This window comes from Phocoena sinus, chromosome 1, assembly GCF_008692025.1.
Source record: "Phocoena sinus isolate mPhoSin1 chromosome 1, mPhoSin1.pri, whole genome shotgun sequence".
Lineage (NCBI taxonomy): Eukaryota > Metazoa > Chordata > Mammalia > Artiodactyla > Phocoenidae > Phocoena > Phocoena sinus.
This window is the reverse complement of record NC_045763.1, coordinates 100209624-100353802: the sequence shown is the minus strand read 5'-3', so window position 1 is coordinate 100353802 and position 144179 is coordinate 100209624. Positions and strand designations below refer to the sequence as shown.

At 40.4% G+C, this 144179-nt stretch overlaps 1 protein-coding gene and 2 pseudogenes across 3 annotated transcripts; 1 reads left to right on the top strand and 2 right to left on the bottom strand.

Moving 5' to 3' along the window:
* Nucleotides 1–25459: 25459 nt before the first annotated feature.
* On the bottom strand, nt 25460–92806 carry CTTNBP2NL (CTTNBP2 N-terminal like). Of its 3 annotated transcripts, XM_032634806.1 has the most exons (6): nt 92747–92803; nt 80624–80747; nt 77409–77516; nt 34581–34811; nt 30703–30810; nt 25460–29610 (listed from the first exon to the last, which is right to left on the bottom strand). In XM_032634806.1, the coding sequence occupies exons 3-6, from the start codon at nt 77505–77507 to the stop codon at nt 28129–28131; spliced, it is 1920 nt and encodes a 639-aa protein (XP_032490697.1). In that variant the 5' UTR covers nt 77508–77516; nt 80624–80747; nt 92747–92803; the 3' UTR covers nt 25460–28128. The 3 variants fall into 3 exon arrangements, with proteins under 3 accessions (XP_032490697.1, XP_032490713.1, XP_032490703.1); XM_032634822.1 differs by lacking the exon at nt 80624–80747 and having other exon boundaries at nt 92747–92806; XM_032634812.1 differs by lacking the exon at nt 92747–92803 and having other exon boundaries at nt 80624–80793.
* On the bottom strand, nt 39976–42785 carry LOC116755463 (annotated as a pseudogene).
* LOC116755508 lies at nt 68249–68912 on the top strand (annotated as a pseudogene).
* Nucleotides 92807–144179: the final 51373 nt, after the last annotated feature.

The window sequence follows — 144179 nt, the reverse complement described above, 5'->3', positions numbered from 1 at the left end:
CCGACCAGGGATCAAACCCATACCCCCTGTGGTGGAAGCATGGAGTCTTAACCACTGGACCACCAGGGAAGTCCCTCTTGTTGAACTTCTTGTTTGGTTCATATATTATTTTCCTGATTTTATTGAATTATCTGTCTGTAGTCTCTTGTAGCTTGCTGAGCTTCCTTAAAACAGTTATTTTGAATTCTTTGTCCAGTTCTTTGTCTTGCACAGTGTTAAAGTGGTGTGTGTAGGGGAGAAATGGGGGCTGGAAGCCCTGGTCCTCAGGCAGTGCAACAGCAGCTCCTTCTGATGGAGAGGTATGACAGCGTCCTCCCTGGGGGTTTGTAGTGGCAATGGCTGTTGGTTACCTCAGTAGTGAAAGCTTCCAGTGTCCTCTGTGGAGCAGACCACTGGGATCTTCACTGTCAAACACTACAGAGTCTTGCACTGTGAAAGCTGCATGGAGTCCATGGCTGTCATGAGGGTTGTTGAGGTCCTCAGCTGCAAAGCAGAGCAGGCTGCTGCTCTGGGACTATGTATCTGCTGCCTGGCTTATACTGATAACCCCTGACTTTATTCTTTATTCCTAGATGTTTCCAGATATCTCTGCTAAGCCAATCTGCCTAGCAGTTCTTTCTGTGTGGTTATTGTCCATTTTTTGCTCCACTATGTGGCTGGAGGTTCTTTTTTTTTAAAAAATAATTTCCAATCTTTTTTTCTTAGAATATCTTTATTTCCCCTTTATTTTTTCTAGTTACGTTGAGATATAATTGTCATACAATACTGCATAAGTTTAAGGTGCAGAGGTTCTTAAATGAACGCTTGGGCTTTCCCAGGTCTATTTTAGTTCATGGATAGATGTTTAATTTTTTTTAATTAATTACTTTATTTATTTATGTATTTATTGCTGTGTTGGCTCTTCGCTGCTGCACACGAGCTTTCTCTACTTGGGGCGAGCAGGGGCTACTCTTCGTTGAGGTGCGTGGGCTTCTCATTACAGTTGCTTCTCTTATTGTGGAGCACAAACTCTAGGCATGCAGTCTTCAGTAGTTGTGGTACGCAAGCTTCAGTAGTTGTGGCACATGGGTTCTAGAGCGCAGGCTCAATAGTTGTGGTGCAGAGGCTTAGCTGCTGCATGGCATGTGGGATCTTCCCAGACCAGGGCTCGAACCGGTGTCTCCTATATTGGCAGGTGGATTCTTAACCACTGTGCCACCAGGGAAGTCCAAACAAGTGGTATTTGAAATTAAAAACACAGTGCCATTTACATTAGCATCCCCCAAAAGTGAAATAGTTAGGGATAAATCTAACAAAATATATACAAGATCCTTATGTGGAAAACTACAAAATTGTGATGAATGAAATCAATAACTAAATAAATGGAGAGATAGTCCATGTTCATGGATAGGAAGACTCAATTTTGTCAAAATGCCCGTTCTTCCCACTTGATCTTCCAAAACTTGGAAGAAACCAATTGTCCATCAACAAGTGACTCAATAAACAAACTGTGGTGCATTTAGACAATGGAATATTATTCAGCACTAAAAAAAATGAGCTATCAAGACATAGAGGAACCTTAAATGCATATTCCTAAGTGAAATAAGCCAGTCTGAAAAGTATACATACTATATGATTTCAATTATATAATTACAATTATATTACATTTTGGGAAAAGTAAAATATGGACACAATAAAAGCATCAGTGGTTACCAGGTGTTTGGGGGGAGGGAGTGATATAAGGCAGAGCACAGAGGATTTTTAAGACATAGAAACTATTCCATATGATACTGTAATGGTGGATACATATCACTGTATATTTGTCAAAACCCATAAAATGTACAACACCAAGAATAAACATTAATGTAAACTATGGACTTTGGGTGATAATGATGTGTCAATGTAGGTTCATAGATCATAACAAATGTACCACTCTGATGTCGGATTTTGATAGTGGGGGAAGCTGTGCGTATGTAGGGGTAAGGGATATATAGGAAATCTATGCACCTTCCTCTCAATTTTGCTGTGAACCTAAAACTGCTCTAAAAAACAGCCTAATTTTTTTTAAAAGGACACTAAAAATGGGCAAAGCCTATGAATAGACAATTCTCAGAACTACAAATGTTTATTGAGCATTGGTAATCAGGGAAATATGGAATAAAACAATAAGATACCACTTATTTACCCATCAAACTGGAAAAAAATTAAAATACTTATGTCCAAATTTGGTAAGGGTATAGGGAAATTGGCAATAATATATTGTTGTTAAAAGTGTAAAGTGGTAAAATCTTTTTAAAGGACATTGTGGTAATACGTATCAAAATTGAAAACAGGCATGCCCTTTGACCTAGCAGTTTCACTTCAGGAGAAATACTCACATATTTCTCCAAGATATATGTGTAATACTGATTGTACCATAAATCTGGACATAACCTAGATGTTCATCAATAGGAGCGTAGTTAAGTAAATTATGATATATGCACAGCTTGGAATATTACATGGCAACTACAAAGAATAGCAAATAACCTAAGTATGTTGTTAAGAGTATAATATGAGTAGTTGATGCCAATTCTATTAAAATAATTATGTATACTTTATGATAGCAAGTGCATAACAGTATCTGGAAGGAAATAGGTAATTATGCTTAACTCTAAGAAGGAGTATGTAGGGACTTCCCTGGTGGTCCAGTGGGTAAGACTCCGTGCTCCCAGTGCAGGGGATCCGGGTTCGATCCCTGGTTGGGGAACTAGATCCTGCATGCATGCCACAACTAAGAGTTCGCATGCCACAACTAAGACCTGGCACAGCCAAAATAAATAAATAAATAAATTTTTAAATAAGAAGGGGTATGGAATGGGGGATATGGTGGTAGAGGGATTTTCACTTTTTACATAGTGATTCAGATATATATATATATATATATATATATATATATATATATGTCTGAATTTTCAGATTCTTTTCCCGTATAGGTTATTGCAAAATATTGAGTATGGTTCCCTGTGCTATACAGTAGGTCCGTGTTGGTCATCTATTCTATATATAATAGTGTGTATATGTTAATCCCAAACTCCTAATTTATCTCTCCCCTGCCCTTTCCCCTTTGGTAACCATAATTTTGTTTTCTATGTCTGTGAGTCTGTTTCTGTTTTGTAAATAAGTTCGTTTGTATCTTTTTTTTAGATTCCACATATAAGCAATCTCATATGTTATTTGTCTTTATTTGTCTTTCTCTGTCTGGCTTACTTCATTTAGTATGGTAATCTGTAGGTCCATCCATGTTGCTGCAAAGGGTATTATTTCATTCTTTTTTATGGCTGAGTAGTATTCCATTTCATATATGTACAATATCGTCTTTATCCATTCAGCTGTTGATGGACATTTAGGTTGCTTCCATGTCTTGGCTGTTGTAAATAGTGCTGCTATAAACAGTGGGGTGCATGTTTCTTTTTGAATTAGAGTTTTCTCTGGATATATGCCCAGGAGTGGGATTGCAGGATCATATGGTAACCCTAGTTTTAGTTTTTTAAGGAACCTCCATCCTGTTCTCAGTGGCTGTACCAATTTACATTCCCACCAACAGTGTAGGAGGGTTTCTTTTTCTCCACACCCTCTCCAGCATTTATTACTTGTACACTTTTTGATGATGGCTGTTCTGACTGGAGAGAGGTGGTACCTCATTGTATGATTTTCTATATTGATTTCCTCTTTTCAATTTCATTGATTTCTTTATTTTTAAGAATAAATTCTTTTTTTAAAAAATATTTATTTATTTTGACTGTGTTGGGTCTTAGTTGTGGCATGCGGGATCTTCACTGAGGCATGTTTAGTTGCGGCATGTGAACTCTTAGTGTGGCATGCATGTGGAATCCCCAACCAGGGATCAAACCCAGGCCCTCTGCATTGGGAGTGTGGAGTCTTACCCACTGGACCACCAGGGAAATCCCATTTTCATTGATTTCTGCTCTAATTTTTATTATTTCTTTTCTTCTGCTTACTTATAGTTGGTTTGCTCTTCTTTTTCTAGTTCCCTAAGGTGGAAGCTTACATTATTAATTTTAGATTTTTTTTCTAATATGTGCATTCAGTGTTATAACTTTCCCTCTAAGGATTATTTTTGCTGCATTTCATAAAATTTGATAAATTGTATTTTCACTTTTATTTAGTTTAAAATATTTTAAAATTTTGTCTTGTGATTTCTCCCTTGACCCAACTGTTCAGATGTGTGTTGTTTAATCTCCAAGTATTTTGGGATTTTCCAGCTATCTTTCCGTCATTGATTTCTGGATTTTTTAAAAAAAATGTTTATTTATTTGGCTGTGCTTGTTCTTAGTTGCAGCACGTTGGATCTTCGCTGTGGCATGTGGGATCTTCCTTGTGGCATGCGGGATCTTTGTTGCGGCATGCAGGCTCTTTAGTTGCGGCATGCATGTGGGATCTAGTTCCCTGACTAGGGATTGAACCTGGGCCCCCTGCATTGGAAGTGCAGAGTCTTACCCACTGGACGACCAGGGAAGTCCCTGATTTTTGGATTAATTCCATTGTGGTCTGAGAACAGACACTGTATGATTTCTATTCCTTTAAATTTGTCAAGGTGTGTTTTCTGGCCCAGGATGTGGTCTGTCTTGGTGAATGTTTTATGTGAGCTTGAGAAGAATATGTATCCTGCTGTTGTTGGATGAAGTGGTCAGTAGATGTCAAATACAACCAGTTAATCGATAGTGCTGTTGAGTTCAATTATGTTCTTACTGATTTTCTGCCTGCTAGATTTGGCCACTTCTGATAGAGGGGTGTTGAAGTCTTCAACTGTAATAGTGGATCCATCTATTTCTCTTTGCTGTTCTATCCATTTTTACCTCGTGTATTTTGATGCTCTCTTGTTAGGTATACACATTAAGGATTGATAAGTCTTCTTGGAAAATCGACTCCTTTATCATTGTGTTATACCCCTCTTTATCCCTGATAATTTTCCTTACTTTGAAGTCTGCTTTGTCTGAAATTAATACAGCTACTCCTTTTCTTTTAAAAGTTTTTTTATTGAAGTACACTAGACTTGCAATATTATGTTAATTTCCCATGCGCAGCATAGTACTCCTGCTTTCTTTTTCTTTTTTAAAGTTATTTATTATTTATTTATTTATTTTTGGCTCACGCTGGGTCTTTAGTTGTGGTATGTGGGAGCTTCACTGCAGCATGTGGGATCTTTAGTTGTGGCATGTGGACTTCTTAGTTGCGGCATGTGGACTCAGTTGTGGCATGTAAATTCTTTAGTTGCAGCATGCATGGGGGATCTAGTTCCCCAACCAGCGATTGAACCTGAGCCCCCTGCATTGGGAACACAGAGCCTTACCCACTGGACCACCAGGGAAGTCCCCACTCCTGCTTTCTTTTGATTAATATTAGCATGATATATCTTTCTCTGTTCATTTACTTTTGATCTGTATGTTTCTTTATATTTAAAATGGGTTTTGTGTAGACAACATACAGGTTGCATTTTGTTTTTTGATCCACTCTTACAATCTCTGTCTTTTAATTGGCGTATTTAGACCATTGACTTTAAAATGATTACTGACACAGTTGGATTGATATCTACCATATTTGTTTCTGTTTTCTATTCATTGCCCTTGTTCTTTGTTCCTGTTTTTGCCTTTCATTCTTTTTCTGCCTTTTATGGTTTTAATTGAGCATTTTACATGAGCCCATTTTCTCTCTTTAGCATATCAATTATAATTCTTTTTTACAAATTGAAGGTTTATGGCAACCCTTCATTATCAGATGATGGTTAGCATTTTTTTTTTTTTTTTTTTTGCGGTACGTGGGCCTCTCACCGTTGTGGCCTCTCCCGCCGCAGAGCACAGGCTCCGGACGCGCAGGCTCAGCGGCCATGGCTCACCGGCCCAGCCGCTCCGCGGCATGTGGGATCTTCCCGGACCGGGGCATGAACCCACGTCCCCTGCATCGGCAGGTGGACTCTCAACCACTGCGCCACCAGGGAAGCCCTGGCTAGCATTTTTTAGCAATAATTTATTTTTAAATTAAGGTATGTACATTGTTTTTTTTAGACATAATGTTATTGCACACTTAATAGACTACAGTATAGTATAAACATAACTTTTATATGTCCTAGGAAACCAAAACATTCATGTGACTCACTTTGTTGAGATATTTGTTTTATTGAGGTGGTCTGGAACCAAACCCTCAATATCTCCTAGATATGCCTGTATAGATATATTTATATTTGTACTGCTTGGTGTTCTCTGAGCTTCTTGGATCTGTGGCTTGGTAACTGATATTAATTTGGGGAAATTCTCAGTTATTATTGCTTCAAGTATTCTGTTCCTTTCTCTCTTTCTGGTATTCCTCTTACATGTATGTTACACTTCTTGTAGTTGTCCCACATTTCTTGGATATTCTTTTCTGCTTTATTCTCCATCTTTTTTTCTCTTTGCTTTTCAGTTTTGGAAATTTCTATTGAGATATCCTCAAGTTCAGAGATTCTTTCCTCAGTTGTGTGCCATCTACTAAATGTGCTCATCAAAGGCATTCTTTATTTCTGTTACAGTGTCTTTGACCTCTAATATTTCTTTTTGATTCTGTCTTAGAATTTCCAGCTCTCTGCTTACATTACATTGTCTATTCTTGCATGCTGTCTATTTTGTCCATTAGAGTGCTTAGTACTTAGTTATAGTTGTTTTAAATTCCTGTTCTGATATTCCCAAAATATCTGCCATATTTGAGTCTGTTTTTGATGTCTCTTCAAACTGCTTTTTTACCCTTTAGAGTGTCTTGTAATTTTTTCTTGATAGCTGGACATTATGTACTGGGTCAAAGGAACTTCAGTAAATAGACTTTTAGCAATGTGGTGATAAGATGTGGGAGGAGAGGAAGCATTCTATAGCCCTTGATTAGGTCTCAGTTTTTTTAATGAGCCTATTCTTCTTAACTATGAACTTCCCAAGTGCTTCTCAGACCACCCCACTCCCCAACCCACCCAGTTACAAGGGGAAAAATGAATAGAGTGGGCTAGAGTTGGGTATTCCTCTTTTTCCATATGGAAGACTAGAGTGTATACGAGTTGCATATTTCCCTTTCCCCTGTTCAGTTAGGCTCTGAAAAAACACCAGTTTAGGTTCAAGTGAAATAGTTTTCTCCTGAGGGCAGGCCTTGTTAAAAACGCTCTGAAGTGTGAGGTAAAGATGGTAAAGTAGGAAGACCCTGAGCTCACCTCCTCCCATGGGCACACCAAAATTACAACTATTTACAGAGCAACTGTCAATGAGAATGACCTGAAGACTAGCAGAAAAGATCTTCTGCAACTAAAGATATAAAGAAGGAACCACAATGAGATGTAGGAGGGGCAGAGACTCAGTATAGTCAAGACCCACACCCCCAGGTAGGTGATCCACAAGTAGAAAGATAATCACAATTGCAGAGGTTCTCTCTAAGGAATGAGGGGTCCAAACACCACATCAGGCTCCCCAACCTGGGGAGTCCTGCACCGGGAAGATGAACGCCAGAACATTTGGCTTTGAGGGCCAGTGGGGTTTGATTTTGGGGAAGCCAGGGGGCTGTAGGAAACAGAGAATTCTCTTTTAAAGAGCACACAAATCTCTCACATACTCCAAGACCAAGGACAGAAGCAGTAATTTAAAAGAAGGGTCAGACACACTTGCTGATCTTGGAAAGCCTTCCGAAGAGGCAGGAGGAAACGGGAGCTCACTATGGGGATATAGATACTGGTAGCAGCCATTTTTGGGAGCTCATTCTATTACGAGGACACTGGAGCTGGCAAGCACCATTTTGGAATCCCTCCCTCTAAGTTTTTGTTTTTGTTTTTGTTTTTAATTAATTAATTATATTTATTTTTTGGCTGCGTTGGGTCTTCTGTTGCTGTGTGCAGGCTTTCCCTAATTGCGGTGAGCGGGGGCTACTCTTCATTTCGGTGCACGGGCTTCTCATTGCAGTGGCTTCTCTTGTTGTGGAGCACGGCTCTAGGTATGCAGACTTCAGTAGTTGTGGCATGCGGGCTCAGTAGTTGTGGCTCACGGACTCTAGAGCACAGGCTCAGTAGTTGTGGCGCATGGGCTTAGTTGCTCTGCGGCATGTGGGATCTTCCCAGACCAGGGATCGAACCATGTCCCCTGCATTGGCGGGTGGATTTTTAACTACTGTGCCACCAGGGGAGTCCCCTCCCTCTAGCTTATTAATGCGGGGATCTGACCCCACCCATCAGCCTGTTGGCTCTAGTCCTGGGAAATGGGACAATCAGCTAGCTGGGTGGGGACACAGTCCCACCCACAAGCAGGCAGGCTGCCCTAGACCGCCTTGAGCCTGCAGCCATCCCAGGACCCAGCCACACCTACCAGAGGACCCAGGACATGGTCCCACCAGTGGACTGGCACTAGCCCTGGGACCCCTGGGAGTTTGCAGCCAGCTCTTGGGACCTGGCCCTGCCCACCAGCGGGCTGACACCCAGCCTCTGAGACCCAGCCTCACCCACTAGTGGGTGAGCACCAGCCCTGGGACCTCTTGGGACCTGGCCCCACCCACCAGCAGGTCCATACCAACTTCAGGACCCCCCCAAGGCCCCTGCAGTCAGAGATCCTGGGACCTGGGCCCACCCACCAGTGGTCTGGCCCTGGCCTCGGGACCCCCTGGGCCTCTACAGCCAGCCACCTTGTGACCTGGCCCTGCCACCAGTGGGCCAGCACCAGGACTGGGACTCCCCAGGCAATACAGCTAGCTGGGCTAGGACCGAGCCCTGCCCATCAGCAGCTGGAAACCTCTGCACTAGGCAAAACCTGACAATCAACTGGGCCAGGATCCAGCCATGCCTATAAGCACACTTATAGTAGTCAGTCCATCACAACAGAAGGGCCCACTCAGCTCATATAGGGGACACCCCTAGAGCATATTGCTCTGCAGACCAGGAGGGAGTGGCACGATACATTTAAAGGAATGAAAGGGAAAAACCTACAACCAAGAATATTCTACCTGGCAAGGCTATTATTCAGATTTGAAGGACTGATCAAGTTTTACAGATAAGCAAATGTTAAAAGAATTCAGCACCTAAATATAAGACTGGAAACTGTAAAGCTCTTAGAAGAAAGCATAGGCAGAACACTCTTTGACATAAAATGTAGCAGTATTATTTTGGATCTGTCTGCTAAGGCAAAGGAAACAAAAACACCAAATGGGACCTAATTAAACTTAAAAGCTTTTGCACAGCAAAGGAAACCACTGACAAAACTAAAAGACAACCTACGGAATGGGAGAAAATATTTACAAATGATATGACTAATAAGGGGTTAATACCCAATATATATAAACAGCTCATACAACTCAAAAAAAAAAAAAAAAAACAACCTGATTTAAAAAATGGGCAGAAGACCTGAAGAGACATTTTCCCAAAGGAGACATACAGATGCCCAACAGGCTTATGAAAAGATGCTCAACATCATTAATCATCAGACAAATGCAAATCAAACCACAATGAGATATCACCTCACACCCACCAGCATGGCTGTCATCAAAAAGACCACAAATAACAAATGTTGGTGAGGATGTGGAGAAAAGAGAACCCTCATACAGTGTTGTTGGGAATGTAAATTGGTGCAGCCACTATGGAAAACAATATGGAGTTTTCTCAAAAAAACTAAAACTAGAACTACCATACAATCTAACAATTCCATTCCTAGGTATTTATCCCAAAAAGACAAAAACACTAATTCGAAAAAACATGTGCATCCTTATATTCATTGCAGCATTATTTACAATAGCCAAATACTGTATGATATCACTTATATATGGAATCTAAAATCAAAACTAATGAACAAACATAAGAAAACAGAAACAGAGTCATAGGTACAGAGAGCAAATGAGTGGTTGCCTGAGGGGAGAGGAGTGGGGGAATGAGAGAAATAGGTGAGGGAGTTTAAGAGGTACTAACTTTCAGTTACAAAATAAACAAGTGTGGGTATGAAATGTACGGTGTTGGGAACACAGTCAATAATTATGCAATATTTTGTATGGTGACATGGTAACTAGACTTATTGTGATGATCAGTTTCTAATGTACAGAAACATCTAATCACTACATTGTGCACCAGGAACTAATAGAGTGTTGTAGGTCAATTATACTTCAAAAACAAATAAACAAACAAACAAGCAAACTCATAGAAAAAGAGATCAGACTTGTGGTTACCAGAGGTATATGGTGGAGGGAATTGGATGAAGGTGGTCAAAAGGTACAAGCTTCCTGTTATAAGATAGATAGTAGGGATGTAATCTACAACAGGATAAATTAACACTGCTGTGTGTTATATATGAAAGTTGTTAAGAGTGTAAATAATAAGAGTTCTCATCACCAGGAAAAAATTTTTTTTCTCTATTTCTTTAATTTTGTATCTATATGAGATGACGGATGTTCATTAACCTTATTGTGGTAGTCATTTCATGATGTATGTGAGTCAGATCATTATGCTGTACACCTTAAACTTATATGGTGCTGTATGTCAATTATATCTCAATAAAACTGGAAGAAAAAAACAACAAAACCCAAAGCCAAAAAGCAGACAAAACCCCAGAATGGTCTGGGGTATTTCAAAACAGTTAACTTTTTCCTCCCCCTGCTGGAAGCATGAGAAGATTTTTCTCCGATAATCGCTGTAAGAATCTGGTGGAGCTCCTAAAAATAAAACTCACAAAAGTGTGAGAGGGTCCCTCTGACTGGGTCCCCCCAGAGTCTTTAATTTCCATACTTGTTTCAGGACCCCATTTCCACCTGGCTTTCTCTCTTTTTTTTAACCTGTTTTTTTTCATTCAACGTATTATTTTGTGATTCATTCATACTGTTGCATGTGTTGATCGTTCATTCTTTTTATGGCTGAGTGGTATTGTATGGATATACCACAGTTTATTCATCCATTCACTTGTTGGTAGATATTAGGGTAATTTCTAGTTTTTTGCTATTACACATTGAACATTATTTTACAACTTTGGCATAGACATGTACTTATATTTCTTTGGGATAAATACCTAGAAGTAGAATGGCTGAATCATATGGTAGGTAAGTGTATATTTAATTCTTAAGGAAACTACCGAACTATTTTTCTAATCGGTTGTACCATTTATACTCCTATGAGCAGTTCCAGTTGCTCCACTTCCTCATCAACACTTAATATGGAAGGTCATTTTAATTTTACCCCTTCTAAAAGGTGTGTAGTGATATCTCATTGTGGTTTTAATTTACATTTTCCTAATGACTAACAATGTTGAGTATCTTTCCAATTACTTATTTGCCTCTTGTATGTCTTCTTTTTTGAAGTATCTTGTAGAACATTTTCCCCATTTTTATTGGGTTGTTTTCTTACTATAGAGTTTTGAGAGTTCATTGTATATTTAGGATGTCAGTCCTTTATTAGATATGTGATTTGAAAATATATTTTTCTAGTCAATGACTTGTCTTTCCATTCTCTTAATAGTGTCTTTCAAAGAGCAGAAGTTTTTAATTTTGATAATGTTCCAACTTATCAATTTGTTCTTTATGGATGGTACTTTTGGCATCATATTAAGAAATCTTTGCCTAGCCTGAGGTCACAAAGATATTATCCTGTTTTTTCTACAGATTTTATAGTTGTAGGTTTTACATTTAGATGTACAATATATCTTGAGATAATTTTTATATATGGTGTGAGGTATGGATCAAATTTTAGTTTTTGCATGTGGATGGATATCCAATTGCTCCAGAACAATTTGTTGAAAAGACTATACTTTCTTTATTGAACTGCTTTTGCACCTTTGTCAGAATCACCTGATTATATATTCAAGGGTCTATTTCTAGAGTTTCTATTCTGTTCCATTGATCTGCTTATTTTTATGCCAATACTACTCTGTCTTAATTAATGTAGTTTTATAAGAAATCTTAAAGTCAGGTAGTGGCATTTTCCAGTTTTGCTCTTACCATTCAAAGTTGTTTTGACTATGTTACTTTCTTTGTATTTCTGTAAAAATTTTAGAATTATCACTTTTTACAAAAAAGCCTGTTGAGATTTTGATTGGGATTGCATTAAATCTGTTGATCAATTTGGGAAGAACTGGCATCTTAGCAACACTGTCTTCTGATTCCTGAAAACAGTATGTCTCTCCATTTATTTAAGCCTTTTTCAACTTCTCTCAGCAATGTTTTGTCATTTTCAATGTATAAGTCTTGTGCATTTTTTGTCAGCTTTATCCTTAAGTATTTCATATTGTTGATGCTATTATAAATGGTACTGTTTATTACTATTTCCATTGCTAGTAAAAAGACAATTGATCTATTCTGCAACCTTGATAAATTCACTTATTAGTTTTGGTAGTGTTTTTAAGAAAAATAGACTCCATTAGATTTTTGACAATTATATTTTCTGCAAAGACAGTTTTACTCCTCCCTTTCTAATCTGAATACCTTTATTTCTTTTTCTTGCTTTACTGCACTGGCTAGTACCTCCAATATATTTGAATAGAAAAGTGGGAAAAGTGGGTATTAATGCCCTATTCCTAATCTTAGGGGAAAACTGTTTAGTCTTTTATGATTAAATTTGATATAAGCTGTAGGTTTTTTCTTTGATGTCCACTATCAGGTCAAGGAAGTTCCCTTCTATTTCTGGTTTGCTGAGTTTTTATCTGAAATGTATGTTGGATTTTGTCAAATTCTTTTTCTGAATCTATTATTTTCACTAAAGATCTGCATTTATTTTCCTCAAAGCCAAATACTTTGACATTTTACCAATTGTCTCAGACATTGGATTTCAATAGCCACATTTCAAAAATCTGTTTTTTTTCCCTTGAGAGTAAACTGTATTAAAGTTACTTTCCAGAAAATATATTCAGTAAATATGATAATGTAGTAACAAACTTGGGCTCATAAGCCTTTGAAAATTTTGAGTAATCTTCAATGACGTTGATCAGGAAATTCTTTCACTGATGGAATCACTTCTCTCATCTCCAGAACTGTATCACCTGGGAATATTGACATGATCATATAGTTTTTCTTTTTTGAATTGTTAATATGGTGAATTACATTGATTGGTTTTCAAATGTCAAGCCAACCTTGAATTCCTGAGATAAACCCAAGTTGGTCATTATGTATTATCTTTTTATATTTTATTGCATTTGATTTGTTAAAATGTTGTTAAGATTTTTTGGCATGTTTATTCATGAGGGAAGTTGGTTTGTATCTTTCTTTGTCATGTTACTGCTTGGTCTTATAGAGTGAGTTGGGAAGTGATCCAATCTCTTCAGTATTCTGGAGACGTTTCTGTAGAATTAGTATTTTGTTTCTTTGAATGTTTGTAGGATTCATTAATAAAACCATCTGTGCCTGGAGTTTCTTCTGTGGGAAAGTTTTAAACGAAGTCAATTTCTTTAATATGTGCGGGGCTATTCAGATTACCTATTTCTTCTTGAGTGAGCTTTGCTAATTGGTGTCTTTCAAGGAATTTGTTCATTTCATATGTTATTAAATGTATTGATATAAAATTATTTACAATATTCCCTTTAATAACTGTGCAATCTGTACTGATGGCACCTCTCCTTCCTGATATTGGCCATTTGTGTCTTTTCTATTTTATTCCTAATTATTCTGGTTAGAGTTTTATCAATTTTATTGATCTTAAAGAACCAGCTTCTGGTTTCATTGATTTTTCCCTATTGTTTTTGTTTTCCATTTCATTGATTTCTGTTCTGATCTTTGTAATTCCTTTTCCTCTGCTTACTTATTTCTACTTTCTTAATTGACTTTAATGCTTTTTTCTTTTTTAATGTTATAAATTTCCCTATAAGTGCTGCTTTATCTGCATCCCACAAATATTGATACATTGTGTTTTAATTTTCATTCATATACAAATATTTTCCAATTTCCTCTTTGATTTCTTTATTGACCCATGGACTATTTAGAACTGTGTTATTTTCCAAATATTTGGGGATTCCCTAGAGACCTTTCTGTTATTAATTTCTAATTTAATTCCACTGTAGTCAGAGAACGTGCTTTCTGTGACATAAATCCTTTCAAACTTACTGAGACATTTTACTTTTTTTAATTATTTAAAAAATTTTATTTATTTAATTTATTTATTTTTGGCTGTGTTGGGTCTTCATTGCTGCACACAGGCTTTCTCTAGTTGTGGCAAGTGGGGGCTACTCTTCTTTGAGGTGCGTGGGCTTCTCATTGTGGTGGCTTCTCTTGTTGTGGAGCATAGGCTCTAGGCATGCGGGCTTCAGTAGTTGTGGCACGTGGGCTCAGTAGTTGTAGCTCGTGGGCTCCAGGGCACAGGCTCAGTTGTTGTGGTGCACGGACTTAGTTGCTCTGCAGCATGTGGGATCTTCCCAGACCAGGGCTCGAGCCCATGTCCCTTGCATTGGCAGGCAGGTGGATTCTTTTTTTTTTTTTTTTTTGCGGTACACGGGCCTCTCACTGCTGTGGCCTCTCCCATTGTGGAGCACAGGCTCCGGATGTGCAGACTCAGTGGCCATGGCTCACGGGCCTAGCCGCTATGCGGCATGTGGGATCTTCCCAGACCAGGGCATGAACCCGTGTCCCCTGCATCGGTAGGTGGACTGTCAACCACTGTGCCACCAGGGAAGCCCTACTGAGACATTTTAATGGTCTATCATAGCGAATGTTCTTGTGCACTAACAAAAAATACATGTATTCTGCTCCATTTGGTTGGAGTATTCTATAACAATTTACCCTATTTGTCTTTCTATTTAAAGTGGATTTCTTGTAGGCAGCATATATTTAGGTCTTGCTTTTTTTACACAATATGACAATCTCTGCCTTTAATTGGGTTGTTCAGACCATTTACATTTTAGGTGGTTATTGAGATTGTTGGTTTTCAATCAACAATCTTACTATTCTTCTATCATTTGTTCTTTGCTCTCCTTTCCCCTTTTACTTTGTTTTGGATTATTTTTTATTCCATTTTTTTTCACTGATAACAATTTATTATAATCCATTGGCAGCACACAGATATTAATGAAACCAGAACTATGTCTACAAAGAAGTGGGCAATGATATGTAGCCATTCTATGGGGAGCTGTGTGTACTTAATCATCATAACATTTTATTAATTTCTTGATCCCTTGCTTGTGCTGCTCAGTATCTTTCCGCAGGGGCTAAATCTCCTTTATGTGATGAGTGATCTCATCTTCATGGTGTTTCTTCAAGGTTGACAGTTGTTCTCTAGTCTGTGCTTGGAGTTATCCTTCCTCTTCAGCCTGTTCTCTCTTTCCAAAGGCCCCAAGGGTCTCCTGGATGGCATCCACACCAGGATGGAAATTTTCTGACCCTTTGGGGCTGAGACCGTTGAGAGTTGAAGCTTAGGGCTTGCATAGTTCTGACGTTCCACATGCCGAGCAGCATCTGCGTCCATACCGCCACGACTGACCTTGTTGTCAGTGCAGCCCCTCTCCAGTCACGCTATGTCTTCGGTTTTATGTCCTTTGTTTTGTTTTGTTTCTTGGCGGTTGCTTTAGGGCGTACAGTATGCAACTTTAACTTATCATGTACTTCTTTCATATATTATACTGATTCACAATAGTATAAGAATCTTACTTCCATTTCTTCTCTCTCAGCCTTTGTGCTATTGTTGTCATACATTTTCTACATATTTTATACACCCCACAATTCATTGTTATAAAATTGTAAAGAGATTTAAAGAATAAGAAAAACAATCTTTGAAATTTACCCACATAGTTACCATTTCTAGTGCTCTTCATTTTCCCTTCCTTGTACAGCTAATGGAATTTGTATTTCTATACTGCAGGTTTGCTGGTGATAAGTTCTTTCAGACTGTGCATGTTTGAGAAAAGTCTCTATTTTGCCTTTGTTTTGAAAGGTATTTTCACCAGGTATAGAATTCTAGGTTGACAGTTTTTTCCTCAGTATTCTAAAGCTATCACTCCACTGTCTTCAGGATTGTATTGTTATCAAAGAGAATTCTGCTGTAATTCTTATCCTTGTTCGTCTGTATAGAATATGGTCTTTTACCTCTGCTTGTTTTGAAGGTTTTCTCTTTGTCACTGGTTTTAAACAATTTGATTATGATAGTCCTTGGTGTACTTTCCTTCATGTTTCCTGTGCTTGGGGTTCTCATTTTCATCAAATTTGGAAAAATTTGGCCATCATTTGTTCAAATATTTTCCTTCAGGGACTTCAGTTATATAATGTGACTTGAATTTGTCCCAAAGCTCACTGATATTCTGTTCACTCTTAAAAATCTTTATGTTCTATGTTTCATTATGAATGGTTTTTATTGGTATTTTTTCAACTATTCCTTCCATACTGTGTAATCTGCTATTAATACCATCCAATGTTTTTTTCCATCTCAGATAGTGTGGTTTTCATTTCTAGAAGTTTGAGCTATGTCTTTGCTTTATCTTTCATGTCTCAAATTAACAAACTGAATCTTTCCTCTATCTCCTTGAACATAAGGAATACAGTTATAATAGCTGTTTTAATATAATTATATACTAATTCTACTACTGTGTCATTTTTCATTAATTTTCAATTGATTGCTTTTTCTCCTAATTATGGGCCCAATTTTTCTGCTTCTTTGTGTGCCTGGTAATTTTTGATTAGATGCTAGATATTGTGATTTGAACCTTTTTTTAAATATAATTTTTAAAAAAATTTATTTATTTTTGGCTGTGTTGGGTCTTCGTTGCTGCACGCAGGCTTTCTCTAGCTGTGGCAAGTGGGGGCTGCTCTTCGTTGCGGTGTGTACTCTTCTCATCGCGGTGACTTCTCTTGTTGTGGAGCACAGGCCCTAGGCGTGTGGACTTCAGTAGTTGTGGCTTGCGGGCTCTAGCGCACAGCCTCAGCGGTTGTGGCACACGGGCTTAGTTGTTCCTCGGCATGTGGGATCTTCCTGGACCAGGGCTCGAACCCGTTTCCCCTGCGTTGGCAGGTGATTCTTAACCACTGTGCCACCAGGGAAATCCCTTTTTTTTTTTTTTTGTAGCCATGCTGTGTGGCATGTGGAATCTTAGTTCCCTGACCAGGGATTGAACCCATGCTCCTTGTAGTGGAAGCGTGGAATCTTAACCACTGGACCACCAGGGAATTCCCTGATTTTAGCTTTTTGGGTACAGATATTTTTGTTTTCCTATACAAATTCTTGAGCTTTGTTCTGGGATGCAGTCATTTGCAAATAGTTTGACCCGTTTTTAGTTTTTCTTTTAAACTTTTTTTTTAAGGTGAGAGAAGAGCAGCACTTAGGTTAATTTTGGCCCACTATAGAGACAAAGCCTTCTGAATGAATACTCTATCCCATGTTCCATGAATTATGAGATTTGTCATTCTGGTTAGTGAGAATGAACACTACGCACAGTCCCAGGAGAGCTCTGAGTATTGTTCCCTCTAATCCTTTCGGGTGGCTCTCGTTGGCTTTTGGGCATTTCTTCACATGCATATGTTGATTAGTTCTTAGTTGAAGACCCCAGAGGAATCCTTTGAGGATCTCAGGACCTCCCTCTCATTGCATCTCTCTTGTCTACAATACTCTTACCTTCCAACTCTCAGCTTTATCTCCTGTACTTAGGGAGATTGCCAGGCCTACCTTGATTCCCCTTTCACTGCTGGGTCAATCATAGGACTCACTTCATTTGTTTTCCATCTCTATCCTTTGTTGCCTGATGTCCAATCTCTTGAAAATTGTTGTTTAATATATTTTGCTCAGTGTTTAGTTGTTTTAGATGGGAGAACAAATCCAGTCCCTATTATTCCATCTTGGTCAGAAGCAGAATTCTCTAAAATTTAAAAAAACATATCTTTTGACTCCATACTCTAATCTTTGTATTTATGGTGCATTTATAATTGTGTTTACTGCATTACTGAATATTTTCCTGACAAAAGAGAGATTTTGTTTTGACTAGCATTGATGAGAAATTAATTGCCCTCTTACAATTTTACACATCTAATAATTGGAAGAATTTTCTAGAGACCAGCTTCTGGCTTCATACATTTAAAACATTGTCCTCCATTTTCCATTTTACTTTTAGGGCCAGGTTCTATAAGGTATATTTATATCAATACAACCTTTGGTGCTTCTCCTTCACGTCATTATGCAAGGTGAGGCAGCACCACTCCTGGAAGCCATTTCTACACTGGGATGGCTAGTAAAAACTCAACTATACACGAAAGTGACTGCAAACCATATAAATATATTTTACTCAAAAAAATAACCCCGTATTCAATTAACCTTTAGCTAAATTCTCAAAATGCTGTGGCCACCACTCCAAGGTCACCCAACATGGGGGAAAGTGGGATATAGATGCCACCGTGAAAAGAGACAGCAGTCTTAACTGACTACAGTTAAAATACTTACTTTTGCAAATTTTATAAAAACATACGACCATATGAACACACTGCTTGGGCCCTTCATGTTTGGAAGGGGCTGTGCCAATCATGGTCCTTGAAGCTTAACTTCATGGTAAGTCTGCCTCTGCTCTTGATGCCTCTTTGGTTCAGGCTCCCAGGGATCCACCAAATAGAGTCCAAATTCTTCTCCTGGGCGGACTGGGCCCTTACCTGAACCCATTTACCTCTCCAGATCCACACTCCCACCCAGACTTCTCACCATGCTGGTTGGCAACTCGGTGCATTGCATACATTTTTCTCATTACCTGGAATACCCTTAATTGCCTTCTTTTCCTGGGAGCATCTACCCCTCCTTCAAGAGCAGATTGAGTGTCATTTCCTCCGTGAGACCATTCCTGACTCCACTGGGGATTGTGTCACCACAGCTTATTCCTATTTTTATCTTTTTGATTTTTCACTCTTTTCAGAAGCAGAGGAAAGCTTCATTCTTTGATCGAAGAATGGAGAGGTGTGAGTTAGTGCTCCTGAGTACAAGATCTCCCTGAGAGGCCTTCAGCGGGGCTGTTTTATGAGGATCTTGTCAGAGGCAGGAGGATGGAATTCTGGGCAGTCTGGCACAGCTGTGCTGCCCCTGACACTCACTCCAGATCACAGTGCCGGGTGTGTGTCCCTGCACACAGCCTGCCGCCGCCATCTTGAATTGCAGTGTGTGCCGGGCATCTCTGCACACGACCCGCCGAGCTGAAGTGTCGGGCACAGCCATTTTGCTGAAGTGCTGGGGGACAAGGCCTCTGCACTCGGCACCCTATGAGCAAGTGAAACTGGTGTCAGGACTTACTGAAGCTCGGGTTCTTTATGTCTCATGAAGAAGGAATTCGGCGAGAGGTAAGAAGTAGATTTACTAAGGGGACACACACTCCATAGAATGTGGTCCGTCTCAAAAGCCTTGAGAGCGGCCTCCTATTTTTATCATAGTCCGCATAATACCGTGTTTCGCATTGTCTCTCCCACCAGCATTTAAAGCCCCTAAGGCCCTGTAACTTACTTATTTCTCTATCCCAGTGCCTAAGTCAGTGAGTTGCACCTAGTAGGAGCTAATGTATGCATGTTTGAACGAATGAAATCTCTTTGTTTTCCTCCCACAGAGTGCTGGCTCTTGTCACTTATTTGTCTTATTAAGGTTTTTGTTTGTTTCAGCATAAACAGTATAGGAGGAGCAAGACATTTTTGAAGCATACTTAAATGAACGAATGAATATATAAATAAATGTTGATAGAGTCATGACCCCTGTGTAACAAATAGTTACGGATGATCTACTATTAGGAGCTACATAACACTAGTAGCTATCGCTTTCTGAGTGCTTACTTATGCCCTAACTAGTTTGGAGTCTTAGATTTGCTCGGTTAAGGCTCGCAATCCCATGAAGTGGTTTCTGGTGGGCTCTGCCCTTCTACTAGTTTGGGCTTCCATCCGTGCCTAAGGCAGGGACTGTGGCTGAGCTCCCGACTAGGCCATCAGGGAGGTGGCAGAGCGCGGATGTGGGGAGGGACGCACCCCGCCCGTGCTAGCAGGTCTGAAGCTGGTCCCTTCCAGACCGCTGACCCGTCCTTTTCTAAGGAGGTGGGTGTGCGGCTACACCTTGGTGTAGAGAGAATCTTAGCGACTGAAACACCAGGGGGCGCTAGCAATTCAGCTTTCCGATGAAGGGCGGGGCTGCCGTGGCAACCTCTCAGCTTCCTCTCTGGACTCGCAGCCCTGGAGCCGCCCTTTCGCCCGCTGCTGCTTTTCACAAAGGCTGCAAATCTGCAGACTACTCACCTTGTGCTACGTACTTGCCCGTTTTATCTCATTTAATTCTCACAAAACCCTAAGAGGAAGGTTCTCATATCTTCACTACATTGATGCTGAAATGAAGGCTAGCGAGGTTAATTGACTCGCTCAAGGTTACACAGAGGATGGCAGAGTCCTTGTTCTGAACGACTTTTCTTGCTCCTCCTACTTCTGCATCCCCACGTCCTACGTACATAGATTACACACATACCCCTATCAGCGCAAACCAGGATCCTTCTCCCTTCTGTTTATTTAAATCCGATGTCTCTAGACACACAGATTTCCCTGCTCTACTGAACTTCATAGGCACTTGGGGCCTCATCACCCACTTGGGGCACCTGCTGCCCAGCACTGCCCTGAGATGTCACATCTGCAAGGCTTGTTCCCCCATCAGTGTGTAAATTCCAGCCTTTAGCAGGAGGCTTCACACAGAGTCAGTGCTTAATAAACATAACCTGAATAAGTGACAGGCAGGCACAGCAAATGTGTGTGTGTGTGTGTGTCTGTGTGTGTGTCCTTCTCAGTATAGCTCAGGGTCTGCAGAGAGACAGCAACAACAAAAACCTGTTGAAAATATGTGAATGAGGATTTAATAGTTTAACATTACTATTTTGCTCTACCTCCTTTATGTTTGTATCCAGCTGGGACTGAAAACTCCCAGAAGGTAAGGATGAGGAACGTTCGCATGTGTGTGTGTGTGTGTGTGTGTGCGTGTGTGTGTGTATGTGTGTGTAGGGGGGGTACTGGGGGAAACCAAGGAGACTGGGGCAGGGAGCAGAGCTTTCCCATGGTGAGAATAAGGCTCATATAGAGTATGTGTGTGTGTGTGTGAGAGAGCGAGAGAGAGATGCCAAGATCTGAGTTAGAGCAGAAGGAAAATGAGCCCTGAATAGGAGCCTTGTGTGTGGCCCTGTGGTGCTGACTCACCAAGACTCAGGAGAGGAAAACACACTAGGGATGAAGAAGGGGCCTGTATGTTGTGGCCACCACCGTACCACCCTGAGGACACCCTGTCTGCTCTGAGGCCCAAATGGTCTTGAAAGGCTTTGATTTGGGTTAGGTGGGCTAGGAGTGGGGAGTGGGCACTACAGAGAATGGAGATGGGTAAGTCTTTTGAGAATGCAAAAGACCCTTCCTGGGAGAGCTATGGGTTTGAGTTCAGGTGGGAAAGGAGAAGCACGACGAGGAGGTGTCTCTCCCCATGTATTCAGTCGCCCTCTCCTCCACAGGCAGGTGTGGCAGGTCAGATTCACAAGCGGGGAGGGATAGATGCTCATGGCTTCAGTGGCTTCTTGTCCACACCTGAGGAACAAGACATGCCTTATGAGTAAGTTCTTCCCAGAGCTGATGCTGCAGATGGAGGCATAGCCTGGGAGTAGAAGCTCCACAATCCTCCCCACTCCCAGCCTCACCTCAGCCGTCAAACTGGTTAAGAAACAGGACAGGATTTTTGTGGCAACCAGGATGGCAAGCAGCCCTAGGCCAAAAGGCAGAGGACAAAGCCCAGGTGAACAGGATCAAAGGTCAGACATTGTAGAGCAACAGGTGAGAGGAGGAAGGAGTGCCCGAGGGAGCAGCTAGGGCTGGGCTAGGAATTCTGATCCCAAGTCTGCTAGGGAAGGAGTGGGTAGCTGAAGCGGAAAGAGGGAGCCAGACTGACTTTTCAACCCAGGCCTCCTTCTCCTCATCTGTAGTACGAGGGAGCTAGAATCAAGGGTCTCTAAGCTTCCTTCTCGCTCTAACATCTGATGACTCCATGTGTGTAGGCGATCATCCCCCTTTCTCCCTACCAAAGCCCCCACTCCTTCAGTGTCCTGTTCCTAGCTCAAAGTCTCAAAAGAAAGCTAGTGAATCAGTGGATTCATACTTAGGTGTATGACTGACCATAAGCTAATATTCTGAACTCCCCAAATGTATTACATAGTTTTGACTATAGTATGGCCACTGGAAGGAGAGTGGACTTGAAGGCCAAATGGATGAAGGCTTGAATCCCAGCTGTGCCGCTGAATCTCAGCCCTGCTCCGCTGTAGGACCTTGAACAATGTACTCTGCCTCAGTAGGTATTCGTTACTTTATGGGTCAAGCAGGAATAACCTGCCTCTTTTAGTAGTTGAGTTGATTAAATGAAGTAACATATGTAATATACCTGATCGAGAGCTTGGCACCAAATAAAATACTCAGAAAATGTGTCCACCCACCTTTAGAGGACTTAACCATGGCTAGAAAGAACAGAGTCTGAGAGATTAAGGTGCAAGAGGCTTACCAGAGAGAACCCTTGGGATCCACAGGAAGAGAGGGGAGGGGAGGAAAACGAAGGGGCAGGAAAGTCGAGCTGCAACACAGTCTCAGTAGAGGGTTCAGCCAACCCTACAGGGGGTTTTGAAGCTGAGATGTCCCTTCAGAGCTCCCTTGATTTGGGACAAGGAGGCCAGGTCTTTATATTCCATATCAATCAATCTTTAGATATGAACTGCCCATGGATGGAGATGTGACCTTGGTCAAATTGCTTTCTTTCAGTTAAGGCAATTCCTATAAGGGGCTTATAGCCAAGGGCTGTTTCCTGTCAGCATTTTCTGCAGCTAGGAAAATAAATCTTTCATTCCTGAAGGGAGACCTGAGTGTCTGCCATGTTGAATTAGTGAGTAGGACTCTTGTCAGGGATAGGGCCTGTTGCTACACTTCCCAGTAATTTCTCCAAGCCAACCATTTCACAGTGGTGTGCAGAGCCACGAGACCTTCCCTGTGCCCCTCCAGTCTAACAGCAGCACAAGTAGTCACACCACTGGGAGAAAAGGAGAAGCTGCTTCTACATCCCTCCAAGGGAATCACTTGTAGGTGTTCCAGAAGTACCCATTGGATTCTTTTCGAAGCTCGTCTTTTCTCTTTTGCTTATAGAGATTTAGAGGGTAGGAGGGGGACATTTATGTGTAATGCAGCAAGGTCCTTTCTCAGCTTGCCTTTTGCCCGTTCCTAGGTCTTCCCTACAAGTTATTTGAGAATGTTTTGCAGAGTGCTGTGGCCTGGGAGCTCCTTCTTATACCAGCCCGAGCCCTTGCAGAGAGCACACCACATTGCTGTCTCCCTGAAACAGGACTCAGCTCTTTTTTTTTTTTTTTTTTTTTTTGTGGTACGCGGGCCTCTCACTGTTGTGGCCGCTCTCTCCCGTTGCGGAGCACAGGCTCCAGACGTGCAGGCTCAGGGGCCATGGCTCACGGGCCCAGCCGCTCCGCGGCATGTGGGATCCTCCCGGACCCGGGCACGAACCCGTGTCCCCTGCATCGGCAGGCGGACTCTCAACCACTGCGGCACCAGGGAAGCCCAGGACTCAGCTCTTGGGGCCCTCTTGTGCCTCTCTCTCTGATCTCATCCTAAGACCAAGACAAGCCAACTGAAACATAATGCAAACACAGGGAGATAGTGCAGAACTCCAGGTAAGTAATGCTTTGGTGAGAGGAGAAAAGATACTTGCTTCTTAACTTTTTCCTGCCCACAAAGATCTGTTTTTGCTAGGACCACCTTTAACGACCCTATACGGCATTTAAACCCCACTTGCATTATTCAGTTGTCTCTGGTAACTTTCTGCGTTGTTGTGCACCCCCCAACCAGAGCGTGAGTACCTTGAGGTTTTCTACGGTAGCCACTTTGGTTTCTGTCTCATCTTAAATATCTAAGAAACATGAGTTGCTTGAGGGGAATTAAGATGTTCTGTTTTTGTTCCATTTACTTGACCTGATGAAGGTCTCTAGGTTAGGGTGGTGGAGGAGTAGCATGATGTCCGGCAAGGTTGAAACCTGCCTCATGCTAAGAAGCAGCCCAGGCACTTACCTTGAGCTCCACCTTGGTCTACTCATCAGAATCTCCAGGGGGAACGGCCTGGAACTGGCGTCATGAGTGACTCTGGACATTCTCATTTGGGAAGCAGGTAGTGGAAAGAGCAAAGTACTGGGTTTTCAATTCAGGCCCTGTCACTTACTAAGGTGTCTACTACAAATCTGGCCTTCAACTACCTCACGTGCACACGGGGGATGATAACACCTCACAGCACCCTTGTGCAAATTAGTAAGGGAATATGTGTGTGGAATCATTAACATGGTGCTTGGAATCCAAGGAGGCACTCTTGACTCCCAGTATCATTGACATTCTAGCAAAACAGATCCTAGAGCTCAAGACATCTCCTTAGGTTAGAGGCAAGTAAGTTCTTGTGAAAGAACAGGTATGGGCTATGAGGCACTATTTCTCAAAATGTGATCCTCCGGTCACCTGCATCACCTGGCCCCTAGGCCCAATCCCCAGGAATCCTTATTTTTAGCAGGATTCCCTTAAGCACAGTAAAGTTTAAGAATCACTACCCCAGTCTCCTTTCTCCTCCTTTACTTGCACCAATGAACTGGCCATTGATAAGTGAGCAGATGGGTGGACAGGCTCTCAGGTTTTCTCAACTAGTTTTATATCAATTAAATTAAAATTACTCCTGTGGAACAAACAATGCTCATTGCCTACCTCTGACGCATTATGAAAACACAAACTATTTTGAAGCAGCATTTCTCAAAAGACATTTGAAGTTGTTTCAAGGGCTAAGCATCAGAAGCGCTCTTTATAAATCACACACGCACACACACACACACACACACAAATTGACAAGGCAGCATTGCTGAAGTGAGGCTGTTATGAAAAAATGGATATACCCTGTGTTTGTTGAAATGATCATTAATTGGCTTAAATGCTGGGAACTTAGATATGTAAACATCCACACTGTTTGAACATCTTTTGTGCATCAAAGGATTTTCAAGGGCTTTTGTCTGGCTACACTGGCATCTGCTAACAGTGTAGCAGCAACAGCAGTGGGCTGGGAGACAAGGGATGCACTAGTCGTTTGTCAAATGAGAGGGCTGGGCAAGATCAGGCGTTCTAGAGGACGTGATTCATGGATGGCGTCAGGGCCTCTGGGCACCGTGAAGCCATCAACCAAATTTTGCACATAAGCATAGACATTTTTCTGGGGACAGAGTCTAGCAGTTTTTAGATTCTCAAAAGGTCCAGAATCCCCAAATGGTTTAAAAATTACAGACTGGATTATTGTGAAGACTCCTCCCAGCTCTAAGATTCTAAGGAAAACCAATGTACCCAGCTCCTTTTGGGGTCTAACCTGGATGGGTCACTGACTTCGTTTGTTCTTTTAAAGCCAGGAGTGAGTGCTCCCTCTTCACCAATCTGCTCCTTCCCCAACAAAATCGGCCCTGTTGTGCAACATTCTCCATTTCGTACAAACAAGACTATTTTTTTGCCCAGACAGTAGGATTTAACTTGTTTTAATGAAGTCTGCTATAAAAACAGGTGAAGACTTCTGCACGGTACATTTGGCTTTACACGTTAAGGACTAGTTAATGCTTGTGCTATGCATCGCACAGCATTATAATCTGTTGACCAGTAACACAGCTTTTGCAACACGGGTTAAGACCAAAATTGTGAATCACAGAACTTTTACTTAGCACACACACAATCTATGGCAAACCTCAATACTAACCTATAATACCTAACTGGGTTACTGGATCCACTGCAGTATTGTGCTTATTTATCTCAGAAGATAGGCAACTAGCAAAAATACACATTTCTTTTGCATTTCCCCACCCCCATATTACACTGTAAAAGAAATACATTATTCAGTGCACTTCCTAAGAAATAAACTTCCTTATAGTCTCTCTCTCTCTCTATATCTATGCCAAAACAAAAGAAGAGCACAATGCAATTTGTAAGATTACCATTTAAAGCAAGAGGTAATAACACTCTGGGATTATAGCTCCCTCTTCTGCTTAGAAAGTTCAGCTATTTTATCATCCAGTTCATGTGACTATACACGGGAATAAAACTTAATGCGTGATTGCTCTGGGAAGTTTAAGATAACCCCTTTGTCATTTGGTAGACACGCTGAGGCATTAATAGTATTTTAACTTTTTGATGTATTGTCTTTAGTCAAACCATAAGCTGTGCAGACACCAATATACTCCATAGTCATTTATCTTGATTTCCATCACTTGCTTTTCCCTCATCAACTCATGTTGGATTAAGAGGAAATAGATTTAAATTATAGCAGGTCAGTGGCTGCTGGATAGATGTTGGCTAGAAAAATGTATGTGAGGACACCAAGGCCTCTTCATCCTTGTGGACACAAAATCATGTACCCACCATGTATGAGCTGGGTTGCAGACAGTCTTGTTTGGAAGAGAAGAATAGTCATTATACTCTGCGGAGTTTGTTGGCTGTGCTAGCCAACAGGTTGGAAAGTCTGGAGGCTTCTGTCCTCACAAACTTGCTGTGATGGAAACGACTGAAGTTTCTAGAATGAAAGAGGCTGCAGCTTGGCAGCTTGCGGGCTGAATCCAGCTGCAGAAGTGTTTAACTAGCAGTATTTAAATATTTCTGGATCAGTTCTTGATATTTAAAAATGAGAATGTTTCTCATGAAAATTTGGATTTCATAAAAATTTTAGGAGCTGGTAACCCGGGTCTAGCATTCTTGCATGGCAACAAGCGGCTGAAACTGAACAGGGGGTGCCCTTTGTAACGGGGCTTGGGCACTTCAGTTTGCTACAGCTCCCACTGCTCCCAGCTGTCATACATCACTTGAGTGACCGACCTGTTTCACTCATTTATATGACCAGTTGAGTTTTGTGACACTGGGTTGGTTTGGCCTTGTCTTCTTTTGATGCTGAAGACCTGATTTCATTAGAAATTTTCCCCTCCTGGTGGACAAGAGTCCTCCTGTGATTGACTGGGTCCCAGCTATAACTAGTTGTTTTGGTAGGTAATCTTAACATGCATTTCTACTCGTCCTTTATGCTATATTGCAAACTCCAAAGATATAATCACACTATTATTTATGTGTTTAAGTGTGTGTATGTTAAACACGTAAAAGGGGTGTTTATCTATACAGATATATGTATACTTCCATTTAGGCAAAAGTTAATTTGGTTCCACAGATAGACACAGAGTGCTGGCAGCTTGGAGAAAAGTGTAACAATTTGCTAAAACCTGTATAATTCTGACTTATAATATTACAAAGACAGTGAACTTTAAGTTATTGCTTTTTCATTACAGAATAAAGATCTCATTCTGTTGCAAAACTTTTATACAGAATGAGTAACCATTTCCTATTCAAGTAATAGCAATCGGAATCAGAAGTTCCTTACACAACAGTAGATGCCTGAAGATATTTTTGAAGGATATGTGATTTCACTGTATTCAAAAACTTATGCAGGAAACTGGGAGCGATGTAATTTTTCAAAAGTACAAGAAAATCAGCACCCCAACCGCTTAATGTTCAGGAGGGTTTCTCAAGGGCTCCATAAAGCTCAGCTTTGTGGCGAGTTCACACCCACCTTTAGGATTCCCATTCTACTTATGCAGCCTTGTTTCTGAACACAAAGCTTGTATTAAAAAACAGTAAAAGACGACTGAAAGCAGTGTTGGTTTTTAACATTCAGAATTCACAGAGGATCTCATTTTTCGAAGCTGAATGATCCATTTTGTGTTACTGCTGCAGAATCACATTCGTACGGCAGTCTCACTTCAGGCACTTTTATAACATGTTCATCTGGAATGAAAAGTCTGCATGAGCCACTTCCACATAATTCAAAAGGAGTGTCGAGGGATTCTAGTCCCCAGATAGACAGGAAATCACCACCTGGTACTCAATTAGCTTTCTCCATCATAACACGATGGTGACTGCAAAGCTTAGACACCTTTGAGGTGCCCTTCTAGCTTTAGCACAAAGATGTGAATCATAAAAATCCAAACTACTTAGTTTCTACCTAAAAAATACAAAAAGGTGAAATACACTGAATGTATTATACAGGTAGTTTCAGCTACTATCAAAATAAATAACATGATCTGACTCAATGGTTTGACTCTGAGCTCTTGGATGAAATCTGATGGAATGTCAAATGTGGAGACTCCCTCCTAGGGACTAGCTACTGGTAGGCAAAAGTATCTCAACGTCCTTGCCATTGGCTACGACAGCACTAGAAGAGCAGCTGCTGGCAAGGTCTTCTGTGGTGGTCAAAGAGGTTGCCTGGGGATGAGGTTTGGTCAGTGGAGTGGCAGCAGATGGAGAAGGAGTGAGGCCAGGTTTCTTGGGTGGGATGGGTGGAGGGTTTCCTCTCTCAGCTCTGGGGATGGTAGGGGACTTGATCCCTGGAGACAGGGGGCTCAGAGGACTAGACACTTTCCCTGGAGTAGGTGAATGGCTGGTGTCACCTCTTGGGCTGGCAGTGTTGGCCAGATTTCGATAGTCTGTGCCAAAGGGAGAGCTGTTGGGAGACACGGGCTTGATTGGTCCTTGCTGGCTAGTGAATCTGGAGAGCACCTGGGTGACTGTGTTTCGGGCCAGCTGCTTGGCAGCAGAGTTGTCTATGAGGGTTGGGGATAGATCCCTGGATGGAGGGCTCTGTAGACCACTAGCTTGTTGGTCCTGATCTGCTTGGGACTGAAATTTGTGCCGAGCTGCATGGAACCGCTGGTTGATCCCTACTTGGTAGGATGACTGGTAGCCAGGGCTGCTAGCTGATGACCCCAATAAGCGCTTAGTTAGTACTGGTGAAGAGCAAGGAGAGGATGTGAGAGAGGAAGAGGCAGTGCTGCTGGGAGACAGTGAGCTCCCACTGGAAGGGAGGTGACCAGGCGCTAGGACTGGAGTCTCCATGCCCACAGGGCACCCACCATTCTCTACTGCTTTCTCTTGGGCCAATCCCACAGGCTTCTCTCGTGGAGGCGCTTGGTTTTCTACACTGCTGCCTGTAATCAGCTCCTTGGTAGTTTGCATTTCTGGGTCAAAATGTCCATTGGTTTTTGCATAAGAGTAAGCAGGAGTGGTGGGACCAGGCAGCCCTGTGGCTGTTACCTTGGCCGTGCCGCTCCCATGGGTTCTTTCTGCCTGAAAACTCTCCGTTTGGCAAAATACAGACACTAGCAGAGGTGGCTCAGTTGCCGTGCCTTTAGACAGGGTTACTGGTTTCTTCACTTGCGCGCTGGGGCTACTTTGCTGGTGCAAAGCCTCTAGGTCCTTCACTATCTTCTTTAAACTCTCCATCTCTTCTTTCAGAGTTCTGGTCCGGTTCTCTTCTCGGTTCAGCTTTGCTCTCAGTTGTTCCCTTTCAATGTCAAACTCAGACAACTGCTTCTCCACCTGGGCCTCCGTCTGCAAGCCCCGCTTCCTCTCAGCAGCGAGCTCTTCCTCCAGCTTGCTCACCCGGCTCTTCTCCTTCTCTAGTTTCAGGCTCAGCTCTCCCGCCTTCTGGCCCTCCTCGGTGGCCTTGTTGGTGGCCTTCTTGCACTCGCGCACCAGCATGGAGGAGAGCTGCTTGTGGCGGGAGCGCTCCTCTTCCAGCTGACTGGAGAGCTTCTTCTGCTCTTTTTCAAACTTTTTCACTTGGGACTTTTCAAATTCCAACTACAAAAGAATGCCACCACAATCTTGATTAGAGTAAGGAAACAAAGAGATACTGAAAAACTTACCAAGTAGAATGCATCAAGCTAGCTGTTTTCTGGCACATGGGATTACCATGTGTGCCACGTGCTTACATCAGATATTTAAGTATCAGAACACCTAACATAAAAATGTACACACTGCAACTTAATCTCTCTTGGATGATTTAGGAGGCACTTCTAGTTCTCATTGTCTCAGGGCTATTAGTGGGAATCTGAATCATCCTTGCGTTTTATGTTATGGAAAGTTCGGGGGATTAGAGCCAATCAAAACAGCAGAGAGCCGTATCAACCAGATTTTGTGACGAATGCTGCTGAAAACTTTTAAAGCTTCAGTAATAATTCTTTCTGGTCTTAAAAACAAACAAACATTAAGTAGTTGCATTTGAATCATTCCTCTTATACAAATGCCATCTCCTTTAATCATCATCCCAACCCTATTTAAGGCACAGAGTGAGAGGGAAAGGGTTGAAGGAACCCTTTTAGTCAGTGTTTTTCAAACTCTGAGACTCATTCATGGACGGCAAAACCATTTAGTGAGCCGTGATCAGAAATAAAAAAAAATGAAACAGAAGCGAAAATATCAATGTGTATTATAAGCAGTAAGGGTTATGTATGATTTCATGAGATTTTTGTTTCAGGCATATGTATATATGTGTATATATACTGGGTTGTGATGTAAAATGTATTTCTTACTAGGAGTCCTAAGTCAAAAAAAGTTGGAGAGTTCAAAGTTACTGTTCCCCAAAGTGTGTTCTATGGAATGACAGTCCCATAGTGAATGATCTATGTTAAAAGATTTTATGAAAACATAAATTTGCTAAACACAGAATACCCTATCTTGTTCTTGAAGACTCACAGCATGCTTCTGCATACTAAAGGGTCTAACAAATTGAAGTTAGAAACCTCTTTAACTTCGTTTAATCCAGTAATTCCCAGACTTATTTGACCACAAAGCCCCCTTTTTTTGAGCAACACCAATTTACACCCTGCAGAATAATCTTCAAGAAATGCTACTCTAGGCAAATACTGCTCTGAGCCCCTCCACCTTAATTACCTGTTGAGTCAGCCGCTCTCTCTCCTTCTCCAGCATGTAGGTGACATCATCTCCTTCAGCTGTGTCCTGTGCATGCCTTTGCCTTTCTTCCTCAAGGTCTAGGATTACCTTTAAGGAATTAAAAAAAAAAAAATCATTTTCAAATATCAAGGAGTCACACTTAGAATACAATTAAATACTAAGTGTTCTTCTAAGCACCCAACATCATTCCACAGATAAATAAATAAGTAAATCCCAGTCAGGGCCATCAAGGAGCACACTGTCTAGAAGGGTGAAAGATATGTAAGCTATGTGCCAGGAAACAATACAGTACATACTTATCCGAGGTAACACGAAGTGGCATGTAAATAGAAGAGAGCAACTCATTAGCTGTAGGGGCTGAGAAGGTTTCAGAGAATTATTAAGTTTGGTGGGACTAGGGGACAGATGTAGGTGATGAAGCAAGGCAGGACCATGGAAAGCTGAAAGCTGAAGCTCTCCCTTGATGTTCAAATCACCGGAGGTACCAGAGGGTGAAGCCTAAAATTAAACATTTCAAACAGGTGACATCCTAACTGTGCCTTGCTTAATTAATATATGCATTTCGTGTACAGTAGATAAGAGGTGAAAAGACTCTCTTGAATTTATCCTGCATGTGAAAAGGCTCAATTATTGAGATCTTAAGTGGAGATTTTTCACAAGGCTTTTTTTTTTTTTTTTTTTTTTTTTGCGGTACGCGGGCCTCTCCCTGTTGTGGCCTCTCCTGTTGTGGAGCACAGGCTCCGGACGTGCAGGCTCAGCGTCCATGGCTCACGGGCCCAGCCGCTCCGTGGCATGTGGGATCCTCCCGGACCGGGGCACGAACCTGTGTCTCCTGCATCGGCAGGCGGACTCTCAACCACTGCGCCACCAGGGAAGCCCCACAATACTTTTTAATTAACCTGCCTACCCCATTCCACTTATCCTTGTGTCAAGGGATTAAGCCCAATTTTTTTTTTTTTTTTTTTTTTTTTTTTTTGCGGTATGTGGGCCTCTCACTGTTGTGGCCTCCCCCGTTGCAGAGCACAGGCTCCGGATGCACAGGTTCAGCAGCCATGGCTCACGGGCCCAGCCACTCCGCGGCACATGGGATCCTCCCAGACCGGGGCACGAACCCGTGTCCCCTGCATCGGCAGGCGGACTCCCAACCGCTGCGCCACCAGGGAAGCCCTAAGCCCAATTTTAAGAACACAAATTTAAAGGGACATTTCCCCACATAATCCTGCCTACAACTGCATAATATTCCAGTGGCTATGGATTTCTTCGTAGCTTCTGCTCATGCTTCAGAGGTGCCTTGGCCTAGACCTCCCTAGGCCAGAGCACTGTCATCCCAATGGCCATTTCCTATTGTTTCTCCTCACAACTGTTATTAAAGGAGAGAGAAAACTTCCTGGGACTCCTTTTTAAATACAAAAATGAAAATATTTTGGTGTATTTCCTACTGGTTAAAAAAGAAAACTTTGGCAACTTGATAGAACAGCTTTTGGCTAAAGGTGGTAGATCATCTCCTCTCCCTTCGGAGAGCCATCTAAAATGATAGAAATGGGATGAAAAGAATAAAACCCCACAAAGTCAAAAAGAGAGACTTTGGCAGATGAGAAATTTTACTACCATTCTGAAGAAAGCAAGTGGCTGGAGGAGTGGTAACTACTTTGGTATGGGGGAGGAAGCTGCTGTGCGCTGCAGGACCCCAAGGACATATGGAACCTGCAGGTGGCAGACACTGCACCGGGGAGGCGAGGTGTAGGAGGGAAGACAAGAGCACTGGCTCCAAGTCCATATTTTCAGAAGAGTTATTCGTCCCCGCAATCTGATTCCCGTACACAGAATGCTCAGCCAGGCATCTACTGCCCGGGAATACACCAGATGTTTATCCTCTAAAGAAACAGAATGTGACAGGCTCCAGATCTAGTAATAAGAGATATGACAGAGAATGAGGGTGAGGAAAGGGTATTATGTTTGTTTTGGGAAGATGGCAGGGGTGGAGTGAAGGGAGGTGGACACCGTGTAAGATAATGAAATCCACATCTATAATAAAAGAAAGTAAATATGTGTCTAAAATTGATAAAGCAAGAGAGAGCAGTATATCAGTTAGAAATATGGAAGTTAGCTGCCAAAATAAACAGTTAAAAGAAAAAAGAGGTTGTCTCTAATACTGAGGAGGAGAGAGAATGGGAAGGGGTGGACTAGGGAACCCTAGTTTTCGTAATAAGCAGAGTAACCACATAATTGACTGTTCAAACCACTAACATGTCTGAGAGCCAAAGCGGGTATTGTTAACAACTATGCCAAGGCAACAGGCTTAAACTGGAATTCTCTCAGGCAAACTGGGACTATATGCACCCTAATTATAAGCCTCTAGTTTGATGTCTAACAAAGTCAGTGTTCTACTTTGATAAAACACTTAAGATCAGATAGGCAGCTGTTTTAAAATATTTAATACTATCTTACACTGAAATACAGTGTTAGGGAATTTTGAATTTTTTAACTCTTCCTCTCTCCCCAATCACCTAGAACCATAAATTATCCCAACACTACACCTTCAATGGGCATGACAGCCAGCCAGCCCTTCAGTACAACTCAGTTACTTCATGTATGAAATAGAAAACAGGCCTGCCTATCAAACAAGGATGTTATGAAGATTTTCTCATAATATTATGTAAAAGCCCCCAAATTTAGGCAACTACCTCAGTCTCACTGACACCTTTTAAACTGGGGCATAAATGTCTTCAGATTACTTCAGTCTAGTCCAGAGGTTAAACTTTTCTGGGTCCTGGAGAACTCTGAGAATTCAAGTAAGGATATGGGGAAAAAATTCATTTTCTACAAAATGCATAAACTTTTGGCACTCTGTATATTTTCTGGGGGATCATGGAACATCTGAGACCCATTCGTGGTTAAGAACTCCCACTCTGGCCTTTTGTTTGGACTCTGTGAAGGGAAAGAAAAATCATGGGCAAGACCTAAGCCCTTAAGCACTTTGTCAGATGCATTTTAAGCAGATGGCTCTCTAAAGCAGGTAACCATAAAAGTAAACGAAGGTCCATCAAACTGCAGCTGCTAGCCCAATTTTTTCAGAATAAAATGCTTCCTACTAAATGCACTGATGTCCCCCCTTGTTGATATAAATCTAAACCAATAGTTCTTAAAAATGCAGACTCTAGCCAAGCATTTTTTGCAGGCTAAATCTGAGCCATAAATGATAAGTCGGGGAATGAAATCACAAGCGCTAGAAGAATTCCAAGGAGATGAGGTAGAGGAAAGCACAGGTTTGCCTTCCTAACACACACACACACACACACACACTTTCCTAACAGGGTAGAACAGCTTTAAGGTAAACAACCCTAGGGACTGTTTATGGTTTCATGAGAAGTAAAATGCAGTGAAACTCGAAACTAGAAATAAATGAAAATAATCTATTGGCTTGTATGTTTATAGTCAGGTAAATTCTCTAATTCTTTCTCTCTCTCTCTCTCTCTGATATAGCATTCCCCAAATACCTGTTAATCTTTCTATTTATCACTTAAGTAAGCAAATAGGGAACACTCCGTTCAGCTACAAGGCTTGGTCAAGCCCCAGTTTGTTGCCAAAGTTTGGATGACCAAGAGTTGAAAAAACATACCAAGTGTTTTGGAGTGTCATATCAAGAAGGAATGCCATCTGAAATAATGCGTCTGGCACGCTGCCCAAATTTAACATTTGGAATAACCTGCATTTTCTATCTCCTGGCTCTTAGGTAAGCTCAGGGGCTTTTTTACACCTGTGAGACCTCCCAGTTAAGTTACTGTGAGAGCTGGCAGCTGACGGGAAAGTGTCAGGCATTTCAGGAGTTTGCAGGCGCACGTCAGCGGTGAACCCACCTTGCGGTGCCTGCTCTCTGCGGCAGCCAGCTGCGACAGCATGCGCTCCTGCATGTTCTTGCACTGCTTCATCACCACCTTAAGAATCGAGAGCGGGTTTGTGCAGACTGGCTGCTTCTCGCCATCGTTCTTCTCCTTCAGTGTTTCAAAGTCTCTCTGGAGTGCCATTAAAGGGTCACTGATGTTATATTTTCCATAGCGTTCTTCAATGAAAGTATCTCTGTGTTGGGCCTGGGAAAGAAAGGAAAATAAGCATTTTGCTTTCAAATACTGCTGAGGAGGGGATCTGCTAGTAGTTAGACATCAAAGGTAGTGGTGTGAGTATGAAGTAACCTTTTGACTACAAATCAGACAGGGTCATCTAAGTATAGAAACAACATCAGAAAAGGGGCATAGCATATTAATGGGAACAAATACTTACGTAAAGCTAAGTACCAATTAGACATTGATCTAAGTGTTTAGGTTCAGGTTATTTAAATTTTACAACCCTATAAGGTAGTGCTATCATCTCCACTTTGCAGATGAGAAAATTACTACGGAGAGGTCAAGTGACTTGTTTCAGGTTACTCATCTAGCAAGCTGTCAGAATTGGGATTTAAACCCAGGCAGCCTGGCTCTAGAGTCTGTGACCTTAACCACCACACTTACTGCCTCAGCTTATGAATGCTTCCATTACCAACAGGTATATCTTATCTTTTCTGTGTTATGGCATTTACATTTCTAAAATACGGTAAGCATAATACCTTTAAGAGTTTATATGTTTAGAGACCTAACCAGCTGGCTGTAGATAAGTAAAGGCCGCTAGAGATATTTTTACATTATAATCGAGGGCTGTTTGTGATTTGTCCACATAGAACTTCACTCAATTTTTGGCCGGTCAAGAGGGTGGAGGCACTCACCACTAGAGGTGCAGACAAAGTCCTTCTACCTGCTGCCAAATTCCACCCCCCTCTTCTAACCTCTGTTCAGCTGTCTTCCATCCTCCTTTCTGTCCCCTTCAGGGCCTGGTGAGCTTTGGGGATGAAAGGGAACTTGAGCAGGGAATGTGGGCTGGTGCTTGGAGTCTGGCCTGCGGCTTTGGGCCTGGGCGCCAAGTCAGGTCGAATGATCAAGAAGGGAGTGAAAGGAGATTCTTAGGCTTCCCTCTTATGTCTGCTAGGAAAGACTTGAAGTACTATTTCATATAAGCATCATATATTACGTGCAGGTGAACAGAGTGAAATTAACAATTACTTTACTAAACAGACATTTAAATGTTTCCTGAGACGTTTTACAAAAAAAAGAAAAAATGAAGTGTTAATAGAGGGTTGTGGAAACTTTCTCAAAAATCATAGCAAAGTACTATATAATTTAAGCTTTCAAATGAAATCTAGTTATGAAAATTACTGTTATTTCTCAAGTTTTAAAAATTATTTCATCAGGAGCTACCACCACCCACAAATGGGAACCCATTTGAAAAGAAAAATACACAATTCAGTGACCATGCTTAAAAAACAAAAACCCTCAAGAAAATAAAGCAAACATGGGGTTTCTCTGACACGTTTCAGTGCTGAAAATTTGATGCCTCCTTCGTCATTAGAGACTGTCCAAGTTCAAGACTCAGGAATTAGCCTTGTGTTACAAATTTGTGTTGGTATCAGTTGGCAGATGTTCAAAGCAGAGTTAGAAGCCCTGGTGGTTTTACTTCTGGCTAGACTACAACTGTCTTAAGTGATGACATTATTGGAGTATTTGGATAACACTGTATACTAAATATTTGAAGAGTGAAATTCATTTGTTCCTTGAAGTTACTGATAACCATCCTCCTAACCTATTCCAAGTGTGCGCGTGTGTGTGGGTGTGCACGTGTGAGCATGTGGATTGAAGGGGGGAGGGATCTGAAAGACAGAATCCTATTTTTTTTAGGTCCAAATTAAAAGGAAATTTTCAGTAAAATTTCAAAATAATCTTGTCTATTTAGGATAGAGGAAGACAAGACCAATTCCAAAATTGGCTATTTTTATTAGTGTTTTTAAGAATCATGGCAAGAATAGACAAAAAAGCTAATTTTTAGTTACATATTTAAGAGCATTAATGTCAAAGAACATGGGACTCATCAATGTTTTCTTTTCATTAAGAACATCTGTTTCTTTAAGTTCAGGTATAAAAAACATGAGACTGATAACCCAGGATTCACTGTAAGTATCTATTTGTAGCTATTAATGTCCTAAGGCAAATCCTCATTTAGAAAAACACAGACAAAGGAAGCAAGAGAAAAAAAAAAAACTTCTCTTTAAGAAGTTGAAATTCCACTTTTCTGTCACATCTTTTATTCATGATTACTGTTTCTGTATGATTAGCTATGGGAAAGAAACAATTATTGGTACTAAAATTGGTTTAGCAGGGCAAAAAGGAAAAAGTGAACCTGAGTATTTTTATGACCTTTCCTTTTCAGAACACCATGGAGAAAGTGGGATGGGAGAGCAGAGCTGGGAGTACAATTCATGATCTTGATGATGCTAAGAAGCTGCATCTGCTAAGAAGCTCTCTCTCTCAGGTTTCAGTATATAGTTAACTAATCCTTAAAAATATAACTTTTTAAATAAAACCCACACTGTCATTATCCTGTAGAATTAATAAGCATCACAGAGTTACAAGCAATGGATGAGGAGCTTCTTTGGTGAGGCCTCAGACTTCTCTGAGAATAGTTGTTAAGCTGTCTGTTTTCTCTTGAAGTATTTCACAGTAATTCCATAATCACTTGCATAGTAATTACACGTTATACAAAATTGGTAGCTTCACACATAAATGAAAAGAATCTGCAGAATAATCTAAAAAAGGCTCCTTGTCACAAAGCAATTATTTTAAGTACATTCTAATATGGGACCCGAATATGGGAAAAGTGAATTCTGTATTTATTATACTAAACACTGGATTGGAAAATGGGAGATGGAACATAGTATTTTCCATCCAACTTAATGCTTCAGTCAGGTGAATTGTACGTATTTACACACTTAACAGCACAAATAATAACAACAATAACTAAAAATAGATGTTAAGATTTGACAAATGAAAGAAGAGCTTTAGTGGAGGTGTGCATTGGCTATCTATTCCTGCATAACAAATTACTCCCAAATTTAAATGCTTAGTAAACATTTTTTATCTCATACAGTTTCTGAGGGTCAGGAATCTGGGAGGGGCTGAGGGCTGAGCTGGGTGCTTCTGGCTCAGTGTCTCATGAGGTTGCAGTCAAGCTGCTGGCCAAGGATGCAGCCATCTGAGGGCACGACTAGGGCTGGAGGATCCATTTCCAAGCTTAGTTGTTGGGCTAGGCCTTGGTTTCTTGCACGTACTGGCTTCCAACAGAGCAAGTGATGTGACAGAGTGAGAGACAGACATACATAGACACATCCAGATGGAAGTCCCACTGTTTTGTAACCTAATCTCAGAAGTGACTTACCATCATTTCTGGTGTATTCTAGCAATCACACGGACCAACCCTGGTAAATGTGGGTGGGTGGGGGACTACTTAAGGGTGTGAATATTAGGAGGGAGGACCACTGGGGGCCATCGTGGAGGCTGGTTATCAACGTGAATGACTGGACATGCTACCACTACCGTTTATGTTTCAGGTCAAAATTTAGAGGCTAAGTACCTGTACTAAAAACTATCAACGCTGAGTTTTAGTATTTTAATGAAATTCCAGCTATTTTATAAGAACTTTAAAATGATCTGGATTTCACTTTGGGGGAGAGGAGTTCAGGAGTACAGCTAAAATCAATCAATTTCTTGCAATTTCATTATTTTTACTTCAATGACAACATATATTTTAACTGAACAGAAATTCCTACATTGTCAGAAAACACAATGATCTTTATTTCAGATAACAGTAAAGTAACTGGCTGGTTAGACAGATTCAATGATAGAAGATATTACTATAGCAGACAAAACATACTAGTCATCTATTACTCATTTATTTTTACTGTTATAGGCTGAATGAAACACACCACTACTGAAAGCTTAAAATAAAACCACATAATATCCTTGGATATGCCATGTTTGCTCTCCAAAAATTTCAGCTTTGCTATGATAAACTACAAAAAGAAATATGAAGCAATCACCATCTCTCTATAATAAATAATTTATTTATTATAATAACATACACGTATATATCATATATACATAAATAATAGTTCAATAATATTATATGTAGATAATAGTATATATAAATACATATATATATACATGTATATATATATTTTTTGACTGCATTGGGTCTTCGTTGCTGTGTGCAGGCTTTCTGTAGTTGCAGCAAGCCAGGGCTACTCTTCATTGTGGTGCGTGGCCTTCTCATTGCAGTGGCTTCACTTGTTGCAGAGCACAGGCTCTGGCGCCCGGGCTTCAGCAGTTGTGGTGTGTGGGCTCAGCAGTTGTGGCGCATGGGCTTAGTTGCTCCACGGCATGTGGGGTCTTCCCGGACCAGGGATCGAACCTGTGTCCCCTGCATTGGCAGGCGGATTCTTAACCACTGTGCCACCAGGGAAGTCCCGATAATGGTATAAATTATATATATATTTCAATCTTAAAATAGGAAATCTCTTTATTCTTTGGATGATAATCACCAACATGAGAAGTGGTTCCAAATGTAAAGGTGAAGAATTATGGCCCATTTAAATGGGGGTTTATATTTAAGTACAAGGTTTTATTTTCAAGACTCAGGCTGATACCAGAACTATATTAGAATATGCAATTTTGCCATTTGTTGCCAATTCTGAAGTGATACTTATAAAAGTAAACAGCAATATAAACATTATGCCGTTAAAAACATCTGAATACTTCTATGTCAGGGATCAGAAAGACAAAAAACGTGATTCCAAAATGGTTTTTATTAATGTTACCAAAAGCATGTTAAAAGGAATCTTTGTACACACAATTTGAATCTATTAATCTTCAAATCATTTATACTCTGGAGTCCCTAATAAACTATAAATAGCTGCCTGGACAACTGGAAATAAAGCAACCATTCTGGATGAAGATGATAATAACATTACAAGTATAACCTTTGTTCTGGAAGCTCCTTTTCACTTGCTGAAAGAAAACCAGATTTTACTGTTTGATAATATTGATAAAAGAGGATTTAGCCTCATTGGAATTAAACTAATTTCTGGAAAATGGCACAAAATCTATCATGGGAGGGCTTCCCTGGTGGCACAGTGGATGACAGTCCGCCTGCCGATGCAGGGCACACGGGTTCGTGCCCCGGTCCGGGAGGATCCCACATGCCGCGGAGCGGCTGGGCCTGTGGGCCATGGCCGCTGAGCCCGCACGTCCGGAGCCTGTGCTCTGCAACGGGAGAGGCCACAACAGTGAGAGGCCCGCGTACCGCAAAAAAAAAAAAAAAAAAAATCATGGGAGCAAAAAGAGAAAATTTTCATCATTTAAAAAATATGTCTAATATATTATTGAAAACCGAGTGTTCCTTCCACTTAACCATAAATGCTGTATTCTCAGATCTGGTCTTTTCTATATGTTTATTTTCTTTAATACGTTTGGGCCCTAGAGTCTAACAGAACTGGGATTATATCCTGTCACTACTATTTTCTGTATTACCTTTAGTAACAACCTTAACTTCTCTGTGCCTCAGATTCCTCATCTGTAGAATGAGAGTAACAATCTACCTGTAGGTTTGTTATAAAAATTGAATGAGTAATGTAAAATGCTTCCTATAGTACCTGACACAAAGTAAGTACTATAAATATGAATTATTTTTTTCAATAACCAAATTTAGAATATAGATTTTCCTGTTTTAGAGCCAATGACTTAAACTCAACCCCACAGACTTAAGATTCTGTAAAATTGGATCAGGCTAGTAAATCTCCATTACAAGCAAAACGAAATTCACCAATCCCAGATAACTCAGAAGTAACACATCACTAAAAATGTATCAGGAACCTGGATAACCAATAACATTCTATTTACTTAGCAATCAATCCTGAACTGGCATGTGACATATTATATAATGTGGTCAATTGATATTTATCTCTTGCATTGTTATTAAACACTTCTCACTCTTCTGTCTTTTCTTTCAAGCTACTTAGATTGCAAGTGATCTGAAGGAAAAAGCCCTTAATACATCTTTCTTCTTCCTATATCCTATGTTTTGCCTTAAGCCCAAGACATGTAACATATTTTCCAGCCTCTTTCCTGATGTCTTAGCCTCTCCTTACTCTCATCGTTTTAGTGAGGTCAATATTTTATTTTGCTGTTAGTAAAATCTAGGATTTACTTAGTATAATCACTTAAGGTAATATCGATATATATATTTAGCAAACTGACTTTGAAGCAGATGAGCTTCAAAGATTCCCCTTGTATTTTTAATAAAACGTTCATCATCCTGGTAAAAAAAAAAAAAGATTCCCCTTGGGGTCAGTTTGCAACCACAGATATTTATAAAAGCAATTATTTACATAAGTTCAGAGGATCATGTTACAATATTATTTGATTACAGTGTAATAAATTCTTTTGAAGACTAAAAATGGTAAGTTCAGTACAAATAGCTACAAGTGTAGTACTTCTAGCTAGTAGACTGCTTATTGATAGAATAAGAATATGGGTAAACAAAACAATGTAGCTGCTTCAACATTCAGATTTGAGAGAGTCCTGAGAAAACTCCTAATGAAATTGAAATAGGTGTGTTGAGTTTTTTTGTGTTTGTTCTATTATTTTAGGCTATGTATGTGATTGAAACAAGTTACATATACATTTTGGACTGGGTCTAAATAAAAAACTTTTTGAGGTGGGGAAGAAAATGTGTAAGGGATTCTCTAAGACCTGAACAAATTAATGCTCTGAATATAAATTAATAATTTGAAAGTATAATTTTTTTTTTTTGAGAAAGAGCACGCTTTATTGGGAAGAGAGCATTGCACGCGACCAACATATGAAGAGAGCTGGATGGGCGTCCTACACATCATGCTCGAAAGGTACTCAGGATGCTGTGCTAATGAAGATCAGCCGGAACACGGACTCCTGGGAAACTTCCCCAACCTCACACCTCTGAGGGATCACACACTCCCAACCTTTTCCTGGAAGGCAACTGTGAGATAGAGTCCCTCAGGGGTGCCTTGTTGTTTTTTATAAAGAACATTTTCTTTAAACTTTTTGAAGTCTTCATTTGTTACTTTTATCCTACGTTCTCTCAAGGCCATCAGACCAGCTTCCATACAGATTGCCTTGATGTTGGCATCAGAGAGGTCCTCTTTAGCCATGATCAAGTCATCCAGGGTTAGTGTTGTCATCCTGCTCGTGTGGATGTGAAAGATGCGCTTCTTCGTCTTTTCATCCGGCAAGGGGAACTCGATCTTCCTGTCAATGCGGCCTGGTCTGTAAGTGCTGGGTCCAAAGTCTCTATTTGGTTTGTGGCCATGATAACTTTCATGTCTCCCCTTGAATCAAACCCATCCAACTGGTTCAACAGCTCCAACGTTGTTCGCTGAATTTCTCTCTCACCACCAGAATCTGAGTCATACCTTTCTGACCCAGTAGCATCAATTTCATCAATAAACACGACGGATGGTGCATGTTCTTCAGCAACTCAAAGCAGTTCCCGAACAAGACTGGGCCCATTGCCTAGATAACTTCTAAATAAGTTCAGAGCCAACCACTCTCAAGAAAGTGGCCGAGTTTTGGTTTGCTACTGCTTTGGCTAAGAAGGTTTTACCTGTGCCAGGTGGACCATAAAGAATGACCCCCTTAGGGGGCTTTATACCCATCTTTATATGAGTGAGTGGAAGTTCCACAGATTCCTTAATTTCCTGGATTTGGTTGTCCAATGCTCCAATATCAGCATAGGTCTCCTGGGGGGCCTTTTCCACCTTCATCATTGTGATCAAGGGATCCGTGTCATCCATCAGCACCCCTATCATAGCATGCACCTGTGGCTGAGCAGGACCGAGCAGCCCGGTTCCAGCAGATCCTTGTCTACAAATGAAAGAATGCTGACGTAGTGTTCTGAGTGCACAGACGTAGACACGATGGCATGATTGTCATCAAAGATCTCTTCGAAGATTCCTACTGACATTGGGGTGCCCCTCAGATCACCCACCTTTGATCTTTCCTCCTCTTGCTTTTCTTCTAAAGGCCTCATTTGTTCCTGATTTCTAATGAATTCTTCCTCCATGAGAAGACAGTCTTCAGTTCTAACTTCAACATTAACCAGCACTGAGTGTGAGATGTCACCAGGGGCAGTATGCTGGCAGCATCTGGTCCCTTTATTCTCTTCCTCTTTTGCCTATACCTATTTAGACCCAGTCCAAAATGTATATGTAACTTGTTTCAATCACATACATAGCCTAAAATAATAGAACAAACACAAAAAAACTCAACACACCTATTTCAATTTCATTAGGAGTTTTCTCAGGTATAGGTATAGGTATAGGAAATTCATAATTCTTTTTCTTATCCTTGTCACCCTTCTTTCCACCTCCAGGACCATGACCACCACTCTTTGACGCATCTTGCTTCGGCCACTTGAGCCGCTGCTGCCAGAAGTTGAAAGTATAATTTTTAATGCTGCATTAGATCTTAATCTCTTTTATTCAGGGGACCATACATCTCTTAAAATATAATGAGAGGGAGAACCGTCAAGATGGTGGAGGAGTAAGATGTGGAGATCAACTTGCTCCCCACAAATACATCAAAAATACATCTACATGTGGAACAACCCCTACAGAACACCTACCGCACCCTGACAGAAGACCTCAGACTTCCCAAAAGTCAAGAAACTCCCCATGTACCTGGCTGTTTGGCTGACAAGGTCTTGGTGCTCTGGCTGGGTGTCAGGCCTGAGCCTCTGAGTGGGAGACCCAAGTTCAGGGCACTGGACCACCAGAGACCTCATGGCCCCATGTAATATCAATCAGCGAAGGCTCTCCCAGAGATCTCCATCTCAACGCTAAAACCCAGCTCCACTCAACGACCAGCAAGCTCCAGTGCTGGACACTCCATGCCAAACAAATAGCAAGACAGGAACACAACCCCACCCATTAGCAGAGAGGCTGCCTAAAATCATACTAAATCCACAGACACCCCCAAACACACCACCAGATGTAGTCCTGCTCACCAGAAAGACAAGATCCAGCCTCATCCACCAGAACACAGGCACCAGTCCCCTCCGTCAGGAAGCGTACGCAACCCACTGAACCAACCTCACCCACTGCGGGGCAGACACCAAAAACAACGGGAAACATGAACCTGCAGCATGTGAGAAGGAGACCCCCCAAAAGTAAGTTAATCAAAATGAGAAGACAGAGAAATATGCAGCAGATGAAGGAGCAAGGTAAAAACCCACCAGACCAAACAAATGAAGAGGAAATAGGCAGTGTACCTGAAGAAGAAATCAGAGTAATGATAGTAAAGATGATCCAAAATCTTGGAAAGAGAATGGAGGAAATACAAGAAAGTTTTAACAAGGAAGTAGAAGAACTAAAGAACAAAGAATGATGAAAAACACAATAAATGAAATTAAAAATTCTCTAGGAGGAATCAATAGCAGAATAACTGAGGCAGAAGAACGGATAAGTGACCTGGAAGATAAAATAGTGGAAAAAACTACCACAGAGCAGAATAAAAAAGAAATAATGATAAGAATTAAGGACAGTCTCAGAGACCTCTGGGACAACATTAAATGCAAGAACATTTGAATTATAGGGGTCCCAGAAGAAGAAGAGAAAAAGAAAGGGACTGAGAAAATATTTGAAGAGATTATAGTTGAAAACTTGCCTAACATGGGAAAGGAAATAGTCAATCAAGTCCAGGAGGCGCAGAGAATCCCATACAGGATAAATCCAAGAAGAAACACGCCAAGACACATACTATCAAAAAATACATACAAAGTAAAAATATTAAAAGGAGCAAGGGAAAAGCAACAAATAACATACAAGGGAATCCCCATAAGGTTAACAGCTGATCTTTCAGCAGAAATTCTACAAGCCAGAAGGGAGTGGCAGGACATATTTAATGGGATGAAAGGGAAAAAACTACAACCAAGACTACTCTACCCAGCAAGGATCTCAATCAGATTCAACAGAGAAACTAAAACCTTTATAGACAAGCAAAAGCTGAGAGAATTCAGGACCACCAAACCAGCTTTACAACAAATGCTAAAGGAACTTCTCTAGGCAGGAAACAGAAGAGAAGGAAAAGACCTACAATAGCAAACCCAAAACAAGAAAATGGTAATAGGAACATACATAGCGATAACTACCTTAAATGTAAATGGATTAAATGCTCCAACCAGAAGACAAAGACTGGCTGAATGGATACAAAAACAAGACCCGTATATATGTCATCTACAAGAGATCCACTTCAGACCTAGGGACACATACAGACTGAAAGTGAGGGGATGAAAAACATATTCCATGCAATGGAAATCAAAAGAAAGCTGGAGTAGCAATTCTCACATCAGACAAAACAGACTTGAAAATAAAGACTATTACAAGAGACAAAGAAGGACACTATATAATGATCAACGGATCAATCCAAGAAGAAAATATAACAATTGTAAATAATTATGCGCCCGACGTAGGAGTACCTCAACACATAAGGCAAATGTAACAGCCATAAATGGGGAAAGTGACAGTAACACAATCATAGTAGGGGACTTTAACACCCCACTTTCACCAATGGACAGATCATCCAAAATGAAAATAAATAAGGAAACACAAGCTTTAAATGATACATTAGACAAGATGGACTTAATTGATATTTATAGGACATTCCATCCAAAACCAACAGAATACACTTTCTTTTCAAGTGCTCATGGAACATTCTACAGGATAGATCATATCTTGGGTCACAAATCAAGCCTTGCTAAATTAAAAAAAACTGAAATCATATCAAGTATCTTTTCCGACCACTATGTTGTAAGACTAGATATCAATTACAGGAAAAAATCTGTAAAAAATAGATGCATGGCGGCTAAACAATACGCTACTAAATAACCAAGAGATCACTGAAGAAATCAAAAAATACCTAGAAACAAATGACAATGAAAACACGACTACCCAAAGCCTATGGGATACAGCAAAAGCAGTTCTAAGACAGAAGTTTATAGCAACACAACCCTACCTCAAGAAACAAGAAACACCTCAAATCAACAACCTAACCTTACACCTAAAGCAATTACAGAAAGAAGAACAAAAAAACCCCAAAGTTAGCAGAAGGAAAGAAATCATAAAGATCAGATCAGAAATAAATGAAAAAGAAATGAAGGAAATGACAGCAAAGATCAATTAAACTAAAAGCTGGTTCTTTGAGAAGATAAACAAAATAGATAAACCATTAGCCAGACTCATCTAGAAAAAAAGGGAGAAGACTCAAATCAACAGAAGTAGAAATGAAAAAGGAGAAGTAACAACTGACACAGAAGAAATACAAGGATCATGAGAGATTACTACAAGCAGGTATATGCCAATAAAATGGACAACCTGGAAGAAATGGACAAATTCTTAGAAAAGCACAACCTTCCAAGACTGAACCAGGAAGAAATATAAAATATAAACAGACCAATCACAAGCACTGAAATTGAAACTGTGATTAAAAATCTTCCAACAAACAAAAGCCCAGGACCAGATGGCTTCACAGGCTAATTCTATCAAAGATTTAGAGAAGAGCTAACACCTACCTTCCTCAAACTCTTCCAAAATATAGCAGAGGGAGGAACACTCCCAAACTCATTCTATGAGGCCACCATCACCCTGATACCAAAACCAGACAAAGATGTCACAAAGAAAGAAAACTACAGGCCAATATCACTGATGAACATAGATGCAAAAATCCTCAACAAAATACTAGCAAACACAATCCAGCAGCACATTAGAAGGATCATACACCATGATCAAGTGGGTTTTATCCCAGGAATGCAAGGATTCTTCAATATACGCAAATCAATCAATGTGATACACCATATTAAAAAATTGAAGGAGAAAAACCATATGATCATCTCAATAGGTGCAGAAAAAGTTTTCACAAAATTCAACCTGCATTTATGATAAAAACTCTCCAGAAAGTAGGCATAGAGGGAACTTAACTCAACATAATAAAGGCCATGTATGACAAACCCACAGCCAACATCATTCTCAATGGTGAGAAACTGAAACCATTTCCACTAAGATCAGGAACAAGACAAGGTTGCCCACTCTCACCACTATTATTCAACATAGTTTTGGAAGTTTTAGCCACAGCAATGAGAGATTAAAAAGAAATATAAGGAATCCAAATTGGAAATGAAGTAAAACTGTCACTGTTTGCAGATGACATGATACTATACATATAGAATCCTGAAGATGCTACTAGAAAACTACTAGAGCTAATCAATGAATTTGGTAAAGTAGCAGGATACAAGATTAATGCACAAATATCTCTTGCATTCGTATATACTAATGATGAAAAATCTGAAAGAGAAATTAAGGAAAGACTCCCAGTTACCACTGCAAGAAAAAGAATAAAATACCTAGGAATATACCTACCTAGGTTTGTAGGAGACAAACCTGTAGGCAGAAAACTATAAGACACTGATGAAAGAAATTAAAGATGATACAAACAGATGGAGAGATATACCATGTTCTTGGATTGGAAGATTTAACACTGTGAAAATGACTATACTACCCAAAGCAATCTACAGATTCAGTGCAATCCCTATCAAACCACCAATGGCATTTTTCACAGAACTAGAACCAAAAATTTCACAATTTGTATGGAAACACAAAAGACCTCGAATAGCCAAAGCAATCTTGAGAAAGAAAAACAGAGCTGGAGGAATCTGGCTCCTTGATTTCAGACTATACTACAAAGCTACAGTAATCAAGACAGTACGGTATTGGCACAAAAACAGAAATATAGATCAATGGAACAGGATAGAAAGCCCAGAGATAAACCCACGCATATATGGTCACCTTTTCTTTTTCTTTTTTTGGTCACCTTATCTTTGATAAAGGAGGCAAGAATATACAGTGGAGAAAAGACAGCCTCTTCGATAAGTGGTGCTGGGAAAACTGGACAGTTACATGTAAAAGTATAAAATTAGAACACTCCCTAACACCATACACAAAAATAAACTCAAAATGGATTAAAGACCTAAATGTAAGGCCAGACACTATAAATCTCTTAGAGGAAAACAAAGGCAGAACACTCTATGACATAAATCACAGCAAGATCCTTTTTGACCCACCTCCTAGAGAAATGGAAATAAAAACAAAAATAAACAAATGGGACCTAATGAAACTTCAAAGCTTTTGCACAGCAAAGGAAACCATAGCCAAGATGAAAAGACAGCCCTCAGAATGGGAGAAAACATTTGCAAATGACAAAGGATTAATCTCCAAAATTTACAGCAGCTCTTGTGGCTCAATATCAAAAACACAAACAATCCAATCCAATCCACAAATGGGCAGAAGACCAAAACAGACATTTCTCCAAAGAAGATATACAGATTGCCAACAAACACATGAAAGGATGCTCAACATCACTATTCATTAGAGAAATGCAAGTCAAAACTACAATGAGGTATCACTTCACACTAGTCAGAATGGCCACCATCCAAAAATCTACAAACAATAAATGCTGGAGAGGGTGTGGAGAAAAAGGAACCCTCTTGCACTGCTGCTGGGAATGTTAACTGATACAGCCACTATGGAGAACAGTATGGAGGTTCCTTAAAAAACTAAAAATAGAACTACCATACGACCCAGCCATCCCACTACTGGGCATATACCCTGAGAAAACCATAATTCAAAAAGAGTCATGTACCACAATGTTCACTGCAGCTCTATTTACAATAGCCAGGACATGGAAGCAACCTAAGTGTCCATCATTGGATGAATGGATGGAGAAGATGTGGCGCATAAATACAATGGAATATTACTCAGCCATAAAGAGAAATGAAACTGAGTTATCTGTAATGAGGTGGATGGACCTAGAGTTTGTCATACAGAGTGAAGTAAGTCAGAGAGAGAAAAACAAATACCATATGGTTACACATATATATGGAATCTAAAAAAAAAAGAAAAAGGTTCTGAAGAACCTAGGGGCAGGACAGGAATAAAGACACAGACATAGACAATGGACTTGAGGACACAGAGAGGGGGAAGGGTATGCTGAGACGAAGTGAGAGAGTAGTACTGACATATATACACTACCAAATGTAAAACAGAAAGCTAGTGGGAAGCAGCTGCATAGCACAGGGAGATCAGTTAGGTGCTTTGTGTCCACCTAGAGGGGTGGGATAGGGAGGGTGGGAGGGTGATACAAGAGGGAGGGGACATGGGGACATATGTATACATATAGCTGATTCACTTTGTTATACAGCAGCAACTAACACAACAATGTAAAGCAATTATACTCCAGTAAAGATGTTAAAAAAATGACAGTTGACACCTACTTCATACCATACACAAAAAGAAGGATGTATCACAGACCTAAAAATATGTATGAATGGTCAAAAAGTACATGAAAAAGTGATCACTCATTAGTGATCAGGGAGATGTAAATTAAAACAATAAGATAGTACTATACGGCCATTAAAAAGGCTAAAATTTAAGACTGACAACATCAAATGTTATAAAGGATATGGAGTAAGTAGAATGCTCACATTGCTGGTGGAAGTATAAACATAGAACTATTTTGGAAATTAATCTCGAAGTTTCTCATAGTTAGAAAATGCCTACCTGCTATTCCACTTCTAAGTATTTGTCTAAAAGAAATGAAAACATATATCCACAAAGACTTTTACACAATTATCCAGAGTAGCTTTATTTGTAATGGCCCCATACTGGAAACAATCAAATATCAATCACTAGGAGAACAGATAAGTAAAATGTGACGAATTCATGAAACGTAATACTATTCAGCAATAAAAAGGGACAAATTACTGATACACACAATTACACTGATGAAACTGAAAATCATTATATCGAACAAAAAAGTGCCAGACATAAAAGAATGTATTCTCTGTGACTCTGTTCTAATGGGCAAAACTAATCTATGGTGAAGAAAATCAGAACAGTGGTTACATCTGGATATAGGGGGGTACAAATGACCAGGGAGGGGCATAAGATAACTTTTTGGTGTGATGAGAATGTTTATGTCTTGATAGGAGTGTAGGTCAAATGGAGTGGCATTTGTCAAAACTTATTGAACTGAACACTTAAGATCTGTGCATTTCACTATATCTAAAATATATCTCTAGTTTAAAAACATAAATATGTATAGTGAGAGTTAAAGGAAAATTGAGTTATATGTAACATATGCTTTATATATTCTGTTTCAGAAACATGGGAAGTTCAAACCAAAGTAATTTTAATAGTAATAACAACAGGAGAAGCAACAAGGGAGGTGCTCACACTCGAGTGCTCATTACCTACTGAGCAGTGTGCTCAGTGCTTTACATAGCTCATCTCATCCTAGCAGCATACCTCTGCAGGTAGACAGCACTGTATCTCCATTTTACAGAAGAAACTGAACATTAACGTGTGACTTTCCCAAAGTCAGAAAGCCAGTTAAGAAGTGGAGAAGAACAGTAAATGGTATATAGTAAGTACTGAATATGTTAACTGAATGAGTAATACACATAAACAGATATTCCCCAGGACTTCATAGCAATGAATTTCAATTTAGTAGATCTCGATCAGTAGCTTAAAAATGAAATAGAACAGAATTGAAAACATTGTAGAGCACTGAATGCTGTGAGTACTATTTCCAGAAAAATTTCTTCTGGCATAAGAATATAGGTGTGTGTATATCTGTGTGTGTATGTGCACACGTTGGTGTGTCCCTTGGGTGCAAAGTCTATTTTTTACTATGTGTCCCTGCCAAAAACGTTTGAAAAACAGTAGAATAGAATGAAGAACCTAAGAAGAATGACTCCTGAATCTATAATTTTAAACAGTTTAAGCTGTAATAAACATGTGAATTCTAATAGAAGTAATAAGGAATCAGGATTAGTATTTTAAACTAATGAATGTTATAAAAGTCTACAGACCAGGAGAAGTTTGGCCTAACATCAAATATACAAAATGTAAAAAAAAAAAAAAAGTCTGTGTTGCCAGGGTTAGACAATCAAAAATAGCCCTGCAGAAGCCTGAGAAGATTTTCTGGATGTATGGCTGACTCACAGGGGCACATGTTTGAATGCTTATATTGAATACTTAATGTTTGCTGGGTACTATATATGCTAAGTGATGTGGGTAATATTAGGGGGATATAGATTTGACTAAACTGCTGCTCTCAAGGAGCTTAAAATTTGCCAGGCAAGTTTAAGGCCTAAGAGCAGAAAAAAAAACAAGCTGCTTCTGCGTATTTAAATGTATTCTAAACAATACCATTAATGTTTAGAGGAACACCAAGTACAATCTGTTTGATCAGAACTTTCTAAGACTCAGCCCTTACACTCATAAGGAATAGGAAGGAAAAGGCCAACCCTGGAAGTGGGTGGGTTCTGGCAGATAAATGGGACTATTAGCAATTTAATGAATCACAGGAAACACCATGAGGTTGAGGGGGCACAATCCAAAAACTGTCTCTGAAGCGTTACAGAAGGAGACCCAGACCACAGACTGTAACTCTGTGATACTTTAAGTGACTATGAACTTGAAAATCATCTTTATTAGAGATGTGCTCTGGCTCTTTTACTCACTATATATTAACAGACAGTGTAGAAACTTAACTTCAGTGTTAAAATAGTAAAAAAGAGCTTACTAAATAAGATGAGAAAGGGTGTCTTCCTCTAGTTAGGGGATTCTGAGGAGGGAGGATCTGAAGCTGTATAACTCTAAAAATTTGTTTGAAGCAAGGTTCTTAAATTACAAACACAGACTGATACTACAAGGAAGCACGGCAAGAAACAAGCTGCTTAAATGTAAGGCCTTGGGAAAAGGGATCTTACTTGGCTGAGAAGTAAAAGTGTTCACAATTAAAAGTGTACCAAGTAGGGCTTCCCTGGTGGCGCAGTGGTTGGGAGTCCGCCTGCCGATGCAGGGGACGCGGGTTCGTGCCCCGGTCTGGGAAGATCCCGCATGCCGCGGAGCGGCTGGGCCCGTGAGCCGTGGCCGCTGAGCCCGCGCGTCCGGAGCCTGTGCTCCGCAACGGGAGAGGCCACAGCAGTGAGAGGCCCGCGTACCGCAAAAAAAAAAAAAAAAAAAAAAAAGTGTACCAAGTAAACAGGAATAAGAAGCTTGTGGGGGAGAAGAGGGTAAAGGGGAGTATAGAGACAGGAAAGAATGATAAACGGGGACCAGTGTGGTTTAAGAACCACAACGCAGTGAGAACAAGACATCAGGGCAGGCAAACGGAAGCAAGGACAATGCTAATTATACATCCTAACAAGCTCCATGTCACAAGTCAGAGGATGGGAAGACGGCAATTTCTATTGTCACTGCAGCCTTATGTAGAGGGAGGTAGCTAGCTATTCAGTTTCAACCAGCAGTCATACAGGTGGCTTGGGACTCCAGTCAAGGAAGGATCCCTTTTCTTTAGAGAATGGAATGGGGAGAGGGGTAAAAAAGCCAAGACTGAAAAGTAAAAGGTGGGCTGTAAGTGCATTGTAGGGTGTTTAATGATAATTTAAAATGTGAACTGGTAATGTTCATCACTACAGTAAAGCACTGAATATACGGTGAAACTGAGCATGTGAAAGTTGATCACTGCTACTATTAATTCCAAGTTATTCCAACCCAAGAATGCCTTCATCTTCATGATAAAAGTCCACTGAAGGGGATCAGAATATGCCTGGATCAGAAGAACAGGAGATCTTTGTTTGGAGATATATAAGCCCTCCTTCCTTTTTATTTTAAAAAGGGGTGATACCATTAGGAAACTTTAAATGTCACCAAAGACAAGAATGGGATAACCTAGACCCTTTCCCCATTTTAATCCCATAAGGGACAGGAAAACTAGCTCTATTCTAAACCTCTAAGACTTTGTTTTAGCACTCTTTTCCTTTAATGATTTCTAGGTCTGCTGTGTAGATGATAGTCATTCGTCCCACTGATGAAAGACACTGTCAGGAAGGGAAGGACAAGAGACTGAAAGGAAGATTTTAAAGAGAAAAGAACTCAGAGCTATCAATTTGGAAAGCAGAGAAATGGGGGATAATGAAGATTTTGTGAAAGCCAAAAACAAAAACAAAAACACTGGAGAAGTGGGGGATAAAGAAATATATTCTGAAAGATAGAGAAAGGACGTGTAATGCAGACAGATGCCCACAGGGGTCCTTAGCTGACAAGTGTGGGGAACAATGTTTTTTGTAAATATATCTAGATAGATGAAGAAAGATAAGCAACACTGCACTCTCAAGAAGTACTAACCATTGTCTCTGATGCTCTCAAAACTCTCCTTACTAACCTCTCAGGGAATGCAGATTTCAATCTGATAGGAAAGGACACTGAGGTAAAATGTCACTTGATTTTTTTGTTTTTTAGTTGAATACAGTACATAGTGAAAAAAGGTGCATATCCTAATTATTTGTTATCCATTACTAAAAATATGGAAACAAACACAAAGCAATAATTTCCTGTCTGAAGAACAAATTGTTCTTTCTTAGTACAGGGGTGAGATATAAATAATGTCACTGAGTGGGAATTATCAGCAATAGTAAAATTATGAAACTTATCAACCGAAAAAAAATGCACAATGTGAGAGCTGTGAGTTAAGTTTTATTTGGGGCAAACTGAGGACTATAGCCTGGGAGACAGCCTCTCAGACAGCTCTGAAGAAATGCTCCGAAGAGGTAAGTGGGAAGGTCATATATATATTTTGGTGAAGGAGAATACGTGCAATCAAGCACACATTTTGGCAGAAGGTTGCTGCTAGTCACAGAGGAGCAGATGTCTCTGTTACTGATTTCAGTGCTTTTCTAGATATGAGAAGATGCGAGAAATTGGGCTTGTAAAATTTTCTCCTGAAAATATCTACCTGAAGTCCTGTTCTGCCAGTTTCTTGCAGGGCACAGAGTGCCTCATTCCTGAGCTCTGCCCTGAACTCCTTTCAGGGTGTGTTGAAGATCAGCAACTGCAGTGGCTAGTGACTTCATTCTTGTAGAACCAGATGGCAAGTGACAAGTTTTAGTTGGCAAACTATATTACTATAGTTAAGCCTCTCTTCTCAAAAATATGAATAAATGGAAACCTATTTTTCTGGCCTTTGTTCTTGCATTTATTTTATTTTTTTAAAACATCTTTATTGGAGTATAACTGCTTTACAATGTTGTGTTAGTTTCTGCTGTATAACAAACTGTATCAGCTATATGTACACATATATCCCCATATTCCCTCCCTCTTGTTCCTCCCTCCCACCCTCCCTATCCTACCCCTCTAGGTAGTAACAAAGCACCGAGCTGATCTCCCTGTGCTATGCGGCTGCTTCCCATTAGCTATTTTACATTTGGTAGTGTATATATGTCAACACTATTCTCTCACTTCGTCCTAGCTTGCCCTTCCCCCCCCCACGTCCTCAAGTCCATTCTCTACGTCTGTGTCTTTATTCCTGTCCTACCCCTAGGTTCTTCAGAAACTTTTTTTTTCTTTAGATTCCATATATATGTGTTAGCATACAGTACTTGTTTTTCTCTGACTGACTCCACTCTGTATGACAGACTCTAGGTCCATCCACCTCACTACAAATAACTCAATTTCGTTTCTTTTTATGGCTGAGAAATATTCCATTGTATATATGTGCCACATTTTCTTTATCCATTCATCTTTTGATGGACACTTAGGCTGCTTCCATGTCCTGGCTATTGTAAACAGTGCTGCAATGAACATTGTGGTACATGTCTCTTTTTGAATTATGGTTTTCTTACAGTATAATGGCAAACTATTTTTTGAGGCTTGAATACATTCAAGTTAAACTTAAAGGGCCTTAACTTACTCTCTCGGATGACAAATATTTCTGAAGAACTTACCAGGTTCTAGATATCTGGGATGCAATGCAGCAAGAAAAACAAAGTACCTGCCCCTCATGAATCTTATATTTACTGAAAAAAAGAAATATGAAATATAAAGAAATGAGAGATGAAAATATATAATCTGTGAAGCATATCAGCACAGTAGACAAATTATTACTAATCTAGTACAAAGAAAAAGATAAAACACTTTAAGTATGATTCAACTGTACAAAAATTTATTAGGTATGCTTATATGAGAAGTTCTATACATGAAGTTTCAAATCAGTAAGAAGAGACTTCTGAATTAAATAATAACACTATCTCTTACTCATTTCTACCAATGAATTCAGTCTTTTGTTGAACAGACAACATGTTAGGTATTGAATTAAATTAAAAAAATTTTTTGGAACTTATGCGTATCTTAGCACTCATTGAGTGAAGTTGATTTTTGAGGCAGAAAATACTTTTCGTTGTTGTTGTTTTTTAAATAAATTTATTTATTTTTGGCCGCACTGGGTCTTTGTTGCTGCGTGTGGGCTTTCTCTAGTTGCGTCAAGCGTGGGTTACTCTTCGTTGTGGTGTGCGGGCTCCTCATTGCGGTGGCTTCTCTTGTTGTGGAGCATGGCTAGGCACGTGGGCTTCAGTAGTTGTGGCGCGTGGGCTCAGCAGTTTTGGCTCGTAAGCTCTAGAGCGTAGGCTCAGTAGTTGTGGCGCATGGACTTAGTTGCTCCGCAGCATGTGGGATCTTCCCGGACCAGGGCTCGAACCCCAGTCCCCCACATGGGCAGGCGGATTCTTAACCACTGAGCCACCAGGGAAGCCCCTTGTTGTTGTTAAATGATGAAATATTATGAACGGCATACATGAAACTGAAGACAAGAAAAATACTTTGAAGGGCTGTAGGTCTCTTGCTATGATATTAAAATTTCCTAAAATTTTAATCATGTGGCTTCTCGTACATATGTTGTCAGCTTTACTTAATTTGAGTCCATGACCTGTGAAAGAATCTACTCTGGAAGAATAACTTTTAGGTATCCTGCACAAAGGCAGAATTTGAAAATTAGGCAGAAATTTACTCTGCTTTTTCGGGGAGAAAATCAGGGATATAGAGGTAGCAAGCTCGTGCTTTCCCTAGGCATGCTATACTTGTCTCTACTCCCTTAACTATATATTCGAATTAACACAGACTTCTGTGAGAAGTATAAACTATCTAGAAGATCGGTAAAAAGTAAATGTTGTTCTTAACTCCTTGCCATCCCATTGCTCACACTATATTTCTTACAAATATAATTTTTATTTTAATTTCATCATTAGTGAATGACTATTTTCTCATAAAATTTTAATTCCATAGATAAAGCTGAAGTCCTTCCTAAACATAACCCAATCTCTCTTTCTTTTCCAAAGGTTCTTAGTATCATGGGCATCCTTCCAGACGTTTTCCAAGCACAGATGTGTGTGTAGGGGTGTGTGTGTGTGTGTGTGTGTGTGTGTGTGTGTGTGTGTGTGTGTGTGTAATTACTGAGGTATTATTTTAAAACTGTTTTGCAACTTGTTTTCACTTATTGTGTCTTAGAGAATTTTCTAAGTCAGTAAGTACATAGCATTTTTCCTCCTTTATAAAAAAGCAATTACATAATATTCCATATTAAGGATGTACCAGTTACACACCTATACTTTACTGATGGATATTTTAGGCTGTTCGTAGTTTTCAAATACTGTATTAAACAATACTGCAATGAGCATCCTTGTGCAGATACAAGAATAGTTTGGTGGAATAGATTTACTGCTGTGCTTTTCTAAGGAAATAATTTCCTATATAATAAAATTCTCAGCTTGATTCTATAAATGCTCCTCTTCCATAAAGATTTTCAGTGAACACACAAGATGGTTTCCTCCTATTCTTTCAAGTGAATCTGACAACTAGCTGAACTGAAATACTAAACGATGGACCACAGGCTTTAACTTTAGAAGCAGCCTCTTTGTCTTTGTTTCTTTTCTCTTTATGGGGGCAACTAGAAATAACCTCTGATTAATCCCAAATCACAAGGCTAACACATGGAAGGAAGACACAATAAGAGGAAGTCAAAATAACAGGAATAAGCTGTTTCCCTTTTTTATTTGTTTTAGTTTCAGGCTGAAAAATGCAATGAAATTCCCCACTGCTGTACTCTTTTCTGAAGCTTTCCCCAACTGCTAGAGAACTGTATATTCTCTAAATAGGTAGCATTTTACAATCTGAATTCCCCCTTTCTTTCCTCAAAGACATAAGAAAAACAGCCGACAGGAAGATGCCAGTTAAATGATAAATGGGCTTATTTTTCTGGCACCTTTACTCTTAAACCCCCTAAATGCCACAATTTGTAATGTAAATGATGACATGTGATAAAAAGCGATGTCTTATTTTTTCATTTACTATTATCTTAGAGAATAGCAAATAGCTGATCAGACACTTACTGAGTTCACTGTTGTATGAGGCCCAATGTTTTTCTGAATGCAATAAAGATACTTAATTACTTAAGAATGTAGTCTTCTTTTTTCACAGATACCCAATTTATAAACATCCCATACATATGACCAGCCTTTCCTGCTTCTTTTGGCTCTTTTGTGCCAGAGTACCCTACCACCAAACCTGGTACTTTCCTTTCACTAATTTCACTCCCTTCCCAGGGCAGACCATTTTGGGGGCTCCTACCATTCTCAAGGGAACCAAGTCAAGGGGAAGGAAGGAAGAGGCTTTGTGAGATGTATTTCTGGCTTCACCAGTTACAACGTAATACTGTTTTTTCTTTTACTGTGCACACTGTTCTGTGCCTTATTCTTTAACTTACTATACGTTGGAGAACGTTATAAGATCTAGCTCTCATAAAGATCTTCTCTTTAAGGTTTGCATAGTATTCTACTGCACAATATACCATAATTTACTGACCAGAACCCTAATACGTAAGTTGTTTTCAGCATTTTGCTGCTATGACAATGCTGCAATAAATATCCTTACACTTACACTTTATTGTATAGGTCTAAGTACATCTATAGCAAAAATTTCTAGATGTGGATCATGAACTAGGTTACTCGGGGTCACAGTCAGCATTTAAAGAAAAATAAAGTACAAAAGAAAACAGTGTAGTATAGCATGGTATAGTGTAAATATTACACAGAGTATAAAAAAACATACAGTGTACATTTTAGTGAAATTTTTGTTTTAGTTAATATATGTATGTGGGTGTGTTTGTGTGTCCTGGATTGCGGCAAAATGGTGAAATGTACTTAATAAAATGTTTGGAGGATGTGGGGAAGGCGCCCCTGCTAACCCGAGAGTCGAGTCGCGGAACTGCCTGGGTCTGCCTCTCCGTTCAGCCATCCATTATGTCCTCTCCATGACCTCCTCCAGCTGGATTTTAGCTTGGACAAGCCACTCTCCCTGACCCACTGTTGGTCCACCACTGGAAAGAATAATTACCGTGTGGCTGACAGAGTCTTGGTGCTCCGGCCAGGTGTCAGGCCTGTGCCTCTGAGGTGGGAGAGCTGAGTTCAGGACATTGATCCACCAGAGACCTCCTAGCTCCACGTAATATCAAATGGCGAAAGCTCTCCCAGAGATCTCCATCTCAACGCTAAGACCCATCTCCACTCAACAACAAGCAAGCTCCAGTGCAGGACACCCTATGCCAAACAACTAGCAAGACAGGAACACAACATCACCCATTAGCAGAAGGCTGCCTACAATCATAAGGTCACAGACACCCCAAAGCACACCACTGGACGCGGTCCTGCACACCAGAAAGACAAGATCCAGCCTCATCCACCAGAACACAGGCACTAGTCCCCTCCACCAGGAAGCCTAGCCAACACACTGAACCAACCTTACCCACTGCGGGCAGACACCAAAAACAATGGGAACTACGAACCTGCAGCCTGCGAAAAGGAGACCCCAAACACAGTAAGTTAAGCAAAATGAGAAGACAGAGAAACACACAGCAGTTGAAGGAGCAAGGTAAAAGCCCACCAGACCAAACAAATGAAGAGGAAAGAGGCAGTCTACCTGAAAAGAATTCAGAGTAATGATAGTAAAGATGATCCAAAATCCAAGAAATAGAATGGAGAAAATACAAGAAACATTTAACAAGGACCTAGAAGAACTAAAGAGCAAACCATCAATGATGAACAACCCAATAAATGAAATTTAAAATTCTCTAGAAGGAATCAATAGCAGAATAACTGAGGCAGAAGAACGAATAAGTGACCAGGAAGATAAAATAGTGGAAATAACTACTGCAGAGCAGAATAAAGAAAAAAGAATGATAAGAATTGAGGACAGTCTCAGAGACCTCTGGAACAACATTAAACGCACCAGCATTCAAATTATAGGGGTCCTAGAAGAAGAAGAGAAAAAGAAAGGGACTGAGAAAATATTTGAAGAGATTATAGTTGAAAACTTCCCTAATATGGGAAAGGAAATAGTCAATCAAGTCCAGGAAGTGCAGAGAGTCCGATACAGGATAAATCCAAGGAGAAACATGCCAAAACACATATCAATCAAACTACCAAAAATTACATACAAAGAAAAAATATTAAAAGCAGCAAGGGAAAAGCAACAAATAACATACAAGGGAATCCCCATAAGGTTAACAGCTGATCTTTCAGCAGAAATTCTGCAAGCCAGAAGGGAGTGGCAGGACATATTTAAAGGGATGAAAGGGAAAAACCTATAACCAAGACTACTCTACCCACAAGGATCTCATTTAGATTTGACAGAGAAATTAAAACCTTTACAGACAAGCAAAAGCTAAGAGAATTCAGCACCACCAAACCAGCTTTACAACAAATGCTAAAGGAACTTCTCTAGGCAGGAAACAGAAGAGAAGGAAAAGACCTACAATAACAACCCAAAACAATTAAGAAAATGGGAATAGGAACATACATATCGATAATTACCTTAAATGTAAATGGATTAAATGTTCCCATCAAAAGACACAGACTGGCTGAATGGATACAAAAACAAGACCCATATATATGCTGCCTACAAGAGACCCATTTCAGACCTAGGGGCACATACAGACTGAAAGTGAGGGGATGGAAAAAGATATTCCATGCAAATGGAAATCAAAAGAAAGCTGGAATAGCAATTCTCATATCAGACAAAACAGACTTTAAAATAAACACTATTACAAGAGACAAGGAAGGACACTACATAATGATCAACGGATCAATCCAAGGAGAAGATATAACAATTGTAAATATTTATGCACCCAACATAGGAGCACCTGAATACGTAAGGCAAATGCTAACAGTCATAAAAGGGGAAATCGACAGTAACACAATCATAGAAGGGGACTTTAACACCCCACTTTCACCAATGGACAGATCACCCAAAATGAAAATAAATAAGGAAACACAAGCTTTAAATGATACATTAAACAAGATGGATTTAATTGATATTTATAGGACATTCCATCCAAAACCAACAGAATACACTTTCTTTTCAAGTGCTCATGGAACATTCTACAGGATAGATCATATCTTGGGTCACAAATCAAGTCTTGCTAAATTTAAGAAAATTGAAATTGTATCAAGTATTTTTCTGACCACAACGCTATGAGACTAGATATCAATTACAGGAAAAAAACTGTAAAAAATACAAACACATGGATGCTAAACAATGCACTACTTAATAACCAAGAGATCACTGAAGAAATCAAAGAGGAAATCAAAAAATACCTAGAAACAAATGACAATGAAAACACGACTACCCAAAGCCTATGGGATACAGCAAAAGCAGTTCTAAGACAGAAGTTTATAGCAACACAATCCTACCTCAAGAAACAAGAAACATCTCAAATCAACAACCTAACCTTACACGTAAAGCAGTTACAGAAAGAAGAACAAAAAAACCCCAAAGTTAGCAGAAGGAAAGAAATCATAAAGATCAGATCAGAAATAAATGAAAAAGAAATGAAGGAAATGACAGCAAAGACCAATTAAACTAAAACCTGGTTCTTTGAGAAGATAAACAACATTGATAAACCATTAGCCAGACTCATCAAGAAAAAAAGGGAGAAGACTCAAATCAACAGAAGTAGAAATGAAAAAGAAGTAAAAACTGACACCGCAGAAATACAAAAATCATGGGAGATTACTACAAGCAGGTATATGCCAATAAAATGGACAACCTGGAAGAAATGGACAAATTCTTAGAAAAGCACAACCTTCCAAGACTGAACCAGGAAAAAAATATAAAATATAAACAGACCAATCACAAGCACTGAAATTGAGACTGTGATTAAAAATCTTCCAACAAACAAAAGCCCAGGACCAGATGGCGTCACAGGTGAATTCTATCAAAGATTTAGAGAAGCACTAACACCCATCCTTTTCAAACTCTTCCAAAATATAGCAGAGGGAGGAACACTCCCAATCTCATTCTACGAGGCCACCATCACCTTGATACCAAAACCAGACAAAGATGTCACAAAGAAAGAAAACTACAGGCCAATATCACTGATGAACACAGATGCAAAAATCCTCAACAAAATACTAGCAAACAGAATCCAGTAGCACATTAAAACAATCATACACCATGATCAAGTGCGGTTTATCCCAGGAATGCAAGGATTCTTTAATATATGCTAATCAATCAATGTAATAAAGCGTATTAACAAACTGTAGGAGAAAAACCATATGATCATCTCAATAGATGAAGAAAAACCTTTTGAGAAAATTCAGCACCCATTTATGATAAAAACCCTCCAGTAAATAGGCATAGAGGGAAGTTACCTCAACATAATAAAGACCATATATGACAAACCCACAGCCAGCATTGTTCTCAATGGTGGAAAACTGAAACCATTTCCTCTAAATTCAGGAATAAGACAAGGGTGTAAACTCTCACCACTGTTATTCAATGTAGTTTTGGAAGTTTTAGCCACAGCTATCAAAGAAAAAGAAATAAAAGCGATCCAAATTGGAACACAAGTAAAGCTGTCACTGTTTGCAGATCACATGGTACTATACAAAGAGAATCCTAAAGATGCTAACAGAAGAGTACTAGAGCTAATCGATACAAAATTAATGCACAGAAATCTCTTGCATTCCTATACACTAATGATGAAAAATCTGAAAGAGAAATTAAGGAAACACTCCCATTTACCACTGCAACAAAAAGAATAAAATACCTAGGAATAAACCTACCTAAGGAGACAAAAGACCTGTGTGCAGAAAAATATAAGACACTGATGAAAGAAATTAAAGATGATACAAACAGATGGAGACATGTACCATGTTCTTGGATTGGAAGAATCAACATTGTGAAAATGACTATACTACCCAAAGCAATCTACAGATTCAATGCAACCCCTAGGCATTTTTCATAGAAGTAGAACAAAGAATTTCACAATTTGTATGGAAACACAAAAGACCCGAAATAGCCACAGCAATCTTCAGAAAGAAAAACGGAGCTGGAGGAATCTGACTCCCTGACTTCAGACTATATTACAAAGCTACAGTAATCAAGACAGTATGGTACTGGCACAAAAACAGAAATATAGATCAATGGAACAGGATAGAAAGCCCAGAGATAAACCCACGCACATATGGTCACCTTATATTTGATAAAGGAGGCAAGAATATATAATGGAGAAAAGACAGCCTCTTCAATAAGTGGTGCTGGGAAAACTGGACAGCTACATGTAATAGAATGAAATTAGAACACTCCCTAATACCACACACAAAAATAAACTCAAGGGCTTCCCTGGTGGCTCAGTGGTTGAGAATCTGCCTGCTAATGCAGGGGACACGGGTTCGAGCCCTGGTTTGGGAGGATCTCACATGCCGCAGAGCAACTAGGCCAGTGAGCCACGGCTGCTGAGCCTGCGCGTCTGGAGCCTGTGCTCCACGACAAGAGACGCCGCGACAGTGAGAGGCCCGCGCACCGCGATGAAGGGTGGCCCCCGCTTGCCACAACTAGAGAAAGCCCTCGCACAGAAACGAAGACGCAACACAGCAAAAATAAATTAATTAACTCCTACCCCCAACATCTAAAAATATAATAAATAAATAAATTAAAAAATAAACTCAAAATGAATTAAAGACCTAAGTGCAAGGCCAGACACTATAAAACTCTTAGAGGAAAATATAAGCAGAACACTCTATGACATAAATCACCGCAAGATCCTTTTTGACCCACCTCCTAGAGAAATAGAAATAAAAACAAAAATAAACAAATGGGACCTAATGAAACTTCAAAGCTTTTGCACAGTAAAGGAAACCATAGCCAAGATGAAAAGACAACCCTCAGAATGGGAGAAAATGTTTGCAAATTAAGCAACTGACAAACGATTAATCTCCAAAATTTACAAGCAGCTCATGCAGGTCAATATCGAAAAAAAACCCAAACAACCCAATCCAAAAATGGGCAGAAGACCTAAATAGACATTTCTCCAAAGATATACAGATTGCCAACAAACACATGAAAGGATGCTCAACATCACTAATCATTAGAGAAATGCAAGTCAAAACTACAGTGAGGTGTCACCTCACACCAGTCAGAATGGCCATCACCCAAAAATATATAAACAATAAATGCTGGAGAGGGTGTGGAGAAAAGGGAACCCTCTTGCACTGTTGGTGGGAATGTAAACTGATACAGCCACTATGGAGAACAGTATGGTGGTTCCTTAGAAAATTAAACATAGAACTACCATATGACCCAGCCATCCCACTACTGGGCATATACCCTGAGAAAACCATAATTCAAAGAGTCATGTACCACAATGTTCACTGCAGCTCTATTTACAATAGCCAGGACATGGAAGCAACCTAAGTGTCCACTGAAAGATGAATGGATAGAGAAGATGTGGCACATATATACAGTGGAATGTTACTCAGCCATAAAAAGAAACGAAATTGAGTTATTTGTAGTGAGGTGGATGGACCTAGAGACTGTCATACAGAGTGAAGTAAGTCAGAAAGAGAAAAACAAATACCATATGCTACAACATATATATGGAACCTTAAAAAAAAAAAAAGGTTCTGAAGAACCTAGGGGCAGGACAGGAATAAAAACGCAGACATAAACAATGGACTTGAGGACACGGGGAGGGGGAAGGGTAAGCTGGGATGAAGTGAGAAATTGCCATGGGCTTATATATACTACCAAGTGTAAGACAGCTACTGGGAAGCAGCCGCATAGCACAGGGAGATCAGCTCGGTGCTTTGTGACCACCTAGAGGGGTGGGATAGGGAGGGTGGGAGGGAGATGCAAGAGAGAGGAGATATGGGGGTATATGTATAGCTGATTCACTTTGTTATAAAGCAGAAACTAACATACCATTGTAAAGCAATTATACTCCAATAAAGATGTTAAAAAAAATGTTTGAAAGACTCCAATAAAGAAGTTAAAAACAAAAAGTTTGAAAGACAGCTCTTTAGACTCTGGTATGATATCTTTATCGCAGCCTTCTTTTTTGTCCCCCTAAACTCTGTGATCTTTTTATTGGATAACTTGGTAACTTAGGTTTTTCAGACAGAGGCAATTCAGTCATTTAGACTGGGTTGGAAAAGAATAATATTAACAATATCAGGAACAACAAAAAAGGAAGAATTCAACTATGGTTCTATATAGCTCTAATATCTTTTCCTAACAAAGTAAATAATATATGGTTAAGTTACCTTCTTAGAGTGAGTTTTACTAAACAGATATTGAGCAAGAAGTTGTTGTATAAGATTACTGCTATTTAAAAACAAATGTTTCTGATTTTAAATTATTTATATATAATACAGAAGTTTTAATGAAAAAAATTAAAATATAATATGATTCCACACCCAGGGACAACCACATTCAAACTACAAATGTCAATCTATTTGCTTGAGTCATTTTTATATATATATATATATATATACATACATATATACACACACACATATATATGCACACACACGTTATATAATTATATATATGATAATAAATATGTTATTCTTTATAATTGAGATTAAAGTATGTATTTATTTTATTTTTAAAAAACTTGTTCTGACAATAATTGATTGATTACTGAAGTATAGTTGATTTACAATGTTTCCGGTACAGCAAAGTAATTCAGTATATATATATATATATATATATATATATATACACTTTTTCAGATTCTTTTCCATTATAGGTTATTACAAGATACCGAATATAGTTCCCTGTGCTATACAGTAGTTCCTTGTTTTTTTTCTATTTTATATATAATACTGTGTATATGTTAATCCCAAATTCTCAATTTTTCCCTCCCTTTTTCTTTCCCCTTTGCTAACCATAAATTTGTTTCCTATGTCTGCAAGTCGATTCCTGTTTTGTAAATAAGTTCATATGTATCATTTTTTAGATTCCACATATAAGTGATATCATATATCTGTCTTTCTCTGTCTGACTTACACTTAGTATGACAGACAATCTCTAGGTCCATCCAGGTTGCTGCAAATGGCATTATTTTGTTCTTTTTCATGGCTGAGTATACATCTAGTGGAGAAATATATATATACACACATATATATATATATATATATCTCACATCTTCTTTATCCATTCATCTGCTAATGGACATTTGGGTTGTTTCCATGTCTTGGCTATTGTGAATAGTGCTGCTGTGAACATAGGGGTGCATGTACCTTGTTTTCTCGGCTTCGTTGGGTCTTTGTTGCTTTGCACGGGCTTTCTCTAGTTGTGGTGAGTGGGGGCTACTTTTCGTTGCAGTGTGTAGGCTTCACATTGCGGTGGCTTCTCTTGTTGTGGAGCAAGGGCTCTAGGTGCATGGGCTTCAGTAGTTGTGGCACGTGGGCTCAGTAGCGTGGGCTCAGTAGTCGTGGTGCACAGGCTTAGTTGCTCCACAGCATGTGGGATCTTCCCGGACCAGGGATCGAACCCATGTCCCCTGCATTGCGCCACAACGAAAATCCCCCATGTACCATTTTGAATTAAAATTTTGTCTGGATATATGCCCAGAACTGGGATTACTGGATCATATGGTAACTCAATTTTTAGTTTTTCTGAGAAACCTCTATATGGTTCTCCACAGTGGCTGCACCAATTTACATTCCTACCAACAGTGTAGGAGGGTTCCCTTTTATCAACACCTTTTCCAGCATTTATAATTTGTAGACTTCTTCACGATGGCCATTCTGACCACTGTGGGGTGGTACTTCATCGTAGTTTTGATTTGCATTTCTCTAATAATTAGCCATGTTGAGCATCTTTTCACATGGCTGTTGGTCATCTGCATGTCTTCTTTGGAGAAATGTCTATTTAGGTCTTCTGCCAAGTTTTTGATTGGGTTGGTTTTTTTTTTCATATTGAGCTGTATAAGCTGTTTGTATATTTTGGATATTAAGCCCTTGTTGGTTGCATTGTTTGCAAATATTTTCTCCCATTCCATAGACTGCCTTTTCATTTTGTTTATGGTTTCCTTTGCTGTGTAAAAGGTTTTAAGTTAAACTAGGTCACACTTGTTTATTTTTGCTTTTGTTTCCATCACTCTAGGAGACCTATCCAAAAAAATATTGCTGCAATTTATGTCAAAGAGTGTTCTGCCTATGTTTTCCTCTAATAGTTTTAGAGTATTGGTCTTACATTTAGGTCTTTAATCCATTCTGAGTTTATTTTTGTGTACGGTGATAGAGGATGTTCTAATTTCATTCTTTTACATGTAGCTGTCCAGTTTTTCCAGCACCATTTATTGAAGAGACAGTCTTTTCTCCACTGTATATTCTTGCCTCCTTTGCTGTAGAGTAACTGACCATAAGTGCATGGGTTTATTTCTGGGCTTTCTATCCCGTTCCACTGATCTATGTGTCTGTTTTTATGCCACTACCACACTCTTTTGACTGCTGTAGCTTTATCATATAGTCTGAAGTCAGGGAGTGTGATTCCTCCAGCCCTGTTCTTCTTTCTCAAGATTGTTTTGGCTATTTGGGGTCTTTTGTGTTTCCATAAAAATTAAAAAAAAATTTTCAGTTCTGTGAAAAATGCCATTGGTAATTTGATAGTGATTGTATTGAATCTGTAGATTGCCTTGGGTAGTGTGGTCATCTTAACAAGGCAGATTCTTCCAATCCAAGAACATAATATATCTTTCCAACTGTTTGTGTGGTCTTCAATATCTTTTATCAGTGTCTTATAGTTTTCAGAATACAGGTCTTCTGCCTCTTTAGGTAGGTTTATTTCCTAGGTATTTTATTCTATTCGATTCTAAAGGATATATTTAATGTTATGATCTGCTTCATAAATTTAGCATTACATTGTAGGAATACTACATGTCATTAGAAGTTCCTCATATATATATATATATATATATTTTAAAATAAATTTATTTATTTATTTTTGGCTGCATTGGGTCTTCGTTGCTGTGTGCTGGCTTTTCTCTGGTTGCAGCGAGCAGGGGCTACTCTTTGTTGCGGTGCATGGGCTTCTCATTGCTGTGGCTTCTCTTGTTGCGGAGCACGGGCTCTAGGCATGCAGGCTTCAGCAGTTGCAGCACACAGGCTCAGTAGTTGTGGCTCGCAGGCTCTTCAGCGCAGGCTCAGTAGTTGTAGTGCACGGGCTTAGCTGCTCGCGGCATGTGGGATCTTCCCAGACTAGGGCTCGAATCCATGGCCCCTGCATTGGCAGGCGGATTCTTAACCACTGTACCACCAGGGAAGCCCTGCATCATATTTTTAAATAGCCACATAATAGTCCACCATGTGGCTGTACCACCCAATTTATATAGCCATTAACCAAGAGTTTACTTTTTATAAAGAAGTTATTGGAGCTAGATTAATATAACTATGTTATCATGGGATGTTTGGTGGGTAATCTGAAGTAACTTACAGAAGATGTTTTTTTCTAAATATACTTTCACATAAAACCATATAGACTGCAGCAACTCTCCTCAATAAAAAGGTGTCCTGAGATTAATAAATTCAATAAAAGAAACCGATGTTGAATTCTTTTTATTCAAAAGCACAAGAGAAATAAAAGTATTTCTACCTATTCTTCAATAACTGGCTCTGGAGCTGCATTCAGATATAGGGGATGTCAGTAATAAATACAGCCTCCTTTAAAATAAATTTTCTTCCTGTGGTCCAAATTAACACTGAGAAAAATAATGTTTTCTGGGAAATAATAAAGGAATAGCGCATTTTGATGTCTATTTCCTGACTATTGATATGATATACTAAAACACAATTTAAATGATTTAACTTAAAAAGATAATAGTTAAGCTTGTTTCAGATAGATAAACTGCTTTTGTTACTCCTAGGAAAGAGGTAATAATATTCTGTCAGAAGGTGAAAAAAATGTACATGTTGTTTTCCTTCTCTGGAAAAATTATTTATCATAAGAAGCCAATAAACTATCAAAACGATTAAAGTCAAAGGACAAAAGTTGCTTTAAAGGAGAGCAGTTCATTAAAGCAGCAGAGGTTTTTTTTCAGGTTTCTCTTTTGGAAATATTTATGATTTTTACTTTACAATTAACTTTTGCCACTGGGAAAATAATTTAATTACTAAACTCTACTCCACAAAATTATAAAGTTAGAGAATTCTAGTTTCTAAAAAGCTGTAGAACAAAGCTGAAAAAGTTACTCCACATCAATGTACTTGATCTAAGAGAAGGTCAATAAGAAAGGGGATGAAGTTCTTTTTCAGACAATATTTCAGAAAAACAGCAAGGACATAGAAACCAATTAAGTTCTCAGATGAGGCCTGAGGGCAGAAGCAGCAGGTGCCTAGGCCCCAGCAGTGCCACCTCATTATGATGACCAGAGTGGTTAAGACAGTGTACACCCTGCAGCCCTCCTCTGTGCTATCAGCAGTGGCCTGCCCACAAATGCACAAACGCGAGCCACTTCTAAGAACCTTTTTCCTGTTAAGTCCAAAGAAGCTGATGTTTCCAGACCTCATTCAAGAGGTTCAGATTAACGATGTTACAAAAATCATCAAGCCAAGACGAGAGAATGGGCAGGTTAAAGCTACAGACACTGGCACCAGGAAGAGCTACAAACTATTGAGTAAACTGAAATCACAGGAAGAGCTCAAGGATAAGAACCAGCTCTTAGAGGCCATCAACAAGCAGTTGCACCAAAAGTTGACTGAAACTCAGGGAGAGCTAAAGGACCTGACCTAAAAGGTGGAGCTGCTGGGGAAGTTTCAGGACAACTGTTTGGCAGTTTTGGAGAGCAAGGGCCTCAACCCAGGATAGGTCTTAAAGCTAAAGCTGAAGATGAAAGAAGAAAGGGCCCAGTTCCTGCAACAACAGACCTTATGTAACAGTAAAGTAAATGATTTTACAACAGCGCTTGAGGAAATGGAGCAGCTATTAGAAATGTGATAGAAAGCAGGTGGCCACATGGCTCCCTCTTGGGGATAAACTCTCAGAGGAAGCCCCTTAGGACATCTGCTTCTTGGTCATGATCTTCTAGGACTCACCATTCCCAGAATGAAAACAGTTTCTGCTGTAGGATTAAGGACAGTTTATGCTAGAATGGCAGTTCCTCCTATAAGCAAGCATTCCCAGTCTTCAGATTGGCCAGCTATCCTGAACCTCACAGTACATAATTGAGGCCTAAGAAGAGAGGGGGCCTGGAAGCTTGGATCAACCTTCTATGCAACAAAGCAGCACAGGATTAGAATCAGGAGACTAAATCAGCCACAGCCAGAGAATCCGAAAGGTCACATTCAGATGTGCAGGAAGAAACAGTGGAGCACAGGTGCTCCACGGGAGATATCACTGAGGAGCCCTGCAGTGCCCCCGTAACTTGGAACACATTCTGTCCCATCCTGGTTGGGCTCTATAACCTCACTGTAAATTTATGAACTTGAAGTTACCTGAAATGGCTTAATAAATGGGGTGAAGGTATAAATATTAATAACACCTATGAAACAATACACCTTGGAGATTTTAATCTTAAAAAAAAAATTAAGTTCTCAATAAATACAGGAAAAGCACATGACAAAATCTAATATCCATTCCTGATAAAACTCTCAGCAAACTAGGAATAGAAGGACATTTCCTCAAACTGATAAAGAACATCTATGAAAACCTACAGCCAGCATATTTAATGATGAAAGACTGAGTGTTTCCTCCCTAAGATCAGGAATAAGACAAAGATATCCACGTTACTTCTACTTGACATTGTACTAGAGGTTCTAGCCAATGCAATAAGGCAAGAAAAAGAAATGAAAGGCAATCAGATGAGAAAGAAATAAGTAAAATTGTCTTTATTTGCAAACATGATTGTAGAAAATTCAATGAAGTTTATAAAAAAGCTATTAGAACTAATAAGTGAGATTAGGAAGGTTGCAGGATAAAGGATCAATATACAAATTCAATTTCATGTCTGTATAACAGCAATAAACAATCAGAAATTTACATTTAAAACAATGCCATTTATAATAATCATAAAAATATGAAATAGTGATAAATCTGACTTTAAACTGATGTTAAAGACCTATACAATCAGAACTATAAAGCACTGCTGAGAGATCTAAGTAAATGGAGAGAAGTAACCATGTTCATGGATCAGCAAATACAATATTGTTAAGATGTGAATTTTCTCCAAACTGATCTATAGAATCAATGCAATTCCAATTAAAATTTGAATAGGAGTTTTAGAAAAACCGATAAGCTGATTCTAAAATTTATATGGAAATGCCAAGAACCATGAATAACCAAAACAACTTTCAAAAAGAACACAAGTTGGAGGATTAACACTACCTAATTTTAAGACTTTCATAAAAGGCCACAGTAATCAAGACAATGTAGTATGGGCATCAAGGTAGACAAATAGAGCAATGAAACAGAACAGGGTGTCCAGAAATAAACCCCAAAATATACAGAAAATGGATTGTGACAAATGTGCCAAGGCCATCTACAGAGGAAGGACAGTCTTTTTAACAAATGGGGCTAGAACAACTGAATATCCATACGCAAAAAAATTTTTATTTGATCCATATATTGTACCATATAACAAAATTAACTGAAGTTGTATCACAGACCCAAGTGTAAAACTTAAAACTATAAAATTATAGAAATATAGGAGAAAACCTTTCTGACCTTGGTTTAGGCAAAGATTTCTTATATGACACTAAATCTTAGTTATGTGATACTAAAAGCAAAATCCATAAAAGAAACATTGATAAATTAGACTTCATCAAAATGAAAAATTTATGCTCTTCAAAAGATACAATTAAGAGTATGAAATGACAAGCCACAGACCGGGAGAAAATATTTGCAAGGCGTATTAAAGTACCTGAATCCAGATATATAAGGAATGCTCAAAACTCAGTAATGAGAAAACAGCTCAATTTAAAAAATGGACAGAAGATCTGAACAAATATTTTATGAGGAAAACAACACAGATGGCAAATAATCACATGGAAAGATGCTCAACATCATTAGTCAATAGGGAAATGCAAACTAAAACTGCAATGAGATATTACATACCTATTAGAACGCTAAAATTAAAATGACTGGCCACATCAAGTGTTGGTAAAGATGTGGAGCAAATGGAACTCTTATACATGCTGGTGGGATGTAAATGGTAAAACTACTTTAGAAAACAGTTTGGCAGTTTCCTAAAAAGTTAAACATATTCCATTCCATTTCTAGGTATTCATCCAAAAGAAACAAAAGCACATGTCCATACAAAGCCTTATATATGAATGTTCACAGCAGCTTTATTTGCAATAGTCCAGGACTGGAAACAATGTAAATGTTCACTAACAGATGAACAGACAAAACAAACTGTGGTACATACATACAATGGACGCTACTTGGTAATAAAAGGAATGAATTATCAATACAACATCAACATGGATCTCAAGATAATTATGCTGAGTCAAAGAACCGGGCCGCCCCCCAAAAAAGGTTACATTCTGTATGATTCTACTTACATAAAATTCCAGAGAATGTAAACTAATCTCTAGAGGATTAGTGGTTTTGGGGTGGGGGTGTGTGTGTGGGGAAGGTTAGCTAAAGGGGTTGCAAAGGGGCACAAGGAAAATTTGAGGGGTGTTGGATATGCGACCTATCTTTTTTTTTGTTTTTTTTTGTGGTACGCGGGCCTCTCACTGTTGTGGCCTCCCTCTCCCGTTGCGGAGCACAGGCTCCGGACACACCGGCTCAGCGGCCGTGGCTCATGGGCCCAGCCGCTCCACGGCATGTGGGATCTTCCTGGACCGGGGCACGAACCCGTGTCCTCTGCATCGGCAGGCGGACTCTCAACCACTGCGCCACCAGGGAAGCCCCATGTGTACTATCTTGATTGTAGTAATGGTTTCATGTGGGATATGTATATCAAAACATCAATTTGTATACATTAGATATATGCAGCTTATTGTATGTCAATTTTACCTCAATAAAGTGAAATAAAAAAACCAAAATATAACAAATATGTCAAATCGAGCAATAGAGAAGCAAAGAAATCAATGGAAAAAAAAATCAATTTGAAAAGTTTCCAGTGTCTGTATTTCCTGTTTTCATTATAAAGAGAGAGAGAAGGGAATGCAGTATGACATCTGTTCCATGCCCCACAGTACACCCATAACCCTTGCCAGCTGTCTCAAAATACATGCTTTTGGTTGTGAGAGTGGGGATGGATCAACTCAAAACCATCAATTCCCATAAGAAAAACAAGCTACAGTGCAAGCCCTTCTGATAACAAAGATTTAATTTAAAATGCTCATCTTTCTTATGAAGGACAGCATATTATCAGTACATCTTGCTTTATGGAATATACCTTTGTTCCTAAATGGAAGAACTTTAAAACTTATGTTCTAATAATAATAACTAACAGTAAATGAGCAATGAGTATGTCGATTAGCGTGTGCTATCTCATTTAATTCTTGTGATAACCGTACCATTCTACCATATAGCTTAACCCGGTAAGTAACTGGTCTATGATCACACAGCAATTAAATGGCAGAGCTCAAACCTAGGTATGTCTGATATGAAAGCTCATGCTCTTAACAGCTACACTTAACTGAATGTTCTAGTTGATAGTTTTGTAGAGTGCCTAGTAATTATCTTTATGCTTCTTTTTTGAAAAGCTAGGATTTCATGTATGCACATTACTCAGAGAGTAGGAATAAAAAGTATCAGCAATTCCAACTATATAAAACACATAAAAACTGGCCCCAAATGGCCACTGATTAATTCCCTTCTAAAACATGTTTCATAGTAAAGGCTATGAATGTAAATCTAAAAATGCCATAATTCAATTCCCTAAATAAAGTTCTACTTGCTTCTTAATATCCCAGTTCTTATCCATGCAGAAACTGGACTCCTTTCAGTTATAAGCTTATGTTCAGGTGATGTTTATTAAAGATTTAAACTACCTACTCCAATCCTAAAAGCTCTTCCTAAAAACATCTATCAAAATGGGATTTTTTTTGGTCAAAGAATTGTTAGGTCCAGGCTTATGGGTGACAAAGAATGCTTCAACTTTGAGTACATTTAAGTATATTTATGGATCTTTTTTTTTTTTAATGCAAACACACTTGACAAGCTTACTAGTATAGGACAATGCATGTTTTTTGCTAAATTCAATTTTACTTTTCTCATCTCAGACCAGCCTTTATAATAATCTGCTTCCATAATAAGCACAAGGCCATGACCAAAAGCAGATGTCAGATTCAACCTACAGTGAACTTGTATTTTTCTTGAGCCACAGCACCTTCCATAACTTTTGTTTGTTCTATATTTTTGGCACTGCCACAAGATCCTTATAATCATTATTATTTTAAGAATATTTTTGGCAAACGTAAATCATTTATTGTTAACACAGGCACATATGTAACATTTAGATTTTTATTTTTAATTCTGGCTGTTTAAAAAACTCACAGTAGTTAAATATTACAGTCTCATACTCTAAATATATTTCTAACTTTGTCCTGTCTACAACATTTTTGTCTGTAAATTTTCTTGCCTGGGGAATTCTCCAATGGCCTTTGGCCAAAACCAACAAAGTTATATCCTAGACGTTAAAAGAGTTATACCTGTTTTATGACTGAGGTATCAGTGGAAAGGAATTCAAGACTCTTTTAGCTAATTCTATGTGAAAGTTGTAATACTTTACCATTTATTATTGCAGAAGCAATTTAAAGAATGCTTTAAAATAAAATGATACTAATACAGGGTAGATTCTACTTAGTCATAGCTAAGTGTAGTCTGCATCAGATCTGACACATGCAGATATAATATCCCCAATGTGGAAGACTCAAACTATTTAATCTGACTTTTTATTGGCAGTCAAATCTATTTTCCAAATTTTAAAAATTAAGGTTCCCTCATCTTCTTCTAGAGAATTCAGACCCTGCTGGGAAGCTTTTCCTAGATTTTCTTAGAATTAATGAACCGGGCCTCTCTTGCTGAACTGTGTGGTTCCACCCCAAACTCCCCTGGACAGTTCATGAGCAATGTAATCTGTTTTCACTGTGGAAGGGATTCCCATAGTGTTCTCATTCATGAACATAAAGTGGTCAGGTCAAAGGGAGAGACTTTCATGAAGTTTTCTCTGATGTAATCCCTCCTAAAATAGAAAATCACTTTATATAAAGTTCAATTAGGACCAAATACTGTATAAATGGCCTCTGTAACAATTAGACTTCAAATACAGAAGAGGCTGAATATTACATTATTTTCTATTGACTTCTCTGGTTCTATGCCAAACATGTCTAGGCTGCAACAGAAGAGTGAGGAGGCTCACTCTTCTGTAAAATTTTGGGGAGAAAAAGAATTATGGGGGCTCTACAAGGGTGTAGTTGCAATCTGAAACTTTGTAGACATTTTGGAAAATGAATGAAGCTCTTTTACAATTATAACTTTATAGGTAGGATTTACTTACAAATTACAGGAACTTTTATAATACATCCTTATATAAATCTAACCCTTGCCAATGTGACCTACTATTTATTTAACAGCAACAGTGAACCATATGGTTTTGTTCAGAGATGCAAGATTAAAGAACAGATTTTATGTCCAAGAAAAATCTCTTTTAAAGGTAAGGAGAAAAAAGATAAGCTTTTTTTACTTAAACATAAAGGAAAAACCAATCAAAGCTATTTAGGACAAAGACCAAAACCTTTTCAATCAACTAAGCATGAATTAAGAAAGAATACTAAAAGGAAGAAAATTAGTGAGCTGTCATATTAGTCCAAGAAGAGCAAGTATTTGTTGCTAAGCAAGAGCTATATAGAAAGAATGCAGTGAAATCTTGACACACTACAGAACCAAAAACAAACAAAAAAACCCAAGCCAAAACAAAAACCTACTCCACAAATAAAACAATTTCATTTTAACTTTAAGAATCTGGTATGGCAGTTGCTTTTCTCAAAGGACTGAAACAATTTTGACCCCCAGCTGCTACTTATTTTATCTAACAATAGACTATTTAAAGATGTATTACTTCTGGTGAAGCTATTCATTTCACCTAAACTGCCTATAGTTTAAGCCTCAGAAGAGAACTTGAACTTTACCACTTATAGGCTGTATGCACAGACTAAATACAACACTTGTGCCTGATTCTGAATGGTATCTTATATCAAAATGCTCTCTTAATTATAGCTCTTGCTTCTGAAGCTGCTCTTTCAACTTGTCAGAAGCTGCCTAAAGTAACTAAAATTGGATTCACGCAGAAAAAAAATTTTTTTAGGAAAACATATGCAACAAGCACCTTAGCATCTGCTAACATTAAAACCAGAAGGCAGTCTGTTTAAGCACACATAAGGCAGGCTGTAAAATTTAATAATTCACAACATTCATTTTGAAATATTATGGCAATCTTTTAAAACAATGGCATATATTTCATCTGCTCAACAACTATTTATTGAGCATCTATATGCTCAATAAAACAAACATAAAGCTCCACAGGTTTGTATCATTTCTAAAGCTAAAAAGCAAAGAGAAAAATAAGGTCATCCTCTAATTTTTCTGTTAGAGGCAGCCATTCCCCAACCCCTACCCCAATTATGAGAGGGTTGAGGCCCAGAAGTTTTTGTATAAGTCAACTGCAATATTTACAGGAAACTTCTTCCTGGAGTCCCAATGTAAACAGGGACAGATCCTCAGGTGAGGCTATTTATTTAACACACGCTGCCAAGCTATTGTAGTTTTCTAAAATCGGATTGCTATTTATAATAATGCTGCTCCTGGAAAATGCTTTCTGAGCTCTAAAAGGACACGAACAATGCACTTTCTAGTTCAGCCTAGGCAGTGGAACTCTTCCAGGTCTAGGCTGATAATTCCTGTGGAGAGGAGAGCCAGAGGTCTCAGATGAGAAGAAGGGAAGGAAGTAGGAAAAACAACAGGCATTAGGAGTGAGGATTAGGAATGAACTCAAACTTTCCTCAACCCTTCTTTTTCTTTTCTCTTGATCGATCAGATAAACATGTGAAAATAAATGGGAGGGTGTCCTGGGTTTAATCAGGTTAGGACTACTGGTAATAGTGGGATGGGGTTATGAGAAATAGAATAGTTTTCAGGGACGTACAGGGAAAGGATGAGAAATCCCCAATAGTGACAAAAGGGGAAGACCGGTGGATGTGGCAGAAATGAGTCACCAAGCAGAGGGAACATTTTTATGTAATATATGTTGGCAAGGGAGTCATTGAAAAGTCAGGCACTGTTGAGGGCACACTAGAGACATCAATTCAAATGATTAGCTACTACTGACTGTTCCTTGGATATGGGGTACATGATATGTACTGAGAAAATATAAATAAAGGGAGAAGAAGAAATGAATCCTACACTGTTGGAGTATTTGTAATGCCATGCAAATTATAATGTTACACAGAAATACTAGTTGTTAATCATTTCTTTTTAATACAGACAAGGAAGCTTTGTTTCAAACAGACTGAATGACTTTACCAAGGTCACACAGTCATGCTCAGTGGCACGACAGGCAAAGACTCGGGCAATGAACTTTATCACGTGACTAGACATGTGTCAAAGCCATAAACAGATGATCCCCAGGGACACCATGCAAAACAAGACTGAAGTAAGTGGGAAAAGGAAAATAAGTCAGACTCTACCCCCATACCAGAAGGGAACTGCCTCATGCACTCCAGAGAAATGAAACCACTGGAAATCACTTATCACACATTACAAAGCTCCAAGGGAAAACAAAAAAGCAATAGTTTTCGGCAGAGACTATGCTTTCTTCAGCATGCCCAAGTCTCATCTTCTTTGGCCATTTCTCCTCACCTATGGGGGTATCATTTTCCTACTACTCACACAGATAGCCTTAAGCTCTTTTCTTCCCCTCTCCAAACCTGATTTCAAGACAGATTGGGAAACATCCTTACCAAGGTGTAAAAGATTCAAGACCCTTTAAAGGAGTTATGCCCTCTTGATCTTTTTTATTTTTTATGTAGACTTTTTTAGAGTATTTTTGGGTTCACAGCAAAATTGAGTGGAAAGTAGAGTTGTCATCTACCACCCCCCAGCCCCGTGTATTTTAACAGATATCAAATACTGAAAAAAAAGTAAGGATTTATAATCTGGGATGTAGGGAATCTATTCACGGTCTTAATGGGGTCCTTGATCTATCAGATATTATATCCTGAATTATGGTATATGCGTGTATATAGATTTTTTAGGAAACAGGTCTCATCAAGTTCTCAAGGGGTTGGCATTCAGAAACAGCTAACGCTACTAAGCTAAAGAATGAAGTTCAAAGTCTAGACATCAGGTAGAGAGACTAAAGGAACTATGTGGAGGCAGAAAGGCTTCATCAGTGTCCCAAAATCATACCATACAGGTGGCTGCTATAGCAAGTATTGATATATATACCCAGGCCCCTCAACTTCAACTGGGGCTATAGAAATATCCTAGTTAACCAATGATATGGCTTTCAAATATATGATGACCACTCTCTCTCTCTCTCTTTTTTTTTTAAACATACCTTTAAAGCTTCTATAACAAGGTCCCTTGCTTCAAGCTCTCCTTCAAGAATACTGAATAGTGTTAGGAGTTCTGGCTTGCTGAGTTTTTCCAGATTCATCCTGAAAGCCTAAAACAAGGACAATAATCAGACAATCTTCAGAAGACAGAGTTAATTTGATACTATTAAAGAAAAAATAAAGTGAGACAGATAAGAAAAGAGCAACAATTAGAGTAGAAAATACTTTAAGAAAGGAAATGGTTATAATTAAATGGAAAAATAAGAACTTTCTGAGTTAATCATAAACTGAGCAGTAACAGAAAATAAAATTCATTTTAATTATTGATTTCATCACCATTCACAAAGATCAAATTTTTATCATTTTTCCTCCAGGCATATATACAAACATCCTAGAAGGTCTCAGAAAAAAATAATCACTAATTTTGTTCACTAGAAGTTCAGGTAAAATTTTGTTACAATGAATACTATTTCAATGAAAAATTGTTTGACCACGAAAAGATATCCCAGTTTTAGATAACTAAATTCCAAAACTGTATATAAAACATTGTGGGATCCCTCTGAAACTGGCTGAAATGAATTTGAGCAAAGATAATGTTTGGTGGGAGTATGGGAGAAATTTTTCTTTTAAATTGTCTACTTTCACAGAGAACATCTATCACAATATTTATATTTCATATAGTAAAATAAGACTTAAATGCAACCATGTACAAATGTACTTTTAAATGACTGCTTAAAATACATTGTTTAAACATCTTAATTGGCCAGGCTACTATAAACTGAATTTATTTGACTTAACAAGTTCACATTTCTATGAAATCTTGCATCTTTTAAAATATGTTAAATGGCAAATTACATGGCACAAACTCAGTCCTTTCCATAAGATTAATTTCTCACAAACCACACATAGATAGAAGCTAGACGGTGTACAATCTTGGAAGGATCTTCTGACCATTGTGTATGGTAAGATACATTTCATAACTTCTAAAGTACAGCAAGTACTATTTTCCCTCTCTCACTCTTTACTTCTAAATTGCCACTCTCATATAGTTTTTTTTTTTTTTTAAAGTGAATCACAACATGACTAGTTCACACACCCTCCAGCAACTCCCAACTCCTATGAGCACATTAAATTTTAGGAGGCACACAAAAGAGGCATTGATTCCTTCCAGAGCTACTGCCTTTAAGCAAATGAGAGCGTGTAGAAAATGCATACTTCACTGTGTTGTTAGATGTTGCTCCAGAACACACTGTACAAATCTTTTGCCACATGGTAAAACATGTTTAATGTAACTTCAGCTCTAACTGCTAACTTTCTAACTGGTGAGGGTCAGCGACTAGTAAGCGATTCTCACATTCTCACTTCAGTATTAGAGAGCGCTCACAACAGTTACTTTAAAAATAAGAGCTAGGGCTTCCCTGGTGGCGCAGTGGTTGAGAGTCCGCCTGCCGATGCAGGGGACACGGGTTCGTGCCCCGGTCCGGGAGGATTCCACGTGCCGCGGAGCGGCTGGGCCCGTGAGCCGTGGCTGCTGGGCCTGCGCGTCCGGAGCCTGTGCTCCGCAGCGGGAGAGGCCACAGTAGTGAGAGGCCCGCGTACCGCAAAAAAAAAAAAAAAAAAAAAATAAGAGCTAAAAAAAAATTAAAAAAACAACAAACCTAATAAAGCTACACTTAACATAAGATGGTATGCTGGAAAAAACACATGGCTTTGCAGTCAGATAGATGCCAGGTCAACATCTTCCTAGTTGTGTGACTGGGCAAGTTTTCTGATTCTCAGTTTTCTTACCTGTGAAAGTGAAATGATGATATCTAACTCATAGGACTGTTGTAAAGATTGAGTTAATAAATATAAAACATCTTGCCAAGTTCCTGATAGAAGCTGATCAATGGTTTAATTATTAAGAACTACTATCCTCTCTCACTTTCCAAAAGAATCCCAAGAAAGGCATTACCAACATTGGGGGCAGCCAAGATCAATTACTTCAGAAATAAGTGACTTTGGCTGCCCTTCTGTAGTTGGGAACCACAAATGAAGAAGGATGATAGCATCCTGGAGTGAATAATGATGAGGAATTTAAACTACCATTTGAGTCACACTGGTTTCTTAGATGAAACCCTTCCCCCAATTCCTGATGGTTTCATGTTTTCATCTCTCTCAAGGAGATCATAAGGCAGAGAAAAAATCCTATCATTTTATTCCTTTTTTCACCCCTCCCCTGATATTAAGCAGAATAATGGGCACTTGGTAAAGGTGCTCCATAAATACCAACTGCACTGAGTAAATCAACTAGGAATAGAGCTAAAAATGATAGTGCTTACACATATTACTTTTTTTTCCTTCAGTATCTTTATACTCCTTAAATATTCTCATTTAGAAATCTAAAAACTGTGGCTTAAAGATGCAGTGTGATATAATAAAATATAATAGGCCGGGAGTGAAGAGTATAGAATTTTAGTCTCAGCTCTGCTACTAAACAGCTATATGGCTTTGAGAAAAAAAAATTACCTAGTTGCTCTGGCATTGAGTTTCCTCACAGGTAAAATAAAACAGACTAGATAGTCTCTAAAGTCCTTCATGGTTCCATTCTAAGCTTTCATGAGTGAAAATCAAGAATTACTTGTTAGAGAAATCAATTAAATCAAAATTACAGGTAAATATACAAAGAACTAAAACAGATTGTACCTAAATCACAGTTTTTGATCTGTTGTGATAAATATACATCCTCATAAAAGAGTGAAATTGAAACAATCTTAAGTCACTTTAATTATAAAACAGTCTAGCCTAGGCAAGAAAAAATTCTATTCTTTGTCAATGGCATAAAGATCAATATTCATGTTACCTCTACACTTGTAAATAACTTCTGCACACAAATTTTAATATCTGGAACATTTTGCTAATGTATCAACTTATTTAGCTTGGTGTCTACATGAAATAAATACAAATACAACACAGGAGGGAAAAAAAGGGCCACAGCTGTGTAATTCAAACCCAAGAGGTCTGTTTTTGCATATTCCTATAACCATTCTTTATAAATATTAGAATTTAGTTCTTTGCTGTCCTTTACATTTGAATCTAATTTTAACACACAACACATTGCAGAACTTTTTGTCTGAAATATAAATGAACGATAGTAAAACTGTATTATGTTTTAGTATGGCAGTGATATTCCTGGGGGTGGTATGAGGGTGGGGATGGGGATGGGGGTGATACTGACCTGATAACTGGCAGTCACACTTTAGTCCTCAAGTATAAATTCTTAAGGTTTTCTTCAGTTAAAATTTGGGAAAATGGACAAATATATTTAAAATGTCATCAGCATGGTGGAAAAATGTCCAATGCTGCAAAATAATAAGAAATTTATTGTCTATGTGACCATACTATAAACAATTGGTAAATCCCAAGAATGTCAGCTGTCATTATAGCTGATGAAGCCTGACAGCTGTTGGTTGATACAGACAAGAAAGAAGAAAATAGCCACTTCTTCAAGTTGAAGCTGAGTGACATAGGAAAAAATATCAGGAATCTGACTTCCCTTTTGCAATCATAATTAGGGAAGGTGAGGTCTTTCAAAATCTTTTCACTGTCATTTCAAGGACTATTTTATGAATGTCACCAGAAGAAACTGACTTTCTCTCCCTGAATTGATAAAAGCCTATTTGCTTGAAACACCATGACTTATGCACAATGCACTCAGATAAAAAAAAAAAAACACAATTACAACTGAACTTTTCAAACTGCCAAATTTGTGTAAGGAAAATTCTCATCCCCTCATCTCTTGCCAATCAATAAACAAACAAATCAATCTGTCACCACCTCAACTTTGTAAGGCTTATTACTCATCCCAGATTCTACTTTTTCCCATTTATTTTCAAATATTAAATGTTGAATTATATGTAATTTTTGGTTTATGTTTTTCTAATAGTGTATTAGACCCTGCAAACTAAAAAAAAAGATAGGCCCTAATTTTTATTTGATAAAACATAAATTTTGTCTTGTATTTAAGGTATTTAAAGTACCAAGTCCATTCGACTCCAATTTCTGCCAATATATAAATTATATGGTCTAAGATTTTCAGAAAAAGGCTGTTTCTAACTCCATATTCATTATCAGAAATATGACTGCCAGATTTCTGGCATGTCATATTGTAGTCTACAGACTCATTCTCCACTTATTTTCTAAATGAGCTGTTACTTGTCATTGTCCATTAAGTAACTGTGAAAGACAAGATCGTTTCAACCAGATGCTCAGCTCACTCCTTCCGGCAGAATCTCTCCAAGACCCAACTTTCCTTAGAGTTTAGATGTAGATATTTCTGCCTAAGGAATGCTACAGTCTATAAATTTGAAATAAAAACCACCTGTGGACAAGTTGTCTGTATATGTTATCATACACTGTGGTACAGCTAGCTGTAGCTATATTAAACTTTAAAGTTTTCTCAATTAAAAAAATATATAAACATATATAATAAAAAGTTACACATATTTTAATACCCTGGAAAACTGAGCCTATTTATAGACTAAGTATAAAACTTGTTTTTAAGTTATTAATAAATGATTTACATGCTACTTCCCACCAAGTCAGGGCCAACAGCCAGGAGAGCATGAATCTCTGTTTTTTTTCAAATTACATTTATTTATTTATTTATTTATTTATTTATTTATTTATTTATTTATGGCTGCATTGGGTCTTCGTTGCTGTGCGGGTTTTCTCTAGTTGCGGCCAGCGGGGGCTACTCTTCGTTGTGATGCGCGGGCTTCTCATCGCGGGCGGTGGCTTCTCTTGTGGAGCTCGGGCTCTAGGCGTGCGGGCTTCAGTAGTTGTGGCGTGTGAGCTCAGTAGTTGTGGCTCACGGGATCTGGAGGGCAGGCTCGGTAGCTGTGGCGCACGGGCTTAGTTGCTCTGTGGCATGTGGGATCTTCCCGGACCAGGGCTTGAACCCGTGTCCCACTGCACCACCAGGGAAGTCCATGAATCTCTTCTGTATGAACTTCCACGTGCCAACAGCCACTAGAATTATGGGTATCGAGGAGGACACTGGCTCTGCACCTCCTGAACAACAGTGCTCATTTTGCCACGGGGGTATGCTGCTCTGGCTTGGGCTCTGTTCATTTTATTCTAGCCTTTTCCCTTGACCCAACATCCACTCATTCTGGTTCTGGTTGTGCCTCTTCCTTCTTGAGGAAGTCTCAGCTTTTGCTCTGGAACTCATTCTTTGATAGCAGGCATTGTTGCCTTTTTACCACATGGAGATTGGGTGGCAGAAAAAGAAACACCCCAGTTTCTACAGCTATGTAAGGAGTAAGGCAGGGCAGGGTGGAGTACACGTAGATGTTTGTCTATCTAGTATCTGGGTTTGTGTATGTCTTTATGTGGAACTGAAGACTTTATTTCTGTGTGGTCGGTGATGTGGGACAGGAAAGAGAAAAAACATTTTTAAGGTGAATCTCAGATATTTTTGAACATAGAAGCACCTCAAAAAAACCTACATAAATCTTTTTTTAAAAATCCATTTGGCTAGCACCAAAAAAAAAAAAAAAAAAAAAAAGAAAACAGTTATTTTACCCAGGAGACCACTCTTACAAAACTGGATAAAAATCACTTCTTTACTATATACTCAGATATCAGATTAATTTATACTTGGGCTACAACTGACTAAGATTCAGGCCATTCAGTAAGTTTTTAGTATCGGTGATAAGGTATTAGCACGGATGTAAAGCAAACTTGCTCCAATTATGTAAAGACTGTTTCCAGTACATATAAACAAAACCAAAATTTGGGAGGCCAGTTAATCCTAAAAATTCAAAGAGTCAACACTGACATACAAAGTGGCTGTTTTGACAGCTTTCCATTAGATAATGTACTTCCTTAAAAATCCAGTATACATGAAATTAAAAAAAATAAACATGTCACATTTATAAATACCAAATCTAAAATGGACAAAAGTGCACAGCTATTTTTAAAAAAATGTATCCAAAGCAACCTCCTATCTGAGGGCGGAAGGTGTTGACACATTACCTTGACTATCTCAAGATTTAAGCCTTCCCACCCTCTGGCATTTTTGGTTTTTCATAAAGGTTATTTATGCGTTTGGGGGTAAGAGAGTGACAACATTCCAAATTGTACCTCTCATTCCACTTTTGGCATTTTAGGATTAGGTTAGTAAAGAAAAACATGTCAATATATTATCAGAAAATAAATTTTCTGATCACGAAAGCAGATCTTTTGTACGTTTACTAAAGAGAGCTGTTTCTGCTATTATTTAGAATCTGCTATACAGATTCTAAAACCAAGACAGAAAAACAAACCTTTTTACTGAATTCTACAATACTATGCAATAAAAGCTTTACTACAAATGTCAAATCAATCTTCTTTCAGTTGAAGGTAAAAGATATTATCTGAGTATTTGTATTCTTATGTGTCTATGTGTTATAACGTGTTATGGGCTAAATTGTGTCCTCTAACCCCAAAATTATACATTGAAGTCCTAATCCCCAGTACCCCCATAATGTGACTGTATTTGAAGACAGGGTCTTTAAAGAGGTAATTAAGTGAAAAATGAGGTCATGGGGGATTTCCCTGGTGGCGCAGTGGTTAAGAATCCACCTGCCAATGCAAGGGACACGGGACGAGTCCTGGTCTGGGAAGATCCCACATGCTGCAGAGCAACTAAGCCCGTGCGCCACAACTACTGAGCCTGTGCTCTAGAGCCTGCGAGCCACAACTACTGAAGCCCAACAACTAGAGCCTGTGCTTCACAACACAAGAAGCCACCACAATGAGAAGCCCGCACACCGCAACGAAGAGTAGCCCCCACTTGCTGCAACTAGAGAAAGCCCGCGTGCAGCAATGAAGACCCAATGCAGCCACAAATTAATTAATTTAAAAAAAATGAGGTCATGGGATTCCCTGGTGGTCCAGTGGTTAAGACTCTGCGCTTCCACTGTGGGGGGGCATGGGTTCGATCCCTGGTCAGGGAACTAAGATTCTGCATGCTGTGTGGTGCAGCCAAAAAAACAAAGAAAGAAAAAAAAGAGGTCATTAGGGTAGTCCCTAATCTAATATGCCTGGTGTCCTTATAAGAAGAGAAAGTTGGACAAAAACGCAGGACAGGGAGAGACCATGTGAAGACACAGGGAGAAGATGGTCATTTAACAAGCCAAAGAGAGAGGCCTCAGAAGAAACCAATCCTGCTGACGCATTGATTTCTGACTTCTAGCCTCCAGGATTGTGAGAAAATAAATTTCTGTTGTTTAAGCCACCCAGTCTGTGGCACTTGTTATGGCAGCTCTAGCAAACTAATACAACATGCTAATAGTTTACTACTTTTAAAGACTATTACAGCAACTAGATCAAAGCCTTCCCCTTACCATGAGAGTGCCTGAACAAAGAATGCCCTGCTTTGTCTTATCAGTCTGCTTTTTCCAGCAACACTATGTATAGGATTATATAAAACAGAATGGTTTTGAAACAGTTTTGGAGATTGTAAATTTCAGGATCCTGAAATATAATATGAATAATGCACTTACAAAGAAATTACAACAGTGCTAAAGGATTGAGGTGCTTGTTTATCCAATACTGTCAATATGGATTTTGAAGGAGGCCTCAAGAAACCAGCTCTGTAATAAAGCTGATTATTCTTTAAGATCAATACTTAAAATGCTTTCAGTACTCTACTCAAAGCTGATTCTAGGATACCAGATATTCTAGATTTATACTTAGTACAGAAATTAGTAATATAATCGAACTTACCAATGTTAATCACCACTTCCTCAGAGTTTTATTTTTATTTGATTATATTTTTCCTCAGAGTTTTCTAGAGTAGTTTTCTAAGAAGAATTCAAGCCTTAATAGCAATAATAAAAAAGATACACACTTTTTGAGCTAAACATAAACATGTTCCAGGCAGTGTTCTAAGTACTTGACATGTATTAATTCCGTCCTTACAACCTTAGGTGATAGATGCTATAACCATTATCAACAAGTTCATCATCATCATCCCCATTTTATACAGATGGGAAAACTGAGGTACAAAGGCTAAATAACTTAAAGTCTCACATCTAGTATGTGGCAGAAATAGAATTTGAACCTAAGTAATTTGATTCCAGAGGCTTCCTTAGAAAACACTGCTACTTGGTAACCACTGTTCCCATCAGATTTTCCCATTTTATCAGCTAAAATGTGATTCACAGAGCTGGAAGGGACCTCAGAAATAATCTAATTTAGCACTCTCATTTTACAGATGAAAACTGAGGCCAGAGTTGTTAAGTGAATTACTGAAGATTATAGTTAAATAGTAAAATTATTAAGATCCAGTCTAATCCACTTTCTGGGACACCATGATGGATATCAGGGTTTTGTTTTGGTTAGCTCTGTTTTAAGCCTCATACATCTCTAGTGTATCTGTGTGTGTGTGTGAATGTCCGTCTCTCTTACTATGTGTATACATCTGTTTCTATCATTGTCTCTTCTACATGTTGCCAACAACATTTATATGCATCCTGAAGAAAGGGAGGAAGTGGCCTCATGCCCATAAACAAGCATTCAAACATCTCTCCCCCAAAATGAGGACATCTGGCACAACGCTATTAAAAACAGGTCTGTCTACCTAGATATCCGTTTACACCTTTTCAAGTATTCTCATCTGAGACAAGACCAAACCAGAAGAGCTACATTAGTTAAGCTACTGGAATGTACGTTAATGAAAATGAAGAATAGTTTTTACATTAACACATTTTTTCATTAAAATTAAAAATATGTCTTCTAATATCAGAAAATTACCAGCAGTATTTACCATCTCAGGTATATGTGTCAGTGGCTTTATTTATTTCAATGAAATTATAACATGATTTCATTGAAATACGTATATCTGTCTATATCATCTATCTGTCCATCATTCCCCTAAATTTCTGCTTTTCTGAAATAATGTCACCGTGATTTGTAAAATACCACAATGAGGGAATAATATGTAGATTGATTTTATTTCCAGTAAAATGATTCATGGGCCTCAATTCTACAGGCAGCCTGGAATACAAGAACCCTTCAAATATTCAACCTTAATGTTGGATGAAGTCGCTGACTCCATCAGGATTTCAAACCAGGAAGAAACAGAGCACATGGTGTGCAGGATGAACTGTAATACAGTCAAGGTATCTGTGTTTTAGCTATGCCCATAACCTGACTCTCCCTGAGCTGTAAAAAAATCTCACAAAACCTGTAACAGAATATTGTAACTGATGATGATGTTTTGCCTTTTAACTTCTGTCTTCTAAATCAGACCACTGATTTTTTAAAAAGTTTAACAATTTGATATCACTTGAAAATGACCAACAGACCTAGCAATTGTTTTTGCTCCAAGGTTTTTTGGGGACAGTAACTCTTCTGGGAGGCAGTGTGTTGCAGTGGAAAGTGCTTGGACTTTGGAGCCCTACAGACCTAAGTTTGCATCCTGGCTCTACCACTTCATACTTCCTTGATCCAAGTAACCTTTGAGCTTTCAGTTCTTCATCTATAAAATGCGGATGACAATACATACTCTAACAGGATACTGAATGGTTTAAACGAGTTAGTGACTGGTCAGTTCTCTCATTTCTCATCCCTGGAGAGCATATATTTGGTTTCATCTGTAAGGATAATGAAGTCTTCCTTTTTCCAATGAGTTCTCACTTTCTACCACTCATGTGTCTAATTTAGAAATCAAAACAAGTTTACTGCTTCTAACCTGGTAGGTTGATCTGCTCCAAGAAGGAGATGGCCTGGCCAGTTCCTGGGAAAGGCAGCTTAGGAACACACACAACACTTATTCAGGCCAATGGTTATCTGCACACTACTTGGGAAAGAAAAAGGACAATCTTCTGCCTAGAGTGGCTTTTTGTGACTTTAGGATATAAGTGAAAAGACTGCTCTTGCTTCCACTGAATTTCTACAGCTTTTAATCAAGTTACAATTTTAACTCATAATACTGATAAACGCGTTTTCGAAAAATATCACAGCTATTTTGAAATCATATTAAATGCATAATGGATATGTATCTTACTCATAACCCATTCTATTACATCAATTCATCTATCTACATAGCTGTCTTTTGTCTCATAAGATTCTGCTCTTCTAGACAAATACTCTGTCTTGGGCTTCCCTGGTGGCGCAGTGGTTGAGAGTCCGCCTGCCGACGCAGGGGACACGGGTTCGTGCCCCGGTCCGGGAGGATCCCATATGCCGCGGAGCGGCTGGGCCCGTGAGCCATGGCCGCTGAGCCTGCGCGTCCGGAGCCTGTGCTCCGCAACGCGAGAGGCCACAGCAGTGAGAGGCCCGCGTACCACAAAAAAAAAAAAAAAAAAATACTCTGTCTTATTCAGCTTGATAAACTTAGCACCCAGCAGTCTCTGGTTCAAAGGGGTAATCAAAACATGCTGGCCGGAAAGAAATGTACAGTGCAGTACCTTGAATTACAGTGTACAAAACTGGACTTTATCTTCTGGGAAATAAGAAGCCACTAAACATTTTTAACTAGGTGAATCTCACAATAAAAATAGAGTTTCAGGAAGGTTAAAGCTTGACATACAGAGTTGATTTGACTGAAGAGAAACTGGAAGCAGAAAAAGCAGTTGGGAGAAAACTTTAACAGTGCAGGTATGAGGTTAAAGTGTGTGAACTAGGAATGGTGGCAGTAAGAATAGGAAAAAAAAAAAAGACCGATGCAAGAGACTTTATAAAGAATGTATAGTAACTTGGTACTGGTTTTTTTAAGGAGGTAAGAGGGGAAATAATCCCAGATCAGCTGAGGTTTCTAAGGCTGGGTGACTATAATGATGATGCCATTAACAGAAACAGGGATGTTAGAAAAGGAACGGGTTTTGGGGGGGAAATAATGACTGTGATGCGAGACATGCTGAATGAGAAGTAACTAGACCCCCAAGAAGAACATGTTCAGACTCAGTGAGTGTGGTGAAGGCTAAAGGTTCAGAAGCAGAGAAGTCTTTAGGGGTGGAGCCTTTTCTAAAAATTTCTTCCGTGTGTTCAATTTAAGAACAAGAGGCAATAAGAAGAAGCTGATACACAGGACTAGACCAGATCTTGTTTGTACCGTCAAATATTAAACCAGTTAAGAACCAGATTGTTTCTGTTCTCACTCCTGTTCAACCCACTACAATAGAAAGGACTACTCAGCAGAAACCAAGGAATGGGGAACACCTTCCTTCAAAAACCCCCAAACTTAGTGCTCCTTTTTTCTACAACTTACCCGTCAGTTCATTCTCCTCTCTGCTATAATTTATAGATCTTATTTCTCATTAAAACAACCCATCCCTGCTTGCTTCTCCCTCTGCACTCCTTCCTCCCTGGCTCACCTTTCTAGGCGAGCAGACCCAGAGAACACTGCAGCCTCTCCTTCCCCAGCAGCTCTGTACAAAGGATCCATGCAGATGCTCGCAAGGCTCAGGGTCAGGAATCTTTTTTGTCTGTAAACCCCGTCGTCCTGTGCTCTCCTATTTTCCTTCCTAGCTTCTATTTGAACTCAGTAACAGTTAAGGATTATATTCTTTAAACTCAGTAACAATTAAGGATTACATTCTTTGTGGCTCCAAAAGGCAGAAACGATTCATTTAGCAGCAAAGCACACATTTAGAGTGGAAGCTCTGGCTTTGGGCCTGAAATACAGAGTTTGGAAATAGTCGGCAGGGAGAAACCATATTACTACATCCTTTACTTCGATGCCTGCTTGTAGTCCTGTTTTCCTCAGCCCACAAACCCCTGTCCTCCACTCCCCCACCTCCACTCTTAACTTCCCTATCCATAGTTTCTTCTCACCCATTTAAGTTGTTCTTATGCTTGCTCCTTACTTTGGGGGTAGTAGAAGAGTTGTTCAAAAGGCAAAAATCACTGTCAATCAAAATTACCATTGAAAATCCCTTAAATCTCACAGAAGGTACAACCCTGCACCATAATCACGGTATCCACGAAACCATTTATATGACACCGAGGGTGACGGTACTTACGACACTGTGGAGTGAAACAACTGACAATTCAGAGAGAAGACATCAGATGGTTGAATCCCTTGCCTTTCCTTTTCCAGGGCCAAAAAGTTTAAGGAAGATAAGGTACATGACAAAATTATGAAACACACACGACCGTAAGACACATGGGCTGCCCTAAAAACTCTTCTGTCGGATGTCTGAGATCATGACATATACAAGCTTTGTTTCCCTCTAATTAGGAAGCTTAGCTATATATTCAAATATTTAAAACAAAACCAACCAATAACTAAACTCAGACACTAATTCTTCACATTTGTTTAAATGCTAAAGGAGTAAAAGAATATCTAAGATTAAATTCTTTAATTCACATGCAAAGTGCTAATAATAATGGCCATAATACCTACCAATTACTGAGTGCTTCCTATATGTCATGTTCATTTAATCTTTAAAAAAAAATCTCTGAAAGTCATTTTTAAGTCACAGCTGAGGAAACTGAGATATGGTGAAAATAAAAAACTGCCATTTCCCTGGGTCATACAGCAAAAGAGCAGGGATTTGAACTCAGGTCTGCCTTTAAAGTCTGTGCTGTAAATCAGCACACTTTAGAGCCTCACCATAAATAAGCCACGTTCTCACTGAAATGCTTTGAACTAAAACTAGGAAGATTTGATTTTTAGTTATTATCAGCAAACATCCAGGAAATAAGAAAAAATGGCCTTTAGTAACAGGCTGACAAGCTATTCCTGGGGTCAACCACCACAGACTGGACAAACTTCCTCTAGAAATAAATCTCTGCTTCTTGTATCATGCCACTCAACACCAATTCAGTGGCCTAAAAATCCTTGTATCAGATGTCTGAGATCATGACATATACAAGCTTTGTTTTCCCCTACTTAGGCATCTTAGCTATATATTGAAATATTTAAAATAAAACCAACCAATAACTAAAAATCAGACACTAATTCTTCACCTTTGTTTAAATGCTAAAGAGGAAGAATATTTAATATTAAATTCTTTATGGACCGTTTATACTAACAAGATGTGCCACATCTTATCAGTAAATTATCTTTCTAGTCTACCCGAAGGGGTCAGCTTCAAACTAAGTTCAACAAACGCTCATGAAGTCAAACTATATACTAGGCATTGTGAAAGGTACAAAGATGAAACAAAACATATTAATACCTCTCTCAAAGAATTTATAATTTAATGAGGCAGATTACAAATATACCTTAAAAAAAATCTCTGCATACAAATGTTTTTCTTCATCTGACATAATCAAACAGGTGCTGAAAAAGTTAAAGGAAAGATTTCCAAGACCCAAATGTGTATCAAACAGATCCTGCTTATTGTGCCAAGTAATCAAAGAGCATTATTTGCTTTTTCCTCTCTGCTCATTTAAGGCCCTGGCAATCACCACAACTTTGGTTTCCTTAGTCTCTTACCTCAGTTTATTTTCTGTTCTCTGCTCATGTAATAAGATATATCTTTTTGGGAATTCCTGTTCTGCTTTTAGTTCTTTTCTGCTGCTATTGCTAGGGGCCCTTATCCACCTATCGCAGTACACTTTGTGTTTGCTGGAGAGACCCTCCACAGTTTCTTCTTTGTGCCTTTTTATCGGAGATCTGGAAACAATCACTGAGCAGATCTGTGAGCACTGAGACTGGCTCTGAAAACTTCAAACCTAACTATTCAAAATTAATTACCTTCAGAAAGTCTACCTTCAGAGACTCTAATCAGGAAGGTAAAAGACAGCTGTTATAATTGCCCCCATGATTCCAACTCCTTGCATCCCATGGTTATTATCTTTGGCTATAAATAACAGTAGTAAGACAGGCTTCAGACCGAAAGCAAAAGAAACAATGCTAAAAAAAATATGGCAAATTTAATATATGAAAGTGCTAGCAATAGATGATTACTAGGGATTCAATGGCATTAACATTAGGCCAAAAGCATCAATATTTTGCACCTGCTGAAATGAAGGCCTTTTTAGCATACTATAGGGACACTCTCTGGTAGTCACATGTGTGTGAATAGCTGGAGTTTACCTTGCTTTTATTTATCCTTATCGCTGAGATTTAAAATGTGCTTTTAATTTTCATCCCCTGAATTTTGGTAGATGATAGTGGTCTTGTAAAACCAATCAACAACATCATATATATATATACATATATATGTATATATATATATATATCAGTTTCACCTGGAGGGAAAAACCCACCATAAAATAGGGGCTAGAGAGTAACCAAACGCCACCGGACCAGATTAATCATAAACCTAGACCACTGAACCTGAATTTTCTTCAAACACTTCCTGCCTTTTGTTTCAACAGAACTATACCTTCCAGGTTAACTGCAGTCTCCCTGAGCAACAGACCAGCCCACCCGAGACTAGGAGATACTCATTCCTAATCTAAAGCTCTTTATTTACTTATCTGTACTGTTTCACTTGAAAGCAGGCTGTTATTCACTGACAGTCCAACAATATACACTGCATTCCTACCCACACAAGACCAACTCTGTAGATATCCAACACGCCCACATCACTATGAAATACCAAAGGGTGGTTTTTCATCCAGTTTTCAGGGAAGAAACAGGGTGGAAAGCAAAAATGAAACGCAACTCAAACCTAAAAAACCCCTTAGAGGTTGGGTTCTCCCTCAAGGAATAAAGGTACAAAGCGGGGCGGGGAAGGTTACTATTTCTCCTTCCTCCAGAGACTAAAAAGATCCCGAAACAGGTGAGCCCTCGATGCCCCACAGGAGAAAAGAGGATCCTAGGGGCTTCAGGCGGAAGGCTGAGGATCAGAGAATGGGGGATGGGAAGAACCCAAGTGGGGGAAGGCCGTTTCGTCCGTGGAGCTGCCAGTCTAGGTCGGGTCTCTGATTTTTGCATCGCCCCATCTCTGTTTTTTTTTTTTGAAAACACTGATTTTTATCTTACGGATGAAACTAGCTCTGGTCCCACCCTAGCGAGCAGGACAGGTGTAGGAAGGGATGTCTGGCCTCCCGGGGGCGGCCTGACAAGCGGGGGTGGGGACAGCAGTCTACAGAATGGGAACCCGTACGCCTTCTCCGAAGGTTGAGGGGCTGGGCGAGGGGGCCCTGTAAACGGAGGGTGTCAGGAGGGCAGCCCCTTCTGGGGAGCTGGGGTTGACGGGGGACAATAAGTGGCTGCGAGCACCCTCGAAGGTTGAGGAGCCGCCTCCTCAGGGAATACCGGGAGGTAGAGGAGACGGCTCCGCCCCCTCAAGGGATGGGCGCGAGCGGCAGTTGGGACGGCGGCGGGAGGACACCGGTGGTCCTACCCCTGCTTTTCTCTCGAGAACCCGGCCTCCAGACGCCGCCAAGCCCGGGCGCCAGCGGCTCCTACCTTTTCCCAGCGCTCGGGTCTCCGCTCCCAGCCGCCTCCGCCACCCGCTCCATCCACAGCCCCCCGAAGCCCCGCCCCTCGACCGCCTGGCGAGGGCCCTGGCATTCGGCAGGGCCAATCTCCTTCTCGCCTCTCCATCCCCGACACCAATCCGCTCCGGCTGGAGGAGGGGCTTCTCCAATGTCTTTTAGGCTCCTCCCGGGGCCCCAAGATCCCTTTTGTTTGGGGAGAGCCTAGCTGGGATTGAGCTCGCGTCACTTCCGGGAGGAAAAGTAGTCCTGCGGCCCGGGCTAGGGGGTGGGCTTACGACCCTCACTGCCAGACTTCTGCAACTTTCCACCTTCTAAGCTATTTCTGGACCGGACGGTGGCGAGTGCTTCGCGTTTACGCTCATGGTACGGGCAGCTTAGGAACGGCGGGTTTCGGGTGCCCTGATTGATCAGGCACATTAACGTTTCATTTCATCCAAAATGTTAATAAATGAAGTGCGCTTTGGGTCTGCTTTAGAAAACCGGTTGTTGAAAACCTGGTAACGTGGCTTGCCTTTCTTTTTTTTCTCGTACGAAGCCTGTGCTAGAAACAAGGGCGCAAAGATAAAAAACCCGGAGACCCCCCCCTTCTCTTTTCACATTACATTTGGAAGAGAATAGTAGCTCTGGAGCCCCTGGAGCGGGGACACCGGGTAGCCCAAACCCAGCCAGACCTGCCTTCCAGGTAGAAGTCGAATGAATAAAATTTGTGTGTCATGGTTTTCTACGTTATGTTTTACAAATGAGGGGACTTTTTTGTGTCCTTGGCCCCATTATACTGTGGGGCCACGTTTGCAGTGACGCTGGGACAGTAGAGGATGCAAGGAATGCCTGTCCCTCGTGAACACAGGAATGCAGATCTTGCTGGTGGTCGCAGCAAGCCTTACCAGCACCAAATAACCCAGAAAAGGGAGAGGATGCACCCCTTCCTTAGGTCAAGGTTTCTGGATCCTTTTCCAGTTCACAGATTGATTCAACTGGTTAAGAGAATAATAACCACATTGTTTTTAATATAATATAATAAATACTTACAATTAAATATGTATAATGCATAAATAATGTAAATTAATTTTAATATATTATTTCTAACATTAACAATTCTTATTAAGCAAGACAGTACTAGGGGCCTAGTACTCACCTAGGCAGACTATCTCAGGACAGATGCAGCCCTGTCCTCATGCAGTTTACAGTCTGGTGGTAGGATGTGGTCAGTCTGCAATCATTGATATGTTTGAAGGAAGTAAACTGGTATTAATGTCATCACTGTGCCGGGTACTTTCATATAATGATTCAATCTTCACTACCAAATGAAAAATCTTTCCTAACCTGTAAGATAGACATCATTGGTGCCCATTTTACAGATGAGAAGATAGAGATTCAGAGAAATCAAGTAAAGCCATAGAGCTAGTAAATGGTAAATAAAGAACTTCCAACAAGATGTGTGATTTCAAACCTGTGCTATATTCTGCTCACCATACACTTGGCTCTCAGGAGAGCTGGTCCAGAGTGGGCCTGGATGACTGTAAATCCAGCATTAGAGACCAAAACAAGCTCCATGCCTCCCCCTATTGACTGCTGGCTGGAGAAGCTCATCTCTATATATGAAGGACAAGAAGACTGTACTGAGGTGCTCAACAGCAGCCCAAGTGCTTCTGAAGTAACAAATAGGAAATACAGAACTTCAGAAAGACATCATTCCCTGTGTTCAGGAGACTGATGATCTGAAAGGCGAGATGAAGGGCCAGGCACATAGTAGGTGCTCAACAAATACTGACGTCACTTGAAACAAATGTCTGAAATGGTTAAAAACACAGAGTTTAAGTGCTGGACTAGGCCCATGAATTTGAAAAATTCCGTTTCCTCCTCCTCCCTTTTGCCCTGCCTTACGGGTGTGCAATGAGGAAGTGCCTCATTGCCCGACAATGAGGCAGATGTGGGAGAACAGGCTATTTTCTGCTGGCTTCTGAGTCACTCTAAGAGTTGTCCCAGTGAATCAGCTCATCCCTCCTCCCCTCCTTCCCTTTGTTAACCCACCACCACCCATTCTACTCCCAGGCTGACCTGGTGCTTTCTTCCTTTACAGCAACCGGCAGCTCCCCTGATTCCCTGAGCTCCCACTTGTCCATTCCTCAGTGAGTGTGGGAGGACCCAGCAAGAATGAGATCATCCCCACCGTCTAGGATTGAGTCCTGAGGGTATTCAGATTACTCTCTTTTTAATTCATCACCCCAGGAGCTAGTGCATGGGCAGGGCTTGTGAACCTGAAGTTTTGTGATTCTTCAAATATATAAAATGTGTAAATTAATTTAGAGTCTGGCACACTGATGTGCATACACAGAGGTAGAAAGTGGATTTGTACTAATTTCTTAAATTTGTATAACACAACATACCATTTTTATATCTATTATTTTATCAACTTGCCAGTAAGTATTAAATGCCTACTGTGTGTCAGGTAACAATTTAGTAAGAAGTGCTAAAGATTATAGTGTGTGTTAATTTTTCTCCAAATAAGTAAACTTCCTAGGTAGGTCTACAGTAAATGTTTATTGCTGGTTTGGGGAGGCAATGATGGAGTAAAAGAGAGCTAGACTGGAAGTAAAAAAAAACAAAACAAAAAACTGCGAGTTCTTCTGGAGTTCTCCCTCTGTCACAAACTCTAGTTTCCTAGGGCTGCTGTAACAAATTACCACAAACTGGGTGGCTTAAAACAACAGAAATGTATTCTCTTTCAGTCAGGAGGCCAGGAGTCTGAAATCAGGGTGTTGACAAGGTTGGTTCCTGGGTGAGGGGTGTTGGTAGGGGTGGGTTTATGGGACTTAAACTGCTCTCCTAGTTTATGGGGGTTCCTGGCAAACCTTGGCATTCCTCGGCTTGTAGCTGAATCGCCCTAGTCTCTGCCTCTGTCTTCACGTGGCTTTCTTTCCTCTGTGACTTGATTCTACATGTCCTGTCCTCTTCTTTTTTTTTCTTTTTTTTCCTGCGATACGCGGGCCTCTCACTGTTGTGGCCTCTCCTGTCGCGGAGCACAGGCTCCGGACGCGCAGGCTCAGCAGCCATGGCTCACGGGCCCAGCTGCTCCGCGGCATGTGGGATCTTCCTGGACTGGGGCACAAACCCGTGTCCCTTGCATCGGCAGGCGGACTCTCAACCACTGCGCCACCAGGGAAGCCCCTTCTCCTCTTCTTATAAGGACAGCAGTCATACTTGATTTAGAACTCATCTTGATCTAGTATGACCTTATCTGAACTCATTACATCTGCAAAGATCCCATTTCCAAAAAAGTTCACATTCTGAGGTTCCAGATGGACATGGATTTTGGGGGGTGGGGATGGGAACCATTCAAACCAGTATGCAAAACTACTTCGCACAGTAACACCCCCACTTAACTCCGTTTAGCTTCATTGGTAATGGCATGAAAGTAGTGAACTAATTCCTAAAGATCATTTCAGTTCTATAATTGTATGATGATTATATATGCTAGAAGCATTTCTCAAGCCTTTACTATATGCCAGGCACTATGAAATTGCTTCACAGTACATCTGATTTAACCCTTAAGAGAATTCCAGGAGATAGATGTGAATACTCCCATTTTGCAGATGAGGAAATTGAGGTACAAAGAAGTCCATAGTCATGGAATTCATAAGTGATGAAGATGGAATATAATCACTCAGGTCTGACTCCAAAGTCCACCCTCACAATTACTATGCTCTGTCATCTCTCCATCATACTAGATGGGTTAGGAAGATGGGGAATGCAATAAATCCTTAAAATTTTGATTTATGTAATACATGGAGCTGGGTAGCAATCTTCCTGGGGAAGGCAAGAGAGAAGGGAACAGTGGGTGGCAATGAAAACTTAGTAGGGAAGAGGAGAGCTATGGACACTTACCTGAACCTCAGTTTCCTCATTTGTAAAATGCAATAATAGTTCCTCCAGGTGGTTGTGAATATCCAAGTGAGATAATGGACATGAAAGTATTTGATAAACCCTATGAGGGGTGATGATAAACTACCTGGGAGATCTTGCTCAAACTCTTCCTCCTCTCTGGGTCCTTGCCCTCCAGCTGAACATCTAAGGGTTGAGCATCTGGGGCTCTATAGGACTCCTTCTAGCTGTGACCCACTGAGACTTACTAAGATGCTGGGTGAGCTAGATGTAAAAGTTGGAGTGACTGGGAAAAGTGACCTGGCCTGGCTCCCTTACCTCTTGTTCCTCAAGCCCCCACCTGGCTCCTCCAGGAGGGGATCCTGCGGTTGCAGTCTAGCAGCGGCAGAGAGCTCTCGAGGCCGGGACCAGGCTGAAGTGGGAAGGACAGTGTGCTCTCCGTGGCTCCCTACATTTTCTCTCATTATTTGCTCCCACAAAGGCCTTTCTGAGTAGTCCTTAAGGTTCTCTTCTAGCTTGGATCAGCCCGACCTGGGCGACTAGGGCACAGGGGAAGTTGAGATTTCTGGGCGTGCCCCTAACTGTGTTCTCGATCGTATTGCTCCCCCTAGTGCTCAGCGACGAGTCCTGCAGCTGTCAGCTTCCCTCTTGGCCGTCCCCGCGCGTTCCGCGGAGGCCTCTCCCCAGACAGTTTTTTCTTTTAAGGGTGTGGGCTGAGAGCGCAGCAGGTAGGGTGCTGCAAGGACCAGAAGTTCGGAAAAACCACCTTCAGGGACAGATTCTTCTGGTTTTTAGCTAAGTGTTGGGGCCATCTTGACCATGACGGAGCCAGGAAACTCTTATCCTGGATTTCACAGAGGAAGGTTGGGAAGGAAAGGGAAAGAAATCTAACATTGCGTGTCTACTATGTATCAGGCACTGTGCCAGGTGCTTTACATATATTACATGTGTTGCCCTTGTAATCCTTACATATATAATCTATACATTCCTTTACATATATAATTCTTGCGATCATCCTAAGAGATAATTCTTATTACTTCTAGTTTTTCACATAAGAAAGCAGGTTCAAAGAGGTTAAGTGTCTTGCCAAAGGTCACATAATAGTAACAATGATAACAACATCAACCAGTTATTTAGTGCCTGCTTCACACCAGGCACAGTATTTCTTTTCATCCTCCTAGCAAATCTTTAAAATAATTACGATAACCTCCATTTTACTGATGAGATCACTGAGGTTTAGATAGTTTAAGACAGGGGTAACTGAGAAGCTTGCCTGAGATCAAAGAGGTAGGTCTTTCTGTCTCTGTTTCCATTCCACCACTGCCTCATGGAGCTGTGGGTGGTAGAGGTGGACTGAGCCTAGGACTGTATGATTCACTGTTCTTGCCATTACTAGCATTGCCTGGCAGCCCTTCCCCAGGACCAGGAAACTAAGGCCATGTGGTGTTTTGGATCTTCAGATCCAAAGATAGGCTCCTGAGATACAATGGCAATGAAAAAACCAAGGCTGAAGGCCATGGGATCCTGGGACAGTTTTCTTGGGGAAATGCATAACAGGGCAGCACCCTGGGAACTGCCCAACAATATTGCTGTTAGGGTCCTTGGGGAGAGCACCCAGAGGACCCTGAGTCCTGTCTCCCTCATCCTGTGTGGAATACACATGCTCCCCTGAAGTTGGTGGGCCAGGATGGGGTACACAAATCTCACTGAGGGACAAAAAGGAAAGGTAGGTGGGGTACAGTCTAGCCCAGGTAGAAAATTCCTGGAAGTAGATGAGAAAAATCATGGAGTTCCCAAATCACCCAGCAAAGTTCCCAAGGATTTGGGTCATTTTAAACTCCTCCTCTCTCCCAAAATACAGATTAGTCATAGGTCCCTGGAAGAATACTCTATGTCCCTTTGGATGAGTCTCAAGTTTTCATTTTCATTCTAATCTTTGAAATTATTCAATTATAATTGAAAAACACACACCAGATGATGAGTTGATGAATTGATGTTATGTTTGTTATTTCCAAGTGTTCGTGCAGGCCAATGGGGGCGGGGAAGCTATCAGTTGGCTACTGTTTTTTATTTGTAAATTGACTTATTTCATTAAAGGTTAACTTTTTCCCTCTCTTCCAACCCCTCCCTTTTCTGTCTCTCTTCCTGTTCCTCCTCTGACCCAGCAGCCTTCTTCCCTAAAAGTTTAGAGCCAGATCCCCTTCTGTCTCTCTCTTCAGACAAAGCTCCGGGCTGAGTAGCCTTGCCAGAAAGGCTGAAGCTAGCCGGAAGGCTGGTCTTCTTTTCTTTCCCCTTCTATTCCCTCTTCTTCCTCACACATGGCCTGACATTAAGCAGTACATAATTTCTGTGCTACGGCCAGAGACAGAGCTTCGGCTTGGCCAGGCTGCCCTATGGTTTCAATCTGATGAAAGCCAATTACACATTCCCTCTGGTCTGTTATTTCAGCTGAGGCACCACACAGTGGGCTGAATGGGTCCTTGTTGCTCACAAAAGGGAGAAATATTTGTAGGGAAAGTAATGACCCAGTTACGGCTGCGCCATCATTTCTAGGCAATTTCCTGGTAAGTGACCCTTTGGAGGACTCTGATGTCAGAAACTTCTATGCCCTCATTTCCTGCTTCATGGCTTCTGCTGGGCCCCTGCAGGGTCTAGTCTACCCTGAGCAAAGTGACCGGGAGACTGAGGGTTCCTGCACCATTGGGAGAAATCTATACATTTCTCATCCCCTTTTCTTTCTGCCACCCTGCCTTCCTCTCGTCCCCCCTTCATTCCTAAAACGATCATTGAGTGTCTATTATCATTACCCCAAGAAATAACACACAGTTTTAGACCTCAGGGTACTCATAGTCTTGAGGGGAGGTAGATTTGTATAACTGGTTGACCCAAGTTCTCCTGCTTTCTGTAGCCACAATTTCCAAATAAAGTAACTCAACCCACTGTATTACATCAAATTCAGGACTCCTCCAGATGTAAAGGACAGAAAACTCCATCCAAACTAGCCGAAGCTAGTTTTTATTGGCTCATGCAATAAGAAAGTCCAGGAGTAGACTGCCCTCAGATGAGGCTTGAACTGGCTTCTCAAAAATGTTACCAGCACCAGGTTACTCTCTCTGTATTTTTCAGCTGTACTTTTGTAGAGTTGGTCCTGTTTTCAGACATGCTTTCTTCCTCAACTGGCAATAAACAGGAGTTCCAGCATCATATCCAGTCATATTCAATAGGCAGGAGAACCTCCCTTTTTCCCAGACGTCTGAGAAAAATCCCACTCTGTCTTCTTGGCTCTGCTTAGACTGTGTGTTCAACCCTGAACTCAATCATTGTGGCCAGGGAATGTGCTGCTTTGATTGGCTAGATCTAGGTCATGTGCTCTATCTAGAGCTATGCGTTAAGTGTGGGGAAAAGCTATAACCACAGATGAAAATTCATTCATTCATTTATTACCGAAAAGAAATGGGGATGGATATTTGGGAAGCAAAGAGTGAATGTTTACTACATATTTGAGGGTTTGTCTCACATTTGCTCTTGGGACCGCTCGAGCTGCAGCTGCTTCTGTAACTTGGCCCCAACTCTGCCTTGGCGTGGACTTGCCTTGCTGCTGGTCATTGTCAGAAACTCTGGAATGGCTGGTCTTTGTCCTTTGTAATGCTTGGGCACAAAGCATTACTAACAAAAGACTGTTGTGTATAACAGCTGTTCACTGAGGATTTGGGGTCCTGGTATGGTATGGGCAGTGTTAAAAAGGTTTTTAAAGATTTGCGGTTGTCAGATTTGAGGGTATGTCAGAATCACCTGAAGGTCTTGATAAATCACAGATTGCTGGGCCCTACCTCCAGAGTTTCAACAAAAATATACACTGGCTCTTGTGTGCCAGCACCTTAGCTCTTGGTGCTAAGGTTACAATGATGGCCATGGTACCTGCTGCAAAATTCCTCTTTGTCATGCTGAGCGATTTAATTCCTTATTGCCAAACTTTTCTCATCTCAGTTCTCTCTGGGGACCCTCACTCTTCATAGCCAGATAAGCCCATGAAGATACTTTCTCCAACAGAGGAATCTATTTGTACTGTCCTTGGAGGTCAACTGACTCAAACTGCATCAGCTTCTGTGATAATATTTTATTTATTATGCTATTGCATAAGCAAACAGGGAATGTTGAGGGTGAAGTACAAATGCTCAAGGTATTGACTAGGTGTAGCTTTCAGAGGCACAAAAGGGAGTGGAATCTTCCACAAGGAACAGCTTGTTGACTCCCGTGTAGCAACATGGAAAGGGAGTAACTTGAGAGCCAGACCTACTAGCTGTGTGACCCGGGCATGTCATTAATTACTTTGAGTTTCAAATCCCTTATCATAAATTGAGAAAATAATAATGTGTTTCACAGGGTTGTAGTATAGAGGAAGTGAGATAATGGGAGACTTATTGATGCTTTTTCTCCTTGCCACCACTCTATCACCCAGACCTGTCAATTTCACCTCCTGAATACCTCAACTCCGTAACTTCTATTTCTACCTCCATCACCACCTTGGTCTGCCCATTACCTTGTTTCTCCAGGGCAGTGGCAGCCTTCCAAGTGGTCTTCTAGCCTTCCTCTTGCCCCCTTCATTCCATCCTCCACACAGCAGGCTGAGTAGATCTTAAGAACACACAATCCAATCATGCCACAACCCTTCCTTCCCATTAAAACTTTTCAGGGGTCTTAGGATAACCCTATTCAAAAAGCCCTCATTATTTGGTTCCTGCTTCTCTCTCCAGAATCATCTACTACCACTCTTCCCATTGCTTTCTCTGCCGTAGACAACTGGGGATAAAGACTCTCTCCTTGACCAAGTTAGGTTTGGTTAGTTTAGGTCTTGACGTTGGTCCCTCCCCCTCACCCCCTGGCCTTTCTGGGCCTGCATAACCCAGTTTTAGCAAGAATCCTGCTAAGTCAGTTCACACCCATCGTATCTGACGAAGTGCTTCATCCCTCACCTTTGATGTCTAAGTCCTTGGCCTGCCTTCAGCAAGAATCCTGTTTAGTCGGTTTAACAGGAATCTCCCTGCCCTTGATACCTCCTCTCAGTGATTTTCCATCCACTGAGGAGTTCCTCGCTCTGCTTTTGGGCTATAAATCCCCATTTGTCCGTTTGCATTTGGAGTTGAACCTGATCTCTCTCCCCTACCGTGACGGTCTTGACACTTTTCCAGTAGTCCTGAGGGAAGTCTTGTTACCATTTTAACAAGTGTCAGAATACTTTTTTTCTCCAATGATGGCTGCTTTTCTGTTCCTCAATGTCTCTGCTGATGTTCTGGGTTTTGGGCTGTCCTTCCTACCCTCTACCTAAAGCCCATGCAGCCTTCAGACATCATCTCAATGTTACCTTGTCAGGAAAGTTTCCTTAGCCCAACAGAGTGAGTAGGTGCCAAAATTTTGCTTTTGTAGCATGTGTCATGATTTGTAATTATACATTTGTACAGTTATTTTGATTAATGTGGCTTTTCATAACTCTTTCGTGTGCACCACAAGGACAGAGGTCATGTCTATTTCGTTCACGATTCTTATCTCCAGTATCTTAACACAGTACCTGGTACAGAGTAGTTGTTCTATGAATGTTTATTGATTGATTGCATGCATGCATGAATGAATGAATGGAAGTGCAGTATTTATAAAAGTGCTCTATAAATAATTTCTCCTAGTGTCCAACTGTGGTGATATTCCTGAGTTCTGTGGTGGGACATACAACAATTTATGACCTATTTCAACCTACTGCAAACCCTTCTAGGGGAAACCTAGGGGCATACCCTTGGTGGTGCCTGGAAAGCTCAGAGATTTCAGGTACCCCTCCTGAAAAATCCCCTTAGGGTGATCCTCCAGGACCATGATTTACTCCTCACTTTTTAATCCTCAGTTCCTGGAAGAGTGCCTGGGCTCTGGTAGTTACTCAAATAAATGATCTTGGGATTGAGGAAATGTCCAAAAGGGATCCACTGACCCATTTGGGTGGTTCTCAGGAATACAGATAATCCTCTTGAGACAGATGGTCTCCTGGATGGATGCTAATGGAGATGAATGCTAGTTCTGCCCTGATGGTGCCATCAGGAATAAAGCCCATGAGGGGCTTCTCTAGGTGACTAGTACTATAACATATGGAAATGGCAATATGAACTTAGTGAGATTTCTTAACTATTTCTATTACGGCCATCTGTTCTCCTACAGTATTTGTCAGCAGAACTGGTGGGCAGGATTGGGGAGGGAGAGGACACAGTAAGAAAGCAGGGAGCTGGGTGTCTGTTCCAGGACCTGACCCCACTTCCACCTCCCCCACTCTCTCCCTTCCCTTAATGCCAAGCTTTCTGAGACTCCTCCTCACATTCCACCCTGTCCTCATCCCTTTGTAGCCTCACTCCCGGTTGCACTGTGCAAGTGCTCCCCTAAGATTTCCAACGACCATCTTGTTGATAAACCACGTGGATGTGTCTGGGCCCTAACTTGTGCTCCCTGCAGCCTTAGACACTGCTCTCCTTTTCCTTCTTCTCTTGGTGGCCATGATGACATCATCCTCTCTTAGTCAGTCTCCTGCCTCTCCTTCCCATTCTTCTTATGGCCATTTCTTTCTCTTCCCACTTTACACTCTCCCCTGGGTGAACCACCTAATCCAATGGCTCAGTTACCACCTCTGCTCAGATGACTCTCAACTAAATCTATGACTCGAGCTCCAGACTCCGATAGGATAGGACAGCTGCATGGCATCCATGACTCTCCTTTCCTCCCACTCACCACATCGTGCCAATCACCAAGTCCTGCCTGTTCTACCTTCCTAATCCACCCCATCTCTCCACATTTCCCATCACTACCTTAGTGCAAGCCACTTTCCCCTCTCCTGTGGATCCTGACAACAGCCTTCTGTCTGGGTTTCTACTCCAGCTCTTCCCTCTTCAATTCGTTTCTACACAGAAACCACAGTGACGTTTCTAAAGTGAAAATTTGATCAGGTCACTTCTCTGCTTAAGTTCCTAGAGAGTCATGGGTTTCCCATTAACTTCAGGATGAAGTGTAACGTGAGGATATCAGCGACATCCCTTCTTGGTCCGGCCTCTGCTTACTTGAATTTTCAGCTCCAACTTTTGCAACTGCCCTGGCCCCAGGCAGTATTAGAGCTTTACCGAACTACTTGAATTCCCTTACTTCATCATGATCTCTTTGGCCTCAGGACCTTCTGATGTGCTGTTCGGCCTGCACCGCCTTTTCTTCATTCTTCCAGCCCACCTAACTACTCTTTCTTTAGGACTCTCTCAGATGTCACTTCCTCCAGGAAGCTTTCTGTGAACTTTTAAGGCCAGATTCGATGCCGCTTGACCCCCCTGCCCCGCCCCATTCTATTTGTTCTCAATGCACCCTGTACTTCCTGTCCTTTTACTTGTGTCTGTGTCTCCCCCGACTAAAAGCTCCTTGAGAGCAGGGACTCTGCCTGGTTCATGGTTGTATTCATGATTTGTAGCATAGTGTCTGCACACAGAAGGCATGAACAATATTTATTAAATGAAAGAGCAAGTGATTTCTTAAAGCTTTGTCATAGCTAGCCTACCATCGTGGTTAAGAACAAGGACATTGAAGCCAGACTGCCTTGATTGAAATCCTGGCTCAGATACTGACTCTCTGTGTAACCTTGGGTAAGCTACTCAACCTCTGCCTTGGCTTCATTATTTTAAAAATGTTTTTTTACCTCATAGAACTGCTTTCAGGGTTAAATAAGTTAATATTTATTTGCTTGACATAAAGTAAGTGACTGCCATGTAAATAGAAATACTTATTCTACTCTATGACCACACATGGATAATTTTGAGAGTAAAAGGGATGCTATTAATCATGACATCAGGACAACAGGTATAAAATAGGACTGTCCTGTGCAAGCAGGGACATTTGGTCACCTTACATGCAAAGGCTCATTAGGTAAATAAACGTCTTCATTTTTGTTGACTTTGTTTCTCCCCGTACATTGTCTTCTAGTGATTAGCAGCAACCTCTTCCAACCATAAAGGCCTGTGTGCTTATCTTTAGGGACAACAGGGAAAGGAAGAACAGGGGGGACAGTGTCCTAAGCAACAGAGTTGGTAGGGCAGCATTAAAGAAACAGAAATGGAGTGGAGTTCTTGGGGTGTGGGTACAGGATAAAAGGGGAGCCTTCCCACATCCCGCCAAGGCCTGTGGGTTTGACAGGAGGTGCATGTGCTCTCCTGATGGGTGGTATGATTTCTAGGGGTCCAGCCTTTCCTGGAGCCTTGTCTGTGGGGAGTGTCTGTGAGCAAGGCAGCCTGTGCTGACCCTGTTTGACATGCATTTGCTGTCTGCTCCTTGAGTTTGCTGTTTTCTCTCAAACTGTTTCAGAAACATGTGGTTTCATTTGCTTTCCCAGCAGGGAGTTTTTTTTTTTTCTTCATTATCTTAAAGTAGTTTTTTTTTTTTTTTTCTTCATTACCTTAAAGTAGTCGTTTTTTATGAACTGGGATAAACACCTGGTGGGCAGGAGTTTTATCTCATGTTCATTCCAATTTGAATTCCATTATTTCTCCTGCTTACCTGGGGAAGGGAAAAATATACTTTGTAAACACAGTCTCTCTTTTTCTAGTTTCCCAGACAGATGCATGATCAGAAAACAGCACCTCTGCAGCTGGCTGCATATTCCCGGAATACCAATTGCAGGCAGTTCTGTTGGTGACAATGGCGCTCGAGGGGAGGGGGAGGGGGAGAGCATCTTTCCTTATCTTGACATAAAGCCTGTCAGTCTGAGGAGGTGCCATTCAGAGATGTGTACCAACTCCATTCTCCCTCCCTCTCCTTCTGGGGTGGGAGTAGTGGTGGTAGTGGGGAGGGGGAAGGGAATGCACTAACATATAGACACTTCCTATGTGCACAGTGATAACCTTGCATTTTACTTAATACTCAGAACAACCTTAGAATATAGACACTAGTCTTTCTCCTTCATAGATAAGGAAAGTGAGGTTCAAAGAATAAAAAGAACATGCTAAAAATATATCAACAATAGGCAGGAATTTGAATCTGCCCCTATCTAATTCCAAACCCATGCTTTTTATATTATGTCTCTGAGCCCCCGAGAGGGGTGAGAATTTGCTTAGTGTCACACAGCCAGCCTAGAAGAAGGTTGTATCTTTCTAGCTTCCCAAAGGGAGGGAAAGGCAGGGTTAGGCAAAACACGTTGGTCATGTGCTTAATTAATATAGGAGAGGGAGAACTGCAGGAGTTTTTGACTGTTAGTAATTCCATCTTTCATTCATTCAACAAATATATATGCAGTGTTTACTGTGTGTCTGGCACAGTGTATCAACTTATATGAAGAATATAGTAGAACACAACAGTGTAAGTCAACTATACTTCAATAAAATAAATTAAAAAAGAATATAGTAGAAAAGGCAGGCTTGAGGTTATGTGTAGTAATTGATCTCAGTTTTGAACAAGTTGAGCTTAAGATAAAGGATTTTTATTAAGCATTTGGATATACCTGTCTGGAGCTCCGGGGAAAAGTCTGTGCAAGAAATATAGATTTGAGAATGACCCTCAAGTAGGTGGTAGTTATACCATTAGCAATGAGGGAACTAACTAGGGTTATATGAGAGACAAAAGCATGGAGGATGGAACATGAGGTAATCCCTATGTTTCAAAGGCAAACCAAGTGAAGAGTTCATAAAGAAGATTCAGAAGCACTGTTTAGAGATATAGGCAGAGAATCAGGAGAGAGGGGTGAATTTAGTTAGACTTTTTTCTATTTCCTTTAAAAAAAAATGACCTAATAAGGTGGAAAATACATACGACCAGTGCACCCATTTTCAGTGTACAGTTCCCAGACATATGTCACACTCAGATGCTATAACCGCAACAGCCCGCAGGCAGTTCTGGTGAAATACTGACAAATGTAAACAACCATGTAACCTCCACTCCATTCAAGATATAGAATATTGCCATCATATTAAGATTCCCTTGTGCCCCTCCTTGGTTATTCCCCTGCACTCCCTGATCCAAGCCACCACTGATCTGATTTCTATCACCATAGACTATTTTAGAATTTCACATCAATGTAATCACACACTATATACTGTTTAGTATCTTGCTTCAATAGTGTTGCTGCATGGGCCAGTGTCTTTATTTCTGAGTAAAATTTCACTGTATGAATATACCATGTTTGTTTATCCACTCACCTGTTAGTAGATGTCTGGGTTATTTCTAGTTTGGGACTATTATGAATGAAGTGCTATGAACATTTGTGTAGAAGTCTTTGTGTATATATATATTTTCATGGTCAAATGTTAAGTGTATGTTTAAGAGAAATTGCTTACTTCTTTCCAAAGTGGTTATATCATTTTACACTCTAATCAGTTATATATGAGATTTCCAAATGCTCCGCATTCTCACCCCAACTGGTATTGTTACTAGTTTTAATTCTTAGTAATTCTAGTAAATGTGTAGTAGTACCTAACAGTGGTTTTAATTTGCACTTGTCTGATGACTAATGATTGAATATCTTGTCATGTGCTTCTTGGCCATTCTTTGGGTCTATTTCTGGTCTATTTAGTTTCATTTGTATATTTGTCTATCTGTACTCCAGTATCACATTATAACGATTATAGTACTTATAATAAATCTTCAAGCCAAGTTATGTAAGTCCTCCAGCTTCTTTTTAAGAAGTGTTTTTGGCTATTCTAGGTCCTTTGAACTTCAACATAAATTTTAAAATCAGTTTGTTAATTTCCACAAAATAGAGCCTGCTGGGATTTTTATTGGAATTATGTTGAATCTATTGATCATTTTGGAGAGAGTTGACAATGATATTGTGCCTTTCAATCCATTTATTTAGGTATTTAGTTTCTCTCAGTAATGTTTTCTAGTTTTCCATATATGAGTTTTGTATATATTTTGTTAAATTTATCCTTAAGCACTTTATGTTTTGTTGCAATTTTATGAGGCGTTTTGGCTTTTCATGTCTCTTGTGCTTGAGGTTCATTGAGATTTTTGTATCTGTGCACTCATGATTTTCATAAAATTTTGAAAAATTTTTGTTATTATTTCTTCGCATATTTTTTCTGACTTCTTCTCTGTCTTTTTTCCTTTGGGGTCCAATTCCATATATAATAGGTCATTTGAAGTTGTCTCATTAATGCTCTGGTAATTTTTTTTTTTTTAGTCTTTTTTCTTTTTGTGTTTTTTTTTTTTTTTTTTTTGCGGTACGCGGGCCTCTCACTGTTGTGGCCTCTCCCATTGCGCAGCACAGGCTCCAGACGCGCAGGCTCAGGGACCATGGCTCACGGGCCCAGCCGCTCTGCGGCATGTGTAATCTTCCCAGACCGGGGCACGAACCCATGTCCCCTGCATCGGCAGGCGGACTCTCAACCACTGCGCCACCAGGGAAGCCCCCAGAACTGTTTTTAATCTATGACTAATATTGTCCATGACTGAAAAAATACCCTTCTGAATATTCTACCTGATGACCTGTAAATTAGGAAGTTTTCCTCTCTTGTTGGGAGATGAACCCTGAGGATTTCCACCCCTACTCCTTTCAGGTGTTTTCTTTTCCTTAAGTTCTGGCAGCTCAGATCCAGGCTGTGGATTGTGTTCAGGTTTACTCCATGTGTTTCTCATTCTGGACTCAGGTTGATGAAGTGGCTGCCTTGGGCATTTACTTTGTATGGCTGAGGGCTGGAGTGCAAGAGTACAAGTAGAAAAGTCCCTGTTTGGAACTGACCAATTTTCAGCTCAATTTACATGTCATTGGCCAATGCAAGTCCCATAGCCAGGCCGAAAGTAAACAGGGGCAGGGAAGTATGCTCTGCCCACAGTGAACCATGGCAAAACTGGAAGAGGAGAAAATTTTGACCAAATAATGCAATCGACTACAAGGAATGTCACAGAATCCAAGGAAAGAGAGAGAAGTTGTTATCAGCCTAAAGTGCTTAGATGTTAAATAAAAAAGATGAGGTTAAAAATTATGTTTTGAGTTTCACTGATGAGACTGTCTCTAGAAATTTATGTGGATAGTGGTAGATGGAGCCAGGTTAAAGTAGAAAAAAGGAGTGACAGGAATATGGTAGAGAGAAAACAACAAGTGAGGACTATATTTTCCAGAAGCTTCACTTAAAAGGAAATGAGAAAGATTGTCATAACTAATGGGGAGCATAGGGACTGGAGATGTGTGTGTGTGTGTGTGTGTGTGTGTGTGTTTAATTGGTAATACTTGCACATATTCATAGGCTGAGTGAAAGAAGCTGGTAAAGAAAGGGAAGTGGAAGATACTAAGTCAGTTTTCAATGTATTGCCTCTCTGCTCCAAGTACACTCTCCATTGCCTGTTCTGTGGAAATGGAGCTGGACCCTGTTTACAGTTTTCCTTTGCCAGCTGGCACAAGGTTAATTTAAGCTTTGTCAGTGGAGGGCACTGAAAAGATACTGGGAGGAAAGAGCTTCTCTTCCTGGTTCCTGTGTGTTCCTCTTGGCAGGCTCTTACAGCAGAGCACCAGCAGCTCATGGTGGCCAGCTGCAAGTGTGGTAACCAGCAACACACACGGTGGCCAGCAGCAGATGGCTTCTCCCTGTGGGCGCCTTCTCCCAGCATACCAGAGTGTGGCTTTCTAATCCACCATCCTAACAGGTATTTTCCCAGCAAGCTCTGCAGGGCAGCACCTCCTCAAGGAGGTCCTTTGGCACTCCAGATGGCTTCCTGGGCAGTGTATGGTGGCCTTACAAGCTCTACAGCACAGACCTTCCATGCAGATCGCTTTTTCAGGTACCTTAGAGGGTGGCTTCTTGGTGAGTTCTGTTGGCACAACATCTCTGCTGTCCAGTGGGTCAAGGCCTCACCCTTTCCAACACAGGTTAGATATCAGCCGAGGGGATGGGGCCTCTTCTGTCTCAGTCCTAGAGGTATTGGCTGCTCCCTATATCGGGTATTTGTGTATCTCATTGAGTTCTTTCTTTCTCCTTAGAGGGTAATCCCCTGTTATAGTTAATAATTATTTATATTAAAATCCCTCTGTTCCAGTTCCGGTTTGTATTCTGTCTCCTGAGTGGACCCTGACTGATACACTGATAAAAGAAGGGAATAGAAATTTCAGAGGTGGGGAGGCCACAGAAGATAATTTAGGCCCAGGTGGAAAGGCTGACTCTGAACAAGAAGAGGAGCATCCTTTGAGCCTGGAGACCATATGGAAGGATATGTGGTGGGTAGTCAGAATGTGTTTATGAGAGAAGGAGGATGAGAAGCTGAGGGAGTTCTTGGCTTTACTTTTCTCAGTGAAGTATGAGGACAGGTTATCTGCTGAGGCCTTGGGGAGAGTGAGGCAGATTTGTAATAGTCCTTGAAGAACTTTCAGAAGACCAAAGTGTGCCAGCACAGACAGTGTTCTCCAGCAGGACCCAGGAGTCCAGGCTTAAGGGCAGAGCATGCAGTTGTAGGACTGACTTGGGGCCAGGGTTTTCCAGAGCTTGGGAGTAGAAGGAAAAGGGAGCAAGGGTGCTGACGAGGCTGACAAGAAGTCATTCAGCTTATCGACCAGAGGTCTAGCTTCGTTTTCCAAGGACTGAGCCCTGGGGTTGAGGGAGGAAGGAAGATAAACTGTGAGGCAATAAAGAGGCTAAGGTGCTGGAACTCAGTGAGGTCAGGGAGTGGTGAAGTGGGAAGAATAGAACAGAGCTGGAGGGATTGTGGTCCAAGTGGGATGTTGAAGTTTAATTTTTGAGAGATAGAGCAATGCTAGTAATGGTCCAAGTGTGGCCTTGAAAAGTGTGGCTGAAAGCAGCATAGAAGGTTATTTGAAGTAATCAGGATAAAATTAGGGGGAGGTTAGCATGTCAGATGGGTTGGAGTCAGCGAGTTGTCTCAGGACCATGGTGGGAGTTAATGTGTAAGGGTAAGTGGAGACAGTCCTCAGCTGGTGTGGGCCAGGGTCAGTGACAGCAAAGGAAGAGGTAGAGCGCAATGAACCATTCGTTTGAGGAGGGCTTTAAATGAGGGTAGAAAAGCCATAGTGTGAAACTGCTAGCGAGGGTGGGGGGCAGGAAGGGAGAGTGCTGACCCCAAGTGTACCCTTCTTGGCTGGAAAATGGAACTCATGTGGGAGGGAGAGCGGCCTCCACACAAGAGGGCTGCAAGGGAACCAGTGTCCTTGGGGCAAGGCCAGGTTTTAGTTACAGTGAGTGGGAGGATACAGTGAAAGTTCTTGGAGGGTGTTGTGGACGTAGAATTTGTTTTTAGTGGAATGAGGGTTACCAAGAGCACAGGGAAAAACATTCAGAAGGAAAACTGTGACAAGGATTTGGAGAGGAGAAAGGTAATGAGTGGCCCAGCAAAGGGACTTAAAGTCCAACAACGGAGTTCTCATCCATGTATCAGAGTACCAGGCACACTGTAGGGCCTCAACTAATATATCTGACTGAGTAATTGAATAAATGAATGAATAAATAAAGTCTGTTCCCTGTAGCTGCTTACTTTGATTCTCTGGGATTTAGTTTCTTCATTTGTTTACTGAGAATGCTGCTGCTTTTATCCCCCTAGTTCTCAAATTTATAGCAGTTTCCTCTCCAAAGCCCCAGTTCTTTCCATCTGGCAGAGTGGGTGTCCTATTCTAGTCCATTTCATGCTGGGAGGGCAGGAAAGTCAGGGCTGAATCTTCCTCTGGTTACAACCTGGGAGAGACTGAAGTTTAGAGAGAGTAAAGAGTTCACGCAATATCATAGATTAAGATTTACAGTAAGACTGGGAAAGATATAGGGGTGCTTCCCCCATTTCAGCCCGTTCTGTGGCCCCCAAACCAGCCCTGGAGAGAGGCAGGTGGAGTAGGGGATTCACAGAAAACAGTAGTACAGCCCAGGTAGTCAGGATCCGTGCAAGGCAGCGTCCAGCAGGTGGGAGTGTGGAGTTGCAGAAGGCTGGCAGCCTTGAGTAGAACCGGAAGACAGACACTAGCCAACCTCTGATATGGATGGGAGAGGCTCTTCAAGACCGTCCTTGCAGGCTGTGCAGCCAAGCTAGGAGCGCAACACTGGCTGCCCTCTCATTCTCCAACCAGTACTCCCGAGAGGAGGGGCAGGAAGCAGGAGGGGCGGGAAGCAACAGGAGCGAGATACTCCCTGCCTCTTTTTCCTCTTTGCCCTCAAAGGTAGGAGGTGTTGATGATGGTGAATGTAGCCTAGTGGAGAGTGCACAGCGGTGGGGAGTTCTAAGTCCAAGCACACCCACGTCCTAGACGTGCACACAGGCCACTTTGCCAGACGTCTGTGGGTGAGTGATCGTGGGGTCTGTTCCACGTCCTTCTCAAGCTTTTGTCCTGAAATATATGTGACAGCCTTGGTAGAGTGAAGACTAAAAATGTAAGGATTATTAATGGTTAATGGGTAAAAGCAAAAATATGCTCCTTGAGCTATGCTAGAGGAGGGAAGAAGAATTCTAGGGAAGGTATGGGCTGAAGACTTTGCTATATGCAGAAGAACTGGGCCTTTTGACTATATGTTTTCACTTCTGTGAGGTCACGTAGTAGAGGGGCAAGAATGTCAATACAACATTGTAGGGCAGTTGTAAGCACTCAGAAAACAGAGGCCATAAAAAATAACAGTAATAAACTACTACCTATTAAGTATCTACTATGTTCCAGGCACATTACATGTGCTGAGATTTAATCATCACAACAGTGCAATAGGATAGATGTCATTATCGACTCTAACTAGAAATGGTATCTGAGACGTTAAATAATAGCACAGATGATAAGTAGTGATGGCAGCATTTGAACCCAGGTCTGTTTGGCTGTGATAGCTCATGCCTTTCTCACGTAATGTATGGCCTTATACTTTACTAAATCTCCAAAAGCCTTTCTAAGGACGTGTCTTAAGCTGGTTACTTAAGAATCACTCAGGGGACTTATTAAAATGCATATTCTTGAGTGCTGCCCCAGGGAGAACATCACCAATGATTCAGACTTTTCCTTCTTTTTCTCTTTTCAGTCTCTGTCCCTCTACATTACTTTAGTTGTTAATGGGTCACGATAATCCATACTTCTGTCTCTTTAACATCTTATACTTCATATCTTTTCTTGAAAACACCAGCAAAGGTGAATTCATTTTGTCAAGCCAGAGACCCCTGAGTCTCTGCACCAAAGAGCAGCTCCCTCTTGTTCCAATAATACACTTACTTGAATCCACCTTATTCTCCTGGGGGTGCAGGAACCGTCTTTGGACACAGACAGCCCACTACGGGGAGAAGCTTCCACGTGGGGAGGACCCAGCCCTGGGAGGGAAACAGAAGCCCAAAGCAGGTGGATTCCTGGGGTTTTCTTCACCTGATAGTAAGTATTTATTGAGTACTATGTGCTAGGCACCCGACAAGGTGTTGGGGATAGAGAAATGCATCAAACAGACAAAGTCTCCGCTCTCATGTGTTTTAGACAGGTCGACAAAGAAGGCCTCTCTGAGGAGGTGGCATTTGAGCTGAGGCCTAAATGAAGTGATAGAGTGAACCATGAATTGCTGGGGAAAAGCAGACCAGGCAGAGGGAACAGAGAGTGCAAAGACCGCAAGCAGGGGTCTTCTGGGTATGTTTGAAGGAATGCCAGAAGGTCAGTATCCGGCAAGAAACCTGGAGTGGAGTGTGCAGAGAGGAGCAAGGTAGGAGATGAGACAGGAGAGAGAGCACAGGTTGGAGCATGTAGGGCCTTGTAGGCCATTGTGATAGTCTGGGGTTTTATTCCAAATAAGATGACGAGCCATTGGAGGGTTTTGTACAGGCATGTGACATGATTTAATTTAGGTTTTAATAGGGTCACTCGGGGTGCTGGGTTGAGAATTAACTCTAGGGGGGCGAGGGTGCCAGCTGAATCCCAAGGCAGCTCTGCTCTAGTTGACTTTTATCTGATTCTAGGTGTCATCTTGCTACTATGATGGCCAAATGGGGAACCGCTATGATCCTCCACCATCCTTTCTGTTCCTCTTGCCCCTTCCCAGTCACAGTACCATGATTCTCATAGTTACAGATTGATAGCAAAGGAGAAAGTGGCAGTGGTGGGGACGTTGACCACATTAGTGCTGTCTGGATACCAGATAAGCCAAGCCAAATGCCTCCGTTATACCAGACAGAATTTTGGCTTTAGGAACAAAGTGGCAGCAGAGCCATAACTCATCCACTTGCTGAGTCATTCACCCATTCTTTTAACTCTTATTGAGCACACACCATGTGCCAAGAACTATATGAGCCGCTGGAGAGCTAGAAAATTTTGCAAAGGTCCCTAATAAACTCTGCCCCAGAGGAAATCCTCAGACTAACGACTAACATTTATTGAGCACTTTTTGATGGACCAGACACTGACTTAAGTGCTTTTTATGTATTGCCATATTGAATCATTTAAATCAACTCTATTAGGCAGGTAATATTTTACTTGCCATTTTAAAGATGACGAAATCAAGGTACCCAGAGGTTGAGCAACCTGTTCAAGGTCACCCACCCAGCTATGAAGTGAACTGGTATTTGAGCCCAGACAATACAGCTCTAGAGTCTAGACTCATAATTATAATGCAATGGGATGAGTACTCACTAGAGCTACTGGGAGGTTTTGACATTATTGAAGGGCAAGGTCCAAAGCCTTTTCAAATTTCCAATCCTGTTAATGCCACTGTAGTGTATAACTTCTCCCCATAAAACGCTGTAAAGTACAACTAAGATTTTAGTTTTTAACATCTTTATTGGAGTATAATTGCTTTACAATGGTGTGTTAGTTTCTGCTGTATAACAAAGTGAATCAGCTATACAGATACACATATCTCTAAATCTCCTCCCTCTTGCGTCTCCCTCACACCCTCCTAATCCCACCCCTCTAGGTGGACAAAAAGCACCGAGCTGATCTCCCTGTGCTATGAGGCTGCTTCCCACTAGCTATCTATTTTACATTTGGTAGTGTATATATGCCCATGCCACTCTCTCACTTCATCCCAGCTTACCCTTTCTCCTCCCCGTGTTTTCAAGTGCATTCTCTACGTCTGCATCTTTATTCCTGTCCCTAGATTCTTCAGAACCATCTTTTTTTTTTTCAGATTCCATATATATGTGTTAGCATATGGTATTTTGTATTTCTCTTTCTGACTTACTTCACTCTGTATGACAGTCTCTAGATCCATCCACCTCACTACAAATAACTTGCATTGTGGTTGGAAAAGATACTTGATACAATTTCAATTTTCTTAAATTTACCAAGGCTTGATTTGTGACCCAAGATATGATCTATCCTGGTGAACGTTCCATGAGCACTTGAGAAGAAAGTGCATTCTGCTGGTTTTGGATGGAATGTCCTCTAAATATCAATTAAGTCCATCTTGATTAATGTGTCATTTAAAGCTTGTGTTTCCTTATTTATTTTCATTTTGAATGATCTGTCCATTGGTGGAAGTGGGGTGTTAAAGTCCCCTACTATGATTGTGTTTCTGTCTATTTCCCCTTTTACGGCTGTTAGCCTTATGTTACAGCCTTATGTATTGAGGTGCTCCTATGTTGGGTGCATAAATATTTATAATTGTTATATCTTCTTCTTGGATTGATCCCTTGATCATTATGCAGTGTCCTTCTTTGTCTCTTGTAATAATCTTTATTTTAAAGTCTATTTTGTCTGATATGATAATTGCTACTCCAGCTTTCTTTTGATTTCCATTTGCATGGAATATCTTTTTCCATCCCCTCACTTTCAGTCTGTATGTGCCCCTAGGTCTGAAATGGGTCTCTTGTAGGCAGCATATATACGGGTCTTGTTTTTGTATCCATTCAGCCAGTCTATGTCTTTTGGTGGGAGCATTTAATCCATTTACATTTAAGGTAGTTATCGACATGCATGTTCCTATTCCCATTTTCTTAATTGTTTTGGGCTTGTTATTGTATGTCTTTTCTTTCTTTTGTGTTTCCTGCCTAGCGAAGTTCCTTTATCATTTGTTGTAAAGATGGTTTGGTGGTGCTGAATTCTCTTAGCTTTTGCTTGTCTGTAAAGCTTTTAATTTCTGCATTGAATCTGAACGAGAGCCTTGCTGGGTAGAGTAATCTTGGTTGTAGTTTTTCCCTTTCATCCCATTAAATATGTTCTGCCACTCCCTTCTGGCTTGCAGAGTTTCTGCTGAAAGATCAGTTGTTAACATTATGGGGATTCCCTTGTAAGTTATTTGTTGCTTTTCCCTTGCTGCTTTTAATATTTTTTCTTTGTATTTAATTTTGGGTAGTTTGATTAATGTTTCTTGGCATGTTTCTCCTTGGATTTATCGTGTATGTTACTCTCTGTGCTTCCTGGACTTGATTGACTATTTCATTTCCCATGTTAGGGAAGTTTTCAACTATAATCTCTTCAAATATTTTCTCAGTCCCTTTCCTTTTCTCTTCTCCTTCTGGGACCCCTGTAATTCGAATGTTGGTGCATTTAGTGTTGTCCCAGAGGTCTCTGAGATTGTCCACAGTTCTTTTCATTCTTTTTTCTTTATTCTGTCTGCAGTAGTTATTTCCACTTTTTTATCTTCTAGGTCACTTATCTGTTCTTCTGCCTCAGTTATTCTGCTATTGATTCTTTCTAGAGAATTTTAAATTTCATTTATTGTGTTTTTCATCATTCTTTGTTTGTTCTTTAGTTCTTCTACTTCCTTGCTAAAACTTTCTTGTATTTTCTCCATTCTATTTCCAAGATTTTGGATCATCTTTACTATCATTACTCTGAATTCTTTTTCGGGTAGACTCTTTATTTCCTCTTCATTTGTTTGGTCTGGTGGGTTTTTACGTTGCTCTTTCATCTGCTGTGTGTTTCTCTGTCTTCTCATTTTGTTTAACTTACCGTGTTTGGGGTCTCCTTTTCGCAGGCTGCAGGTTTGTTGTTCCCATTGCTTTTGGTGTCTGCCCCCAGTGGGTAAGGTTTGTTCAGTGGGTTGTGTAGGCTTACTGGTGGAGGGGACTGGGGCCTGTGTTCTGGTCGATGAACCTGGATCTTGTCTTTTTGATGGGCAGGACCGCGTCCAGTGGTGTGTTTTGGTGTGTCTGTGACCTTATTATGATTTTAGGCAGCCTCTCTGCTAATGGGTGTTGTTGTGTTCCTGTCTTGCCAGTTGTTTCGCATAGGGTGTCCAGCAGTGTAGCTTGGTGGTCATTGAGTGGAGCTGGGTCTTAGCGTTGAGACAGAGATCTCTGGGAGAGCTCTAGCTAATTGATATTACGTGGGGCCAGGAGGTCTCTGGTGGACCAGTGTCCTGAACTCGGCTCTCCCACCTCAGAGGCTCAGGCCTCACACCTGGCTGGAGCACCAAGACCCTGTCAGCCACACAGCTCAGAAGAAAAGGGAGAAAAAAAAAGAAAGGAAGAAAGTAAAAATAAAATTAAAAAATTAAAATAAAAAAGTAATAAAGAAAGAAGAGAGCATCCCAGCCAATAAACACATCCACCAATGATAACAAGCACTAAAAACTTTACCAAAAAACCCCAAAAAAGAAAACAAATCCCCCCCAGACAGACAGAACCCTAGGACAAATGGTAAAAGCAAATCTATACAGACAAAATCACACAAAGAAGTATACACATACACACTCACAAAAAGAGAAAAAGGAAAAAAAATATAAAAAAGGAAGAGAGCAACCAAATCAATAAACAAATCTACTAATGATAATAAGCTCTAAATACTAAACTAAGATAAACATAAAACCAGAAAGTAATTAGATGCAGATAGCAAACCCCAAGTCTACAGTTGCTCCCAAAGTCCACTGCCTCAATTTTGGGATGATTTGTTGTCTCTTCGGGTATTCCACAGATGCAGGGTACATCCAGTTGATTGTGGAGAATTAATCCGCTGCTTCTGAGGCTGCAAGGAGAGATTTCCCTTTCTCTTCTTTGTTCACACAGCTCCCGGGGCTCAGCTTTGGATTTGGCCCCGCCTCTGTGTGTAGGTTGCCCTCTGAGTCTGTTCTTCTCCCACACAAGATGGGGTTAAAGGAGCGGCTGATTATGGGGCTCTGGCTCACTCAGGCCGGGGGGAGGGAGGGATACGGAATGTGGGGCGAGCCTGCGGTGGCAGAGGCCGGCATGACATTGCACCAGCCTGAGGTGAGCTGTGTGTCCTCCCGGGGAAGCTGTCCCTGAATCACAGGACCCTGGCCTGCTGCACAGCCTCCTGGGAGGGGAGGTGTGGATAGTGACCTGTGCTTGCCCACAGGATGTTTGGTGGCTGCAGCAGCCGCCTTAGCGTTTCATGCCCGTCTCTGGTGTCCACGCTGATAGCCGAGGCTCGCGCCCATCTCTGAAGTTCGTTTTAGGCAGTGCTCTGAATCCCCTCTCCTTGCACACCCTGAAACAATGGTCTCTTGACTCTTAGGCAGTTCCAGACTTTTTCCCGGACTCCCTCCCGGCTAGCTGTGGTGCACTAACCCCCTTCAGGCTGTGTTCATGCAGCCAACCCCAGTCCTCTCCCTGGGGTCTCACCTCTGAAGCCTGAGCCTCAGCTCCCAGCCCCCACCCATCCTGGCGGGTGAGCAGACAATCCTCTCAGGTTGGTGAGTGCTGGTTGGCACCAATCCTCTGTGCGGGAATCTCTCTGCTTTGCCCTCCGCACCCCTGTTGCTGCGCTCTCCTCCGTGGCTCTGAAGCTTCCCCCCTGCCCACTCCCCGTCTCCACCAGTGAAGGGGCTTCCTAGTGTGTGGAAACTTTTCCTTCTACACAGCTCCCTCCCAGAGGTGCAGGTCCCGTCCCTATTCTTTTGTCTCTGTTTTTTCTTTTGCCCTACCAAGGTATGTGTGGAGTTTCTTGCCTTTTGGGAAGTCTGAGGTCTTCTGCCAGGGTTCAGTAGGTGTTCTGTAGGGGTTGTTCCACATGTAGATGTATTTTTGATGTATTTGTGGGGAGGAAGGTGATCTCCACGTCTTACTCCTCCACCATCTTGAAGGTCCCCCAATGTTGTCATTTGAAAAAAAATTTATTTATTTTTGACTGTGTTGGGTCTTTGTTGCTATGCGGGGGCTTTCTCTAGTTGCGGCGAGTGGGGGCTACTCTTCGTTGTGGTGCACAGGCTTCTCATTGCGATGGCTTCTCTAGTTGTGGAGCATGGGCTGTGGGTACGCGGGCTTCAATAGTTGTGGTACGCAGGCTCAGTAGTTGTAGCTCTCGGGCTCTAGGGTGCAGGCTCAGTAGTTGTGGTGCACAGGCGTAGTTGCTCCATGGCATGTGGGATCTTCGCGCACCAGGGCTCGAACCTGTGTACCCTGCATTGGCAGGCGGATTCTTAACCACTGTGCTACCAAGGAAGTCCCAATGCTGTCCTTTTTAAATGCAAAACCAAACTTCTTTTTCAAATAAAAATCCAATGTTTAAAAACGAAGTATTGAAGGAAGGTGGAGGGACTGGATGCAGCCTCCCCTCACCTCACTCTGCTGCCCCAGCCACATTCACAAAACACCAGGCGCACAGTCTTAAACCCAGATTCTTAATAAAAGATTAATTTATAAAGCTATTTTCTGGCTAAGAACCATCGCTTTTTTGGACTGCTTCACTCACTCATCATTTCCACCACAAGCTGATAGCTTTTTATCAGGCAGTCAATTCTTCTTAAAGGGAAAAAAAAGCTTTTATAACAAGTAGAGACCAAGCAAGCTGAGTTGGGCTATGAAAGCTGAGATGATGAGTTCACCTAGCCCCTACCTACCTCCAGTCCCTCCTCTGTAGGGACTTCATAACTGGCTGGAATCAAATTTGTGGCTCAGTAAGATGAGAAGTCAGTGCAAGTGGTGGACCTTTAGGATTTGGGGGGAACAGCTGAAACCGTGAATCTTGTCTCCTAGGATGTCAAGGGGATATATTACTGGATTCTCAGGTGCTAGGAGAGCACAGACTGAGCCACAAACCTTGCCTGGAGAAGTCAAGGAAAGTTTCAAGGAGTAGATTAGATTTGAGCTGGGCTTGAAAGATGTGAGGGAAAGGAATAGGGAAAAATTTAATAAGGGAAAAATTTGTGGAAAAGATAAGGGAAAAATGTGTATAAAAGATCTGGGGAAGGGTCAGCTTCCCCAGAAGCTCTAATAAGGGAAAATTTTGTATAAAAGATCTGGGGAAGGGTCAGCTTTCTGGGCCTTCTGGGATCATTCCATCCTAAAGCACTAAAAGTCTTGGGAGCAGAATCTAAGTGGGACTTTTCCCACCTTGTAGGATATTGTACAATAAGTTATATCTTCACTCATGAATGCTCTTTCTCTAGCTTTACTGAATTTATAACTGACATACAATAAACTGCACATATTTAAAATTTACAATTTCATAAGTTAAAAAAATTAATTGTTTTATTGAAGTATAGTTGATTTACAATGTTGTATTAGTTTCAGGTGTACACCAAAGTGATTCAGTTATACATACGTATATATCTATTTTTTTCCAGATTCTTTTCCCCTATAGGTTATTACAAAATATTGAGTATAGTTCCCTGTGCTATACAGTAGGTCCTAGTTGGTTATCTATTTTATATATAGTAGTGTGTATATGTTAATCCCAAACTCCTAATTTATCCCTCCCACCACTTTATAAGTTTTAACACACCTATGAAACCATTACCACAGTCAAGACAGTGAACACATCCATCACTGAAAGTTCCCCTGTGCCCTTCGTATTCTCTCTTTTCCACCCTCTCCTGCCTCTTCCTCTTCTTGCTTCTGGCAACCACTAATCTTTCTGTCACTATAGGTTAGTTTGCATTTTCTAAAATTTTATATAAATGGAATCATACAATATGTACTCCTTTTTTGTCTGGCTGGGCATAAGTATTTTGAGATTCGTCTGTATTGTTGTGTGTATCAATAGTTCATGCTGTTTCATTGCCGAGTAGTACTCAGTTGTATGAATAGACCTCCATTCTACTGATGATAGGCATATGTGTTGTTTCCAGTTTTTGGCTATAACAAATAAAGTTGTTATGAATATTTTTATACAAGTCTTTTATGCACTTGTTTTGTCTTTTCTTTTGGGTCAATATCTTGGAGTATGGTGGGAATATGTTTAACTTAGAAATAATAAAAACCTGCCAGACAGTCTTCTAAAATGGTTGAACCATGAAAGTTTCAGCTGTTACATATTCTTGCCAACACTTGTATGGCCATCTCTTTAATTTTAGCCATACCAATAGATACAAAGCAGTACCTCTTATGGTTTTAAATTTGCATTTCCCTAGTGACTAATTATGCTGAGTATGTTTTCATATATTTATTTTCCATCTGCCAATTTTTTGTTGTTGTTGAAGTGTCTGTTCAAATCTTCAGCCCATTTAAAAAACTGGTTGTTTGCTTTCTTATTATTGAGTTTTTTAGAGTTTGTTATATATTCTGGACATGAGTCCTTTATCAGATACATGTTCTACAAAGAGATTCTCCAAGTATATGGCTTGTTATCTTATTCTCTTAGCAGTGTCTTTCATAGATCAAACATTTTATTTTGATGAAGCCCAATTTATCAATTTTTTTCTTTTATGGATTGTGCTTTTGGTGCCATTTCTAAAAAATCTCTTCCTAACCCAAGTTCACAAAAGATTTTTTCTGTTTTTTTTTCTTTTTTTTAGAAATTTTACAGTTTTAGGGGTTTTTTGTAGAGCTATAATTCACATACCACAAAGCTTACTCGTTAAAGTACACATTTCAGTGGTTTTTAGTATATTTACAAAGTTATGCAACCACCACCACTATCTAACTCCAGAACATTTTCATCACCCCAAAAAGAAACCCTGCACCCATTAAACAGTCACTCCCATTTCTCTCTCATCCCAGCCCCCAGCAAACACTAATCTACTTTCTGTCTCTATAAATTTGCCTATTCTGAACATATAATATAAGTTGAATTATACAATATATTGCCTTCTGTTTATAACTTCTTCACATAGCATAATGTTTTCAAGGTTCATCCATGTTGTAGCATATATCAATACTTCAATCATTTTCATGGCTGAATAATATTCCATTGTATGAATATACTACAATTTATCCATTCATCAATTGATGTGCATTTGGGTTCTTTTCACTTTTTTGGTTATGATGAATAATGCTGCTATGAACATTCATGTATGAGTTTTGTTTTGGTTTTTTTTTTGGCTATGCCACACGGCATGCAGGATCTTAGTTTCCCTACCAGGGATTGAACCCGCAGCCCCTGCTGTGGAAGTATGGAGTCTTAACCACTGGACTGCCTGGGAAGTCTCAAGTTTGGTTTTTTTTTTTGACCACACTGCATGATATGTGGGATCTTAGCTCCCCAACCAGAGATCAAACCCACACCCCTGCAGTGGAAGGGTGGAGTCTTAACTGCTGGATGACCAGGGAAGTCCCTCAAGTTTTTGTATAAATATATGTTTTCATTTCTTTTAGGTATGTACTGAAGAGGTCAATTGCTTGGTCATATTGTAATTCTATGTATAACTTTCTAAGAAACTGACAAACATTTTCTGAAGTGGCTGTACTATTTTACCCTCTTAGCAGCAATGCATAAGAATTCCAATTGCTCCACATCCTCTCCAATGTTTGTTACTGTTCTTTCTCTTCTTTTCTTTCTTTTATTTTTTTAAATTATAGCCATTCTAGTGGGTGTGAAGTAGTATGCTATTGTGGTTTTGGTTTGCATTTTCTTAATGACTAATGATGTTGAATATTTTCATGTATTTATTGACTATTTGTATATTTTTGTTGAGAAATATCTATTCACATTCTTTGCCCATTTTAATTGGGTTATCTGTCTTTTTATTGCTGAGTTGTAAGATTTCTTTATATGTTCTGGATACTAGTTTCTTATCAGATATATGTTTGCAAATATCTCTCCCATTTTGTGGGTTGTATTCTCACTTTCATGATAGTGTCCTTTGAAGCACAAAAGTTTTAAATTTTTAAAAAAAGACTTCATTTTTAAAAATTTATTTATTTATTTATTTATTTTTTTTTTGCCGTACGCGGGCCTCTCACTGTCATGGCCTCTCCCGTTGTGGAGCACAGGCTCCGGACGCGCAGGCTCAGCGGCCATGGCTCACGGGCCCAGCCGCTCCGCAGCATGTGGGATCTTCGCGGACCGGGGCACGAACCCACGTCCCTTGCATCGGCAGGCGGACTCTCAACCACTGCGCCACCAGGGAAGCCCAGACTTCATTTTTATTCAGAGCAGTTTTAGGTGGACAGCAAAATAGAGAGGAAGGTACAGAGTTCTCATATATTCCCTGCCCCTTCAAAAGTGCATTATGCCCTCATTATCAACATCCCCCACCAGAGTGGTACTTTTGTTACAATTGAGGAACCTACACTGACACATCATGATCACCCAAAGTCCATAGTTTACATTAGGGTTCACTGTTGGTATTGTACAGTCTATGGTTTTGGACAAATGTATAATGACATGTATCCATCATAATAGTATCATACAGAGTATTTTTGCTGCCCTAAAATTTGACTATGCTCTATTCATCCTTCCCCACCTCTCGCCTCTGGCAACCACTGATCTTTTTACTGTCTCCATAGTTTTGCCTTTTCTGTGATGTCATATTGTTGGAATCATATAGTATGTAGCTTTTTCATTATGGCTTCTTTCACTTAGTAATATGCATTTAAGGTTTCTCCATGTCTTTTTATGGTTTGATAACTCAGTTTTTTTTTTTAGCACTGAATGGTATTTCATTGTCTGGATGTACTACAGTTTATTTATCCATTCACCTACTGAAAGACATCTTGGTTGCTTCCAAGTGTTGGCAATTATGGATAAAGATACTATAAACATCTGTGTGCAGTTTTTTTGTGTGGATATAAGGTTTCAACTCCTTTGAGTAAATACCAAGGAGCATGATTGCTGAATTGTATGGTAGGAGTATGGTTAGTTTTGTAAGAAACCACCAAACTGTCTTCCAAAGCTGCTGTACCATTTTGCATCTCCACCAGCAATGAATGAGGGTTCCTGTTGTCCCACATCCTTGAAAGCATTTGGTTTGTCAGTGTTTTTGGATTTTGGCCATTCTAAGTGTGTGGTGTTATCTTTTAGTTGTTTTAATTTGCAATTTCCTGGTGACGTATGATGTGAAGCATCTTTACATATGTTTATTTTCCATCTGTATATCTTCTTTGTAGGGTGTTTGTTCAGGTCCTTGGCCCACTTCGTAATTGTTTGTTTTCTTATTGAGTTTTAAGAGTTCTTTGTACTTTTGGATAACAGTTCTTTATAAGATATATATTTTTTGCAAGCATTTTCTCCTAGGCTGTGACTTGTCTTCTCATTCTCTTGACATTGTCTTTCAGAGAACAGTTATTTTCAATTTGAATGAAGTCCAGCTTATAAATTACATCTTTCATGGATCATGCCTTTCATGTTGTATCTAAAAAGTCATTGCCATATCCAAGGTCGTCTAAGTTTTCTCCTGTGTTATCTTCCAGGAGTTCCTATATTTTTTTGTTTTACATGTAGGTCTATGAGCACTTTTTGTTAATTTTTGTGAAGGGCACAAAGTCTATGTCTAAATTATTATTATTTTTTTGCCTGTGGATATTTATTGTCACAGCATCATTTGTTGAAAAGACTTTATTTGCTCCATTGTACTGCATCTGCTCCTCTTTGATAGATCAATTGACTATATTTATGTGGGTCTATTTCTGGGCTTTCTTTTGTCTTTTGTGTTCAATTGACTTGTTTGTATATATATATTTTTGCCAATACCACACTGTCTTGATTAGTATAGCTTTAAGAAGTCCTGAAGTCAGTTACTATTAGTCCTTTGATTTTGTTCTTCTCCTTCACTGTTGTGTTGGCTATTCTGAGTCTTTTGTCTCTCCATATAACTTTTGCAATCAGTTTATCAACACCACAAGATAATTTTCTAGGATTTTGATTGGGATCACATTGAATCTATAGATCAAGTTGGAAAGAACTATTGGAAAGAAGAATAATATCTTGACAATATTTTCTTCCTACTCATGAACATGGAATTTATTAAATAAATGGAACTCTCCATTTATTTAATTCTTTGATTTTTTTCATCAGAGTTTTATATTTTTCCTTATATAGATCTCGTACATATTTTGTTGGAGCTATAATTAAGTGTTTCATTTTTGGGTGGTGCTTATGTAAATGACATCATGCTTTTAATTTCAAATTCCATGTGTTCGTTGCTGGTATATAGGAAGGTGACTGACTTTTATATATTAACCTCATATCCTGCAACCTTGCTATAATTACTAATTAGTTCCAGGAGGTTTTTTCTTTTTTTTGGTCAGTCCTTTCAGATTTTCTACACATTGATAGATGATCATGCCGTCTGTGGACAAGGACAGTTTTATGTCTTCCTCCCCCAAATGTATACTTTTTCTTGTCTTATTGCATTAAGTAGTACTTTCTGTACAATGTTGAAAAGCACTGGTGAGAGGGGAATCCTTACTTTCTGATCTTAGTGGGGAAGATTCAAGTTTCTCACAATTAAGTATGATATTAGATGTAGGTTTTTATAGATATTCTTTATCAGGTTAAGTTTCCCTCTAATCCTATCTTACAGAGTGTTCTCATCATGAATTGCTGTTGGATTTTGTCAAATGCTTTTTCTGCATCTATTGATATCATCATGTGATTTTTCCTTTTTAGCCTGTTGATGTGATGATTACATTAATAGATTTTCAAATGTTGAACTAGCCTTGCATACCTGGGACAAATCCCATGTGGTTGTGGTGTATTATATATTGGTCTGTAGTTTTTTTTGGTTTTTGTTTGGGTAATGTCTTTATCTGTTTTGGTATTAGGGTAATGTTGACCTCATAGAATGAATTAGGAAGTATTCTCTTTGCTTCACAGTTTTAATTTCTTTTAAATTTTATTTATTTATTTATTTTTGGCTGTGTTGGGTCTTCATTTCTGTGTGAGGGCTTTCTCTAGTTGTGGCAAGCAGGGGCCACTCTTCATCGCGGTGCGCGGGCCTCTCACTATCGCGGCCTCTCCTGTTGCGGAGCACAGGTTCCAGACGCGCAGGCTCAGTAGTTGTGGCTCACGGGCCTAGTTGCTCTGCGGCATGTGGGATCTTCCCAGACCAGGGCTCGAACCTGTGTCCCCTGCATTAGCAGGCAGATCCTCAACCACTGCACCACCAGGGAAGTCCCACAGTTTTAAATTTTGATGAAGTACAATTTATACATTTTTTGTTTGTTTGTGCTCATCTGCTTTTAAATGAAAGACAGGAATCATAAAGCATTCTCATTAAGCACAACATACAATAAAACTATATCTCAACCCCATTTTATGGCAAATAAAGGGGTGGAATTGACATGGGAGAAATGGAGAAAGTGAGGGCAATTGTTTACTTGGACTTAGAGTTCAAAGTACAGTTGAATGCTAGCCACTGACTTTGAGCATTGAGCAACTAATAGTCAAGGATAACTAACTATTGGGGAATTCCTCTAATCCTTATACCTTAGTAGTTTTCCTCTGAAAAGGGTGAAGCTAAGGCTACCAATAAGAAGCCATTCTCGGGGCTGCAGCAATGTTGCTTCAAGGGAGTTCCAGCTGGGTTCTCTGGGAACCAGGTGCTAAAATGGAGTTAAGTGTACAAAAGGGGAGTAACACCTGTTAAAGGAAAAGGCAGGAAGCAGGATTGGCCAGGAGGAGGTCTCAGCCTGCGAAGCAGACCTGACAAAGCCTCTGCCAGTCCAATGGGGCACTCTGGGGCAAAATTCTTGTTAGAGGAGTTCCATGTTGGTAGAAAAGGGCTAGGCTTGTGTATCACGGTCTTGCTCATCCATTGGCTGGCAGCCACCCCTGAGAAAAGCATGACTGTATCTCAAAAGCGGACGGGTGCCTGAAGAAACTAACTGCTGGGGGCAACTAGAACCAATACTCTTGGAAGCAGGGCAGCAAGTCCTTTACTGAAGGGGCAATAGTAGCAAATCTCCATGCATGCTATACAGACAGACCTGAGGTTCATATCCCAGCAACATGTAACCTTAGGCAACTACTCTGACTCAGTTTCCTCAGCTGTAAAATGGAGAGAAGGCCTTTCTTACAGGGTTGTGGGAGGATTAAACAAGGTGAGGATGAACATGGTGCCTGATACAGTCCAGGCATTCAGTAATGTTCCTCCCTTTGCCCTAGGTGGAAATTAGCCAAGGGAACATCCTGTTCTATGAACCAGTTCCCACCCTGCTCTTTAGAAACTTTGTTTCCTCTCATTTTCCACTAGGGAATCAAGCCCCTATGGCAGTCTTCTGACGCTCTGGATGTGCTGCCTCTGTGTCCCAGGACCGGTAGTGTCCCCTGACTTGTTCCTCTCCTGCCTTTTGCAGCCTGGAAACTCAAAAGACCTCTGTGGTTGTTGGTTGTTCCAGGCGGGGACTACTGGAGGATGTTAGTATGAGGCAGAGGTAATGCTTCCTGGAATGCACCAGAAGTAAGCAAATTGCACCATCTCTTTCAGCTGCCCGCAAGCACATCCATTGATGATTCCTGTAAGAAGAAACAGTCGTGTTCCTCTTTCTAAGTGCCTCGTTAAAAGCCTGAGGACAGATTTCCCCTCCTTCACTTAAGGTCTCTACCCTGGGATGCGAGACAGCACCTGAACGGGAAAGAGCAGGATGTGTTCTGTGCGAGTCATTATCCTTCCTCAGGGTGCTCTGACCATAGGAACACAGGTCTCCTAGGTCCTTTTACTTCCTGTGTGCATGTAATTGGGCCTGATTTACTGGGGAGTCTCAACTTGTTGGAATATAAGCACAAAACAATTTTATTTCTTCCAGTAACTGCCCCTGGCTATATGGAGCCAGATCTCTCTTTCCTGTTGGGAGCAGCTCCCTTAACGATGTCTTGGTCCGGTTCCATAACTTTCCAGCCACTTTCAGTTACTACAACAGTCTCATTCCGGTAATTAAGACTCAATCTTTTACATTTTTAAAACTTTCATTGCAAACTTGATTCAAAGCTCTTCTTTTCCCTCCCCGCCAGCATAAGCTAGAGCTGGGCCCTGGTTGTTTGGGGCAGTAGAAGGGAAGTGGGGACTGGCTTGAGGGCGCCCATCCTCCTCCGTTTCAAGGCCTTAGCATCTCTGTTTGAGGCTGGAAGGAGGGATGGGGAGTAAGAGGCCTCTTGACATGACCTATGAGGGCAAGGGAGGTGTCGTGCATCCTTTACCCCTTCTTGGTTCTTTCTGGTTCTGTTAGAAGCTGAAGATTTCACCACAGCCTTCCTCAATCACTGAGGACCATCCTTTCCTCTTACCCCCAGCCCCCTCAGCTGCACCTCCCTTTGGCCTCACCAGTGATCTAGGCTCCCAACTACTCCATTCTTTGGCTTAGGTATCCAACTTTTGATTCAGCAGCAACCTGGGCAAACCTTTGGCTTCTGCCCTGGAGCTGACTTTTGTGCATCTCCACATGGAGCTACAGGGCTTGCTGGAGTGACTGTGGCCTTTCAAGGGCCACCTGGATCTAGGATGGGAGAGCTGTCTCCCATCTTCTTCCCACTCATGCTGTACCAAGTCCCTTCAAGCTCTGCTGGGTAGGCTATTGCCGTGGGCCTCCCAATTTCAGAATCTCCAGGCCTGAAGTGGGTATCAGTCTTTATATTCAAGTATAATCCTAGACCTCAGGCTATGAATGTCAAGAGCTCTGCTCTTCTTTCTTACAGTGGAGAAGTGGAACAGACAGAGCCCTGGGCTGCAGCCCTTGGCTCCCAGAAGCAAAGGACTCTTTGGCGATGCTCTGAGCCTCTGAGGCATGGTAGGGTCTGTGCATTCTCTTTCCCTTTGTATTGGGGCAGGAAAGCACTCCCATCTCTTCTCCACAGGGGAGAAGAAGGCCTAACCTGTCCACACAGGCCTGGGGACTGTCTCCTTGTCTCTCGGTGCTTTTCTATTCTGACTGGAGGTGGGCTGGATGCTGGTTGATTTCAGGGGTTCTGGTGCCTCCATCAGCTCCGTGTGGAGGAGGCTGGCTCCATCTGCTGGTGGCTTGCTAGTACTTCTCTGCGGGTTACTTGGCTCTTGTGTCCTTGGCTGCAGTTCTAGCATTAATGGGAAAACATGTGAAGATCTGCCCAGCAGTACACAAGAATATCCTGTCTCTTCTCCTTTTAACTGTGCTGAAGTTGCTCTTCTTCCTGGAAGCATTCCTTGATTAAATCCCATCAGAATGAAATTGTATACTGTGCACTCAGGCTCTCAATTGGTAGTAAGTTCATATGTGTGTGAGTTATTTATCCGTGTCCTGCCTAGTTTTTATGTGTTATAAGGATAGCTAGTGTTTATTGAACTCTTGCCATGTGCCATATACTGTCCTAAGCACGTCACCTACTTCATCTCATTCAGTCCTCACACCGCAATCCAAGGAGCTAGGTGCCATTATTATGCCCATTTTATAGATGAGAAAACTAAAAGGAGGTAAAATGTTAAATAGCTTCTCTAAGGCTTATAGTCATAAAGTGATATAAACAGGCGATTTAAATCCCAAGCTCATACCCTCTACCAATATTTTGTTCTGCCTCTTTGGTTTTATACTGTGGTCCTTCTCTATCACCCCTATCTATCATCCCTAAAGCCCTCCCCCTCTATCATCCCTAAAGCCCTAAGTAACTACTTGTAGATCAGTGTGAAATACTTTCCATAATAATTTTTGTTTGGATTAACAGAATCTGCCCTGTTGGGGCTTGTGCAAGAGCTGAACTAGCCATGGTGAGATTGTGGTCAACTTGTAAATGGGCCAAGCTCTGTGATCATGCTGAAGTCATCAGTACAGACCCTTTGGACAGAAGGCTGATGCTTCCTCATCAAATCCCTTCTCTAACATTTTCAGATTAGTTTGTTCCCGGGGTGGCCTAGGGTCCTGACCACACACTCCAGGATCGTCTACCTGAGTGATTCTTTTCATCTGAAAGAGGAGAATCTCTTTTGTTTGTGTAGCATATTTATTTCCATTGTCTCCTAGGTATTCACAACCACTTTGAGTAGAAAGTGATTATTATCCTTCTCATTATAAGAGTGAGGACACTGAATCATGGAGGTTAGACACTTCCCTGAGATCACACAGCATTGGGGCCTGGAACCAAATCATCTGCCTTCACTCTATCATGAGGCAGGCCCACCCTCAATGCCTTTTATGTAAGACCCTCAGGCCCCTGCCCCCTTGCTGTGGGCTCTGCTCACCAGTGGGTATTTCTTCTTCACTTGTAGCCGTGTCCACACACCTTGGTCCTGCCTCTTCCTCTAGCCTCCTCTCACTGGCCTCACCTACATCCTCCCTGCCTCTCCAAGGGCCTGAAAACACCTCTCGGGGTAGGGAGACTGGGCCTCAAAGTCTCCTGACCATGGCCCCCCCAAACCCCTGGAGGGGCTGCTCCCTGCTTTTATTGGCCTTAGTCATGGCGGGTGTTATTTATTGTCAGATGAATGTATTTCCAAATAAAACAGAAAACGAAAAATAACCACAGTGACAGAGCTGTAAAAAACCCTGCCGGCTCCCTCACTTGAAGAAAAGCCTGCACTTGAAGAAAAGCCTGCACAGCTAATTAACCCGGGCAGGCCTCCTTGGTGTTTGGAAACGAGCTTGGAATTAATACCACCCTTCTCAGCTGCTGGAACCAGCCTCTAAATCTTCACTGGGCAATAGCAGTAGAGACACACAGAATTATAGAGACAGTGAGAAGACAAGATGGGAGAAGACAGAGAGACAGAGTGAGATAAACAGTTAGCCATCTGGCTCCGTACCCATACATAGCATTTTAGCTAGACTCTGGATTCTAGAAAGGCAGACAGACAGACAGACTGCATCTCTTCTCAAAGTGAGTGGTAAGGGGAGAAAATGGAGACTGTCTAGCTCGGAGTACACCTTGTTTTTATACCACTGAAGTCAGAGAATCAGAATCAAGTTTCTGGGCTGGAAGGGGCTTATGAGAGGTCATCTAATTTGGTGGTTTAAAATTATTTTTAGGGCTTCCCGGGTGGCGCAGTGGTTGAGAGTCCACCTGCCGATGCAGGGGACACGGGTTCGTGCCCCGGTCCGGGAAGATCCCACATGCCGTGGAGTGGCTGGGCCTGTGAGCCATGGCCGCCGAGCCTGTGCTCTGCAATTGGAGAGGCCACAACAGTAAGAGGCCCGCGTACCGCAAAAAAAAAAAAAAAAAAAAAAAAGAAGTAATGCTTTTTTTGAAGGAGAAATTATAAATTGCAATTTAATCACATAATCACTTTGACACTCTCAAGCAAGCTAATTTCTTCCCTTGCCTCATTTCATCCACTCAGTGAGATGAATCTTAATGAATAATGTCCTATGAATATTTAAGTTTTGATCAATTTGAATTTTCTCTGTCATACCTGCTGGAGACATGAATCAGCTCCTCTTCTGCCCGGCAGAGTGAATTTAGAGTGCGGCCTGGGTGTATCTCTGCCCCTGACTGCAGAAGCGGTCTGCCTGAAGGTCTTGGGGTTCTGGTTTGCCACCATCTCAACATTGTGACTTGCACCTCCCTGGATGCCTTCTTTAAGCTTCTCTAATCTGCCCCACCAGTGGATGCCTGAAGCCAGTGGTTGTCCAGGCAGATGAGATGCATCTGAAAATGACTTTCCACAGGTGCCCCCTCTTTCTTCATCCTTTCTCATCAGTGATTTAAAGAAGCCTCCTTCCTGATACTGACCTGATCCTTCCTGGCCCCTGGGGACAAGTGTCATCATTCAAAAGACAAGTATCTAGAGAGACATTAGTAGAAGTACTCTTCTCAGCTGTTTGAGAAGTCTTCTTCCATGAGATAATATTTGATATTTTTGCAGTGCTTTACAGTTTGCAAAGTGACTTCACATACATCTTTTCTTTTTATGTCTTAAAACATCCTTGTGTTTGATCTCTATTTCCTAACTGTGAGGTGAGACAATGGGGCTGGAGAGAGCTCTTTCTTATTCTGGATCAAAGGGGTAAGTATAAGAACTCACAACCTGGAAGGACTGCTAAGTTCAAAATCAGCAAAATGGTTCCAAACTGAGCTGCCTATTAAGGGAGAAGATTGAATGTTTGGGACTGGGATGTGGAGGAAGAAAGAAGAGTATTATTTTTAAAAGAAAATATTCTTTTTCATAATTTTTTCCATTATAGTTTATTACAAGGTATTGAATATAGTTCCCTGTGGTATACAGCATGTCCCTGTTGTTTATCTATTTTATATATAGTAGTTTGTATCTGCTAATTCCAAGCTCCTAATTTATCCCTCCCCCACTTCCCCTTTGGTAACCATAAGTTTGTTTTCTATGTCTGTATGTTTTGTAAATTAGTTCATTTGTATCGTTTCTTTAGATTCCATATATAAGTGGTACCATATGATATTTGTCTTTGTCTGTCTTACTTCACTTAGTATGATAATCTCTAGTTCCATCCATGTTGCTACAAATAGCATTATTTCATTCTTTTTTATGGCTGTGTAGTATTCCGTTATATATATATATATATATATGTATATATATATATATATATATATATATATATATATATATATATATACACACACCACATCTTCTTTATCCATTCATCTTTAACCATTCATGGACATTTAGGTTGCTTCCATGTCCTGGCTATTGTAAATAGTGCTGTTATGAACATTGGGGTGCAGGTATCTTTGCAAATTATGGACTTCTCTGGATATATGCCTAGGAGTGGGATTGCAGGATCATATGGTAACTCTATCTTCAGTTTTTTGAGCAACCTCCATACTGTTTTCCATAGTGGCTGCACCAGTTTACATTCCCACCAACAGTGTAGGAGGGTTCCCTTTTCTCCACACCCTCTCCAGCATTCATTATTTGTAGCTTTCTTTTAATGATGGCCATTCTGACTGGTGTGAGGTGATACCTCACTGTAGTTTTGATTTGCATTTCCCTAATAATTAGTGATGTTGAGCATTTTTCATGTACCTCTTGGCCATCTGTATGTCTTCTTTGGTGAAATGTCTATGTAGGTCTTCTGCCCATTTTTAACTGGGTTGTTTGTTTTTTTGATATTGAGCTCCATGAACTGTTTGTATATTTTGGAGATTAATCCTTTGTCTGTTGCTTCATATGCAACTATCTTCTCCCATTCTGAGGGTTGTGTTTTCATCTTGTTTATGGTTTCCTTTGTTCTGCAAAAGCTTTTAAGTTTCATTAGGTCCCATTTGTTTATTTTTGTTTTTATTTCCATTTCTCTAGGAGGTGGGTCAAAAAAGATCTTGCTGCGGTTTATGTCAAAGAGTGTTTTTCCTATGTTTTCCTCTAAAAGTTTTATAGTGTCCAGTCTTACATTTAGGTCTTTAATCCATTTCGAGTTTATTTTTGTGTATGGTGTTAGGGAGTGTTCTAATTTCATTCTTTTACATGTAGCTGACCAGTTTTCCCAGCACCACTTATTGAAGAGACTGTCTTTTCTCCATTGTATGTTCTTGCCTCCTTTGTCATAAATTAGGTGACTATATGTGTGTGGGTTTATCTCTGGGCTTTCTATCCTGTATCATTGATCTATACTTCTGTTTTTGTGCCAGTACCATACTGTCTTGATTACTGTAGCTTTGTAGTATAGTTTGAAGTCAGGGAGCCTGATTCCTCCCGCTCCATTTTTCTTTCTCAAGATTGCTTTTTGCTCTTCAGGGTCTTTTGTGTTTCCATACAAATTGTAAAATTTTTTGTTCTAATTTTGTGAAGAATGCCACTGGTAGTTTGATAGGGATTGCACTGAATCTGTAGGTTGCTTTGGGTAGTATGGTCATTTTCACAGTATTAATTCTTCCAATCCAAGAACATGGACTATTTCTCCATCTGTTTATATCATCTTTGATTTCTTTCATCAGTGTTTTATAGTTTTCTGAGTACAAATCTTTTGCCTCCTTAGGGAGGTTTATTCCTAGGTATTGAATTCTTTTTGTTGTGATGGTAAATGGGATTGTTTCCTTAATTTCTTTTTCTGATTTTTCATTGTTAGTGTATAGGAATGCAAAAGATTTCTGTGCATTAATTTTGTATTCTGCAACCTTATCAAATTCATTGATTAGTTCTAGTAGTTTTCTGGTAGCATCTTTAGGATTCTCTATGTATAGTATTATGTCATCTGCAAACAGTGACAGTTTTACTTCTTCTTTTCCAATTTGTATTCCTTTTATTTCTTTTTCTTCTCTGATTGATGTGGCTAGGACTTCCAAAACTATGTTGAATAAGAGTGGCGAGAGTGGACATCCTTGTCTTATTCCTGATCTTAGTGGAAATGGTTTCAGTTTTTCACCATTGAGAATGATGTTGCCTGTGGGTTCGTCATATATGGCATTTATTATTTGAGGTAGGTTCCCTCTATGCCCATTTTCTGGAGAGTTTTATGACAAGTGGGTGTTGAATTTTGTCAAAAGCTTTTTTTGCATCTATTGAAATGATCATATGCTTTTTATTCCTTAATTTGTTAATATGGTGTATCACACTGATTGATTTGTGTATATTGAAGAATCCTTGCATTCCTGGGATAAATCCCACTTGATCATGGTGTATGATCTTTTAATGTGTTGTTGGATTCTGTTTGTTAGTATTTTGTTGAGGATTTTTGCCTCTGTGTTCATCAGTGATATTGGTCTGTAATTTTCTTTTTTTGTGATATCTTTGTCTGGTTTTGGTATCAGGGTGATGGTGACATTGTAGAATGAATTTGGGAGTGTTCCTTCCTCTGAAATTTTTTGGAAGAGTTTGAGAAGGATAGGTGTTAGCTCTTCCCTGAACGTTTGATAGAATTCGTCTGTGAAGCCATCTGGTCCTGAACTTTTGTTTGTTGGAAGATTTTAATTACAATTTCAAGTTCATTGCTTGTGATAGGTCTGTTTATCACAAGTGCTTTCATACTCTCCTTAAGAGGAAGGCCTAATTCCTCTCCAAGTGTGCACTGGTCTTACTGGCTTGCTTCTAACAAATAGAATAAAGTGAAAATGACAGTGTGTGATTTCAGAGATTAGGTCTTTTCATCTTCCTCTTTGCTCTTAAATTACCTGCTCTTGGAGAAGCCAGCTTCCATGTTGTGAGGATACTCAAGCAGCCTATGGAGAGACCTATGTAGTAAGGATCTAAAGTCTTCTGCCAATATCCATGAGAGTAAGCCATCTTGGAAATGGATCTCCAATTTCCAACTTCACTGAAGTATAGTCAAGCCGTCAATGACTGCAATTCTTGTCATCATCTTGACTGCCATCTCATGAGAGACCCTTGGCCAGAACCACTTAACTAAGCCACTTGCAGATTCTTGACCCACAGAAAAGGTGTGGTAATACGTGTTTGTTGCTTTAAGCCCCAAGTTTTAAAATAATTTGTTACAAAGCACTAAGTAAAAACACACCCTTTATCTGAGTCTGGAAGTGGTGTGAGGAAACAGAATTTTCATGGGTCTTGTTGAGTCAGACCTGGACACCAGAGCTGCTGTGGCTCCTGCCATGGCAGGCACAAAGGAGTACCTACTGAAGCCCTCAATTTGGAGAAGGCTGAGACAGCAGGTAGTTTTAGGAGATGAGGCAGTGGTGGCTAGGGCTATACATTGAACATGAGGTGGAGGAGAGAGGCAAGTTAGGCCAAGCAAATCTGGGGAGACCCATATAGTGGGTCTGGTCCACTAGACTCCTATTCCTTCGTCTTATAATTCCTGTTAGAATGGAGTTTCTAGAAGTGCAGTTAAGCATGCTACAGAGAAATAAAAAAGCCACAAATGTTTTGCATATCTGCATAATAGTGTGAGTAAAACTGAGACAATTGTTTTTGTTAAAATAATAACTTCCCATCACAAAAATTTAAATAGTATGGAAAAAAGCACAAAAGACAAAGCAAGCATTACTCAACAAACTATGATCCAAAGAGAACACTATTATATAAAAATTTTTTATACTCACTCTTTACGTTGACATTTTCCCTTGCCAATAAATATAATTACACTTATCTTTTCATTAAATATAGTGGACTAGATGTTTCATGACACTTCTCCAGAGACAGTATGCTCCCCAAATGATGGAATATATATACTTCCTCCTCATTTGAAAATGCATGAGTTCATGGTTGAGTTGACACAAAATAAAGAGAATTTCTTAGAGACAAAAAACACAAGAAAATATGAAGCTGAAAGGGTAAGTAAACTATAGAGCTGGTCTTTGTCTTGGAGTCTATTTGGAGTTTAATAGGTAATATGGGCCATATACGTGACAGATGGGAGATACAGCCCTGGGCCCAAGCAGCCTGGACTCTGGAAAAAACACACTCCACATAAAGAGAAAGTTCATGAAGATACTTGCTATCATCCTTGACTCTTGGTGGAGCAGAAGAAAGAACATAAAGAAAAATGTTTTCTTGTAGAATTCCTAATCTTAAACCTGAATTTACCTAAAACTCCATTCTGAAAATTTGAATTATCCTGGATTGGTGAGATCCTCAGTTCTTGAAAAAAAATCCTCTCTGAAAGAGCACTCTTTAAACCTTGGCCTCAGAGAATTCCCACAGATAAAGTTCCAAGGCACATGGACTTCACAATAAAAATTCAACAAACACATGAGGAAATAAATGACTGTGAATGAGGCTCAGTATATGCAACAAATTCCTCAAAGGCTGTAATGACTTGTACTTAGCCAATACAGAATACAAAATGAACATATTTAAGTTGTTTATGAAATAAAAGAGAGTATTGGAAGTATAATGAGGGAACAAAAGACTATCAGAATAACCTAGTCAGATGTAAAAGGGAAGAAATACAATTTTAGAAAGTAGAAAAGTATAATCATTCAAATGAACAACTCAATGTATGCAATAATAAACTAGACACGACTGAATTAAGAAGAAAGAATTAGTGATCCAGAAGTTTCCCTGAAGAATGACCTAGAATACAGTAGGAAGACAAGAGATGAAAGAGTGAGGAGATATAAAGAACTGAGTGAGGAGATATAACATATGTATAATCGGAATGTCAAAGGATGACAGAGAGAATGGGAGAGAAGCATTAAAAAAGATAATGACTGAAAAGGTTCCGGTCCTGATGAAAGACGTCAGTCCTCAGTTTAGCAAGCCCAGTGAATCCAAAACAGGATTAAGATAAAGAAGCCCATATTTTGTTGAAAAACAGAACACTAAAGAAAAAGAGAGGATCCTAAAAGTAGCTAGAGAGAAAAGATAGGTTACCTACAAAGCAATGAGGATTCCACCCACAGCTTATTTATCAACAGCAACAACAGAAGCCAGAAGACTATGGAATGATAGCTCTGACGCGCTAAGTGAAAGTATGCTAGAATTCTACCCCTGGTAAAATTTTCTCTTAAACGTGAGGGCAAAATAAAAACAAGTTAAAAATGTTTTAAAAAGAAAAGTGATACAATTGATTACCAAGAGACACTTGCTAAAAGGACTTATACAAATATGTACCAGGAAGAAGAAAAATGATCCCAGGAGGAGTTTTGAAGTGCAAGAATGAATGGTGAAGAAAGAATATCGTAGATGCATAAATAAATATTGATTATATAAAATCATCATCATCATCATCTAATTTGTGGGGTTAAAAATCAAGTTAGAACTAGAATCATGAACAAAAGTACACAAATTGACCATATGTGGATAGAGATCAAAAATAGGAAAAACGAAACTTTTCTTTTTTTAAGAGATACATAGATGTGTGATAAAACTATAAAGAAAAGGAAAGGAAAGGAATAATTAGCACAAAATTTGGGGTAGTGGGTTACTGGAGTGGGAGGAGGGAGATGCATAGGAAGGGATAGGGCATGTAGGGGGCTTTAAAGGTATTGTGAATATTCTATTAAGATAGGTGTTGGATATTTGGCTATGTATTTTTTTTATTATGGCACTTCTTTAAAATGTAAATATCTATTTTTTTCTTTTTTTACTGAAGTAGAGTTGATTTACAATGTTGTGTAATTTCTGCTGTATAGCAAAGTGATTCAGTTATACATATATATATATATTTATATTCTTTTCCATTATGGTTTATCACAGGATATTGAATATAGTTTGCTGTGCTATACGGTAGGACCTTGTTGTTTATCCATTCTATACATAATAGTTTGCATCTGCTAATCCCAAACTCCCAGTCCATCCCTGTCCCCTCACTCCCCTTGACAACCACAAGTCTGTTCTTTATGAGTATGTTTCTGTTTCGTAGATAAGTTCATTTGTGTCATATTTTAAATTCCACATGTAAGTGACATCATATGGTATTTGTCTTTCTCTTTCTGACTTACTTCACTTAGTGTGATAATCTCTAGTTCTATCCATGTTGCTGCAGATGGTGTTATTTCGTTCTTTTCTTAGGGCTGAGTAGTATTCCATTGTATATGTGCCACATCTTCTTTATCTATTCATTTGTTGATAGACATTTAGGTTGTTTCCATGTCTTGGCTATTGTGAGTAGTGCTGCTATGAACATAGGGGTGCATGTATCCTTTTGAATTATAGTTATCTCCAAGTATATGCCCAAGAGTGGGATTGCTGGATCATATAGTGACTCTATTTTTAGTTTTCTAAGGAACCTCCATACTGTTTTCCATAGTGGCTGCACCAACTTACATTCCCACCAACAGTGTAGGAGGGTTCCCTGTAAATATCTATTACATATACTTTTTGTAGGTATGATGTAATAAAAATGGAATAATTATAATTGATGTTGTAATGACCATTGTTATGATGTGTATCTTTTCACACACCTTAAGGTAAATTCCTGGAAAGAAGATTTTGAGGAAAAGGATGAGTTTAATAATTTTTCTTTCAAATGTATTGCCACCTCCTGCCCCCCACAAAAAAAGGTGCACCAACTTATACTCCTACCAGCAGTGCACAAAAGGGCCCATTTCCCCACACCCTAGGATTACTCTTTTTTGTGCAGTTTTTCTAAAATGTGCTCTTATCATATATGCCAGCGTGGTGAGCTAGGCTTCTTTAACGAGATTGTAATGGGATGAACAGTTTATGAAGAAGGTGGTATAAGTAATCCCATTTTACAGATAACACAACTAAGAATCACTGAGGTTGAGTGACTGGTCCAGGTTCACATTGTGACCCAGTTCAGTGATCTTTTCACTCTGTCTCACTGCTGGTCAAACTCCACTGAACCTTTGTGTTGGAGCAGTCTGTTGCTGTACATGAAAATCCTTCCCAGAAAAAGAAAGCCAGCAAAGAAGGCAGAAGGAATGTGTGCTTTGTGAGGTCCTGGTGGAGGCGGTGGAGTACAATGACAGAGAAAGGCTTTCAGTATTTATATCCTCAAATCTGAGGAGTACTCCTTTCTTTGGTCCTTAAGCCCCTGATTATAAACTATGGAGACAGAGGGTTGGAGCCTTATTTAATCAGACCAGTGCCTGGCACATGGACAGTGCTTACTAAATATCTGTTGGTTCTTGAATAAACTCTGGTTGATATTTTTGTTACCAAATATGGAGGGAGAACTGTCCCTTTGGCTAGGCCAGGTTTCTTTCTCTGCGTGAAGTGAGTCTGGGCCAGGGCAGGAAGAGGGATGAGCTGACCTTTCAAGGTCCCTTTCTGCTGGAGAAACAAGGACTGTCAGCAGGCAGTGATGCAGTGAGCATCTACCCCACCTCCCGCGCCCTCCAATGTGCATTGGCTTTCTTTGCTCCAAGTGATTAGCAGGGAGATTGGCAGGCAGTAGTGGCAATGGAAGTTTAATGTTCTGGAAACCCAGTCTTTTTTCCTTTTCCTCCGAGGTTTTCCCTGTTGAGTCAGGGAAAGGTCTTGCCGCTTAATAGGCAGACAGGGATGGGGCCTGGGAGTTTTGCTGTCAGAGACTGGAATTTATCACGTGACACCAAGCCCAGGCATGCCTGCATTTGTGGGGGAGATGTGGCAAGTTGGGGGGAGGGAACTGCTGTCCTACCTTGGGGACATTGTCCCTGTAAAAGGGCACTGAGACCCAGCCATGACCTTGAAATTTGACGCACTCAGCCCAAGGCAGGCCAGGACACCTTTGGCTCATAGCCTGGCTATAGCAAGCGGAATCAATTGCTCCTGTTTCTCTTAGCTGGTACCAAACATCCTCTGGTGGGTCCTAAGTCCTCGTGCCTGTTAAACAGAGGACTGCGTGTAATTGCAGGAGCTGACAGACCTATGTTAATACCCTGCCTCAGTTCTCTACTCGCTGTTTGATATTGGGAAAGCTTCTCTGTTCCTCTGAGCTTCTATTTTCCTCCTCAGAAAACAGAGGCAATAATAATTACCTTTAAAATTAAATTAAGTGGTATGTGCACCTGGACAGGCATAAGAGTTGAGTGGTAAAGATCACAACGCTGGAACCAGATTTCCTGGGTTCAAACCTGACTCTGACAACTTCTACCTGTTAAAACTTAGGCAAGTAACAGCCTCTCTATACCTTGGTTTCCTCACTTGTAAGATGGGGATAATAATAACAACACATATCTTATAGGATCATTGTGATGGTGAAGTGAGTTAACATTCATAATATGTTTAAAACCATCCTTGGCACATAGTGAGTGCTATACAAATTGGTTTTTTTATTTATTTTTTTTATTTTTATCAGCTTCCCCCTTCCTTCCTTGTTTTCACTACCTTCTCTCTTGCCCCTATGTTGTTTGCCAGTCTATAAGATCTGATTAGGTCTTGGTTTCCTGATTTGTAATCAGTGCTTATTGGGGTCACCCTTGTTGTCTGGGGTCCCAGCTCCTAACATTCTCACCATGTCCTTCTTCTTGGGATTGCAGACTCCCCAGGAACCCTGCTTAGGTACATCCAATCTAGACAGATGTTTCCAGCATCCCACTGACATTTTTCTGATTCTATTACTGCCTTTGCCCAAAGACCTCTGCTGCCTCTACCCAGGCCTCCCTCAGGGATCCAGTGCTGTCTTCTCAGCCCAATGTCTTCCTGGCTTCCTCTTTTTCTCTCCTAGACGTTGCTACCAGGGCCTCAGCAGGTCCCAAGGCTAAGTCCACCCAAGGGACAATGAAGTCCCTCTGGGTTGGCCTTCATCTCTGGTGAGCCCAAGGTGGGCAGGGACCCAGAGCTTCCTGGTTTTGAGTCCAGCATCCCATCTAGATACTTGTCATTGCTAAGTATAAAATTTCTTTCTGGGACCTCATGTTTTTGAAAGGCAGCCAATCTCATTGTTGAATAGCTCTAATGAACAACAATGACAGCAATAACAAAAATAGCAGCTATTATTTATTAATTACTGTATGTCAGGTTGCTTTACCTGTATCATCTTTAATTTTTACAACAACCCTGTAAGATAGGTTTTATTATCTCCATTTTACAGATGTGGAAAATGAGACCTAGAGAGGATAAGTGATTTGCCTAAGAGGTGCAGCCGGGAGGTAGACCTGGTTTGCCTAGCAAACCAGTAAGGTTTCAAAGCCAGCGCTCTGCCATGTGTACTGAACTGCTGCAGTGGATTGGATTCTGCCTGTCTCCTCCTTCGCTGGAGGAGGCAAGACACAATCTGTCTTCCTTCTTCCGCATATTCACCTTTAGTGGACTTGAGAGAGCTTCCAAGTTACTTTTAAGTTTTGTCTTCTTCAGGCTAAATCTCCTCAACTACTTGTTAAATCATATGTCATTGTTTCTGGGCATCTCATCATCTTGGCCTCCCTCTTCTGGACAGGCTGTTGGTTAATGTCTTCACGATGCGTCGTACTCTGTATGCCAGACTCAGAGCTTGAGGCATTATGAATCTCTCTTGGTAGTGTACTGCCATGGTTTATGAGCACAGGCTTTGCATTTATGCTGATCTGGGTTCAAATACTGGCTCTACCCAATTTGCTGGCTGTGTAATTGTGGTAGATCACAATTTTCAAAGATGGCTGACACAACATATCCCATCCCACACGTTCTTCTTGCAATGTGGTGACATTCTTCCTATCAAGTGATGGGGTCTATTTTCCCTTCCCTTGAACCTGGGAAGACCTTCATGACTTCCATGACCAATGAAAGATGGCAGAAGTGATGCTGTGTGAGGTGAAGTCATAAAAATACCATGCACTTCCATCTTGTTCTCTTTGGAACTTCCCGTTTTGTGAAGAAGCCCAAACTGACCCAAGTGAAAAATCATATGGAGAGGCCAAGTGTAGATGTTTTGGCTGATAGCCCAGCTGAAGTCCCAGCCTGTAGCTGGTATGAAGTAGGGACAGAAGACTGGGAAACTGAACTTGCAGTGGGGCAACTTCTGGGGAAGAAGCTGAGAACTGAGCCATAGGTTCCAAATGTGCAGTGAGTTGTGACAATATTCAGACAGCATCCAATGTGAGTTACACAGTCCAATGTGGGGAGGGCTTTACTCCTTGACCTGCAGGGTACATGTGAGCCAGCAGCATTAAGGCTGGAGGTGAGAAGACAGGAGCTGGTTGTTGGGAGGGTGTGGGCAGGACACAGAAACATTTTACTGTAAGATTAAGCAGAGTTGGGATTGACCACTGGGGTGTCCCATAGCAAACCTCAAAAGTGAGAGGGACTTGTGTGAGTATACTAGGTATTCAAGGTCATTGCTGGCAAAGTTGACAAAGAGCAAGGTGGGGTGCCAGGGAGGATGTCTGGTTAAATCTGAGTGTATGGTGTTTTATTTTACTTGGCTCCCCTGCTTCAGAGGGCAAAGATCTCAGGGTCTGAAAGGTACAGCCAGCTGAAGCAAGTGTCTGGAAAATTCAGGGGGTCATGAACTCTTAAATCTTAAAAAGCCAAACTAACAACCCCCCCTGCAAAAACCCACCACAACAAAACCCCATACTCTGCCCTCACAAATAATATATATGCTTATTTTAGAAAAATTATATAGGAAACAAAAAGAGCAAAATAAAAATCACCCACAGTCTTACAACCCAGGAGTAACGCGTAGCCTTCCAGAGGGGATACAAAAAATAGAAGCCTACTGTACATACTGTGTGGTAACCTCTTATTACCTTATGATATGCCCTGGACATCTTTCTGTGTTATGAAATGTGCGTCTGCAGTCCTGAACTTTTCAAACTGGGGACATGTAGCAGTGTGCCAGGAGTTCTATGAAAACTGTGATTCATCACCCCAGAGCATCAATTTTACTCAGTGGTAAGTTGCTTAAAATATCATTTTTATATTAAAACAAACCTAGATATATCATGGAGAGTACAAAATTTGCATGAATTTTTAGAAGGTATGAGACTTCAAAGAAATATCCAGCTTGCCTCATTTTCTGGTACCATCATTTTTAATGGCAGGTAGCCATCAATTTATAGGGCTCAGGTGAATGGGCTGAGAGAGAAGAGAGGGGGAAGAGATGTGACAATTCAGGGGCAATAGGCCACCCAAGGCCCTTCCATGAGGCACAGGGTCTCTTGTCTGATAAGCAGTAAGATGATCTGAAGGGCAATGTGAATGTCTTGATGTCATGGCTTGGCCTTTAGAGCCTGGACCTAAGTGGGTGGCTTAATTCTGAGCTATGCCATCCCTAACCTCTCCCTCCTAACCTGTTGGCATAGAACAGTTGAGGGCTGAGGTGGCATCTGGGTAGGGACAATGTGGCTATATCTGACGTGGTACTCAGAACGAACCCAGTAACTCCAGATGTGGTCTGAAGTGTGCACAGCTCTGCTATTTCCGTCTCAGCACTGCTATTAATAAGCTCTGTGACCATAGGCAATTTACTTAACTTCTCTTTCCTTCAGATTTGTCATCTATAAGCTAGTGATGAAAGTAGCAGCTCATAGGGTAATTGGGGGCATTAAATGAGTAAAGTACAAAACTTAGAGTGTCACTTGGGACATAGTAAGTGTTCAGTATATGTTAATTATTATTATTATGTAATTTATAATTGCATAAGCTTCTCATGGTAAATGTGTCCCACTCTTGTTTCAGACTGAGCTTGTGGCTAATTAAAACTCTTGGGCCTTTTTAATGGGAATTGTTATCAAGTTTGTATTCTCTGTGTTGTTATTAGTTTTTAGTTGCATGGCTTATTAATGTTCATTTTCTTGATTCTGGTCTATTATTCTAGCATGTGGTAGCTCTCCAACAGCTAAGTTTTCCTTTCCTGACTCAATTGAGTTTCACATTTAATGACATTTATACTTTTATTGTCCCCATTTTACAGATGACAAAATGGAAGGAAGGAAATTACTACTATTTATTGTGTCCTTTGTGCCAGACATTGGGATAAGTGCTTTGCATAGGGCATCTAATTTAATCCGCAGGACAAACTAACGAAGTAGGATTTATTATGTCATTTTACAGATGTGAAAACTGCAGCTCAGAGTGGTTAAGAAAATTGCCCAAGTTTATTTGGCTGGCTTAGTATTTTTCCCCTACATCACACCACGCCCTATTTTGGGTCATCTGTAAACTTTCCTGGTGTGCTTCTATTCAAGCTATTGAAGTAGGTGTTTTACAGGACAAAGCCAAGGACAGAGACAAATCACTGGAGAACCCCTTCTAGGTAGATCTATGACTCTCATATTAATACTCTTTATAGAGGATCATTCAACCACTGAAATTGGAATCAGATGGCTCTATTGGAAACCGAGGTCTAGAGCTTCTTGACAAATCATAAAGAAACCTCCCTCCATC

Excerpts from the sequence above, each read along its gene's own strand:
- CTTNBP2NL (XM_032634822.1), bottom strand. The coding sequence starts at position 77,507 with ATGAATCTGGAAAAACTCAGCAAGCCAGAACTCCTAACACTATTCAGT. Across the intron at positions 30,811-34,580 it reads CAGAGAGCAGGCACCGCAAG|GTAATCCTAGACCTTGAGGA; the intron begins GTGGGTTCACCG and ends AATTCCTTAAAG. Across the intron at positions 29,611-30,702 it reads GAGAGCGGCTGACTCAACAG|TTGGAATTTGAAAAGTCCCA; the intron begins GTAATTAAGGTG and ends ATTCTTTTGTAG.